The sequence below is a fragment of the Pagrus major genome, chromosome 5 (assembly GCF_040436345.1).
Source record: "Pagrus major chromosome 5, Pma_NU_1.0".
NCBI lineage: Eukaryota > Metazoa > Chordata > Actinopteri > Spariformes > Sparidae > Pagrus > Pagrus major.
This window is the reverse complement of record NC_133219.1, coordinates 39,953,770-40,093,479: the sequence shown is the minus strand read 5'-3', so window position 1 is coordinate 40,093,479 and position 139,710 is coordinate 39,953,770. Positions and strand designations below refer to the sequence as shown.

The 139,710-nt window shown below is 41.6% G+C and overlaps 13 protein-coding genes across 20 annotated transcripts in view; 3 read left to right on the top strand and 10 right to left on the bottom strand.

Annotated features, from left to right (window-relative positions):
- The window catches only part of LOC140995583 (transmembrane protein 150A-like), a 13,855-nt gene extending 7,938 nt beyond the window's left edge, over window positions 1-5,917 (top strand). For both annotated transcript variants that reach the window (XM_073465640.1, XM_073465639.1), the window contains 3 exons: window positions 1,693-1,820; window positions 1,914-2,091; window positions 2,623-5,917. In XM_073465640.1, coding sequence (XP_073321741.1) covers window positions 1,693-1,820; window positions 1,914-2,091; window positions 2,623-2,924 — 608 coding nt within the window. In that variant the 3' untranslated portion in view covers window positions 2,925-5,917. The remainder of the gene's footprint in view (window positions 1-1,692; window positions 1,821-1,913; window positions 2,092-2,622) is intronic.
- Window positions 5,918-6,296: 379 nt separating this feature from the next.
- On the bottom strand, window positions 6,297-11,504 carry rnf181 (ring finger protein 181). 2 transcript variants are annotated; one of them, XM_073465641.1, is made up of 6 exons: window positions 11,421-11,504; window positions 10,041-10,168; window positions 9,812-9,948; window positions 8,582-8,697; window positions 8,422-8,496; window positions 6,297-8,339 (listed from the first exon to the last, which is right to left on the bottom strand). In XM_073465641.1, the coding sequence occupies exons 2-6, from the start codon at window positions 10,124-10,126 to the stop codon at window positions 8,280-8,282; spliced, it is 474 nt and encodes a 157-aa protein (XP_073321742.1). In that variant the 5' UTR covers window positions 10,127-10,168; window positions 11,421-11,504; the 3' UTR covers window positions 6,297-8,279. The 2 variants fall into 2 exon arrangements, with proteins under 2 accessions (XP_073321742.1, XP_073321743.1); XM_073465642.1 differs by lacking the exon at window positions 11,421-11,504 and adding an exon at window positions 11,156-11,285.
- Window positions 11,505-26,591: 15,087 nt separating this feature from the next.
- On the bottom strand, window positions 26,592-49,895 carry pxnb (paxillin b). The gene is made up of 11 exons (XM_073467262.1): window positions 49,759-49,895; window positions 34,173-34,381; window positions 33,098-33,183; window positions 32,853-32,992; window positions 32,591-32,777; window positions 31,764-31,878; window positions 28,139-28,300; window positions 27,796-27,969; window positions 27,220-27,301; window positions 26,982-27,130; window positions 26,592-26,901 (listed from the first exon to the last, which is right to left on the bottom strand). The coding sequence occupies exons 1-11, from the start codon at window positions 49,769-49,771 to the stop codon at window positions 26,635-26,637; spliced, it is 1,584 nt and encodes a 527-aa protein (XP_073323363.1). The 5' UTR covers window positions 49,772-49,895; the 3' UTR covers window positions 26,592-26,634.
- A 1,398-nt stretch (window positions 49,896-51,293) lies between these two features.
- ctu1 (cytosolic thiouridylase subunit 1 homolog (S. pombe)) lies at window positions 51,294-54,630 on the bottom strand. Its single transcript, XM_073466372.1, has 3 exons — window positions 54,471-54,630; window positions 52,686-53,201; window positions 51,294-52,594 (listed from the first exon to the last, which is right to left on the bottom strand). The coding sequence occupies exons 2-3, from the start codon at window positions 53,179-53,181 to the stop codon at window positions 52,059-52,061; spliced, it is 1,032 nt and encodes a 343-aa protein (XP_073322473.1). The 5' UTR covers window positions 53,182-53,201; window positions 54,471-54,630; the 3' UTR covers window positions 51,294-52,058.
- Window positions 54,631-55,658: 1,028 nt separating this feature from the next.
- Window positions 55,659-56,722, bottom strand: crybb2 (crystallin, beta B2). Of its 2 annotated transcripts, none has more exons than XM_073466704.1 (5): window positions 56,660-56,722; window positions 56,451-56,569; window positions 56,161-56,293; window positions 55,930-56,072; window positions 55,659-55,827 (listed from the first exon to the last, which is right to left on the bottom strand). In XM_073466704.1, exons 1-5 carry the CDS (start codon window positions 56,720-56,722, stop codon window positions 55,659-55,661), a joined length of 627 nt encoding a protein of 208 aa, XP_073322805.1. The 2 variants fall into 2 exon arrangements, with proteins under 2 accessions (XP_073322805.1, XP_073322806.1); XM_073466705.1 differs by having other exon boundaries at window positions 56,669-56,722.
- A 4,959-nt stretch (window positions 56,723-61,681) lies between these two features.
- On the bottom strand, window positions 61,682-62,817 carry LOC140996537 (beta-crystallin B3-like). Its single transcript, XM_073466966.1, has 5 exons — window positions 62,743-62,817; window positions 62,537-62,655; window positions 62,253-62,385; window positions 62,020-62,162; window positions 61,682-61,931 (listed from the first exon to the last, which is right to left on the bottom strand). The coding sequence occupies exons 1-5, from the start codon at window positions 62,815-62,817 to the stop codon at window positions 61,682-61,684; spliced, it is 720 nt and encodes a 239-aa protein (XP_073323067.1).
- Window positions 62,818-65,514: 2,697 nt separating this feature from the next.
- Window positions 65,515-89,591, bottom strand: LOC140996536 (uncharacterized protein KIAA1671 homolog). Of its 3 annotated transcripts, XR_012178814.1 has the most exons (10): window positions 88,874-89,591; window positions 88,299-88,424; window positions 72,580-72,689; window positions 71,069-71,228; window positions 70,548-70,704; window positions 69,788-69,921; window positions 68,746-68,888; window positions 68,568-68,656; window positions 66,968-67,559; window positions 65,515-66,906 (listed from the first exon to the last, which is right to left on the bottom strand). XR_012178814.1 is itself a non-coding variant. In XM_073466964.1 (9 exons), exons 1-8 carry the CDS (start codon window positions 89,573-89,575, stop codon window positions 68,581-68,583), a joined length of 1,608 nt encoding a protein of 535 aa, XP_073323065.1. In that variant the 5' UTR covers window positions 89,576-89,591; the 3' UTR covers window positions 65,515-67,559; window positions 68,568-68,580. The 3 variants fall into 3 exon arrangements, 2 of the variants coding, with proteins under 2 accessions (XP_073323065.1, XP_073323066.1); XM_073466964.1 differs by having other exon boundaries at window positions 65,515-67,559; XM_073466965.1 differs by lacking the exons at window positions 88,299-88,424; window positions 88,874-89,591 and adding an exon at window positions 81,602-82,203 and having other exon boundaries at window positions 65,515-67,559.
- Window positions 89,592-89,767: 176 nt separating this feature from the next.
- On the bottom strand, window positions 89,768-101,263 carry LOC140995723 (uncharacterized; the record flags this gene model as incomplete). The annotated part of the gene is made up of 5 exons (XM_073465801.1): window positions 101,053-101,263; window positions 96,722-96,815; window positions 93,690-94,996; window positions 93,500-93,590; window positions 89,768-91,846 (listed from the first exon to the last, which is right to left on the bottom strand). Coding segments are annotated over exons 3-5 (3,462 nt in total), but the record flags the coding sequence as incomplete, so codon positions are not given.
- A 2,280-nt stretch (window positions 101,264-103,543) lies between these two features.
- On the bottom strand, window positions 103,544-114,799 carry rnf10 (ring finger protein 10). 3 transcript variants are annotated; one of them, XM_073465924.1, is made up of 17 exons: window positions 114,245-114,799; window positions 111,163-111,344; window positions 110,844-111,049; window positions 110,673-110,763; window positions 109,825-110,009; window positions 109,548-109,684; window positions 109,212-109,366; window positions 108,857-108,985; window positions 108,291-108,585; window positions 107,979-108,112; window positions 106,656-106,773; window positions 106,465-106,566; window positions 106,152-106,289; window positions 105,973-106,064; window positions 105,807-105,864; window positions 104,657-104,824; window positions 103,544-104,566 (listed from the first exon to the last, which is right to left on the bottom strand). In XM_073465924.1, exons 1-17 carry the CDS (start codon window positions 114,408-114,410, stop codon window positions 104,493-104,495), a joined length of 2,430 nt encoding a protein of 809 aa, XP_073322025.1. In that variant the 5' UTR covers window positions 114,411-114,799; the 3' UTR covers window positions 103,544-104,492. The 3 variants fall into 3 exon arrangements, with proteins under 3 accessions (XP_073322025.1, XP_073322026.1, XP_073322027.1); XM_073465925.1 differs by having other exon boundaries at window positions 104,657-104,821; XM_073465926.1 differs by lacking the exons at window positions 103,544-104,566; window positions 104,657-104,824 and adding an exon at window positions 105,153-105,203 and having other exon boundaries at window positions 114,245-114,493.
- A 667-nt stretch (window positions 114,800-115,466) lies between these two features.
- pop5 (POP5 homolog, ribonuclease P/MRP subunit) lies at window positions 115,467-117,987 on the bottom strand. The gene is made up of 5 exons (XM_073466517.1): window positions 117,929-117,987; window positions 117,715-117,857; window positions 116,385-116,534; window positions 116,217-116,300; window positions 115,467-115,898 (listed from the first exon to the last, which is right to left on the bottom strand). The coding sequence occupies exons 1-5, from the start codon at window positions 117,946-117,948 to the stop codon at window positions 115,792-115,794; spliced, it is 504 nt and encodes a 167-aa protein (XP_073322618.1). The 5' UTR covers window positions 117,949-117,987; the 3' UTR covers window positions 115,467-115,791.
- A 394-nt stretch (window positions 117,988-118,381) lies between these two features.
- On the top strand, window positions 118,382-125,054 carry unc119b (unc-119 lipid binding chaperone B). The gene is made up of 5 exons (XM_073467078.1): window positions 118,382-118,689; window positions 120,708-120,821; window positions 122,010-122,118; window positions 122,235-122,407; window positions 122,509-125,054. The coding sequence occupies exons 1-5, from the start codon at window positions 118,461-118,463 to the stop codon at window positions 122,619-122,621; spliced, it is 738 nt and encodes a 245-aa protein (XP_073323179.1). The 5' UTR covers window positions 118,382-118,460; the 3' UTR covers window positions 122,622-125,054.
- Window positions 125,055-125,872: 818 nt separating this feature from the next.
- c5h12orf43 (chromosome 5 C12orf43 homolog) lies at window positions 125,873-128,934 on the top strand. Its single transcript, XM_073465680.1, has 6 exons — window positions 125,873-125,995; window positions 126,343-126,373; window positions 127,730-127,828; window positions 127,926-128,005; window positions 128,092-128,179; window positions 128,312-128,934. Exons 1-6 carry the CDS (start codon window positions 125,878-125,880, stop codon window positions 128,679-128,681), a joined length of 786 nt encoding a protein of 261 aa, XP_073321781.1. The 5' UTR covers window positions 125,873-125,877; the 3' UTR covers window positions 128,682-128,934.
- On the bottom strand, window positions 128,731-134,388 carry hnf1a (HNF1 homeobox a). The gene is made up of 10 exons (XM_073465679.1): window positions 133,857-134,388; window positions 132,789-132,988; window positions 131,694-131,874; window positions 131,378-131,574; window positions 130,935-131,077; window positions 130,708-130,849; window positions 130,447-130,632; window positions 130,159-130,271; window positions 129,981-130,065; window positions 128,731-129,243 (listed from the first exon to the last, which is right to left on the bottom strand). The coding sequence occupies exons 1-10, from the start codon at window positions 134,156-134,158 to the stop codon at window positions 129,113-129,115; spliced, it is 1,680 nt and encodes a 559-aa protein (XP_073321780.1). The 5' UTR covers window positions 134,159-134,388; the 3' UTR covers window positions 128,731-129,112.
- Between the last annotated feature and the right edge of the window lie 5,322 nt (window positions 134,389-139,710).

Genomic DNA, 139,710 nt, shown 5'->3' with positions numbered 1-139,710 from the left:
CAGAGTTTAATTTCTAAATGTCTCTTCTGTCCTCCCTCGAGAAAGGCTGTCTGGATGCTTCACTTTCGACCTTTGATTCCTGTTGTTGACTTAATGTTCTGTGTTTCACTGGTTGTGCTGTATCAGACCGTAACCTGCAGGTGCATAGTTTCCTAACCATGATGGTCAGCCTGCCAAGGAAAGTGCCCTCTTATGTAACCATAGAAGTCAATAGTTCATAGAAGACATCCTCTCTGAGACAACAGTAAAAACAGATCAGATAGTCTGAGATCAGCAGAATGAGCTCAGTCACGTGACAGTCAGCCGGACGAGCAGGAGCATCGTGTTTCAACACCATCTCAAGAAAAATGTTTTATACCTCATTCAGTATGAAAACAGAACATGTACATTTTAATCTCTGAAACAACTGAACAAGCTCAACACGATCAGGGTGCAAAATCAACTTTTCATGTCATGTTGTGGATTTTCTTATAAAGAATCACGTAAAAACGTCCATTAAATTCATGGGACCTTTCAAAGTCCTACATGTACGGAAGCCCTGAGGGGCAATAGTTAGTACAAATAGTTTGTTTTTTGTTTTTTGAGTTTTTTTCTGGTGATCCATTTTCTAAGTCTGATCTAAATTATTTTCTCTCCTGTGTTTATGACTTGTGATCTAGTGGAAGAAAAGTGTTGGCAGGATCATCTTTCTAAATTCCTAATTCCTAATTTTTTTTCATGTGTTTTTACTCCTTTTTTTCATCCGAGTAAAAAGAAATGAAAAAAATTCCGTTGAAAAAATAATTGTGCTGAATCAAGTGAATTTTTTTTTTTTTTTTTTTAAAGATTTTCCATTTTTTATTTTCAGTGTGTCCAAGTTTTATAAATTAAAAAAAAAAAAAAAAAAATTTTAACCAATTTTTTTTTTTATTTTCCGTGTGGTACCGAACAATTTTTTTTTTTTTTCATTTGGTTCCACACACGATAATAAAAAAAAATTGCTCGGTACCACACACACACAAAAACATCTCAAAAAATGTTCCTGAAATTATTATTTTTCACTGATGGAAACGGAAAACCTCTTTTTCCCCGCAATTCACTGGTAAGATTAAAAAAAAAATTTGACTTGGTTCCACACAGAAAAAATAAAAAATGAAAATAAATAATGTAAAAAAAATGTAAAAAGATGAAAAGAAAATTAAGGACTTTAGAGAGATTATCGAGCCAACACTCCCCCACCAGATCATGAAGAAATAATTTAGATCAGACAGAAAATGTAATGTGTATTCTCAGCCTCACAATCTTATTTTTGGCTGGATTGGGTTGAAATTTGTTCTTAACAATACGCTATTTTTTCAGACTTTCCACTGGTTGTATTGTCACATTCAGTGGTTTTATTCAGTCGGTCCTTGTGATCCTGTTTTTCATTGGGTTCAGGACGTTTGCATCATTTGTTGTGAACATTCTGCAGCAGGGTTTATAAGGTCCCATGAATTCAATAGAAGTTTTTTCACACGAGTTTTTCAAGAAAATCCAGGACATGAGCTGGTTGGGCCTCGGTGAGCTGGTGTGGTGTGACCCACATTTGACCAGTTGTTGCCTGGTGGCTGGTGCCAAATGTTTGCTCTGACTTTACAGTTGTATTGTGCAGCATCAGTTCTGCGTTGTGTATCAGATGCAGTGTAAATGTGCACGTTCTCCATGTTCCTGCAGTGGTGATGGTGTGCCTTCTGCGCTACGCCCAGGTGATCGAACACAGCCACCGATGTTGGGTCAACACCAGCGCTCTGGTGTCCGGCTGCACCAACGCTGTGGGTCTGGTCATGGTGGGAAACTTCCAGGTAAACCTTCCTGACATGAATACACTCTTTTCTTCTTCTTTGGACCTCGGATGCGTGCAGACGACCGTCTAACTGCACCGCTCTGTTTGTCAGGTTGATCACGCCAAATCTCTTCACTATGTTGGAGCCGGAGTGGCGTTTCCAGCAGGGCTGCTGTTTGTGTGCCTGCAGTGTGTGCTCACCTACCGGGTGGCCGTGACCGCCCTCGACTACTGGATGGCCCACTTCAGAGTGGCTCTGGCACTGGGAGCTATGGTCTCCCTCGTCCTCAGTATCCTGAACTTACTGCTGGGAAATCCTCCTTGTTGTGCAAATACTGTATGTAGTTACATCTGAACACGATGTTTGATTTAGGAGGTTTTTTCATTTAATTATTTAGTTTTTTAACAAAATGGTTATGGTTACCTTCTTTTTTGTTTTGAAATGAACCTTTATTTAACCAAGAACGAGGTCTAACTGAGACTAAAACCTCTTTTTGAAGGCCAACACAGGCAGCAGCAAAGTCACACGGTGTCTAGAAGTGCAGCTGCAGGCTAACGCTAAGCTAACTGTGTCGTCGTTGAAGTGTTTTCGTTTTGTTTTTCTCCTCCCTTTGGACGCTCACGAGGAGGCGAGTGGAGAGAACAAACAAATCGTGTGAGAATCGTCTATCCTGCTCTTGATTATCAAAACTTAAAACTTCTCCCAATCGTGTTCGATCTAGAATCGTGACACCTTTTATAGTATTGATCTGATTCAGGCTCTTTTTGTTTTGCTTGTGTCCCGGAGATGTTTGTGCTCCTTAACTCTCTCCTCCTCCCAGGCGGCATCTTCTTCATCCATGAGAGCTTCGTCCTGCAGCACGCTGCGGCCATCTGCGAGTGGGTCTTCACGGTGGACATCCTGGTCTTCTACGGCACCTTCACCTACGAGTTCGGCACCGTCACCAGCGAGACCATGATGGCGGGCCTGCAGCAGAGTCACCACCACGGCTCAGGGGTGATCATAGGGCCCCGGGCCCGAGGCTCGACGATGGGTGGGGCGACGAAAGGCCTCAAGTCCCCCGGAGGAAGCAGCACATCGACACATCTCAACTGTACCCCGGAGAGCATAGCCATGTTGTAGCTCTGCGTCGCAGTCCAAAGCTCTCAAATGTTACTGCGGAGGTGCTTCATGGGCCCCACAGGAAGGCAGGACGTTCTGATAACCAACACCAGGTTGTCCCATCTGTACTGCTCTACTATCTTTTATTTCTTTTCCAGCATTGGTGCAAACCACTTCAGCCAAATGTCACGTTTTCTGTAGCGATGTTGAGAGGAGGGCTGAATGTGTGGAGCCGGTCTGAGCACTGGAACCGTGAATGTTTTCAAAGATGGCTGTTGATTTCTTCACTTGAGTCACTTGTTTCTGAACCAGTTTTTTTAATAACTGTGCATCACTGGTGTGCCCACAAAGTTTTTTTTAAATTTCTCTCCCCACCGACCCAACGCTTGGCACGCCCACCTGTTTTGGCCTTTTGCTTATCTCTGCACGGCACACTTTTTGAATGAGAGAATAACAATTAATGTTTGAGTTTGCGTAGTGAGTAGAAAATACTGAATGTTTGAGAAGTGAGTAGTTAACAGTTACGTATGTGTTCCAGGCTGTAAGCATTCAGCCTTTTTTAGTCAATCAAGCGTAAATGATCCGTCAAACGATCTGCAAAAATCAGTCATCTCACCCGACAGTTTCATTTGGTCTCACAGATGTTTTTAACGGTATTTTTTAAATGATTATATATACGTGTATCTGGAGCCACCATCATTCTTGAGGTCATAATCGATTACATCGACATGTGAGTGCAGGACTGCTGCACAGGAAGCTCCTGGTCAGTGTTTTCTAATGACCAGCAGCGAGTGTATCTCAATCACTTTGAACTGAGAATCTCTGAAGTTGCCGTTGGGTTATTGTTGCATGATCGGATGATTTCTTTCTAACATTTACATTTCATCGACTGTCCTGTCCGGTGCAATAATCGCCATCAATCATGTGCTCATTTACGCTCCACTGGAGTGAATAATGCCTTTTGTCAGTGTGTTGGATTTGAACACAGGGCTCTTTTTGTTTTTAAGGAAAAAGTGACACCCAGACATTTGAAGTGGCCTGAATCTGCTAGTAAAACAAGGTAAAACTCTTAATCTGACACTCACAGAGTCACAGTTCTCGTCCACACACTGATTTAATTCCAGGCTGGACCTTCGGAAGCCTTATTTGAGTTTTGAGAATGATTTTTCTGTTAAAATATGAAGCGATGTGATGTTCACAGGTTAAGTGCGAGGTGAATATGATGCTTGTAGACTTTGTGCCATAAGCCTCATGGCGTCACGACGGTGTCACTACAGTGTTACGACCGGACAGCAGCCGACAGGTTGTAGACTGACGGGCGTGGAAGCCCGTTTCTGTCCGTGTGATGAAAAAAGATCCTGTAAGTGAAGATTAACTTTCTCAAAGTAATGACTTAGTTTCACAAAACAATGAGAAACGTTCTCCAGATAATGAGTTGGTATCCCAAAATATATTTTTGTGATATTAACTCAGTTTCAAGAAAGTTTCAGTATTTTAAGATACTAACTCATTATTGAGGCTTCTCAGTGTTTTAAAGAAGAAACTTTGAGAAACTTCTCCAAAGGTTAGTATCTCAAAATTAGTTCATTATTTTGAGAAAGTTTCTAAAAATTGTGAGTTAGTATGTCAAAATATTGAAACGTTCAGGTTAGTATCTCCAAGAAATGAGACACTAATTTTTAGATACTAGTTTGTTATTGAGAGTTGCTCATTTTTTAGGTTTCTCATTTTAAGATATTAAGTCAACTTTGAGGAAGTTTCTCAAAACAATGAGACAATAACTTGTTTTAATAGTTTCTCATGTTTCGAGGTCACTCATTATTTTGAGAAACTAACTCATTTTGAAAAGTTTCTCAAAATAATGAGACTAATTTTGAGACGCTAACTCATCATTTTGAGAAAGTTTCACATTATTTTGAGATAACTTCTCAGTTTGATGACTTACAGGATTGTTTGACTCACACTGACAGAAAATGTCTTCCATAGACGTGAAAACGTGTCATATGTTGATGTTTTTGTTTGATTTCCTGTTGCCAATTTCTCTCAAAGTGATCACTGACTCAACACCAGACTGCCACAAACTACCACTGCTCAGACTGAAGCTGACTAATGCCGCCTGATCGAGGTTTCACTCAGATGAACTTTTTGTTTTGTTTCACACACACACACACAGTATTCTGCCCTGCATTGTACCTGTAACCACTGGATGCCAGCAATACACGTGTTTAAAAAGGTCACATCACCTACCTCTTTTATCTTTTGTGGGTTTGATGTTCGGAGGTAACAGCTAGAGTTCCACCATGTTCTTCTTTTTCATCTGTTTCTTTACTTTTTTGTGCAAATTATTTAGCTTTCTTTCTGGGACAGCAGCAATCCTGATCTTGCCAAAAACGACTGGAGTTTTGGTTGGTTTTCTGTGTGTCGGCAGCAGGTGTATGAGTGCACTGTTTTAGCCTTATCCCTCGTACTGTGCCAGGGGAACATGTTCGGATTGTTTCTTTTTCTTTTCTTTTTTTAATCTTGTGTTCAGCTGTAGCCGATTTCACCATACTGTAACTCAGTCACGAGGTGTGACTACAAATGGCAGCTTGTATGAGCCCTCACATCAGGGTTGGATTACTCCTGTAACAGCATCGACACAACAACACCATCTTCCACAGGCCAAAACTTTGAGGTGGATTTTCTTTCCTTTCTGTCCAAACGTACACCTCACTAAGCTGTCTTCTGGTATCTTTGTTCGTTGGGCTGCCTGACCTGTACATGTCTTGAACTCTAGCAACAACAACACAGAAACAGAAACAAGAGTCTATAAAAACGTATTAAGTCTTATTTCCTGCATTTGAAACATACGTAAGAGACCAGTTACAGAGGAGTCCCCAAAAACAAGTCGACACAGATGATTTTGTTTCCTTTTATAAATTCTGTAAATATGTATGATTTGTCTATCATTTAGGTATTTTCATTTGACAGAGATTTATATTCAAATATGAAATAAAAATGATAAATTATTAGCAGACGTTTTGCATCGGCTGTTCTTTAAACACAGACATTTGTCTTATAAACAGGAGCTGCTTAAAGGAACAGTTCACCAAAGATGTTATTTAAACCTTCGTTTAAGATGAAATCTTTAGCTGTAAATAGTAAATAATGTCTTTTCTAATTAATTCGGGATCTCGGGGCTTTCGGAGATTATGCTGGATGAGACATTTTATGTTTTTTTTGGTTGTTTTTCCATTTTAAAACAAGTCTCCAGCTACTTCAGTTGTTTGAGGAATGCTGCAACGCTGTTTTGTTTTGTGGACTTCACCCGAGATAACGAATGAATTTTCATTTTTGAGTGAACTGTTCCTTTAAAACACAGAGCGACAGTGTGAAGCCATGGTTGACAGAGTCTTTGGTCGTTTCCTTACATAAAAAGGTCTTTTTATTTGCAAGCAGAAACAACTTTTGAGCAGACGACATGAAGAATGACTAACATGCAGACAGTTTCTACACACTGCCGGTTGAAGAGCTCCAGTATTTTGTGTTTGTGACTAATATTTTCCACAGATTACTGCTGTCATGGACGTGGTTATAATTAGCAAAGCGTCACATGATATAGAAGCATCAAAACCAAATCAGATTGTTCCTCTGTCTCGGCCAGAAGAGAGGACAGACTCTCTCAAACATCAAAACAACATCATGGGACAAGTTAAAGGGGGACGCCACCAATTTAACACATGAAGGTCAGTTTACTCAGCTGGTGGAAACAGTTGTGTAACGTCTTCAGTCTAGTCTAGAAAAATAAATTCCCACTGCTTTGGCTTGCAGACTTCAAGTTAACAGAAAGCCTGTGTTGGTCTGGGCGTGTGGAGTTTAAAAGATGTGGGCATTTACCAGGCAGGGACACGTTATTATGAATCCTACTTCTTGCAAAACCCTTCCTACCTCGCCTCAGATCGGCTTGCAGCTATCGTTTTCGTACAGCAAACGCCTCGACGGCCTTATGGTCCTGATGCTCTGTGCTAAATACATCCAACAAGTTTTTCGAAGGGAGAAGGTGAGAAAACTGATGAATCTGAAAGATTTTTGTGGTCCTGGTCTTGTTGGCCCGAAATTACTGCCCGCAGGCGTTGCAAAGATGGCTGCCGAATGGCAAGACTTGCTATAAGGACTTCGACTACATGTTCAGTAGTTGTCTGGTGTTAATGAGTTTTGTTTTTCTTGCAGTTTGGAAAACAAAACAGCCAGTGGCGGAGCTAATACAGCGGATTGTGAGATGTAGTTTCCCCGGTAAACATGCCGACCTCTTCGGCTATCTCAGCTGCAGTGCCTCTGGACTATCTGGCCGACACCCGGCCTGTCCGCTCTGCCTAACGAGCCCAGACACACTCGCCGAACAGGTCGGTGTGTTTACCGGGGAACCTACAGCTCAAAACCGCTGTATCAGAACCGTTAAAAAAACAAGGCTTAACCAGAGCAGCTGCACGATGAGGTAACAGTTTGAGTCACGTAGAGAACGCAACCAATGAAGGTAACCAATCAGAGGCGGTGTAGGAAGGGTCTCGCAAGAAAACCAGTGGGATCCAAAATAATGCAGCAGGGACGGTTTGAGTTGAGTTTGAGCCAAAGTACGGACCAAAAGTCTGTTGCTTCAATTTTAATCTGTCTTTAATGAGCACCAACACTTTAGACAAGTGTTTACACTACTTATACTACACTGCTGTAATGCACTTAAAATACTCTGTTTTAAACATTACTTTGTGGAAAAACTCAGAAACAAAAACGGAGGTGCTGATTAAAATAAACGTCTGTTTTTAAATATTTCTGTGGATTAGACAAAGATCTTTTTGTGCGTTTAAAGCTCATATTTGTACAAAAAAGGAATAAAGAATCTGAAGTGAAACGTTCAGTGCTGCTGTCGACAGCATACTCTTCTTTAAATATATTCATCCTAACTAGCGAGAAAAGAGCATTTATCCAACTTAAAACAAGCATTTTAAACTTTCAGTGAGCCTGTTGCTTTATGCTGCATTCACACCATGTCATATGAGAGAACAGGAAAACAAGTGTGTTACGCAAACCAGAGCAGTCACATGTAACTCTGAGATGGTTATCCTAATAGTTACCCTGCTGGTCACATCAGATAAAAAGAAATTAAGCCTAAATTAGCTGTTTTTTATTGTGTTACATGTTTGTAATGTTGAATTATTTAGCTGGAGTTTCCAGTGACGGAGATTTCTTCATAATTCTTGGGAGATTTCTGACTCGTAACTACAAACATGAGGCTGATGGACGTCATTTCCCATCAACAAGCGTAAAATTACATTCTGTATGAAATAGCATGAACGCAGCATTTTGCATTTCCTGAGGCTTTTGTACCACAGTGCTGTCGGGTCATGTGTACATGGCTCCATGGAGGTCTTCCAGCCGGTGCTCCCGCTGTTTTCTTCTCTCCTGCAGGACAGAAAGAAAAACTATTCAGTGAAGAGCTGACGCCATACTGAGAGCACGGTTAGAGGACGAGGATCAGTCTCACCTTGTCTTTTTTAAACTCCTCATATTCTGGATTGTCAGTTGGTAATTCAAGTCGACAGAGCGGACAGGAGTTCGTCTACGGTTACAAACATGCAAGAGATTAAAAAAACATACTTCCTGGCAGCCAAAATGAAAATCTGAGCTTTAAATGTGAGCGTTACCTTGCCCAGCCAGGGCAGAATACAGCTTGAGTGGAAAAGGTGTTTGCAAGGCATCTCTCGAACCGTCTCCTGTTCCTCGAACTCCAGCAAACACACGGGACACTTGAGACCTTTGTCTGTGAGAACAGAACATCAGATTAAATCCCTCTAATGTCAATAATCCAGGACAGGTTTGTAAAAGTCTTTTCCTGCATCTGATTCACATTTCACACTAACAAACCCCCGCAGCTGTTGTTGTTGTCTTACGACAGGTTTCACTGAAGCAGCTGACAGAAAGAAATCTCTCCTCGGGCAAAAAGATGTTTCAACAAATGAAGTCTGGGGTTCAACAACTCTCCATCAGACTCAGTATCATAAAAATAATGAGAAACTTTATCAAAATGAGTTCATATCTCAGAATAATTTCTTAGTGTCTTAATGAGAAACTTTCTTGGAATAAAGAATCTCAAGTATCTGAAAATATTGAGTTTCTCAAAATCATTTAATAGTTTAAAATAAAAAGAAATTGCAAAATACATTAATAGTGTCAAAATAAGAGACTTTCTCTAAATTAGTTAATATCTTGAAATAGTGAGAATCTTTCTTAAAATAACCACTTAGTAACTCAAAGTAACTTCAGTGTCGCAGAATGAGAATTTTCCTCAAAACAATTCCTCAAAAGAACGACTTAGTTTGTCAAAACTAAATGATATCGTGTAACTACTTCAATAAAAATTACAAAAGTTTATCAGATGAATGACTTAATATATAAAAATGATAAACATTATCAAAATAATTCAAAAGTTTCTTTAAATAACGAGTAAGTATCTCAAAATGACATTTTGAAAAACATTTCCCCAAATAATGAGTTAATAAAATAACAACTTAGTATCTCAAAATAATTTCTAAGTAGCAAAAGAACAAGAAAAGTTCTCAAATATGTTGAAAAAAAAGAAAATTGTTATCAAAATAATGACAAACTTTCCCAAATTAATGAATCAGGAGCTCAAAATATGAAAATGTCCTAAAATAATGTGTTAGTATCTCAAAGTAACAACTTATCTATTATTTAGAGTTTCTCATTATTTAGAGTTTCTCATTATTTAGAGTTTCACATTATTATGAGATTGTCTGTAAGCTGATTTCTCTCCCTCTGCCATCATCAGTTTCTTCCTCGACATTTGTTGAACGTCAGTAAAAAATGCTCTGATTGTAAAACACATTGGATCGTTCTGGACTAAACGTTGTCACCTGCTTGTTCTGGAGAAATGACGACCACAGTGAGAGTCTGAACAGCAGTTTTGGCAGCCGGAGGAGGAAGACGCTGGTCCCAGTCCGAGAGGTCGAACGTGCCTGAGTCGAGCAGGTCCAGGCCCTGCATCAAAGACCTGAACACACACACCAACAGTCAGTCAGAGCTGCACACTGTGAGTCAACGTGAAGCTTCACGGTGAGGCTGAGGTGTGTTCAGCAGCTTCACCTGGCCAGTTCAAGTAGAGCATTCTGTCGATACTGCTCCTCAGCGTTCGTGGGCTCGCAGTCGTGTTCATCAAAGTAGGAAGCCATTTTGGTCCCGTTGACGTTTGTGTCCTCTTTGCATTAAGAGACCTGGAAGACAAGAAGAAGAAGAAGAACATCAGTTTAGTGTCAGTGAGGACGACGAAGAGAAGCTGCAGACGCACACTGAAAAATGTCCTTAAAGCAGTCGCGTCCTGGAGACACGACAGCGCTGTGACTGATATGACAATTTTTAGGTACTTGTACACGTGTATTTCCATTTTATGCCACGTAATACTGCGACAAAATATTTTACTTTGCACTCCTCTACATTAATTTGATAACTTAAGTTACTAGTTACGTTTCATGTTCAGATTTTACACAGAAACATGTGATCAGTGTTTAAAATTATAACCCGACTGATATTTCAGTCGGCTGATTTATCGGCCGATTAAAAATACAACAGTATCATCGTACATGCTGCCTGATACACGGCGATATGAAAACTCTTTCTTTTGAGATTATAACGCCAAAAATTATGATCGCAGTAATTTGGATCATTATATTTCCAGTGAAGTTCACTGATGTCATTCTGGATTAAATAAAGTTTATTGTTTAAGTGTAAAATCTGCTGCTTATATTACAGATGTTTGTCACAAGTGTTTCACAACATTTGATTACTTGAAAACTTGAGTTTCATTGGGGCCTTCTAATAAAACTCATCATGATATCGGTCATGTCATATACAGATAATGATACATATGATGATACAGCGTATTTTCTGCTAATTCAATGAATAAACAGGTTTATAAAAGGCCTATTTCCCATCACAGTTCATTTATGTACTAAGATATCACGATAGTAAGACTTTAACTTGTAATCTAGCATCTCTATAATGTGATATTAGTTTTAATTGACTAAAAGATCTGAGCACTTCTTCCACCTTTGATCAAACACTAAACAAACATTTAGCCTTCGTTAATTAATTAATTGAACTGTTTCGCGGTTTTCCATTAGACTGTAAAGTTTTACTCGCTGCTAACAACACAAGTTCAAGCAGCCGAAGCTAAACTGAAAAAGTTCCTCAAACAAACTCACGTTTGATTGTAAACTGAATTCATGAAAGCCGAACTGAACCCCTGAAGATACAGAAACTGTCTACAATAAGATTGAGTGTCTGATAAACAGGGACATATTAAAATATTGAGGTTATTTCCAGAGTTAGTTGACTTGTGACAGAGGCTCGGCTGAAGTTTGACGCTAACACCTCAGAGACTCTTCAGCACGGACTAAACCCGACGCGCCGCAGAATAAACACTTTATCTCAGGTTGTTGCTCGGTTTAACAAATTAGCTCCACTTACCTGAAATGTTAGCAACAATAAAAATGTCATTCTTCCGGGTATGACGCTGTCAACCGTGTGGTACGTTGTCCAATCAGAGCAGAGAAGCGCGGCCCGTTTCTTCTTCGTGTGAAAGTTAGTGACACAACGATGCGTCACTACCGCCACCGCCTGGTGCGGGACGGGAAGTGACGTATGAATCTATGGAGTCCAGAAACCAAACAACTTAAAACGTATTATATGTTTTTAACCTAAAACCAAACAACTTAAAACTTATTATATGTTTTTAACCTAAAACCAAACAACTTAAAACTTATTATATGTTTTTAACTTAAAACCAAACAACTTAAAACTTATTATATGTTTTTAACTTAAAACCAAACAACTTAAAACTTATTATATGTTTTTAACGTAAAACCAAAGAACATAAAAAAAGGAGGAAGGGTCATTACAGACTCTTTTTTTCCCCAAGAGATTTTTTTCCCAAGAGAATCTTTTCTTTTGTTTTTTGTTTTTTTCTGGAGATTTTTTTAGGAGATTATTTTTTTTAGGAGATTTGTTTTTTAGGAGATTTTTGTTTCCAGGAATTTTTGTCTTTTCTGGAGATTCTTTTTTTCCCAAGAGATTCTTTTCATTTTCCAGGAGAATCTTTATTTTATTTTATTTTTTCCTGGAGATTTCTTTTGTCTTTGCAGGAGATTTTTTTTCTCAGATTCTTTTTCTTTCAGGAGATTATCTTTTTTTCCAGGAAATTTTTTATTTTCCAGGAGATTCTTTATTTTCCAGGATTCTTTATTTTTCCTGGAGTTTTTTTTTTTCCTTGAGATTTTTTATTTTCCAGGAGATTTTTTATTTTCCAGGATCTTTATTTTTCCTGGAGATTTTTTTTTCCAGGAGATTTTTTTTCTCTATCTTTTCTCCAGGATAGTTTTTTTAAATTATTATTATTAGAATTTTTCCAGGAGGTTCGTTTTTTGTTCAGGAGAAACATTTTCAAGAAAATTCTTTTTCTTTCCTGGAGATTTTTTGTTGTGACTTTTTTCTCTTAACTTTTTTGAAAATTCTGACTTTTTTCTCATAACTTTTAAATAAATTTTGACTTTTTAAAAAAGAAAAATTATCAGAATTCTGACTTTTTTTTCATTTAACATTTTCAAAAAAATTTGACTTTTGTTCTAAAACTTTTTCTCCAAATTCTGACTTTTCCCCCCTTAACTTAATTAATTCTGACTGTTTTTTTCAGACATTCTTCTCAAAATTCTGACCTTTATCCCTTCAACTCTTCTTAAAATTCAGACTTTTTTCCCTCAATTTCTTTCTCAAAATTCAGACAGTTTTTTCCTGACATTTTTTTTTCGCTTAACTTTTTCTAAATTTTTTTACTTTTGTTTCAAACTTTTTCTCCAAATTCTCACTTTTTTCCCCCTTAACTTACTGTCAAAATTTTGACTGTTTTTTTCAGACTTTTTCCTCAAAATTCAGACTTTTTTCCCTCAATGTTTTTCTCAGAACCCTGACTCTTTTTTTCAGACTTTTCCCTCAAATTTTATTTTTTTTCCCCAGGAGATTCATTTTTTTGTTCAGGAGATACATTTTCAGGAGAATTCTGAAATTATGAGATTCTTTATTTTCCCTGGAGATTTTTTTGTCTTTTCAGATTTTTTTCCCCAGGGGGCTCCCCCCCCCAAGGAGATTCCTTTAATTTTCCAGAGATTCTTTTTCTTAAACTTTTTCAAAATTTTCTCTTAAAATTCTGACTTTTTTCTCAAAATTCTGGCTTTCCCCCAAAAAGTTTCTCCACAAAATTCTGACTCTTTTTCCCTTAACTTTTTCTCAAAATTCTGACTTTGTTTCCCAATTCTTTCTCAAAATTTTGACTTTTTTTCCTTAAACTTTTTCCTCAAAATTCTCTTTCCCCCACAAGTGTCTCCTCGAAATTCTGACTTTTTTCCTTTGAAATTCTGACTTTTTTTCAAAATGTTCTCAAAATTCTGACCTTTTTTCCTTTGAAATTCTGACTTTTTTTCAAAATGTTCTCAAAATTCTGACCTTTTTTCCCCTTAACTTTTTCTGAAAATTTTGACTTTTTAAAAAAAACTTTTTCTCAAAATTCTGACTTTTTTGCCTCAAATTTTTCTCAGAATTCTGACTTTTTTTCCAGACATTTCACTTAAAATTCTGACTTTTTTTTCAAACTTTTTCCTCAAAATTCTATCTTTCCCCCCCAAAAGTTTCTCCTCGAAATTCTGACTTTTTTCCTTTTAAATTCTGACTTTTTTTCCATTGAACTTTTTTCCAAAATTATCACTTTTTTCTCTTAACACTTTTATTGGGCATTCATTGAAATAAAAAACATGTATATATAAACAGGTGTATATATAAATAATATAAGAAAAACACATATAAACTTAAAGGAACATTTATTTCAAACATGTTTTATGGAACATGAATAACATATATGTAACAATACAACAATATAACATAAATAACAAATATAACATGTATCAAAGTCCAATCCAGTCCAGTCCAGTCATTTGTGGCGCATAGCAACGCCATTTTGGATGTTTGCGGAAGTTACCATTTATAGTTCCTTGCTGGATAAAGGGTTAACTTTAGGACTGAATCTCCTGTGGGAAAAAAAAGAATCTCCTGGGAAAAGAAAATTCTTGAGGGGAAATAAAATTTCCCTGAATAAAAATCTCCAGAAAAAAAAAATCTCCCCCCAAAAAAATCTCCCCTCTCTTTTTCAAAAAAAATTTGAAAAAAAAAAAAAAAACTCCTGAAAAGACAAAGATTCTCCTGGGAAACAAGACAATCTCCTGGAAAGAAAAAGAGAATCTCCTGGGGAAAAAAAGTGTAAAACAAGAATCTCGTGGAAAAAAAAGACAAAAATCTCTTTTTTCAAGTTTTTGTATTAAAATTAAAAAAAATTTCTCAAAATTCTGACTTTTTTTCCAGACATTTCTCTTAAAACTCTGACTTTTTTTTCAAACTTTTTCTCGAAATTCTCTTTTCCCCCAAAAGTTTTTCCTCGAAATTCTGACTTTTTCCTTTAACTTTTTCTCAAAATTCTGACTTTGTTTCCCAATTTTTTCTCAAAATTTTGACTTTTTTACCTGAAACTTTTCCTTAAAATTCTATCTTTCTAGTTTCTCCTTGAAATTCTGACTTTTTTCCCCTGAACTTTTTCTCACAATTCTGACTTTGTTCCCCTTAACTTTTACTGAAAATTTTGACTTTTTAATGAGTTTTTAATCAAAATCCTGACTTTTTCTCCTTAACTTTTCTCAAAATTCTGACTTTTTTCATTTTTTTCCTCAAAATTCTGACTTTGATTTTTCCCCCTTAACTTTTTTAAAATGTTCTCTTAAAATGTGGACTTTTTTTTCAGACATTTTCTTAAAATTCTCTTTCCCCCAAAAAAGTTTCTCCTCGAAATTCTGACTTTTTTTCCTTTTAAATTCTGACATGAATAACATATATGTAACAATACAACAATATAACATAAATAACAAATATAACATGTATCAAAGTCCAATCCAGTCCAGTCCAGTCATTTGTGGCGCATAGCAACGCCATTTTGGATGTTTGCGGAAGTTACCATTTATAGTTCCTTGCTGGATAAAGGGTTAACTTTAGGACTGAATCTCCTGTGGGAAAAAAAAGAATCTCCTGGGAAAAGAAAATTCTTGAGGGGAAATAAAATTTCCCTGAATAAAAATCTCCAGAAAAAAAAAATCTCCCAAAAAAAACCCTCTCCTGGGGGGGAAAAAAAATCTCCTGAAAAGACAAAGATTCTCCTGGGAAACAAGACAATCTCCTGGAAAGAAAAAGAGAATCTCCTGGGGAAAAAAAGTGTAAAACAAGAATCTCGTGGAAAAAAAAGACAAAAATCTCTTTTTTCAAGTTTTTGTATTAAAATTCTGACTTTTTTCCCATAACTTTTTCTGAAAATTTTGACTTTTTAAAAAAGAAAAAATATCAGAATTCTGACTTTTTTTTCACTCGTCTTTTCTAAAAAATTGTACATTTGTTTCAAGACTTTTTCTCCAAATTCTCACTCCCCCCCACCCTTAACTTACTCTCAAAATTCTGACTTTTTTTTTAGACTTTTCTGAAAATTCTGACTTTTTACCCTCAATTTTATTCTCCAAATTCAGACAGTTTTTTCCTGACATTTTTTTCGCTTAACTTTTTCTAAATTTTTTTTACTTTTGTTTCAAACTTTTTCCTCAAAATTCTGACTTTTCAGACTTAAACTTTTTTTTTCTTAAAACTGACTTTTTTCAAACTTTTTCTCAAAATTCTATCTTTCCCCCCAAAAGTTTCTCCTCGAAATTCTAACTTTTTTTCCTTCGAAATTCTGACTTTCCTCCTGAACTTTTTCTCAAAATTCTGACTTTTTTTTAAACATTTTCTCAAATTTCAGATTTTTTCCCCTTAACTTTTCTAAAATTTCCAACTTTTTTCCCTTAACTTTTTCTCACAATTCTGACTTTGTTTCCCAATTTTTTCTCAAAATTTTGACTTTTTTCCCTCAACTTTTTTCTCAAAATTCTCTTTCCCCCACAAAAGTTTCTCCTCGAAATTCTGACTATTTTCCCCTGAACTTTTTCTCAAAATTTTGACTTTTTTAAAAACTTTTTCTCAGAATTCTGACTTTTTCCCCTTAACTTTTCTCAAATTCTGACGTTTTTCCCCTCAACTTTTTCCTCAAAATTCTGACTTTTTTTCAATTCTTTTCCCCCAAAAATTCTGACTTTGATTTTCCCCCTTAACTTCTTCAAAATGTTCTCAAAATTCTGTCTTTTTTCCCCTTAACTTTTTCTGAAAAATTTGACTTTTTAAAAAACTTTTTCTCAAAATTCTGATTTTTACCCCTTAACTTTTTCAAATTTCTGACTTTTCCCCAAAAAATTTTTCTCAGAATTCTGACTTTTTTTCAGACATTTCTCTTAAAACTCTGACTTTTTTTTCAAACTTTTTCTCAAATTCTTTCCCCCCCAAAAGTTCCTCCTCGAAAATCTGACTTTTTTTTCCTTCGAAATTCTGACTTTTCTTCTGAAAATGTTGACTTATTTTTTTTTTTTTACTTTTTATCAAAATTCTGACTTTTTTCCTTAATTTTTTCTCAGAATTCTGACTTTTTTTCAGACATTTCTCTTAAAACTCTGACTTTTTTTTCAAACTTTTTCTCGAAATTCTCTTTTCCCCCAAAAGTTTTTCCTCGAAATTCTGACTTTTTCCTTTAACTTTTTCTCAAAATTCTGACTTTGTTTCCCAATTTTTTCTCAAAATTTTGACTTTTTTACCTGAAACTTTTCCTTAAAATTCTATCTTTCTAGTTTCTCCTTGAAATTCTGACTTTTTTCCCCTGAACTTTTTCTCACAATTCCGACTTTGTTCCCCTTAACTTTTACTGAAAATTTTGACTTTTTAATGAGTTTTTAATCAAAATCCTGACTTTTTCTCCTTAACTTTTCTCAAAATTCTGACTTTTTTCATTTTTTTCCTCAAAATTCTGACTTTGATTTTTCCCCCTTAACTTTTTTAAAATGTTCTCTTAAAATTTGGACTTTTTTTTCAGACATTTTCTTAAAATTCTCTTTCCCCCAAAAAAGTTTCTCCTCGAAATTCTGACTTTTTTTCCTTTTAAATTCTGACTTTTTTTCCCTTAACTTTTTTCAAATTTCTGACTTTTTCCCCAAAATTTTTTCTCAGAATTCTGACTTTTTTTTCAAACCTTTTCTCAAATTCTTTCCCCCCCAAAAGTTCCTCCTCGAAAATCTGACTTTTTTCCCTGAACTTTTTCTTAAAATTCGGACATTTTTCCCGTAATTTTTTCAGAAAATTTTGACTTTTTTTTTTTTTTTTTTTACTTTTTTATCAAAACTGACTTTTTTTTTCCAAACTTTTTCTCGAAATTCTCTTTTCCCCAAAAAGTTTCTCCTCCAAATTCTGACTCTTTTTCCTTTAACTTTTTCTCAAAATTCTGACTTTGTTTCCCAATTTTTTCTCAAAATTTTGACTTTTTTACCTGAAACTTTTTCCTCAAAATTCTCTTTCCCCCACAAAAGTTTCTCCTCGAAATTCTGACTCTTTTCCCCTTAACTTTTCTCAAAATTCTGACTTTGATTTTTCCCTTAACTTTTTCAAAATTTTCTCTTAAAATTCTGACTTTTTTTCAAAATGTTCTCGAAATTCTGACTTTTTCCCCCCTAAACTTTTTCTGAAAATTTTTACTTAAAAAAAACAAAAAACTTTTTCTCAGAATTCTGACTTTTTTTTCAGACATTTCTCTTAAAATTTTGACTTTTTCAAACTTTTTCTCAAAATTCTCTTTCTCCCAAAAAAGTTTCTCCTTGAAATACTCTTTTTTCCTTTTAAATTCTGACTTTTTTTCCCTGAACTTTTTGTTTTCAAAATTCTCACTTTTTTCCCTTGACACTTTTATTGGGCACTCATTGAAATAAAAACATGTATATATAAACAGGTGTATATATAAATAATATGAGAAAAACACAAACTTAAAGGAACATTTATTTCAAACATGTTTTATGGAACATGAATAACATATATGTAACAATTTAACATAAATAACAAATATAACATGTATCAAAGTCCAATCCAGTCCAGCCCAGTCATTTGTGGCGCATAGCAACGCCATTTTGGATGTTCGCGGAAGTTACCATTTATAGTTCCTTGCTGGATAAAGGGTTAACTTTAGGACTGAATCTCCTGTGGGAAATACAAGGATTCTCCTGGGAAAAGAAAATTCTTGAGGGGAAATAAAATTTCCCTGAATAAAAATCTCCAGAAAAAAAAAATCTCCCAAAAAAACCTCTCCTGGGGGAAAAAAAAACTCCTGAAAAGACAAAGATTCTCCTGAGAAACAAGAGACTCTCCTGGAAAGAAAAAGATAATCTCCTGGGGAAAAAAGTGTCCTGAGGAGAAAAAACAAGAATCTCGTGAAAAAAAAGACAAAAATCTTTTTTCAAATTTTTGTATTAAAATTCTGACTTTTTTCCTTTAACGTTTTCTCAAAATTCTGACTCTTCGCCCCAAATTTAGACTGTTTTTCCCTTAATTTTTTCTCCTGAAGAAACGAAAATCTCCTGAAAGAAAAAAAAAAATCTCCTGGAAAAAAAAAAAATTCTCCTGAAAAGACAAAAAATATCCTGGGGAAGAGTCTCCTGGGAAAAAAGAGAATCTCCTGGAAAAAAAATGTCCTGGGGAGTAAAACAAGAATCTCGTTTTAAAAAAGAGAAAAATCTCTTTTTTCGCTTAACTTCTTCTCAAAATTCTGACTATTTTTCCAGTCTCATTCTAAAAAACCTGATTTTTTTCCCCCTCAACTTTTTCTCAAAATTCTGACTTCTTTCCCTTAACTTTAGGACTGAATCTCCTGGGGGGACAAAAAATGTCCTGGGGAGTAAAACAAAAATCTCTTTGTTCCTTCATTTTCATCAAACTCTCCCGGCAAAAAAAGTCTCATGGAGAAAAGATAATCTCCTGAAAGAAAAAAAAATTGAAAAAAAAAAAAATCTCGTGAAGTTAAAAGAAAGAAAAATCTCCTGATAAGACAAAAACTCTGCAGGAGAAGAATCTCCTGGGGAAAAAAAAATCTTCCGGAAAAAAAAGAATCTTCTGAATAAACAAATCAGAAAAAGTATTTTGTAAAAAAAAGAATATCCTGGAAAGACAAAAACTCTCCTCACAAAAAAAGAAAAAAAAATCTTCTGGGGAAAAAAAAAAAAATCTCCTGAAAAGAAAAACAATCTTCTAATCTTTAGGATTTTCCCTGATTTGCTCCTAGCAAAAAAAAACTCTCCTGGAGAAAAGATCATCTCCAGAAAAAAAAATCTTGTGGAAAAAAGAGAAACTCCTGAAAAAAAAATTCTTCTGGGGAAAAAAGAAATCTGACAAATCTCCTGAAAAAAACAAAAAAGCTCTCCTGAAGAAAAAAAATCTGAAAAGACAAAAAATCTCCCGGAGAAGAATCTCCTGGGAAAAAAAGAATCTGCTGGGAAACGAAAAACTTTGCAATTTCTCACACAAACTACATGAAACCTAAAATTGCATTTGGTGAAACATGAACAGTAAGCTGTTCATTCTTTAATGCTTTTTGATTTAATCTTGGATTTCTACCATCAATTATGATCACTGGATCAGTTAGTTACCTAAGAGTACTTTTTACTCCACTACATCTATTACAACTGTAATTATTTGTTACTTTACCTGTTAAGGTTTGGCACAAAAGATATGATGACCTGACAAAATATGCTGCACTGCTATAGACAGTATTGGAATGTAACTAAGTACATTTACTCAAGTACTATACCTGAGTACACATTTTTATTTATTTTCTGCTACTTTATACTTTGATTCCATCACATTTCAGAGAGAAATACAGTACTTTGTACTCCACTACATTTATTTGACTGCTATAGTTACTAGTTACTTTACCAGTTTGACTTTTGGGTCCTTTTTAACTTTTACTTTCTAACACTGTTAGAAGTATAATGTCTGCTGTAAAGGTGGTGGAGTACAGTAAAAAGTACATTTCCTTCTGCATAACATGGAAGAAAAAAAAAATACCTCTAAATTTGTACTTCAGCACAGTTCTTGAGTAAATATACTTAGTTACTTTCCACCACTTGGATTACTCCACCTAGACTTTTTCCTCCAAATTCTCACTTTTTCCCCCCTTAACTTTTTCTCAAAATTCTGACTTTTTTTCAGACTTTTCTGAAAATTCTGACCTTTATCCCCCTAACTCTTCTCAAAATTCTGACTTTTTCCCTCAATTTTTTTCTCCAAATTCAGACAGTTTTTTCCTGACATTTTTTTCGCTTAACTTTTTCTAAATTTTTTTACTTTTGTTTCAAACTTTTTCTCCAAATTCTCACTTTTTTCCCCCTTAACTTACTCTCAAAAATCTGACTGTTTTTTTCACAGTTTTTCCTCAAAATTCTGAATTTTTTCCCCTTAACTTTTTTTTTGAAAATTTAGACTTTTTTTCACTAAACTTTTCTGAAAATTCTGACTGAATTCCCCTTAACTTATTCTCAAAATTCTGATTTTGTTTCCCAATTTTTTCTCAAAATTTTGACTTTTTTCCCCCCTCAACTTTTTTCTTCAAAAGTTTCTCCTCGAAATTCTGACTATTTTCCCCTGAACTTTTTCTCAAAATTTTGACTTTTTAAATTTTTTTTATCAGAATTCTGACTTTTTCCCCTTAACTTTTCTCAAATTCTGACTTTTTTTCAATTCTTTCCCCCCAAAATTCTGACTTTGATTTCCCCCTTAACTTCTTCAAAATTTTCTCTTAAAATTCTGACTTTTTTTTTTCAAAATTTCCTCTTAAAATTCTGACTTTTTTTTTCAAAATTTTCTCAAAATTCTGACCTTTTTCCCCTCAACTTTTTTCAAATTTCTGACTTTTTCCCCAAAGTTTTTTCTCAGAATTCTGACTTTTTTTCAGACATTTCTCTTAAAACTCTGACTTTTTTTTCAAACCTTTTCTCAAATTCTTTCCCCCACCAAAAGTTCCTCCTCGAAAATCTGACTTTTTTCCCTGAACTTTTTCTTAAAATTCGGACATTTTTCCCGTAACTTTTTTCTGAAAAATTTGGCTTTTTTTTTTTTTTTTTACTTTTTATCAAAATTCTGACTTTTTTCCCTAAATTTTTTCTCAGAATTCTGACTTTTTTTTCAAACTTTTTCTCGAAATTCTCTTTTCCCCCAAAAGTTTCTCCTCCAAATTCTGACTCTTTTTCCTTTAACTTTTTCTCAAAATTCTGACTTTGTTTCCCAATTTTTTCTCAAAATTTTGACTTTTTTCCCCTCAACTTTTTTCTCAAAATTCTCTTTCCCCCACAAAAGTTTCTCCTCGAAATTCTGACTTTTTTCCCTGAACTTTTTCTCAAAATTCTGATTTTTTCCCCTTAACTTTTCTCAAATTTCTGACTTTTTCCCCATTTTTTTTTATCAGAATTCTGACTTTTTTTCAAACCTTTTCTCAAATTCTTTCCCCCCCAAAAGTTCCTCCTTAAAATTCTGACTTTTTTCCCTAAGTTTTTTCTCAGAATTCTGACTTTTTTTCAGACATTTCTCTTAAAACTCTGACTTTTTTCAAACCTTTTCTCAAAATTCTATCTTTCCCCCCAAAAGTTCCTCCTCGAAATTCTGACTTTTTTCCCATAACTTTTTTCTGAAAATTTTGACTTCCTTTTTTTTTTTTTTTTACTTTTAATCAAAATTCTGACATTTTCCCCTAAATTTTTTCTCAGAATTCTGACTTTTTTTCAGACATTTTCTCGAAATTCTCTTTTCCCCCAAAAGTTTCTCCTCCAAATTCTGACTCTTTTTCCTTTAACTTTTTCTCAAAATTCTGACTTTGTTTCCCAATTTTTTCTAAAAATTTTAACTTTTTTACCTGAAACTTTTTCCTCAAAATTCTCTTTCCCCCACAAAAGTTTCTCCTCGAAATTCTGACTTTTTTTCCTTTGAAATTCTGACTCTTTTCCCCTTAACTTTTCTCGAAATTCTGACTTTTTCCCCCTAAACTTTTTCTGAAAATTTTGACTTAAAAAAAACAACTTTTTCTCAGAATTTTGACTTTTTTTTCAAACTTTTTCTCAAAATTCTTTCCCCCAAAAAAGTTTCTCCTTGAAATACTCTTTTTCCTTTTAAATTCTGACTTTTTTTCCCTGAACTTTTTGTTTTCAAAATTCTCACTTTTTTACCTTAACTTTTTTCCAAAAGAAATGTATGTATGAAAAACATGTATATATAAACAGGTGTATATATAAATAATATGAGAAAAACACAAACTTAAAGGAACATTTATTTCAAACATGTTTTATGGAACATGAATAACATATATGTAACAATATAACAATATATAACATAAATAACAAATATAACATGTATCAAAGTCCAATCCAGTCCAGTCCAGTCATTTGTGGTGCATAGCAACGCCATTTTTGATGTTCCCGGAAGTTACCATTTATAGTTCCTTGCTGGATAAAGGGTTAACTTTAGGACTGCATCTCCTGTGGGAAAAACAAGGATTCTCCCGGGAAAAGAAAATTCTTGAGGGGAAATAAAATTTCCCTGCATAAAAATCTCCAGGAAAAAAACTCTCCTGGGGGGGAAATAAAAACCTCTCCTGGCAAAAAAAGTCTCCTGGAGAAAAGATAATCTCCTGAAAGAAAAAAATCTCTTGGAAAAAAAATATATCATGGGAGAAAAAGAATCTTCTAAATAAACAAATCAGGGAAAAAAAATCTGGAAAAAGAAATCTGGAAAAAAAAAACACTCTCTGGGGGGAAAAACCTCTCCTAGCAAAAAAAAACTCTCCTGGAGAAAAGATAATCTCCAGAAAAAAAATCTTGTGGAAAAAAAGAAACTCCTGAAAAAAAATTCTTCTGGGGAAAAAAGAAATCTGACAAATCTCCTGAAAAAAACAAAAAAGCTCTCCTGAAGAAAGAAATCTGAAAAGACAAAATATCTCCCGGAGAAGAATCTCCTGGGAAAAGAAAAACTTTGCAATTTCTCACACAAACTATATGAAACCTAAAATTGCATTTGGTGAAACATGAACAGTAAGCTGTTCATTCTTTAATGCTTTTTGATTTAATCTTGGATTTCTACCATCAATTATGATCACTGGATCAGTTAGTTACCTAAGAGTACTTTTTACTCCACTACATCTATTACAACTGTAATTATTTGTTACTTTACCTGTTAAGGTTTGGCACAAAAGATATGACCTGACAAAATATGCTGCACTGCTATAGACAGTATTGGAATGTAACTAAGTACATTTACTCAAGTACTATACCTGAGTACACATTTTTATTTATTTTCTGCTACTTTATACTTTGATTCCATCACATTTCAGAGAGAAATGCAGTACTTTGTACTCCACTACATTTATTTGACAGCTATAGTTACTAGTTACTTTACCAGTTTGACTTTTGGGTCCTTTTTAACTTTTACTTTCTAACACTGTTAGAAGTATAATGTCTGCTGTAAAGATGGTGGAGTACAGTAAAAAGTACATTTCCTTCTGCATAACATGGAAGAAAAAAAAAGTACCTCTAAATTTGTACTTCAGTACAGTTCTTGAGTAAATATACTTAGTTACTTTCCACCACTTGGATTACTCCACCTATAAACACTGGATCAGATTTCTTACTAACATTTCTTTATTGTTGATCAGTTTGAAACAAACTCTTCTTTAATGTCTGAGCAGGAGCTGATGATGAGTTCAGTCTGATGAATGTTGACGAGTGTTTTAAATGTAAACTGGAAGAAAACATTTCACAAACACAAACATTTTGATACCAAAACAGAATTTATTTGCGTAATCAGACTGGAGGTGAGGACTCTTCAGAACTATTGACATTCCAGGTGAGAAGGAAAACAAAGTGAACAGACACAGAACGAGTCGGAGAAGGTATGGCTTTGGTTTAGTAACACTCGACTACACTGATTGGAACAGAAACATTAAATAGAACGAGAAAAGATTTAAGGCTCTAGATTCCCTGAACGAACGGCCCGATACCGTAAATCTGCTGCAGGTCGCGATGAAGCTGCTGGTGATACAGTAGATCCTAACAGAGCAGCAGGCTGTTCAGTGGACTTCAAACTGTGGACTGATGAGCTGTGATCAGTGTGTTCACCAGTGTTACGAGACATGGAGCTGATACAAAGGCACAAACTCTAAGTTACGATCCACAGTTGCATAGAGTTATTGGAATATCACATTCTTCCATTATGTTCTTCTTCTTTCATATTTTTTCAACATTCATTCGCTTCTCGATACAGTAACGACACCAAAGACACCGAAGCATCTTCGCTCTCTTTGAATGAGTGGTTATTAAACACGTGGACGTGCTGAACGCGTCAGCACTGCGTCGGATATTTACAAAAAAACAGAGTCAGGGTGCTCAGAAACAGTGAGTGTAAGAGATGCACAGTATTCTCCCAAATACCTGCGAGTGCTTCCACCTCACACAGTTTTCTCTTTTCTTCTGTGAAAAGACGAGGAATGATTTGGCAGCACGAGGACGTGACGCGACTGAACGACGAACATAGTCAGAGTATTCAGTCACTGTCAAAATATTCATCCATGCACGGTTTGACTTTGGATTAAAAAACAACAGGTGTGTTTGAGATTCTGATTCTGGAAACTGGAAAACTGATTAGTTCAAATCTTGATTCATTTACAGAAGAAACGTTTACAGGTCCAGTGTGAAGGTTTGAGGAGCGTCTAGCGATGAGGTCGCACCGTCTCTAGATCCTAAAAACACTTCATTTTACAGGTAAACAGTTCATGGTTACGTAAGTTTTAATGCCCAAGTAACATAATTGAAATTAACCCCAAATCACCAAAATTACCTTAAAATTTACATGACTTAATAATAATAATAATAATATTCTGCTATTTTCCAATAAGTAGTAAATAAATAAACTGGGCATTTCTTCAATACATTTCCAGGAAACTTCCGACTGTTTTCTGCTCAACTTCTGCCGATCAAGACATTTTCATTTCCATCTAGTTTCTGTCCAACTTCCTCTTTCCTCAATTTACCGACCCGCAGAAGTTAAAGTTGTGTTAAAACGTTAAAACACCAAAGTTAGAAAACAAATGAACAGATCGAGGCGGCGACAGAGCAGCTCGTGTTCTGCAGGTAAAATGTTTTTGTCAAAGGTGGATGTGAAGTCAGCTCAGCTGGATGAAACAACTTCAGGTTCCCGTCAGTGTCTCACGGGTCTTTATAATTTTGTGTCATTTGTCAAATAATTCAGGCTGAAGACAAACACAAACACTTTCTGCTCATTCTAAGGTAACAAAAACACAACGCTTCTTAGTTTCAGCTGATTATACACTGATGGAAACATCATTATGAATATTATGCTTCACCTCTGCAGACAGATCCTCCTGACGCCTTCACACTGGACCTCTAAAGTCTTTAATGTCAGGTATTTTCTGATGAGTGATCGAGTCTGTAAAAGTCTGAAGACACTAAAATCAATTTCACACATATAAAATAATAGTGAACGGCAGTTAAAGCTACAGAGACATCTGTCGAACTTCAAGGGAAAAGTACCTAAAAGCCTTTTTCACTCATCTGCTGTGAAAACAGTTTGTGCTGTCATGTTAAAGCCATCAGGTCGCTGCTCCCTGCTGCAGCTCACTGACTTTACATTTCTTCTTCTATGGTTTCTAAGAGGACACGCTCAGCCAGTGAGCAACGTGTCGAACACATCACAGAGTATTTCATGGATTCTACAGTGTTCAGCAACACTTCACCACTACTGAGAGAAAAACTACAGAGACGAGAGGATTACAGAGCAGAAGGAACCGCCGTCCGTTTTAAATATCCAACAGGATGATTCAGAAAATAAACCTCAGCTCTCTGCATGTTAGTGTTGATTTAAAAAAACTGTACGGCACCTTCAGAGGTTTTATTCTTTCTTAAAAGGAACAGTTCACCTAGAAAAGAAAATTGAGGATCTCAAGCTGATCTGACAAGACGTTATTTACACCCTTTTTTAAGCTGAACTCTTCACTGTAGCTGCTGAGATAAATATATATTATATTTATCAAAGCGTTCAGGTAAAACTGGCGTCTCTGTCCTTCACGTCCATATTGCTCATTATTATTTATTTTTACACCCTCGTTGACGGGATGTGAGCGAACGGTTTTATCTCAGCAGCTACGGTGAAGATTTCATCTTAAAGAGGGTGTTAACGTCTTTTCAGATCAGTTTGGGATTTCAAAGCTTCAGCAGACTCTGGGATTACAGCAGACGAGCTGTATGAAACCATTTTATATGTTTTTTGGTTGTTTTTCCGTTTTAAATCAAGTCTCCAGCTGCTTCAGTTGTTTAGGAGACGCTGCGACGCTGTTTTACTGTGAAGCTCCAGAGATGTTTTGTGAACTACCAAACTTGGGTGAACTGTTCCTTTAAACTGAAGCTTTTCACTGTCCTCCGAGTGTCGAGTATTTCCACGTCACGTTTACAAAGTTCAAAGTATTTTAGCTGGCAGACTGAACCACATGCACATACCTGATCCATACACACTTCCAACGTCATCATCAGAACACAGACGACCTTCTTTGATTCAGTTAGTCCCGCCCCCTCCCTCCCTCCCTCGCTCCCTCCCTCGCTCGCTCCACCTCGGCCCCGACCCTCACGTAGCGCCGTTTGTTAACTCCCTAACTGAAGAGCTTGACGAAGCAGCCGTGGCAGTACGGTTTGTCGTTCTGTTCTTTAAACGTGCCTTTGTTGAGCTGTTTCAGGCAGAAGGCGCACACAAAGTGCTCCGGGTGGAACTTCTTGGACATGGCTGTGATGCAGCGGCCCGTGATGGGCTTCTGACAGCCGGAGCAGAGCGAGCCGCGGCGCTCGTGGTAGTGCACTTCACAGTAGGGCTGGCCGTCGTGCTCGAAGAAACTGCCGTTCACAAACGGGGTGAAGCACTCCTGCGAACAAAGAGAGAGAGATGATGTTATACTACAGCTGTTATTAAATCATCTCATAGAGGCACAGTGAGGAAACTGACCCTGCAGACAAAACACTCGGGATGCCACAGGCTGCTCAGCGCCGAGATGTAGTTCTCCAGAATGGCTCGAGCGCAGCCGCCACACTTCGGTGCAAACATGTCAAAGTAATCCTTCCTGCAGTACGCCTTCCCGTCCTTTTCATGAAAGCCTTGATCACAGAAGAGAGCAGAGATTTTAATCAGTTTATACAGAATTCAACCACAAACTACAGTTTTAGTTCCAGTAATAATAAAATACCCTCTGGGCCGAAGAAGGATCCACACTGAGCGCAGAAGAAGTGTTCAGGGTGCCATGTTCGATCCAGCGCCGTCACGACTTTCTGAGAAGACACAACAACATTTATTAAAACTGGATACTTTGATCTGGATCATAAACGATCCCATCCTGCCTTTCTGTGTTTTCTCGGATCCTCAATGAGATCAGATCTCTGTCCTCCTCAGTAACTCCCATAAAAATCCTGAAGTTTTGTGAGTTGTTGAGTCAGAGGAGACTTTTTAAACTTTGTGAAACGCTGCAAACCGCTAACCGTTTTTTTTACACAAAGAAGAGCTTTATAATTAAACTGTGGGACATTTAATGATGGATTTTATGTCGTAGAACAAAACGTGTGAACATGTTCAGCTTGTGGTAACCACACACCTTATTTCACACATTTAACTGAAAACACGTTCAACACACTCACAGACTTTGAGACGAGGGGACAGGATGAGAAAGTCTAACCGATTTCTGGGTTTTAGGACGACAGACTACATCATGTTGACTGTAGTAACAACAGATGTGACGACACGTGGCAGCAGCAGTGACTGGACTCACATCCAGTATGGGCCCGTTGCAGTAGTAGCAGCGTGGGGAGAACAGGTTGTGGTAATCTTTCTCGCAGTACGGCTGTCCCTCACGCTCGAAGAAGTTCCTGGAGCCGATCTCCTCCTGACAGTGTGTGCACACAAAGTGTTCAGGGTGCCACGTCCGGCCCATCGCAGTCACAACCTACACAGACAGGAAAGTAGCAGGTCGTGTTTTTAGTATAAAAACAATGATCACTTATTAGTGTTACAGGTACACATGTAGGGACGCTGTGTTAACAGAAATAAAACAGACATTCAACGCTGTTTCGCTGTGAAGCTCCAGAAATGTTTGGTTGACTGAAGCGTCTCACCTGTCCCACTATCGGCTTGCAGCAGGCTCCACACACGCCTTTAGCGACCGTCTGCACGCCCAGTTTGTTGAGGTCAGACTGCAGGCTGCCGAGCATGTTGTCCAGCTTGTTGACCTGAGTCGGAGGGCCACCGGGGCCACCGCCCTTCCCCTGGGCCATAATCTGAAACGGTTAAAGGATGAAGACAGTTATGTGTTGAATTTGCGCCCGACAGACAGAAATATGACTGAATGAAGAACGATTAAAAGATTTAAAATAATCCTGGTTTGTGAGGAGAGTCGGGGCTCATGCCTGCATCGGGGGGAAGATTGGGTCGTACTCTGTTTGGCAGCCTACGGACACCAGGAGTTTAGGTGCAGATGGTGTCACTGGTTCTACAGGTGGAGGCCGGGTCGGGGTTTTAAGAACAGGAGGAGGGGGCTGTGGTGTTGGAGGTTCCTGAATCGGGGGAGGTGGAGGTGGAGGTGAGGCCTGTATAATGTGCCGAGGTGCAGCAGGAACTGGCTCCCTGATGTGTGGGGGGTGTGGAGGGGGAGAGCGAGGTGGAGGAGGAGGGGGAGGTGGTGGTGGTGGTGGTATGGGGACGGGGAGCTGCTGGACCGGGAAGGGTCGCTTTGGTTCTTCTAAGAAAGGAAGGCGGCGAGGGGCGGGGGGGGAGACAGGGGGGAGCACCTTCCTCACGGGGAGGGGCGACTCAGGAGGGATTATGATCTGAAGAAGAAGCAGAAGAGAAAACAGAAAGCAGGAAACGTCGAGAGAAGTGAAAGTGAATGCAGAATATTTGAGGAAAACTGTGGAGCACACTGAAGCAAACCTTGTCGACCTCGCTGGCGGCCCCGTCAGCGCGGGAACGCTGCGGCTTGGACATGACGATGACGCCCTCCGTCAGCCAGTCGTCACACTGTTTACGTCGCCGCTCCGAGCGTCCGATCCCGAACTTTCCCTGCAGCTCCTCGATGAGTCGGTCCTGAGAGGTGTTCTTGTTTACGATGATGGGTCCCATCTTCCTGCGCAGGTGACCGTCTCTGAACATGGGGTGAACGTTGGGAGTCTCCTTCGTGCGTCTGATCACTGATTTGATCTGAGGGGGGATGTGAGCGTCTCATCATACATCCACAGCTGAGGCAGGGACAGCAGGTGAGTCACAGGCAGGATGCAGTCAGTGGGCCAACAGTCACACTCGCATGCTTTCGTCCTTCAAAACTGAGTCACACCAACTTCACAGCAAACAGGTGAGGACCACTGTGGACTACATGCTGAGCAGCGGTGCAAAAAACAGTGAGCTAAAGCGAGAACTCGTTCTATACAGCTGACATTTCTGTCCCTTCAGGATTTCGTAATCTTTGGGGGGATTGTTGGAGTTTAAAGTACCAGATTTCACAGCAGCTTTTCTAAAAATAAAAAGCATATTGCAGTGTTTTATTGTGAAAATTACAAAACAAGTTGCCATTTTGCTTTAGTAAAGTGTTCATCGATGACATTTGTTTGTGTTCTATGGGTTAAGGGATCAAAACATATTCATAATATAATCGTGAATATCCTCACGTGTGACATGAAAAAGCTGTCTAGCTAGATAACTGACATTCCCATATTGTTTTCCTTATTTATTTTGAATTGCCACACGGAGGAGCTGCTGAGCCCGGTACCATCGTAACATTGTGATTTAAAAGGCGCCCAATAAAAGCTCAAAGTCAGAGTTGTTGGTGTTTGTGACATCTGGGAGAGAAATCACGTCTCCATGTCCTGTTTATTATTTCCTCATTAAACAAGCTCAACTCGTCAAACACAAGAAGCTTGACACTGATAGCAGCTGTGTTTTTCTGCTGACCGCTGTTAGTGTTTCTTTTTATCACGCCGTTGTAATTTGCATTTTCTTTCTTTGCTTCCTCTGTAAAGGTAGTCAGGTCATTTTGTTCCAGTCTTCTGAGGCTGAACACAGCGAAGTTAGTTTCTCAAATCTGTCCCGAGTAAACTGTGAGTTCTTAAACAAGTCAATAAAGGATTAAATATGTTTTATTTGATGTTTGATTGGACTTGGTGGAGGTATGCGCTCTACTGTGTGCCTGTCTGGTTGTTGTTTTTTTTGTACCTTTGAGGGATCCTGTCTTTGATTTTCATTCACAATAGAAAGATAGTTTAAAACGATTTTTGAATAAGAATTGAAATCGTGACACGCGAGTAAAAGCCGGCTCGTATAGAAGCATCAGTTTGAGTAAAAAGCCAAAAACAAAACAAAATGTGAGCAGAACACATCCATGTTGTGTCGGCGCGTACGTGTCCTGACGCAGACACTCGGTCTATGTTGGGAGTCTGCAGCAGGGGCAGGTCCAGGGCCACGTCAGGGGTCCCGGGGCAGGAGGACGGGGTCATGGACTCATCCATCCAGCTGGCCTCTGTCAGCGGGGTCATGCTGCCGTCTGTGTACGGCCTCTCGGTGTACGGCGTCATGGTGCCGTCAAATCCATCGTGGAAGGACATGGACAGCTCCTCGTCAGCCCAGTCCAGATCTCCGTTCCCGTCAGTGCCTCCGTCCACAGACTCGTCTGTGATGGTGTTGGTGGCGCTGGTGAACGTGTCCGGCTGCACGCTGTTCCTGTCGACGGGCAGGACGAGCTCCTCCTGCACCTCCTGCATCCCTCTGCCCAGACACTGAGCCTCCATGTTCAGCTCGGGCTCCTCCACATGTGCCGCCGTGTGATTCTGTGCAAAACTCATGGCTAGCAGCTTGTCCAGCGCCTCGTCCAGAGAGGGCTCTGCCTGCTCCGCCGGGGGGCTGCTTCTCTGAGCCGACTCCAACAGCTGTCTGCTGGAGCTGAGAGAGGGCACCATCAGAGAGGAGACTGGAGAGGGTGAGGATGTTTTGGAGGAGGCGTGTGCAGACGGGGGAGATACAGAGAGAGAGACAGGAAGGGGTGAGGGAGTCTTCGGAGCTGAGAGAGGAGGGGTGAGGTTTTTTGAAGAATATGGGGAGAAACTCAAATCGAGGTCGTGAAAGGAGGAAGACCCTTTGCTCATAGTGTCAGAGAATTTACTGACAGTATTTGAGGGTGAGATCCGCTCTACAGACGGACTCGGAGACTTGGATGACTTGTGGTCCAGCACGGTGTTAACTGAGGTAAGAGAGGGGGTGGTGGTGGTGTTAGAGGGACTTGGACTATTTCTCATCAGGTTGGACTGAGAGAGGACGAGCAGAGTCTTGTTTTGGGATGACAGCATGTTGGGAGAGACGTCGACAACAGAGTCCAGGTCGAGGTCGCTGGCTGCAGAGAGAGAGGATATGGGACTGTGTAGAGGGAGACGGTTCGGATGAGGCACCGACACGCCGTCTCCTCCGTCCTCATCTATGTGCAGCTCTAGACCGGCAGGCAGAGAGAAGAGAGGAGAGGCACAGGCAGACGGGTGGGACAGAAGGAAAGGAGAAGCCACGGGGGTGATGGAGGAAGAGACTGGAGGATGAGGAGAGCTGGAGGAGGCTGCTGCCGGCTCCAGCAGAGAGCCCAGAGAGCCGGGCTACAGGACAGAGAAGCAGAGGCAGGATAAGAGGAAGAGGACAGAGAATCAACAGGAGAAGTGAAAGTGTAAAGATAAAGTGAGGCCTCCAGATTTCCCTCAGGCGGCTCCGTACCTTGAAGTCAGACAAAGAGGCCATCAGCTCATCCAGCTCTCTCGTGGCGCAGGAAGCTGAAATTCTGGCTTGCTGCTGAGAGGGTGTGTCCAGATCGCTGTGGCGAGCCGGAGGGCTGGAAAACACAAATTAAAATATGAGATATTCAACAGGAGAATTCAAAATATGTATCGTCTAAGTTCCCACAAGATGACAAACCAAAATGTTTGTCTAGTCAACACAACGTCAACATCATGATGAGAAGTTTCTCTCACATCTTCTGTTAAAATCTGATAAAACGGAGGAAGAAGAAGCTGTTTCTTTATTTACAGATTAGATTGAAACTTGACACTTTGATATCGATAAAGTAAAGATTTGGTAGAAACAAAGACGTAAAAGACGTAAACAGACAGAGAGGGAGGCTGGAATGGGGAGAAAAGGCGTGTTAGTGTCTCGTATCTGCAGAGATTTTCTTGTTTTCTCACTTTGTTGCTGCTCGGGACGCTTTACCAACCCAACATGTGGCTATTTGACGTCCTGGGAATGAGACTCAACAATCAACTATCTTTGTGGTGCGTTCAGGAACAGCTGGGACAAATCCTACTGACTCTACCTTTAACTTTAATAGTCTTTGAATTATATTAATATGACGTGAGCTTCAGTTAGCTTTGACCACAAATGTCCTTCAGAGGGAGACTTTTTACTCTGATACTCTGAGTACATTTCAGAGCCTGTACTCTATTACTTTTACTGGAGTAAACAAGTTGAATCAGGACCTCCACTTTTACCAGAGTTTTTACGAGAGTATCTGAACTTCCACTGGAGGACAGACTGTGGACTTGGTGTACCTGGGAGACGGCACCGAGCCCTCCAGCTCGTCCAGCAGACTCTCCACGGAGGGTCGGGCCTCCTCCGGCCGACTCGTCCCGTTCCTCTTGGGTTTCTCCTGAGGCGGCGGGCTCACCATGATGTCCGGGCCGCTGCCGTTCTCGTAGTGGGTGATGCTGCAGGACGGTAAAGGTGGAGCTGCCTCCTCTGTAGACACATGACAGTATAACTACGTCTGCTCAGCACCAACAGAACCAGCGAGGCTGAGGGTGTTGTCAGTACCTGTGGTGGGGAATGACGGGGAGCTCTGCTGCACAGCGTTGAGCTCCAGCAGCAGCCGGTCGAGCTCTGACAGGTTGCTGCCCAGCGCTGACGTCATGGCTGCCGTTGACGAGTCTGACGACTTCTGTTTGTTTGGAAAACTGAAGAGGAGACGGACAGAGACATCTGCTGACAGCAGCTACAGCCAGAGGAAAGTGACAGATGATACTGTTTACTCTCAACATGTTCAGAGTGCAGCAGCGTACCTGTAGACGTGGTCCTCTTCAATGTGAGACAACGGGGAGCTGCTGCTGTCTCTGGACCAGGAGCTCTTCTGGGCTGAACCCAACGACTGCAGACGATTCATCAGACAGACAGAAAACTTTCATTTAACATTCATCTGGACCTGTTACCTCCCTCAGATCATGCACACAGACATGAAAAAATACCTCTGGCTTTGAATGTTTTATCTACATTTTGTTATCTAACCCTCTAAACTCAAGAGCACCCGTTGTATATTTCACTATACAGGAGCGGCTGACATGTTAAAATGATTCCCAGTGTATTAAAACACGGAAAATTTAATCCTGAGCTTGGAGTGGAAAATACTTTAAGTTGTCATCAATAACCGGAACCTGAAATACGCATCACAACGTTGATGTGTGATCTTTGTCAGCGTGGGTTTAACTTGCCTCAGCTGACTGTTTCTAATCTCATGTTATAAAGTGTTGTGATTGAGCTCCTGACCCAGCGTGGAAACCGACAAAGACACAGTTCAAGTTTAGTTCAAGGCTCTGACTGCTGGAGGGGGATCCTGTTTTCCAGGCCGAAGTTCACAAAGACTCGGTGGGCGGGGAGAGACGACCGGGTCGTCGTGTGTTTTCCTCATTAAATTTAGTGATTTGTTGTCAAAGACAGTAACTACAACAACCCAGTTAAAGGAGCTGAAGTGTGATGAAGAGCTGACACCGACAGGGCGGCTGCAACTTTTTTTTTAAAATTGATTTTCAGTTTTTTCTCATAATAATAACAATAACTTTATTTGTAGAGCACCTTTAAAAACAGAGTTTACAAAGTGCTTTGACAGAACAAAAGCAGGACACTCAGGAAGACAACAGAACAGGATGTATAACAGTCAAGCCAAACTAGTCAAAGTAAGAATAGAAAAAGAAATTAGTTGCCAAAGACACAAGATTCAACCTCGTTACTGTTGTTGTGGGTTGAAGTGTTGCACATTTCCTTTATTTTGAGCGTTATCCAGTGAGATCTGGATACTTCAGAACTCTGAATCTAAATAGCGTGATATAAAATGTTGGCTATCGTGACCCTGCAGAGACGTACCTGCTGAGAGGAGTGGGGGGAGTCCGGCTGGTCTATCAGGGAGCCGTTCAGAGCCTCGGCCGAGGGTGGAGGAGGGACTGGAGGTGGAACCGACACATCCTGGTAGGAGTGTCCTCCGGTGGGGATGGAGTACGGCGTCTCGTCAGACAGGAACACAGGTCGCTTTGAGATGTGGGACGTAGTCGACTCCAGGTCCGCCAGCAACGCGTCTGAAAGATCAGACAGTTCAACTTTTACTACACATCATCGTGGTGTTTTGTGAAGTGATGCATTTGATTTTAGGGTTATTCCAGAGCCGTCACCGGTACTGGAAATATCAGCAAATACACAGATACCACATCATTTATTTCTCAGAAATGGGATCTGTACACCTGTGTGCAACCCAGATTTTGTGTTTACACGGCATAACGCCGCTCCAGAGTGTCATTTCATACAGCATGCCAGCTTTGTGGGACCAAAAGACACGTGACGGTACACATCATCATGTGTTTCCACCTGTAAATCTAAAAACGTCTCAGCAGACTGTTTATAATCATATGGATGCTGATATAAAATGTTGTGATTGAGATCCTGACCCATCAGGCATCATGTAAAGTGACAAGGGGAAGTTTTTTGCTCTACATGACATCATCACATAATCACCATCAGTAAATAGAGGACCCTGTCCGACTCTCACTCCCAGAGAGTGACGCTGTTTTCAGGGGGGAAGTTCCCTGAAGACTCGGTCGGGAGAGCTGACCAGGTTGTGTTTTTTTATACAAGTTTTTTGCTCTAAATCTCGTCACATAATGACGTCCAGTCAACAGCAGGAGCTGCCTGGCTCTCACTGCCGGGGACAGACGCTGTTTTTCAGGTGTGTGATCTAGAGTCGGTAGGACAGACAGGATGACAGACAGGATGACAGACAGGATGACAGACAGGATGACAGACAGGATGACAGACACTTTTCTACGTATAAATTCTGTTTTTTTTTTCCTCATAAGATGCTGAAGACACGACCTGCAACCACATTACTGTTGTCTGGTGCTGTAACGTTGCTCTGTGGGTTTAGTTGTCAGCGTCTCACTCCTGTCCCACGCTGCCATCTTACCCTCACACACAGACGTCGCCTCGCCTCTGTTCTCTGTTACTACCTCAGCTGGAGGATCAGAGGAGGCACCAAACTGTCCCCCGAATCCACCTCTGTGACTTTCAGTCACAAAAGTCAGTGTGAAAGGGGCTTCAGAGAGTGACGAAGGGAGTCAGCGAGCTAAAAATAACGTTACTAACACAGTAACACAGACAGATTTTCATCATGGCTGTTTAACAATGAAGACAACAACTCCCATGATCCCACAAAACTTCTGTTTTGTTTTGCAGCAGAAATTACATACTGTGAGTTTGAATAACCAATCGACGCAGTCGTCCCCTCAGAGACAAAGTCCTCAAGTGTTTTTCACCAACATGTTTGGGCCGGAGACCAACGAATTCTTCACTGTGGCGACTACTGACTGTGGTGTCAGGCTGTAAACAGACAATAGCAGCGACTCGGTCTCTCATTCCCGTCTGTCGCTAAAATAAGCTTTCTCATCAACACAGCGTGGCCCCGTTCATCACTGAACTTCATACCTAAACCCATTAGACCTTCGTGAAATCCCCAACATACTTTTTCCATCAGTCCACACTATAAATACAACCCTGATGACAAAGACAGCTTCCTTTCTCTGAGCTTCTTCTGTCATTATTATACCTCTGTGAGTAATTCATGTCTTTGATGAGTCTCTGATTGTGACAGACTGCTGGGAACAAAGCAGCAGAGGGACAGAAACTGGTTCTGAATCCAGTCCAGGGTTGAGGGGGTGCAGTCAGCGTTACCCTGCTGAGTGTTCGCTGGAACGCAGGAACAAAATAGACTCTTACATCACACAATCCATCCATCCTCAGCCCGTCCAGAATAGACCGCAGTCACCGGCTGCATACTGTTACACTACAGGAGCGTCGAACTGAGCGGCTGCAGTCTGTTTCAAGGAATCGCTGCACTTTTAAACTCAGAACACCAGAGAAGCCGGTCCAAACTGTCCAGCTGGCTAAAAGGTCGGTCAGCGCCTTTCAGAAAAAAAGTGTCGAACTAATTTTAAAATCTGTGCCGACGAGAAGTATTTAAAGAAAAGTCTGCAAATAAAATAGATGATGATGGTGAAAAATGTCCATCAGTGTCTTCAAATGTCCTAATTAACCCAAATATATTCAGTTTACTTTCAAAAAGGAGGAAAGAAACCAGAAAATATTCACATTTAAAAAGCCAGAATCAGAATTTTAACTTATTTTTCCTTAAAAAAAAAAAAATTCTCAACCCGATGAATCAATTATCAAAGTAGATCGAGGTTAATTTAATAGTTTGAGGAGGAAACGATGCTTAAATTTCTGTTCTCACCTTCTTCAATTTGAAGATTTTCTGTCTAAACTGGATATTAAAGCTACAACTAACGCTTATTATCATTGTGGATCAATGTGTTGATCATTAAGTTGTTTGGTCTTTAAAATGTCAGAAAATAGTGAAAAATGACATTTCAGACGCTGGAATCAGAGGAATGTTTTGCCTTAAATAAATGTCTCAAACTGATCAAAATAGACAACTAATCAATTAATCATTCTGAGGAGGAAACCACATCCAAATTTCAGTTGTATTTTTCTAAACTGGATATTAAAGTTGCAATGGATGGATTATCAACATAGTAAACGATTAATTTAATGGTTGACAACTAATCGTTTGGTTGATTACTTTTGCAGCTCTCCTACAAATGATAACTTTTTTTTATCTAATTCTAATAAAATATATTTATTGTTATTTGTGGGACATTAATTAAGTGATGATAGATTATTTAGAGGTGAACTAAACATTTTTCTGTCTTTGCATCATCCGACCTAAAAAACTTCCTTCATACCGTCCACAATGAGTGAGTACGAACACGTTTACACAGAAAATCTATCAGGCCGAGAATAAACTTTCTCTTCGTCTGTGTCAACGTTCATCTTAAGCAGCTCTCCCAGGAATCATTTATCCTTTACAAACAGTTAAAAAGCCGGCGTGTGTACTTACATTACTTCCCCCTCGCTGTATCTGTAATATCCTCAGACAGGCTGACATGTGTGCAGCAGACAGCAGCACAGACAGAGATAGTGTGAGCGACCAGCAGTGATAACACGCTGCCAGTTCACTGAGAGGAGGAGTCTGACTGTGACGCTCTCCTTCATCTTAATAACAAACACTTAAACTCCACCTGATTAATGCATTTACACCTTTAAATGTGTGTGTCAGGTAAACACGGCCAGCAGGGTTTAACTGTACATGATCCAGACTGACAGCTTCTCTTTTATAGGAAGACAATCTATTTATAATCCTTGTGTTGTTTTATTTAGAGTTTATCTGCCGTTTCTTCTGTTTCTAACACTTAAATATCATCCAGTGTGATATATACAGTTTATATACAAAAACATACAACAATAGTTAGATGACACATTAAAAGGCTCATGTTATTTGTTTAAAAGGAGCCAATCTCTTTGTTTTCATGACTGAATAAACTGAATAAACAAACTGACCTTAAAAAGGACAACACAATTCATACTGTTTTACTTTGTTTATATGTGGCGGACCCAGCCACCTTTCTATCTTCAAACAGTGTTCTGGGACCTTATTTTCCTCTGAGAACAGCTCGTTTATTCACTTATGGAAAACAAAGTTTGTATTATTACCTCATTAATATTGTAAATATTTAAATTCTGACTTTGACTTTCTTCTCAAAACTACATAATGCTCCTTTAAAGGATCACGGCGAAGCTGCCACAATAATTAACCATTCTTTAAAAATCTTTTTACTTTGCCGTGAGTGTTTCACACATTTTCAGGAGGGATTTTATTTGAAATACGATTAAATATAGTGTGATCACATACTATTTTATACATTGTAATGACTACGCTTTACATAAATACACCTGTTAGACTGAATGACTGTGGGTCGTGACTCTGTCATTGTTCTCATTGATGCAGTGTTTTAAATTTTAGTCCAGATGATTAAATTAGTTTTAACAACACTCCTGAGTAATCGACAGCAGAAGATGATGTTGAAAACAGATGTTGTTTAACGGCATCTAGGAAAAAAAACAACATAAAATAAAATACAAAAATTATTTTAAAAAAAATAATATTTCTTAAGGTCAAAATATATTACTCCATATTAAATCTCCCCCTTTTATCTGGACCATAAGTGCGGACCGTTACCCTGACTGACGACTTTGCAGTTTGGGACATTATTTTGACATTTCTTCTCCTAAACGTTATCAGACACATTAAACTAGACACTGTAGCGTTGCATATACAGTCAGATTGTACATTTAATTTGATGTGGACACAGAAACAGATGTCTCCACCTAAACGTCCACTACCTTCCTCCACTACTCTTCATCAGAGTCTTCAGTCCAAAGGGAGATCCTTCCCGGCAGCTAAATGTTGAAGTCATGAAGTTTGACTTAAACCACATGGGAGCACAGGACTATTTAAAGCGTTCAGCTCAGTGAGTAGCTCATGTCTGTGCAAATGTGCTGAAATATCCCGACCAGCTCAAAATAATCTGCACCTGGTGCTGACATGCTAAACAAGGTCTGCCTGAAGTTGACTTTGTCACTCATAAAACAAAAGCCTCCACGTAGAAAAACACCACCGCCGGTTTTGGGACGAAGGTGAGTCACAGAAAACACAATGTGGGGTTTAGATCTCTGCTGTGGCACAACTTAGAGAATAAAATGCCTCCAGACTCACTAATTATGGGGATGTATTCCTAGAAAGTTGTCGGTGGCCTTAACAGAGAGGACAGCTGTACTGCCCGAGGTCCAACAGAACATTTAGACTGAGCCAAGTTTGTGACTTGGTCTCTGGACTCATTATAACCTCCACAATCTGCTGATACTACACGTGTGACTCAGTACATCTCCACAGGGGGCATTTATACACAGCTAGACGCTTTGTTTAAATCAAACTGTAACGTCTAACGCCTGCTTCAAACCACTAAATGTAGATTTAAGGGATATGGATTATTTTCAGCTGATGCAATAACCAATAATTCCCTTCTTCAAGATAAACGATAACATTTCAATTTTTGTATCTCAAAAGAAGATATTAACCTGTAGTTATGTACACCTGAGGGAAAGACAGGTGAGCAAAGACAGATGATTGAATATGTCATAGCTCTGTCACGGTTTGTGCTCTTATATATTATTATTATTGTTATTATTATTAATTAACTGACGTTTAGGGCGGAGGCGACTGGCTGAACAGGTGCGTTCGAGAGAGAAAGACTGTTTACGTTTGATTTCATCATCCGTCCTGAGTGATCCGATCTTAAGTGGACAGCTTCAAGCCCGTCTGTGCACACCTGACCTTAAACTGACAAACGTCTTGTGACCACCTGAGATCTGATCTCACGTTTATCACACAAAGTAACAAATACATTCATGTATAACGTTTCCTGAATGGACAAGAAGGCCCAGATAGTTAAGACTGTGTTTCACAAAGTTTAGAAAGTTTGTCCTGACGCTACAAGTCTCAAAATTGAGCTTTTTTTAAAGGGAGTCTGGTGACTTTCTCCACTTTCTGTTGTTTGAGGTTCACACTTGATTTATAGGGTTAGTGTTATATGACCGGCACTTCAGCCTGAGTTTGAGGGACAGTAAGCTCAATATAAGTGTATGATGTGCAGGTCGGAGCTTCTCTGTAGCAGCACAGCGCTTCATTTAAAATGCTATGTTGTGATTCATTTACAGCTTTTTGCTTCTGGATCTTGCACTTCGCCATGTTGTGTTTTTGTTAGTTTTGGATTAACTGTTCAGCCGTAGATGGAACTAAAATGTTGATTTTCTGCCAGGAGATACACCTGCTGGATTCTGCTGTTACACACGGCTTTAATGAAGACCTGTTTTAATTTAGCATCAGTAAAGTATGATTACTACTAAATCAAACATTTCCAGCTCACATCCTCTTTCAGTGAACCTCTTTGCACTCATTTACTGCAGGTCACAAAAGGATAAAGACTGAAGATGCTTCCTTCATTTCCCTGAGGAGGGCAGCATCGAGTCTGGCACGAGGATGGACACATGCCTCGTCAGTCTCAGCGAAGTTTTGGTCCATGAAAACTTCTAAGTATTGAGAATGCAAACATGCACGGTAAGCCAAGCAACAGGCTAATCTTTTCCATTCCAGACAGGGGGCAGGAGCCACAATGGACAAAGTCCAACTCCACTCTAACAGCATCCTGACTCAATAGTCCATTGTGCAACGTCTGGAGGAATAAAGCTGTCGTCAAACAGAATATGACTTCTAATTCAAGTCAGACAATACACAGATTTACTGCAACAGTGGCTCAGTCTGTCAGGGGGAACATCTGCGGGCACACTGTGGTAACTGATCTTCATTAAGCTCAACAAACAACCCTCATGTAATGTGGATACTGTACACATTCTTGTGGCCATGGGTACATGCTCAGTCCTGCCTGTGCACCCCCCCGACCCAGCCGAGGCCCTGCCACAGTCCCGCAGTCTTTATCAGATTGGAGCGAAGGTACACGAGGAATTCCTCACATTCCTCCAGCCTCAGAGAAAGAAAGCAATCAGCCGCGGACACGGGGAAGGTGGCTCTGGGGAGGCTACGTACAGTCGCTGTAATCCAGTGAAACCAGCCGACCTGTCTTAATGGGAGTCAAAATGATGCTTTGTAATAAAACCTACTCAAGCAGAGCACACATTCCTCCGATACCACCGGATTTGAGGTAGCGAGCTGGTGAGGAATGTGCTCGGATACAAAACACCATCTGTCAGTGCAGAAAATGAAAATAATGTGTTGACAATTACAGGAGCCGCTCCGCTAACTACAGCGTGCTTTGAATTCCTGGATAAGGGAGATGTCAATGTTTTTACTGCCCGTTTCCCACAGAGCAGAGAGTACAGTGCAGGCAGGAGGGAGGGAGGGAGGAAACCAGGGCCGGGTCGCTCCGTACCAACTCACCTTGGCCCTCCGAGTTCACGTCAGGGAGTTTCTCCAAAGAAAATCATGTAAAAGCTTCTATTAGATTCACGGGACCTTGGAAAACCCTTTTTAGTCAAGTGTGTATGTGTGCTCAGCCTCACCAACTGCTTGTTTTACACTGGAAACTATAAATCTTTCATTTTAAAAACTTAAAGGGGCTCTATATAACAATTTGTAGACATATATATCTTTTATTGGCCATATATGAGTAACATGACAAGAACAATGACACCTTCCCTGTTTATCTCAGTAGCCTATGTAAGCCTGTGGACGATTTCTTGACGTTGTTTAATGCTGCTGGTCTGTGGATTTCTCTGTGAAGGACTCGGGTCGGGTTTTATGCGACAGTCTAAAGGATGTGACTTCATGCACGTTCCCGAGGACCTCGTGTCGGTGCCTTTCTCTGCTCTGCTAACAGAGAGCAACAGCAGCTAACATTAATTCAGAAATGGAGTCCGCTCAAATAAAACTAGCGACCTGCTTCCAGCACAACACAGAAGTTTCACAGAGCCCCTGTAACATGTTGGGTGTGTGTAGTATTAATATTGTGTAGAAATGTTTCTATGTGAAAGTGTTAATATTCATTACATCCTCAAATCCACGATTCAATCTGACTTCCTGACTTGACTGCGTGATATTAGAAATAACTGATGTTGTGATATTTTGGTTCCCACCAAAGAATCAGGACCTTAACGTGGTGGTGGGGTTTGTGTGTCCCTGTGATCCTGGGAGCCACGTTGTCAGGAGCAATAGATCCTGGTAGGGTCTCCCAGGGGAGGGACCAGACAAAGAGCGATTCAAAGACCTCATGAATCAGCGACATAAGTGAAGGAGTACCGGTTAGCCCACCTGAGGAGAAACAAAATGGACCCACCACCTGCAGGGGAGAGAAATGGGGTCGGGTGCAATGTGTGAAGGGCAGCGGGCGAGGTTCGGGACCGCCGTTGCTGGGGAAGAGGAGGTCTGGAAACCCTTCTGCCTCTGCGACCTGACCCCAGACAAGTGGAAGATAATGGATGGATGTAATATGAAAAATTCAGGAATTTTTACTGGAGAACTTAAACAGCTGTATTTATATATAGTTCACCAATCTAGAATGATTGGGGTGATTTTCTAGGAGAGCACATTTTATTAAACAACCACAACAGGCCCGATGATCAAGAACCATTGATGAATGTTTGCCGTTCACGTCAGTCACAAGCAACAAACCTTCCATGTGGACAAAATGTACTGGTTCATTAACTCAGTGCACACATTATTTCATTATTTCAAACTTGGTCCCACTAATTTCAGTATCTTTAAGTTTTCACAATTTTTCAAGAAAATCCATGAGAAGAACGAGGGTTTCCTAAGCGAGCAGACTTAAAAGTTTCCCATCTTTGTGTGATACCTATTGAGCCTGTTTTTCATTGGATTCACAGCACTTGGCTTGGTTTGTTTCATGCTGAACAATGCTATTTTTTTCTCTGTGGACAAAATATTAATCTTAGTTCCTGAACTCAATGCTCATATTTAATTTCACACATTCAGACTTGTCTGAAACGAGTTCTGAATTCTAGGTTAGTTGGCAGGGAATGACCCGGCTGTCTAATCTGGTCTATTAACATGTGGGCCAACAGGGTCCACAGCTCACCTGTTTATAGCCGGGGAGCAAGAGAGCAGAACTGAGCACAGCCCCAGAAGAAACCCTACCCCATCAGGCCAACCCGACACGATATTTATATCAAACAAGACAGGCAGGGGCCGTGGAGAGGGGGAGGAGGGGGAGATACCAGGGTCAGAGAGACAGAATGTGAGTAAACCAGAGAAAATGGACCAACAGATGAAATGAAGAGAGAAACATCCAAATAAATGCCTCACAGCTTACAGATGTCCTCCAGTTGCTACAGTATAATACACGAGCCCACCCAGACAAAGGATGAATGAGTGTAACAGCATACTATCAGAACCACAGAAGCATCTTCGGGTGATTACTTCAAAATAAACACACCTAAAAATACCCTGCCGAGCAGCCCCATATCCGAAAGATGACACGCCCCCCGAGAGAGCGCTGCTGGACCAAAATAAAGGCCGAAGCTTCCCCACAGAGCAGTAAATCAGATGACAGGGGAAAGTCTGAGGACTGATGTAACACCCAGTCACTGAGGACACATTCATAGCCTGCATGTGTGAGGACCATATGTCAGTGAGGAGCCTTTTGTGCCATGAGAGAGTTTAACTGGGCGGACGAGGAAGACGCTCAAAGAAAGGCTGTGTTGTCTCTCTGGTGCTCAAACACCAAACCACACTCCGAACGTGCAGCCGGCCGACAACAGCGCCGAACGTTAAACAACAAACTCCTGATGGGTTTATTCAGTGGATGAAGTTCGACTTCACCTGCACAATTATTTTCATTATTGACCAATCTGCTGATTATTTTCTTGATTGTGTTTGATCCTTACAACGTCAGAATGTAGCTGAAAATATCAAACACAGCAGAGTTGACATATTACATCGCTTGTTTTTCCCAATAAAGAGTAAAAAAAAACCTCAAAGATGTTAAGTTAAATTTCACAGGAGAGGCCGGCACAAGAGAATGAATCAATCTGCACTTTAAAAAAATTACTTCTTTTTATTCTTCTGTCTCACTTGGATGTTCATTTTATCTTTGCTGCCTTTATTAAACTGGTTGTACAGTTTGTCCTCACAGTTATCCTTGCCTCTTTGTTTGATTTGCATTGTTATTTTTATGTTAATTATTCATGTGTGACGAGGTATTTTGCTTCATTTTGTTCATTGTTTATTGATTGTAAAGCCCACTGAGGCAATGTGATTTTTGATTTTGACTTTGATTTATTCTTGAAAATCTGTTTTAAAAAATGACTAGAACAGTTGCAAACTTATTAAAACACCTGCAGATTTCTTTGCTGATAATCAAGTAAATAATTGGTCGACTTATCATCTCAGTTCTCCTGGGTATCGCCAGAGTATGATATCAAAATGGACACACTATTTTGAGAAAACAAGCAAACTTCCGCCCCCTCAGCATTTCCAAGTGCAGTAGAGCTGCAGAGATGCTCTAATCTTGTTCTCCAGATGTTTGAAAACAACAATGAATTTCATGTCATCGTGACTTTAAGATTTTTTTTTTTGTGAAAATAAAAAATGTGACGCAGAAATGATCTCGCAAAAATAATCGCAAAATGATTTTTCAGCCCGGCTTGTTTTCAATTCTCGTTGCTATGGACACATTTCAGACATTCAGCTTTGATACGCAGCTCTAGAAACACAACAGGAGGAAGTTTATATCGATATTAAAAGTGAAAGAGTATTTAGTAAACAGAAGTGAGTTTTCCTGTGGAGCTCCCCCGTCTCTGAACATGCCCTGTTGTGTCCCACAGCCTGAGTAACGTGAGGACAATCCAGCAGATTCCTTCGGCATTACCCAGAACTGTCAGGAACATAATCAGCGCTGCTCTCTGGGCCAAGTTACAAGGCCGGGAACATGGAAACAGCCCAACAGGAGGAAGAGAGTGAAGCGAGCTGCAACTGAAGCAACAACTCTGTGTTATCAGCAGGATCACAGCCTGCAGGACCACAGCTGCCCCTCCGTCAGTGTTCGCTGGCCTCCAGCTCTGACTCTGCTCATTGTTTTCCTCCTGTGTTTCCTCAGGATGTGGGGCAGGGTCTGTTGCCTGAGCGATGAGGTCAGCCATGCAGCTCTCTCCTCCCCAGACCCAGAACAGGATGGGTGTGGAGCTCGGGAACGAGACTGATTTACAGTCCGGAGCTTCCCTCTAGCTGGTTAGGGCTGGTATGCACTAACCTCGCAGCGCTCATGGGGTGATGATAGCTAGTCTGGTAACACTAACTCTGTGCAGCCGACACACTGGGACACAGAAACCGCTGAAGACCTTCGAAGATCTTCTGGCATGCTGTGTAAACGCTGCAAACATTTAAGAGCACGCTGCTGCTGCAACAGCCAAGTCTTCCTCCCGCTGCTGGAGGAGAGGCCGTCCTCTGCGAGGTGATCGACTCAAACTATTGACAGTGGTAACATCTAACAGGACGGCTGTGTGTTTACTGAAGGCATGTGTAGCAGGTGCAGCTGTTACCTCCCGTAGATACACATGGGCCTCAGTGTGTCTGCAGAACACAGGCGAGAGGCTCGTACTGCTCTGAGACCTGTCTGCGATAATAAGCAACTTAAAAGTAGTTTCACCAGAATAAAACAGACGTTTCTTTTCCAGGAAATCAATTCTTCTTCGCTGCTCTAAAAGAACAAAACGTGTCATGTAGGCTACTGTTTTAGAGCAGAAGAAAAGAAAACGTTTGTTTTATCTTGGTGAAACTAATTTAACTGTTTCTATCAGTTGCTGTTTTGACCGTCCCCCTTTTGTGTGTTTTAAACTGTCTTATATGTGAATCAAGTGTATTGTTGAGCCTTGTCAAAGGAGAATTTCTGTCAATGTTGGGACGGACAATAAAGTCTATCTATCTAGACAAGGCAAATGTAAGTTTGCCGGCATGTACTTCAAGTTACACGAGTCGGTTGTGGTTAATATTGGCTACTTGTGCAGCAAGAAAACATCCACATTTTATTAGTGTTACTAAATGTTGTCATATCTGATCGGTGTATAGATTTTTTCACACTCGCTGACACCCAATCCAGCATTTTAGGCAGCATCAGAGTCTAGACCCGGCTAAAAAACAGGAGCTTAAATTACCAAGCATGTTAAAAAACACAGTCAACGTGGGGATTTTGAGGTCCCTTTGCAGCGTCAGTAATCCAGCTCAAGGTTTGATTCACTGTTAATCTGTGAACAGCTGATTTAATGTGAATTTACAGCCAAAAGGAGAGTGTTATTCTCACTTTATGTACGACCTTCCAGCTCAGTGCATGTCTGAACTAATCCAGCTTCTTCAGTGTTAACCTGCAGACAAGAAGCAGGGCCTCTACAGCCCAGTGAGGTCAGTCTGCCTGAATCTCACACAGTCCTGATGAATTCACAGAGAGGGGAGCTCCTTCTTTAACACCACAAACATGAAACACAAGAGCAGGACAACCAGAGGACACTGTGCCACATCTGGGTGAGGACTCGTCCCCTTGGCCACATCTGTCACTACAGTGAAGCGAGGCCTGCTCACCACCTGGTCTGGACTGTAAAACACTGACTGGATAAGCGCTCTCACTCCGCTGAGGGAAGTCCTGTTCCTCGAGTGTTGAGCACCGTGGGCAGATCAATAACCAGGATGAACTCTGATCAGGTTTCCAGACAGCTCCATGTAGACCTGTCAGTCATTACTGAGCCTCGAGGACCTGTGGGGGCTCGTTAGCCGGGGGTTTACTGGAAGAGCAGGCAGAAAGTATTTACAAATATTTAACATGGTTTGTTAAAGTATATTTAGGGAGGACGTGGGAGGCGTTCGCCACACGATGTGTACAAAATACTTTAAATAATTACAGTAGAGCAGTTGGAAGCTATTTAACTTTACAGTTCTGTGATTGTCAGACTCAAAGATGAAAGACATTTTCAACAATCTCCAAAAGACTGCAATCACCAGAGGAACATGTTTGAGTAAAGCTCAACCCTGTTTACAATTTTTATTTTAGAGCCTCCTTTCTGCTCAGAGCAGATTTCCAACAGGTAGTGGTTAAAATCTCCCCCTCTGAAACGGGAAAACCCTTCAAGACCCTCATGTGTCATCAGTAGTCGTCGAAGTTGTAGTCCACAAAACACTTCTGGAGCTTCACAACAAAACAACGTTGCAGCGTTCTCCTAAACAACTGAAGTAGCTGGGGAATGAGGGAAGATGGGGAAGATTTGCAGCCTTAGAAAGGGTGTAAATAAATCTTTTCAAACCAATTTGGGATCTCCGGGCTTCAGGAAACTTGGATTACGCCAGACGTGTGAAGCCATGTGATGTTTTTTTGTCCCCAGCTACTTCAGTTGTTGAAGCTCCAGAAATGTTTTGTGGACAACGAAACTTCACCTGACTTTCCATCAGCACGGGTGGGGGAGATTATTACTGGATTTTACTTTTGGGTGACCTTATGCTTTAAATTTAGGGTGTCGAATACCATCAAAGGGGGGGAATGCAACACTGAAATATGTCAAAATGCAGGACTGTCATGCACAAAGCAGCAATAACAATGTTACATTAAATAGCGAGCTAATTAGCTACCAAGACATAAGCAAGTTGTAGCTATTGTAGGACCACGATACGATGAAACAACCCTTACAACCCTTGTCGCCTCACGTACTACTCACTTCACTCTATCACAACAAGAAACACGATTCAGGACACCAACTTCCCCCGAAACAGCGAGGAAGACCCTCTGGAGGCAGCGTGCATGGGGCGTAGTGGTCGGTAGGAGGTGAGTCATGACCCAGAGAGTATTTGGCCTTGGACCCTGACAGAGTGATGTTCGACATTCCTCAGCAGCCTCGCCCCCTCCTTCAGCCTGCTGTTCACGCTGCTGCAGCCTCACTCTCAGGCAAACAATCAGCTCTTTCACTGGCCCACGGCAGCTCGAGCATCTAATGTACCCTGAAGGTTTTCTCTCTGCAGGCCAAAGCCAAAATGTGTCCCAACATCTCTCCACTTAAACAATTCACCAAACCCATTTCACTGCCTTTATACTTGAGGAGCGTTCCTACAGATACCTGTCAGAGGCTTTAGAGGGGCTTTATTCTGAATTAGCAAAGTAAATATAGCAAACTGACCAGCTGGTGGAACTATAACAACAAATTTAGAAGTTCAGAGGTTCAGTGCCAAAGGTCGCGAGCCGATGAACCGAAGAGGTGAACGGTTAGTGAGGCACAGAAAATAGATGGAGCTGATAGACTGCACGGAGCTCAGCGCATGTTATTGATTGTCATCAGCTGGTATTGGATGCAGGGCGGTTAAAAGGGCTCGTAGTAGAGCTGAAAGGGTTAGAGCATTAATCGACTGACAGAAAAATAACTCAGCAACTTCAATAATTGAGTAAATGTTCAAGAAAAATACTTAAAAATAAACTGGGTTCAAGCAGCGCTCGATGGATATATCAGCCTATACGCTGTCTGATATTCACTGATATGAGATTATAATGCAGAAAAAGACGCTCGGGGTAATTTATCAAACTTTTGAAATATTCTTTTACTGTTACATATCTTTGTCCAAAGTGTTTGAAAACAACATTTGAGGGATGATGCAAAAGAAAAATGTGCATATCGGCTGATATTTATCAATATTGTTTTTTAAAATAACTTTATTGACTTGAAAAGATGTTTTTTACACTGTTTTTAAGCCAAAAATCTTCACTGTAGCTGCTAAGCTAAAAGCGTTCGCACACACCCCGTCTAAAGTGGGTGCACGAGCTCGCCTGCACGTCGAGGGCGTAACTAACATATTTTCAAATCAGTTTGGGATCTCGGGGCTTCTGGAGACTTTGATTACGCCGGACGAGCTGTATGGAGCCATTTTATGTTTACTTTAGACGTGATGTGTGTGACAGTGCTTTTAGTTTAGTTTACTTTCAGTACATTTATTCTACTTCTACGACACAGTGCTCCTTTAAATGATCGTAAACAGGAATTAATGTATGTTTTTCTTCATTTAAATCTCAGCACACGTGACAAGACATTACAAAAACCTCAATTTCAGGTACACCAGTGACACTAATGACCATGTTTGATCTCACTTGACAGGTTTTTGGGCGCATGTGCACCCAAAGCAGTGAAACCCTGGAGCCCTGACGGACACAGTCTCATTTATAGAAAACCTGCCATGTAGCAGAAATCAACAGGAAAGCGCACGAGGTCAGGAAGTTCCCATTAACTACTTCTGTTTCACCTCCAGGAGAAAGTGTGTGAGCAGCTTTGACAGTCAGATGAAAATGTCACGTCTCTTTGGGCTGTTTTCTTCTTTTTAACTGAGCGTAAGTCTAATTACACACAGTTTGTTTTAAACACACTGCAACTCCCAGTTGTCCTATTGTTCTTAAACACATCTTTGACTCCTGTATCCAGGCTTTCTGTGAGAAGAAAAGGGACTGCAGGGTAGTTTTCATGGCCATAAATGAAATATCTCTGACAGTAAAGTGTGTTTCAGGTATGAAACTGGTGACTCCAGCACTTTAAAGCTGGTATGAGCAGCCTGGGGGCAGAAACTGAGGAGGTAAAGTTTAAAGCTGGGAGTCAAAATGTCAGCCAAGCATCAACACACACACACACACACACACACACACACTCATCATTAACAGTTAATTTAATGTAGTTTAATGTAGTTTAATGTAAGTAGCGGTTCAGGGAGGCAGAGCTGCTGAACAGGAGCTGAAGGCAGAGTAACTTTAAATCACTACGATGCTCGAACAAAGCGGGTCAAATGTTGAACATCAGCTGAGTGACGGTTACACACAAGAAAACAGCCATTTTCCCTCCCGGCCCGGTGACTTTCTCGGACCCACAGGCTGTTTTCTACCGTGAAATCCGGCCGTACCGTCGGACCGAGCCGCTCCGCCCCGCTGCCCGCGACACAAACAGTTTAAAGTCTTTAAAAATAACTCACCTAAGTCGTCCATGATGGCCGCCGGACTTCTCTGTGGGTCAGAACCGCGTCTGTTTCAGAACTCTCAGTTTTCCTCTCAGAACTTCTTCTTCTTCTTCTTCTTCTTCTTCTCCTTCTTCTCCTTCTCCTTCTTCTTCTTCTCTGCTCAGGTCCTGCTGGTCAGGACGGCTCGTGAACGCGCCGCGATGTGTGCATGTGTACTTTCACCAGAGCGCGCACTGACGCGGGTTCGGCGACGGGCGACACCTGGCGGCCAGGACAGGGAACGACATGTTTAAATACATAACAGTGAACATGCAGCAACATTAAGTTTTCTGTTTTACACGTTTTCTTTATCTTGTGTTCATGTAAATGTAAAAAATTTTCAAAATTAAATAAAATCAATTTTTGCTATTTTCTTTAAATTAGAGCTGCAACGATTTGTCGACAAATCAATTAGTGGACATGGACAATTAGTTGCCAACTATTTGGATAATCGATTAATTGTTTTAGTCATTTCCTGAAGCAATAATGTCAACAATTTCTCCTTTTACCTTCTTAAATGTGAGAATATTCTTTGTTATTCCTGTTATTTATGTTTTATCTGGACAATTTTTGAACATTTTATAGACTATATGATTAATCGATTGATCGATAAAATAAGCAGGTTCATATTAATTGATAATGAAAATAATAATGGATGAAAAAAGTGGTGAATTGTGTTATTGTGTACTTTACCGCTGTCGGAGGCTCAGCGATGAGCGACACCTAGCGGCCAGGACAGATAATTACATGTTTAAAATAAATAACTGGGTAGAGTAAACACTCAACTAAATATCAACATTAAACTTACCCAGAAAAAGATTTTGTATTTTAAGTGTTCTGAAATGTTATATTTTATGTTCATGTTTATTTAAAAATAAAAAAAATAAATCAAATACATTTTCCGACATGTTTTTTCATACATTTTTGATTAATCGGTTAGTTTACGGAAAGAAAATTAATTGCAAACTATTTTGATTACAGATTTATTGTTTGAGTCATTTTTCAAGCAATAATATCAAATATTTGCTGGTTTTAGCTTCTTAAATGTGAGAATTTTCTTTGTTTTTTGTGTCATTTATAGACAAAACAACCTATTTGAAAATGTCACATTGGGCCCTGAAAAAATTGTTATGCGCACATGATTAGTCGTATAAATAGGCAGATTAATATTAATGGCTAATGAAAATTATATTTTAGATTAAAATATATATTTAACCATGAAACGTCCCCATTTGATTACTGACATTTTTATAGTATTTTGTTTAAATATGCAAATGACACAATCTGATATGAATTTTCATAAATGTCCAGAACAGAAATCTGAACTAACATAAAAACCACAATATGTATTTATTCACATTAGTGTTGTTAAGGTATTACTTAGAGAGAAACGGCCCCTTCCTCATCCGTCCTTCTCATAAACAATATATATTTAGTACATCTTTTTTTCATTAGATTAATAAACGACTGCACCAACACCTGAACCAAGAAAAACAGGAGAAATACGAAGATATATGACAAAACATTTATTAAATTAAAGTTCATAAACACTTTGGAACGTGACCATCATTGTCATCATAACCTCCCCAGAATGAACCTGGTACCAAAGCTTTTACCAACATTAAAGCATTTCCACCTTCTGTTGTTGCAGGATCTCTGTACCAATTATCTTTCACTGAACCTCAGATTAACAGAAGATTAATGAAACCATTGAAAAGAATTTCTGCATAATATCTCAATGATCCTGGACTTTGTTTGCTGTGAAGATGCTTCACTGGTCTGAGAGGTTAACACTTTACAAAAGTGAACATTAATTAACATTAGTTAAAACGGTAATAAGCATTAAGTAACTTAACAAATGTCTCTAGTTAACATTTACATGTTAATCAAGGTATTAACTAATATAAATAGTATACAGTTGATGAAGATGTTAATTAAAATGTTGCCAATGAAATTCACAGCTACTCTTATAAAACATGAATTTAAGGTTAATGATCTTTATAAACTACTAAATAACCCAACATGTAAACATTAGTTAACTGTTAGTTATATATTAATTAATGCTTATTACTGGTTTCAACTCATTATAATTAATGTAGCCTGACTGTAAGGGTGTGACCACTTCATTAAAATATTCCACAGAAACTTTTAATAAATATTTAATTGATGATAAATGAAAACTAACAAGATAATTGATTTATTAGACCTGTTGTGTAGTTTATTCTAAAAATTCATGATATATGTCTATGTCTTAAATAAAAAAGGGATAATATTTGTCAAAAGTCGACCGCTTTCAGCTTCCTCTCCTCCTTCTCAGTGAGCGGCTGCTGGGAGAGGATCTTGTCGTGCAGCCGGTGGTGTTTACCGATGCCCAGCCTGGGCAGGCCTCGGTTCAGCCCCTCCAGCAGCACACAGGACTTACACAGAGCTTGACTGGAGATGTATCCACAGCGGTTACATGTTCCCTGCTGAGGCATCTTCACCCCCTCCCGCACAGACAGGTTCTCCCCTGAGTGGATGACGTCCATGATGGAGCTGGGCCTCACACTCTCCAGGTCCTTTAAAAAGGTCCTCGCGTAGCCTCGGTAGGCGTTTGGAGAGTAGATACATTCAGTGGAAAAGTAGTCCAGTTTCTTAAAGTAAGCGTAAAGAACGATCTCTTTCTCATATGCGTATTTGAGCGGCTTGCAGCGTGGCACGACCCCGTCGCCCTCGCTGGATGTGGAGATGGCGGTGCAGCGCCGAAGTCGAGCTATGTCCCCCCGCAAGACGTTCATCAGAACTGTCTCTGCTACGTCATCAGCATTGTGACCTGTGGACAAAAAAACCCAAAACCTTTGAAACAAATTCTAACCATTTATTCTTTGACATCACACCAAAGGTGTAACTGGATCTGGAGTTACCTGTACATATCTTGTCCACTTTGAGCATGATGGCTCCTCTGTCGAGCGCCTGCCTCCTGAACACTCCACAGAAGGTGCAGTTGTTTTTCAGTCCCACCTGCTTCACTATAGCATCCATCGTCCAGCCGTACAGCTCCTCATACGACACGATCTTCAGCGGCAGCTCGTACTGCTGCTGATTCCTCCTTACGGTCTCCAAGGAGTCGTCTCTGTAACCAGTGATCCCCTCGTCCACCGACAGGAGCATCAGCTCGAGGCCGTAGTTGTACCGCCCGTTCAGGAGCTTCATCACATGTGCGAGCACCGTGGAGTCTTTCCCACCGGAGGCAGCGATGCCGACCCTCTCCCCGTGTTTGAAGAGCTTCGCTGACACGATCGTCTGATGCACCTCCTCCTCGAAGGCCCAGAAGAAGCACTCCTTACACAGCGAGTGGCCTGTTTTTGGACGCTTCAGAACGGCACGCTTGTTCCCACAGCTGCTGCACAGGACAGGCATCGTGACTCCTGGAGGAAGTTCTTCAAAAGGAACAACATTAAAAATTAGTTACACAAATGTTCCTGAACATTTTCATGTGACAGTCTTTAAAATAAATCAACCTGCAGAGCTTCATTCTTTTTTGTTGCAGGTGCTTCAACAGAGCGGACCCACAGGTTTTAGTGTCTGGTGTGATTTCACACTGTTATTATATTAAACAGTCCCCTGGAATACAAATCAATCAATCAATTTAAAAATACGCTTCTTTGGCTCTGATGCAGTATCGCGATATTTGCAATCATATGCAATATTTTTCAGCTGTTGTTGCATCTTCGGGCTTCTATTATGAAAAGAAAGTGCACCCAGAGCTGTTGTGGAGGGAGAGGCCTCTGAGTTTGTTTTTCATAATATACATCAACAAAAAATACAAATAGAATAAAATAAATTACTTTGATTATGATAATATCGTCTATCACGATATTTGGTCGCGACAATATCTTGATATCAAATTTTTGGTATCGCCCAAGCCTGCTCTGTGGTCTCACTCCCGATGACAACACTGTCTGACAGGTAACACACCACAAGTTATAGCCTCTGAATCTGCAAGGTAACTAGTAACTAAAGTAATCAAATAAATGTAGTGGAGTGGAAGGATGAAGTGGCAGAAAATGGAAATACTCAAGTAAAGACCATCATAATGCACTTAAGCAACACCAAGATCTTAAATTTAACTGCAAATGTATGTACAGTATATCAGTGATGTCAACTTGAATACTGAATTAACTTTATTTGTAATGGACACCATTAACACACAATGCGCTGCACAGAAACGAAGGAGCCGTTTACAAAAAGGACATTTCAGCAATGTAACTACAACAGACAGTAAGTTAGTTAAGGAGGTAACTTGACCAAAACCACAGTAATACTAGTGTGCTGGTATGTTTTAAGGCACGCCGAATGAAAGAGTTAAACACAATGACTCGTAAAACGTCTTTAATCTTCGTCTAACGAGAACGTGCGAAGCTCATTTAATTAATTGCCAGTTTTGAAAATGAAATTCAGCGAGCGACACACGAAGTGAGGTAGTCGACTGGTCTTTATGGGAAGAAGTTGATACAGACAACTCTCCAAACTTAATATAGACAAGCACACGAACAATGGCAGGTAAAAACCTGACAGGTTTGACGACATTATCAGCTATTATCACCAAAAACAACATCAACAGAGGGTCAACATCTCTCTGTGTTCAGCTAGCTAGCCAAATTAAGCTAACTATGTAGCCACATTTATGTCAGGAAACGCTTTCATACCAAGTCTTCCGGTGAGAGTCTGATGTGAGAGCGCGAGGAGGAAGTTCACTGATTAAATCACCTCTAAAGTTTTACTTTTCTTACTTTAACAACTTAAATATGACTTGATCTCGTCGCTAGCATGTTGTTTCATCATGTGTCGTTAGCTCTTCTTCGCCGTGAGGCCGGAAGTGACGGCATGTTGCGCGCCTGCGGCTGCAGCGACCCCACTGGTCAGAGCGGGTCAGTGCACATGAAACTGCACTGCAGACTGCAAACACTCCATTGTTTTTGTCTCATTTTAAGACAAAAAATCTCATTACACTTCATTTAAAACGCAATTTACAAGAAAGTAACATTTAATTGAGGTATAGGGGCAATTTTTACTTTTTTCTAATTTATTTTAGGCAAGAAAAACCTTGTATTCGTTGTTTTTCTTGACTTATTTTTGGAGTAACATGCTTTTACAGTTTTTTAAAGGGTAACTACATCAATTTTACACATTAACATTTGTTTACAGGTCTTGGGGAGTACTGCTGCATGTGTGAAAATAGTAGTACAAAGTACTTTTTGGCTCCAGAGGAAGCTGAATGTAATCTGATAAATTGCCTCCAGTGATGTCACTCGATGACTAAGTTGCATTGTGGGTAATGTTAAGGTAAAGGTTTTGAAAAGCAGTCCACTGTTGAACTCATGATGGAGAGATATCACCTTTTTTATTACATTTTTTCTTATTCCTTTTCAAAACCTGCTGCCTACATTACCCACAATGCAACTTAGCCACTGAGCAACACCACTAAGATTAATCAGACTACATGCAGCTTCCTCTGGAGCCATGAAAGGCTTCATACTACATTTTCACATCTGCACTAGTACTCCTCAAGACCTATAAACTCACTTTAATGTGTAAAATTGGTGGAGTTTCCCTTTAATCTAAATCAAAGTTAATAACTCGACCTCCCTGAAACCACTTGAATCCATCTGTGATGCATTTTTAAGACGCTGGTGAGACGGAGGTAAATCACACAACCAAGTCAAACATAAGCAATAAGGATTTATTAGTTTGCTTCAAAGGATGTTTCTACTGCAGCAGCTGCAATAGATATCAAAATGCTGTTTGGTGTAAATGAAGGACAAAGGGGGGTTTTGCTGCTGGGGGGGGAGCAAGGCTGCTGAGGTCAGGGTTCAGGACAGGAAAGAGTCACAAGCTTAGTTGACGGGGTGAAAAGCACCCCTCTGATGCCACTGCATGTCTCTGATGCGCCGCACCGACTGGATCTGAGGAATCTGGGCTCCGAACTCTGCGCTGTCCTTATACTCCCCCTTTTCAAACAGGTACTGATAGCCTCTGTAGCCTGGATACTGGTAGCCCACCCAACTGGTGCGCCGGGAGCACAGAGAGGGAAAACAGATGAGAGACAGTCAGAGGTGATTGAGACATGTAGGAGTGATTTTACGTCTGCAGGGAGGATGGACTCACGTGCCGCTCTGAACCCGAACAGAGGAGACCTTCTCCTGGTAGCCGTGTGCGTGAAAGCTGGGGACGTCGTCGTCTATGATTTCTATCTTCTTACCTGCAAAGCTGGGGTTTTCGTAAAGGACAATCTTGTGCTCCTGGCTGTCCTGAGAGAGGAGCGGAGCGTTAAACCTCAGGGGATGAACTGTTGATGATGGGAGGACTGATGGGAAGATTACAAATCAGCTTTCTTACCACTTTAATTGGGCGGAATGCAGCGATGATGTCACTGCGCCTGCTGTTGGTCCAGGAATCCCAGCGAGGATACTCCCCCTTCTCAAACACATACTGCTCCCCCTTACAGCTGGGCTGCTCGTATCCCACCCATCTGAGGGGAGACATGGACGACTGTGATTAACGGAGGACAGAAAACACTTTGATTTCCCCCCCGTCCATCCCACGTCCCTCTGTCTCCGACTGTCCCACTGTGTGCTCTTTAAATCATGCTCTTGTTGTCTGTCTGTCTGTCTCTGACCCACACTCACGGTCCACACAGCACCAGTATGGAGCCCACTTTCTCCACGCCTGCTTCCTGGAGGTTGTTACAGGGGCCAGTCAGCTCATGGCAGCGTCCCTGGAAGTTTTCCTGCTCATAGATAACCAGCTGTGTGCAGAGAGAAGATGAGAAGGTCTGTTTGTTTGGCTTCAAGAGTCACAATTTGATGTCTGGAGGATGTGTTGCATTTCTTCTCACCTTAAACGCACTGGCGCCGGGCTGCTGCTGCTTGGATGCAGGGTTCTGGTGGTCTGTGGCCATAGTGAACGGATCGGCAAGATGAAACTGAGAAAACAACAAAGGCAGAAAATGATAAATTCACTGTTTCTGAGAAATATCTACAGATGTGTGCATGATTTAAAAGGTTTATGAGCAGGTCAGACTGCTGCTAATCTCAATGATTTATTATTATTTCCTCATACTGACTCATGTAGACAAAAGAGCCTCTCCCTCCAAAATAAAGTTCATATCCTCCCGAATACAGAATCACAGCAAATCTAAACTCTTAAATCTAAAATACGCAGAAAACAAACGCTGATAAAAATGTATAAACTTCATAAAAATACAGCAAAGCGAACATGACCCTCTTACCAGTACCTGTCTGTGCCAGTGTGTTTGTGATGGCACGATGAGCTCAATATATACGGGACGCCCAGGGGTGGAAACTCTGCCAACAGTACTCACAGTGTCCAAGCCGGCCTGCAGATCGGCCTGCCATAGGCCCAGCACGCTGAAATGTGGGGTCACCGTGCAGCCTCCCCCCACCCCGGCCTATCACACACCCACAAAGTTATTTCATTAGTTGTCAGTTTTGTGCAGCCAGTCATTGTTCAATATCCACATGATTCAGCACAAACAGTGCCAAGAGTCCCACACCTACAATGAGAGGCAGAGAGAGAGAGAAGGACTGTAAAAGACGGGTTTTACTGAGCCGGAGAGGTTCAATAACAGAACCAACACTGCTGAATATTTACACAAATAAACGTTTGTTTAATATTTCCCTTCTAGAAAAGAACAGTGAGGTTTCATGTGAAATGTTGTGCTCCTCCTGTTGGCACTAATAAAGTTCAGCAAAGAAATAAAAAACAATAAAACACGTTAACTAATTAGTTTAAATGGTCGTGCATGTTAATAATCCTGCAGGAGGAAAATAATATTGTCCTCTACTGAAGCAAAGTTACTGTGTGAAATAGACAAAAGTCTGTTTTTATGTCACCTGTGCTTCAGTTCTTAGATATTAATATTTTAAATATTGATTTGTGTGTTCTGTTGCTCTGCTCTGTGCCGGGAGGAAGAGCGATTTGTTGTTTTAAAATATACAAGTACACAAAGAAATGATGATAGATTGAATCTTGAAAAGTCTTTTTTTTAAAACTAGGTTTAAATTTAGGCAGAAATTAATGTTTATAATATTAAAGTGAGGATGCGTCACTACTGAGGACAGATTAAACTGATTGAGATGAGATTTAATGGTTTTATGGAGCAGATTTATCATCAGAATCACAGATTCTCTGCAAATGTCACAGCAAAGAGAAATTATAAGAATAAAAAAATATATATATACATATATATATATATATATATATATATACATATATATATTAGTGTTTACTTCTTCCTTCTCCTACTTTTCAGGCATGTCAATACAACGTTTTCATTTTATTCTGCTTATTTGTCGAAGTAATTTCACTTTTTGTTTTGTTTTGTTTTGACGTTAAATTAAAAAACAAATTAATTTGTATTCATTCATATAATGGAGAAAAGATAATAACAAATAAGAGTATATAAAAATACAACTATATAAATGCAAATGTAAAACAGTGTGCTTGATGAATGTAACAGTGCACCAGAGTTACTGCTCAGCTGATACAACAACAGCAGATCAACTGAATCGTTTTATACAAAAAACTGAACTAGTTGAACTAAAACTCGCACAAAATTACACTTATGAAGTTTTACACTGTTACATTACAGTCAATCTTACACATGTGGTCAGTTTTGCACTGATGAAATACGATTATGAATCAATTATAGAGTTCTGACTGTTGACAGAGTGAAATAAGTCCAGTCTGAGTTTAAAGACTTAACAAGAAATAAGATTATTCAAAAGTGAAACCAAATATAGAAAATCAAATATAAATAAAAACAGCAAACAACAAACAACAACAGAAGAACTGCACGTGATATTTCACACCACTGTATATGTATATATATATGTATATATATAAAAGTGAAAAAATATGTGTATTAAACTATGATATCACATCATGACTTTAAATATTTACAGATATCTGCTTCACACGACACTTTAACTACAGTGTGGATATAATAATATTGAGTTATAATAAAACTGTAATATTTAATAATAATTTACAACATAATTGCCGAAGTAAACCAGAGTCACAGAGGCACAGTTTAATAAGTTGTTAGGATATGATTGAACATGGTATTAAACTGAAAATGTAACTGAGTGAACTGAATTATTGCACTGTTGAAATATAATTGTAAATAATATAAATAATGGAGTTGTTGTTGTTGACAGGGTGAAATAATATCTATTGACCCGGACTGACAAAGAAATAAGAGCATGTTTACTGCAGTGTAGATAATATTGAGTCATCTTGAAATGTTTAAATAATAATAATTATGTATAATAATAATAATTTGTAATAATTGAAAATAATGTACAGTTCAATAGTGCCAAAGCACAGTAGCATAACAGCTCAAGGTTTTGCACAAAAAACTGACTTAGGTGAACTGAAATATAATATAGTTTATAGTGAGCTTATAGTTGGTATCGCACAGATTAAATATAATTATGAATAAATTATAGAGTCACAGCTGTTGACAGGGTGAAATAAGTCAGAGGGCCGTCAGAGTCAATAGACAAAGAAAGAGAAGATAGAAAATAAATATATAGATATAAATATATTAAGAAAATGTGTGTATTATGTGCATTAAACTATACTTACTATAACTATATACATATATATATATATATATATATATACTATACTATATATATATATAATATAGTATATATGCACTACACTATAACTACAGTGTAGATAAGATTGAGTCTGGTGGTACGCCACTAAAAACAAAGTATAAACTTTGTATCATCGTCATCTTTTGTCCACAGGAGGCGCCAGAATCAATAAATATGAAAGATCCATGTAGCAGCTTTAAACATGTAACATCCCAAACTGTTAATTATTTGACGTAATGTGATCACAGCGGGCAGAGACACACTCTGTGCAGTCTATTAAAGGAACCGAGCAGGTCGACCATTTTGCATCGTAACAGTCGATCACAGTCGATGTTTGAATGCGGCCATTTTCCTCTAACGTCCCTCTCAGGGTGGGAAGACTGAACGCTGGGATGTCGTTAAGCTGCTCCAGGTTTCATGTCGCGTGACAGTCGAGAATCTGACACAGTTTACCAATTTATCAGCAACTGAAAAGACGAAAAAGTGAAACTCTGGAGGCACATCGGGTCATATTTCAAGATAAAACTACATGTTTGTTGACGTTAGCTAACGTTAGCATTCAACCACGTCCTAGCTAACATTACAGTTTGAGTTCATTCAGCGTGTTTCTCTTCCAGGCTGAAATAAATCTGTCAGGAGTTGATTCACGCCTCTGCTGCTGTTTTGTGTAACGTTAGCTAGGAAGTGGTTGAATGCTAACGTTAGCCGCTGTCTACTGGAAGCTAACAGGTTATTAAATATGTTGTTTTAGCTTGAAGTTCGGCCTCACGTCTCTCTGGAGTTTCACTTCCTGTTGTTGTTTTTGTTGCTGATCGACCAGGAAGCAGCGAGCTGATAACAAAGTGTCAGATCTTCTACGTTTGTACGAGATGAATCCTGAAACAAGCAAGTGAGTTTCCCACCGTGACCGTGATGTCAGAGGAAAATGGCCACCGTGTGAATATTATCTGTTTCAGGAACAACGTTATATAAAATGTGTTAGTTTTAAAATGTGTTTGTTTGTTCATGAGGCGCCGTTGATAAACGGATGAGACTCTTTAGTTCAGGGTCAAACTCACCTGTCCAGTAAAATCAATCAAGTCAAAGGTTTTGTGTAATCAGCAGGTGATGAGAGCAAAATGACCAAAATTCATCCCCGTTGTTAAACTTCATCTCCTCCATCTCCTCTCTCCATCCTCTTGAATCAGATGTTGTTCAGTTGAACATGTTGCTCTCGTCCGTCTGACTTTACCTTCACCAGGGAGTTGTGTTTTCACCTGTGCCAGCTGTTCGTTTGGTGGCTGGTTTGTTTTTTTCAGTTATTTTGTGCGACACTTCCTGTCAGGCACTAACTCACTTCTCTAAGCTCCAGTGAGGCGACGCCAACTCGAAGTCGACCAACTTTTAGCCTCCAGCTGAACATCTGTGTGATACGGGGCTGTCGCTGCGTCCCGATATTGATTCATATTGATATCCTAACTTTGCCTCTTTAATCATTTCTGTTTATTTCCCTCCTCACGTTGTCACTACATTCACGGTGGCTGCCACAAAATGTAAAGATTTCATTAAGTGTATTTGCTCTTTTTGTGAACTTTTGCACAGTTGTGGTCACACTCTCCCTACACATGTTCTTTAAGTGTTAATAATTTGCCAAAAAAAGAGACAAAACACAAAATAAAGAGAGTTGACGGAGCTTTTTTGTGTCATATCCTGATAACATCGTGACGTCTTCAGGTTGATAATCGTGTTGTGAAAATTTGCTACGTGACGACCGACTGTGACACGAACAAACAGTGGAGGAGGTGAAAACACATGAAATGAAACCTTTTTATTTTAAATCTTGACTAGTCTAATGAAGGTCCGAGGAGGAGGAAGCTTCCCGGGGTGCAGTGCACTCTGTTTTTAATAGCAAGCGTACAAACAGTGTGACGTCATCAGCAGATGTGCGTCCACGTGTGCAGCTCAGTCAGTGACGTCTAACCCGACACACACCACCTCATCAGGAGGAGAAATGAAGCTTTTACTCATGTTTCCCACTTTGACTCACAAGGAGAACATCACCAACACACTCCGGGTCAAACATCTCTTTATTCGCCACTGAAACAAACATGGCACTCCTCTCTGGGCACAAGCAGCGTTTGCTGTGGTTAGGTTAAGGTGGAGGGTGGGCACAGCCTGGGGGAGGGTGGGTGAGGGTGGGTGAGGATGGGTGAGGATGGGGGGGGTGTTTGGTGGGCGTGTGAGGATCCTGCTCAGCTGGCTCCAGCTGTGGCGGGCGGGGCAGGAGGTGCTGGGGCGGGGTCGGGGTCGGGGCCCGGAGCCGGAGCTGGAGCCGGGTCAGGGACGATGAAACAGCCCCTCTTGTGCCACTGCATGTCCCGCACACGTCGGACCGACTGGATCTGAGGCGCCGGGGCCTCCCAGTCGTTCCAGTGCTTGAAGTCTCCTCTCTCGAAGATGAACTGGCGCCCCCTGTAGCCGGGGTACATGTAGCCGACCCATCTGGAGGGAGGAGACAGAAAAGTGGGTCAGACTGAGTCCAGACATGCAGTTAGAGACGAGTGACAGGAGGGTGTGTGGAGGATCTTACGTTCCGTTCAGGGCCTTGACGCTCGCCACGCGATCCTGGAAGCCATGGCCCCACAAACTGGGAACGTCATCGTCGACTATCTCCATCTTCCTCCCGGTAAATCCAGGGTTCTCGTAGAGGTGGAGCTTGTGATCAGCGCCGTCCTGCAGAGGGGGGACAGACACACGGACACCTCAGAGACTTTCTCTAAAACAACAGAAATGAGATATATTGTGTGATTGAGCGTCACCCACCACTTTGAGAGGCCTCAGAGACAGGAGGGAGTAGCTGCTCTGACTGTTGGTCCAGGTGTCCCAGCGTGGATACTCGCCCTTCTCCAGGATGAACTGCTCCCCTGTGAACCCGTGTCGGTCATAACCCGCCCAGCTGAGAGGAAGCACACAGAGATGAGACCTTACCACCTGGTTTCTGTCTGTTTCGTTGACCTTTACATGTCTTTTATTGGACAGGAAGTATGATGAAGACAGACCTCTACCATCTGAGCTACCAGCACAACAAACACACGGATCAAACTCACGGTCCTGACTCCACTATCACAGATCCGACCTTCTCCAGTCCCTTCTCCGTCACGTCTTTACACTCTGCAGAAAACTCCGCCTTGCAGCCCTGGAAGTTCTCGAACTCAAACAGCACCACCTGGATCACACATGAAGCACGGAGTCAGGAGGAGAAGATTCAAACCTGCGGCGTCGCCTGCAGTGACGCGGCGTCGCTTCCTGGTACCTTGTACGTGGCACCGGCTCCACCCTGGCTCTTCCCAGCAGCCAGCTGCTCCGGGGCGCTCTGCTGCTCCGACATCCTCCTGATCCACCGCTCCTCCACTTTGTGGCAGCAGCACACACACAGGCAGAGCACCATCCATCGGGCGTGGAGCACAGAGAGACACACAGGAGGAGGAAAAGCTCAGCGTCACAGTGAAGTTTGTAAACTCACCCTTCAATTAAAGTGTTAATGTTGCTTAAAATGTGACAGCAAAGATTAAAACACTCATCAGTCCTGGATCTGGATCCATGACACCCAAAAAAGTCCTCCAAACCTGCGTCTCCGCTCGCTGCAGCACCACCTAACTCCACCCCTGCGGTGGCCTTATCATTGCTCCCTGTGTGTCCAGAGTGGGGTTGTTACCTGGGTATGCCTGCTAGGAAGTGGTAGTGTCCCTCTTTGTCAGTGCCACTTGGTGTTTGGTGGGGTTGAGCCATTAGAGGGCAGGGACAGGGGGGGTATTTATGGTTTATTTCTGGCCACAACAGCAGAAAAGGGGGAGCTGTTGATACAGCAAGTCTGTCGCTCACATTGTGTCCGTCACGCTGCCTCTCAATAGGCAGCTGTGTTGGCACACGCTGCGCTGCCCGTCCGCCTGGCTGCCACCGAGCGCTGTGTGCGGGCACACGGAGAGAGAGCCAAGAGGATTCAGCAAACAGCCCCGCTCAGCACAAACACACACACACACACACACACACACACACACACACACACACACACACACACACACACACACACACAAACACACACACACACACACACGGGCTGGCAGGCTACACCCAGTCTCAACCGAACCAAACTTCCTGACAGACTTCTCATGAAGCTGAGTTTCAATCATCAGCAAGATCGAAAGTATTCACACTGTGAGCAGCTGAATGAATCTAACTAAAGGAACAGTTCACTCAAAAGTGAACATTTAGTGGATCTGATGTAAAGTCAGGTGAAGTCTCGTCGTCCACAGAACATTTCTGGAGCTTCACAGTAAAACAGAGTTGCAGCATTCTGCGAAACAACTGAAGCAGCTGGAGACTTGATTTAAAACAGAAAAACAACCAAAAAACATTAAAAAATACTCTAAACCACATTCAAACTTTGCTGAATCAGCTGTTAGCACTTCCTGTTTGCAGTGAACCTGTGGATGTACGGACGACCATCACTGGAGTACTGTGATACTGAAGAAAACTCTAAAATGTGATTTTCTAAGTCAGGTTCTGCACAGGTCGAGGATGTAAATAACATCTCTTCAGATCAGTTTGTGAGCTCTGAGCTACAGCAGACGAGCTGCATGGAGACATTTGATGTTTTGTGTTTTTTCGCCTGTTTGTTGGTTTGTTGGTTTGTCAGCAGGATTACACAAAAACTACTGAACAGATTTCCACCACACTTGGATGCACGATGAGTCTCGGCCCAGAATAGACCTCACTAACTTTTGGGATTGATCCAGGATTGCTTTCTCACTTTCTTCAACATTTTGAGATGGTGTTTATCAACACTTTCATTACTTTCTCAGGGAATAATGCATCGATCCTGATGAGGTATGCACTCTACTGCCATTCTAGTTTCAGTTGTTTTTTCTTCAGCTACTTCAGATTTTTACAAGTTTGACTGTAAATATGAACTTTTCACGCCTTCGTGCCGCCCACAGCCGAGGACAGAGACATTATGTCTGAGGCATCAGGGTACAAGTGTTCACTATGACTCAAGGTCAGAGGTCAGAGTTCACCGTGACCTCACAAGACATTTTGGGCCATTACTGAATTTGACGTATAAATGTCTGATAGGATGAAAAGATGAAGTTATGACAGTTTACATCCAAAAGGTCAAAGGTTAAACGCTCTGTGACATCACGGTTGCTCCGGTCTCAGCTGACTGCTGCAGGGAGGTCGACGACCACGATGAGGTCATTCTCGTTTTTTACCCTTTAATAATTTATTTGCTGATGTCTTGTTGTTGTGTTGTAAATATAAAGTGTGACGTTTAAAGGAGCAGTCTGTAGTTTTGTGTTAGAAATGTTAAACTACTAAATAACTAAATAAACAAACTCTCTTTGTTTTCATGATTGAATAAACTGAATAAACAAACTGACCTTAAAGGACAACACACTTTATACTGTTTTACTTTGTTTATATGTGGCGGACCCTGCCACCTTTCTAGCTTCAAACAGTGTTCTGGGACCTTATTTTCCTCTGAGAACAGCTTGTTTATTCACTTATGGATTATTACCTCATTAATATTGTAAATCTAGTGTTAAATCATCAACAGACTTTGAAGCAGTAACAGATTTTAATGTTATGATGTTGTGATATACTGACGTTAGCATGCTAACATCCACGCGCTCGCGGTATAAACACCAACACCCTCTTCGGTGAATTCTTACTTATCGCACCTTTAGACTTTAAAACAGTAGATCAGCCACTTTATTCTTGATTATGAAGTTTATTTGGTCATTAATGAGCAATTTATGGAAGGTTAATATGAAAAAATGACATTTAGGTAAATTGTTCCAGTTGGATTGAGCTGCTGACGTGATGGGAACTGATGAAAAGTTGATACATTTCTGATAATTGTTGGGAAATGACTAAGAAATTTGAAATACGTGACTTGGTATTTATCACCAACGTACCACGAAACTTGCTGACCTGTAACGTGACGTGTTAACTAACAGAAATCTGAAGAAAATGTCAGTTTTTAAATGTTTGTCTCAGCAGGAGAAACACCAGACAGACGTGAAACTCAAGTCAAGTAAATTTTATTAAGAATGTTTTCACTTTAGGACACTGGCCGTACAACACAGTGTAATATACATCTGTACTTTCAAATTAAAAAAGGACAAAGAAGGACATAAAAAATAAACCCTCAAATTTTCATGACAGAGTCAAAATGTCACGTACACAGAAACAGGGACGATCACTCCCGAGACTCGGTCGACACATTCACTTGCATTGCGTGAGCACTCCGAAGGTCGGTGCTGTAGTGCATCGTGGGACAAAGTGCTTTATAGAAGCGCAGAGTGGGTGGAGTGGAGTGGATGGTGGAGTGGAGTGGAGTGGAGTGGAGTGGAGTGGAGATCAGGTGCAAATGTTCAAAATGTTTTAGAGTAATAAAAAACAAACATCCGTCCACTTTTGAGCCGACACCCGACGCTCTGACAGCAAAGATTGTGCATGCACGTTACCGCGGACAAGACGGAGGGGGGGATTGCACATCCTATGGAAAACAACATGATGGAGGAGTGTGTGTGTGTGTGTGTGTGTGTGTGTGAGTATGGCTTATAATGGATGTTAACAATCATCAACCTGTTAAAGAGATTTGATAAAGACTGAAGTGTGAGTTTGTGCTGAGAGTTCATGATTGACACAAAAGTCCCCCGTCCCTCCCCGACAAAGACAAGAACATCGACAGTACGCAGCGACGTGACACTGTGGAGTGTTTTCAGAGGAGCCTCTGATGTAGTGACGCGTCTTAAAGGAGCAGGTCACCCCAAAACATGAACATTCAGGCACGAAGGTGAACATTTCTGGAGCTTCACAGCAAAACAGCGTTCTCCTAAACAACTGAAGTAGCTGGAGACAACAGAAAAAAATTAACATGTCTCCAAACAGCTCGTCTGCTGTGATCAGTCTTCAGAAGCCCTGAGATCACAAACTGATCTGAAGAGATGTTATTTACACCCTTTATAAGCTGAAATCTTCACTGTGAGATGTCTCACTCCTTTAGCAACTTTTGTGTCTAATTCAGAATATTATTAAAACAAGTTTTCTGGATGTATCTGACGAGGTTTATCATCTGCTGTTTCTACTGCTTCCTGTTTTTCCAGCGTGTTTGTGACCGAGAACGAGAAAAACAAAGACAAAAAGGCAAACTCGCTTTTCTCAGGTCAAAAAAACCTTCGTGTAAATGTTAATTTTGGTGATAAAGTGGGATGAGAGCTCTGCTGAAGCCTCTGTCGGATCCAACGTGACAGTTTCTCTCTTTTATCTATATATTATATTATCTAACTGTCGTAGCATCTTTCAATAGTGCTGATATCGTGTAAATAACATCTTTACAGATCAGTTTGTGATCTCGGGGCTTCTGCAGACTTGGATGACAGCAGACGAGCTGTGTGGAGACATTTTGTTTTTTCTTTTTTACGTTTTGAAAGTCCACAGCTGCTTCATGCTGTTTTGAAACTCTCCTTCAGCACGAGGGTGAGTAGATGATGACTGAATGTTCATTTTTGGGTGAACTGTCCCTTTAATGTTTCCAAAACTAGCTCATCATCGATTATACAAATATAACATCTTCTGATTTCTAACATGATTTACAGACGATCAGGTCAGCAGTGATTTGTTCTCTACGTTCATCAGAGTCTGAAATGTGATCCTGCGGCGATGCTCGTGCGACGTCCACCAACAGCGACTGAAAACACAGGAACCCGTCCGACGCAGGAAACTAAACACAAACATCTGGCGGACGATTGGCTGGATCGTCCTCCAGCGTGTGGTGAAGAGGCGTCGTGGTCCCACAAGTTCATGACAGGAAGTCAAAATTCTCCCTTTTCCTCGAGTTCAAGCGTGATGAAATGACTAAAGCAGAGCAGCCGGATGTTTTCTTCTCTCTCCGTAAAAAAAAAGGCACCATGCACATTTATCAACCCAGACGGGACGAGAGCGAAGAACGAACAAAACTAAACAAAAGTAGAAAAAATACATCAGCAGCTGTCGATTCCCCTTCTCCTTCTCTCTGGGTCGAACGTTAAGGCTTCTGTTTCATAAAGATTCATCTGTTAAGGCAACCTGGAGAAAGAGAAGAAGAAGAAGAAGAAGAAGAAGAAGAAGAAGAAGAAGAAGAAGAAGAAGAAGAGGAAGAAGAAGACAGGAAATGAGGAGTTTTTTTATTTATTCACAGCAACAAGGACTTTAAAACTAACTTAAATTAACTTAAACTTAAACATTAAGAAATATTAAAGTTTCTTTCTCTAAACTGGATTAAACTGAATTCTTTTGCACCAAAACTTTAAACTCGTCTAACATTATAAAATGGCCGCCCTTTTGAGATGAACAGAGCGAAATAATCAAGTTCCTGGAATAAATGAGAGAGATGATGAGAACTTCTTTTGACCTGAAGATGTTTAAAGCAGCGGGCTGATCCACGTCTGTCCAGTAAAGACTCAATATATATATATAATATATAATATAATATAATATAATATGATATGATATAATATCGAAACATCGACGCTCATTTGGGGGATAATTCGTTTTATTTCCTTTAAATCCTTCACAATAAAAGTCTCCTGTTATTTTATTATTCTCATGTTTTTTATTCTGAAGCAACAAAATCAGGAAATGTTGAGTTTTCACCAGCAGGAACAACACGACTCCCGAACAGTGTTGGGGATTAGAGTACTCAGATTACTTTTCTGTGGCAACTGCCTGCCAACAACAAATATTAAAGGGTAATTCTGTTTTGTTTATTTTAAACCTTTACATCAAACCCACCAGACTCCATTAATAAAGTCAATCATTTTATTTTCAGGCAATGTAACGCAGTCGTTTTGCGATTCAAGTAATCTATTATTTAGTTACGTTTTCAAATAAATAATCTGTTACTGTAAGAATTCATTTGTTGCCACTAAAAACAAAAAAGAAAACCCCTGATTCTTCTGCACCGTTTGAGTTTCTCTCCTACTTTTTACTTTGAATCTGGATTCACTCGTTTTAAACTCATCTCAGATTAAATGAATCTTTGTCGGTGCGACAGTCAACAGTCACAGTGAAAACAGCATTTAGAAATCATCTCACCTCATCGTTTACTTTAGCTATCGTTCTCATACTGACTCAAGCGCTTCTTGGACTTCAGCTCTTTCAGCCACTGAGGCGAGTCTTCCTCTCTGCACAGATCAGAGTGAGAATCACGTTAACACACAAACAAACAGCTGATCGATGTGGACATGACTTCTCTCTAACTTCTGCTGCTCACCCATTTTCTTTCCCACCAGGTGGGGGCAGCACACGCGCCGCTCTGGGGAGGAAGGGCGACTTGGGAGAGCGAGACAGCTGAGAGGGAGAAGAAGTAGGTCCGTCGGTTTGATTGTCAGAGTCGCCTCTCTTCTTCAGCTGGGCCTGAGGACAGAGAGGAGGCGTGATGAGGGATAAAAACATCACAGGACAACCAGAGAGGGCAAAATATTAAAGGGGAATTCTGGTGTTTTTAAACCTGAGGCCCTGTGTTTACATGTTTCAGTCTGTAAATAACTAACATGTTCTCTGAAAGACTTTGTTTTTGCAGCAACATTCTGTAAAAGATCAAGATCCTTTTTGTTTAACCAGAAACAGTCAGACAATGTCGCTCTCATCAAACACACCAGACTCCATTTACAGAAACAGTAATTCTTATTTTGTACGACACATTTCATTCGAACTCGACAGAAAAACAAAATTAAAGTTCACCAAACCTTCTTGGTTTGTCTTCCCACTGTTCCAACAATCACCAACTGTTGTTTGGTTAAAATAAATCCTAAATCAAAGTGTTTGATGTTTGACACGCTGCTTCTCTGACGTCTGACCTCCATTTGTTCCTCTACAGATATTTTCACATGTAACTCGGAGGATTAAGAGTTAATTTAAACCAAATCAGAGATGCAGATTGTTTGAAACAAGTTTTATTTTGTTTCTGTCGAGTTTGAATGACGTGTTTTTATACTGATAAAATTACCACTTTTGTAAATGGAGTCTGGTGGATTTGGCGAGAGTGAAAGGATCTTACTCTATTTAACAGGTTTCTCTCTGGAGAGATCGTTTCCATAATGTCTGTCAGACTCTTAGATTAAACATCTGAGTGTGTCTGTGGGAAAACAAACACTCAGTGGACGTATGGACAGCCGTCAGCTGAGGAGATCTACTGGACCGAATCCAAAACCTTTTCTACCTTTTAACACACCAAAATATATAAACGCCAGAAATCCCCTCTGTGCTTCAGTAAGCAGTCGCTGGTTCACAACATTAAACATGAACATAATCACCTTTAAAGCTGAAGGGTCCATCCCGGGGAACAGGGCGACCCTCTGTGGCTGAGAGGCGACAGCAGAGCCTCCGTCAGCTCCTCTGGTCGTCTCCTCAGAGTCGGAGTCGTCGTCTTTTCTCTCCGGCTTCGCCTCTGTCACAGGGACAAAACAAAACACTGTCATGTGGAAGCATCAACATGAGATCTGATGCAGAAAGAGAGTTCAGTCCTCAATGTCTCAATGATTAAACTCATCAGTGCATCATTTTTACATACAATCATCACGCATTCCTAAATTCAGATTCAGGCACGTTGTGAAGTCCAAATGGCAAAATTAATTGAAGAAAGACAGAAGCCAGAATTCACAAAATATTCTGAGAAAGAGACGAAGACTTACGAGAAAAAAATAGAAAGAAAAAAATGGTGTGATCCATAAATGTGCCTTTTTCAGTGTGTTTTAAAAGTTTCTAGCCTGATAAAATAAAGGACTTTTCACTAGTAGAGCTCCTGCTGCCTCTTTGTGTCACACAATACTTAATATTTGTTAAATATTCAGTGTTACAAAAACAACATGTTCACTGTGGTTACAAAACTGTTTGTTCTCCTGCTGTAGCGAATGAACAGCACCATGAATTATATTTATATAACCAGAGACAACATGTAGTACACACATCACAAGAACTACTACGGTCAATAATGTAAACTGTTAAGAAAATAAAATCATATTTAATCAGATGAGTCAGTTCAAATTAAGGACGTTGTTTGATAAATATTCTCACCGGTGGAGTCTCTGTAAAGCCAGTCCTCGGCGGCTCCCTCCTCCGTCAGCGTGGCGTTCTGACGGGCGGCTCTGGTCGGTCGCGTCCGCGGCGCTCGTTTCTTCCCCAGCTGAGCTCTGGAGCGAAGAGCGCTGGTGTCGAGCAGAACGACCGGAGCCTGGACATCCGGACGGGAGATTTAACACATCAGTAGAAAAATAATTCATCATTAAAGTCATTTTTATACAAAAATAGCAGAAAATGTTGATGTCAGCCTCTCAGATGTGGAGGTTTCCTGCTTTTCTTTGTTGTATATCAAATTAAACTGAATATTTTTGGATGTTTTTACTGAAAGAACGAGACATTTATGGAGATTATTCACTATTCTCTGACATTTTATAGACAGATTAATCGATTAATCTAGAAAATAATGGTCAGACTAATCCATACTGATAATAATCGTATAAATATAATCGAGGAAACAAGCATCAGTGCAGTCACAACACACATCTGTTGCTGCAGTCGGCTCGGATCAGACTTACATCGGGGAAAGACGGCAGCTGGCTCTCTGACGAAGACGACGGCAGGAGGCTGTCCACAGCGTCCACCTGTGAGGCAGCATCACCTGGTGTGTGTGGGGGGGTGGGCTTCCTCGGTGACGGGCTCAGATTGCTCTCTGAACTGGGAGTGGCCGGAGTGAGACTGAAATAACAAGAGACCGAAGTGAGGAAACATTTCTGAAAACAGCTGTGTGGATTTAATTTACCCGTCAAGGAGGAGGCTAAAATCAAGACTACAAGCTAAACTATCAAGCAGAAACGTTAAACATCGTCTGGTTCCAGCTTCTTAAATGTGAGGATTTGCTGCTTTTCTTTGTCACTTCTGACAGTAAATGAAGAGTCTTTGAGTTTTGGACTGCTGGTTGAACAAAAGACGACATTTAAAGACGTCACTTTGGGCATTTTTAACTGCTTTAATCGATAATGAAAATAATCATGCCACTGGAGAGATCATCACATGTGCTAATAGGCAAGTATATAAAAGTCTATAATTTGTCAGCTTTACAGGTCGTGATGGCAGCTATTTCTAGTATTATTAGTTTATTTGTTTGTTTTATTGTCATGTGTTTGTGTCTGTTCTTATTTTGTGGTTTTCATGACGTCTATCTATCAGTGTTGATTGATGTTGTGATGTTATTTTCTGACCACAGGAGGTCACTGACAGGCTGTAATAAAACTACTGACATCTGTAGTAGTTCTGGAGTCACTTTAACTTTTTATTACAATCAACAATCAGCTCGTTCTGCTCCAACACAGCTTTCTGTGGCACAGAGCGATCTCAGGATCAGTTCATGTTTGGATTTTAGTCCTTTTAATCATTAAAAGATTCACAGAGTAAATCCACAGCTGTGGATCGAGGTGCGCAGGAGAAGACAGAGGGCCGACAAAATCAGGAAATCAGAAACGTTATCATTATTATTATTAAAATTCATTCTTGATTTCAAGTGAGGTGAACAGTGTGCTGGAGTTTCTGTTCTATCATTTAAAGATTAAGTAACGAAGGTGGTATTTAAACAGTTGTCACAATAAAGCGAGATCAGAATCTCAAATCTGATCACTGATAATTTATTAGACAGAAGCACATCCTTCGTCCTGGTTTCCTTCAACACTTCCTCACCACAGCATCACATCCACTGTGTTGTTTCCATGACTATATTTCAGTAATATTTCCGTTTACATGCAGCCGTGCACACTCTGATTAAAACACACAGCCTCCCTCTTTCATTCATTCATTCATCCACCGTCCTGAAAAGGTCGGTGTTGTGATTTTTGTGCATATTCAAAAACATGTTAATGTCCAAGTCTTTCATGATGTTTAAAGTCGGTGTGTTTCAGGCTTTTCTTCCTGCATGTTTCTGTTCTCCAGCCTTGCAAACTGTTAACAAAGCTCAACTGTAAACAGGCGAGAAAGAGGCCGTAAAAAAACAAACTGAGAGTCCAAAGAATAATATCCTGACATCCCACATGAGCAGAGATGTTTATTGTGTATTAACCTGTCATCAGTGCGCAGTCCCGTCTCCCAGGTGCCGTACTGACTGTCGGTGTCACGGACCGGTGAGTCCTTCCCCTCCTCGTCTCCACTCGGACTTTGCTTCTGCTGCACCTGGAAGCACAAACGGAGAAAATAATTAATCAAACTGGATCAGAATTACAACAACAGAGCAGCTTCAGACACCGACAGCAGCTCTTCACTTCACATCTGAACCCAGCATGGGTTTATAAAATATCTGTGAAAAATCCACTCAAAATTCTGTTTAAACACAAAGTATTTAATTTCTGCTGATCAGGGTCTGTAAATCAAAACCAAACCAAGGACATCAGCGTGACTCAGGCAGAAATGTTCCCAGACAGACGGACGTTTTTAAGTTTTATTCATGTGACGTTTAGTGTCATACTCCAACATCCTTCCTCACTTTCTGACGTATCATCTGATGTTTCCCTGGAAGGTAAAGTGACAGCTGTATGGAGACATTTGATGTGTGGGCTATGAAACCTCACCTATTGATCGATTAGTCGTCACAGCTCTAAAATACAGCAGTCGGTGAACCAGCAGTGCTGCTAGCAGAGCTTCACCAGCAGCAGTGGTACATTAAGACGGATAATGGACGGTGAAGTGATGAGTTAATGGACACAGGACCGGAGCGGGGACAAAGACGGAGATGGGTTTGGTGGGTGTGTGATCGAGTGTGTGTTTGCTGTCTACTGAACCATGGCTCTTTTAATGAGGCTGGTACAGAGGACATACTGTCTCACAGCCACACAGAGGAACAACTACGCATGAACTGACAACCCTGGCCTACATAGAAAAAACAATAGAAAACCCTCCTGCTGCCTGAGGGCTGGACGCAGAAATGTGATACACCTGGCTCTGTGACGGCACAGGTTGATCCTAAACTAGCCATGTTTATGTGAGCGGTGGCGGTAGATCAGAGAGCTTCATCAATGATGCCCTTGTTTTCTTTGAGTATGTGAGAGCAGAGATATTGAGACGGACTGCACATCTGAGTGTGGCTGAGATAGATCTGGAGTGAGAGAAACGATCAGCGGTGCAGGATGTCGTTCATCAGCTGAGTCTTCCTGACAGGAAAACAGAGAACAGTGAGGAGGAAGGAGAGCACTTGTACTCGAGCTGATCCTCTCCTCAAGGATTTACAGAGCTCACACTTTTCAAGTTGACATCACAGGGTCACAACACTTACAGTTAATACACACACTTCAGAGTCCTGCTTCAACTGACAGCAATGAACAAAACCTTCAGTCCACGTCAGCCTGCAGGTTGATCGTGCAGAAACACTCACGACGTGCTCTAGATGAATAGTGCAGCTAATTTAGCCAGATGAGAGAAAAGGCTGCAGAAAGATTCATTCACTGCATCGTTGCTCACTATTACATTAAATGTATGTTGGTGTTGCCGTCTTCATCGACATATTTTTACATGCATTTTGAAGTATCGCTTCAGAAAAAGGTTGGTGGAGACTCCTGCTCACTTGAGATGGTTTTTTGCCTTTTTTAACAAAAGAGTTAAAGCACAACTTTTCCAACTAAGTTCTGACATAGCGAACATATAACTGATCAGTTGTTACAACTCAGGAGGAAGAAGAAGTAGCCGTTTCCACTGTCGCTGTCTTCCTGATATATATGGATATATTTTGGAAACATCTCTCACAGATGGCCACGACGACTTCTTTTGAAGTTTATTAAAGTCATGCGTAACTTAGCCTTCATCGCCAACTTCTGAGGAAACTACACTTTTGCGTTGCCTGTTTATTTGCTCCAAACCAGAAATGTGCCTCATTCTTATTTTCGTCTCATTTTTTTGCTGCTTTTCAAAAGTTGGCTTTAAATTCTCTTCATCATGATTATGATTATGATTATCTTATGATTCATAACGTCTCGCCCCTTCTTTATAACAGAAGACTTTTCAGCTTGCCTTCTAGTGTGGTCAACAAAACAGGAACTTCTAACTTCGATACAATACCTTGAAATATATCCTCACTGCTTTTCAGGAAACTACAGAAGCTCCACACGAGCCACCATCAATATCAACTTCCTGTCAGTGGCGCCTTACGTATACAGCCGTAGTTAGCAGATGGATAGTGACTTTAAGCAGTGACGTTAGAGAGGGAAGGCTAATGCATCCCCAAAACGTACCAACGGGCTGCCGTAGTACTAATTTGAATAAGATCCTGGTGATAGTGTCGACATGTTTACCTTCAGTAACCGAGTTAAGATTTTGATTTTTTAATATGAACATCAACCCGACAACAGAAACATTTGGGAAGCATCTACATCTCCAGATCGATCCACACACCACTACCAGAGAAACACATCCTACAAAACGTTTTGTTGGAGGCGCACCGAGACCTGAAGCGTCTTTACGGGTGATTTAAAGGTGCATCAGATAAACACATCGTCCTCAGTTCAGTTCCAGCTGGAGCCCCTCGTGTTGGTCGTCCTTCTCTCCTCGACCTGTTGCTGTACGCCGTTATCGCTGTTGTCAACATGCCAAAACATCTTAAATCCAGGTCTCGTAAAACTCTGCTGATAAAAATTCCTATCCTATGTGTGCGTGTGTGTTACTCAACCAGAACACACCCTGAACACACCTTCACCTGCTCGGCACAGAGGACGAACGCCGTCTCTGCTGGAACATGTTGGCGAGAGAGAGGCGCCTTTATACAGCAGCTACACAAAACAGGAGTTGTAAAAGCTTTTCACATTCAGTCTCACATCATTTATCATTAACTGAAATATTGTCTTTTATCAGCCTCATACTGAACTTCAATCAGACTCTTTGTACCTTCTTTTCCATCGCAGGCTGTATGAATCTACAATAACTGGTTTAACAGGTTTAATAGCCAAACAATACAATAAAAAAAAACCTTTGAGCACTGAGATTGTTCAACTGATCTGCTGAATGGAAACTCACAGGTGCTATCGGCCACAAACAGGGAAAATAAGTGTATGAAGGAGGCTGACTGAACCAACAGGTCCAGCAGCCATGATTTATAGCTGTCAGGACGAAGGCTTTTCCTTAATAACATTAGCAATAGCCAGCTTCCCCGAGACAGGAAGGGTGTGTCGAGGGAAACGACATAACAAAGAGCGGATGAATAGAAGGATGAAGGAGAGAAAGGGCTGATCACTAAATACGCCTGACTGACGGTCTGAGGAGGAAGGGGCCGAGCGAGGCCTTGGAAACTTCATTTTGATAACACACTGATCGCTGAGAGCCACACAGAACAATGACACAAACACACAGGACGCTCGATAGATCGCTCCAACGTCAACAGCTCAGTGGAAAGTGAAGTATTTCTTTAAAGAGAACGGTCAGAGAGTCAGAGAGTGAGCAGCTACCCTCCATATAATGAGTGTGTTTACATGAACGAGCTCATAACACAGTTAACAAGAGTGTGTGTGCTGCGGTCTTTACTGTCAGGATGGATAAGTGTGTTTTCTCTTCCAATTAGACGTCAGTACTGCAGCTAACATCGTTATCAGGGATGTTCCTGACGACTACTTTCCGATGATCACACGGAAATTAAACTACTAATCTAAAAGTAAGGAAACAAAAGATGAATCGATTGGTTGTAAACTATTAAAATACTCGCTAACTATTTCAAAAATCGATTTGAATCATTTTTTAAGGAAGAAAAAAGATTCCAGCTTTTTAAATGTGAATATTTTCTGGTTTCTCTCCTCCTCTGTGACATTAAACTGAACATCTTTGAGTTGTGGACAAAACAACACATTCGAGGACGTCATGTTAGGTTTTGGGAAACACTGATCGACATTTTACAGCCCAAACAACTAATCGATTAAACATCTATGAAAATATTTGTTAGTTGCAGCCTAGATTTGATCTGTAAGGTTAAACATTGTCGTACAGATGGTGTGTAGATTATGAGAGTCACTTGAAACTGTTAATCACATTCTTCAAAAGCCAAATGGTCATTTAGGTGACCGCTTTTTATTTAAAACTAGAATAACCACCTTGCAGTTGCATGTCTCCATGCATCAGTCAAGTTCCTGTTCCTGAGTCATGGTGTATAATAATAATGGGGAGAACAATTTTGATGTCACAGATCATTTAACCTCCGACCACTTATTTATTTTATTGTGTTGTAATTATCATATGAATTTTCGAGTTATGGCCACAAATGTGTTTTGTGAGGTCACAGTGACCTTGACCTTTCAGTTCATCCTCGAGTCATAATGAACATTTGCACCAAATTTGAAGAAATTCCCTCAATGTGTTCTTGAGGTGTCGCTTTCACGAGAACGGGACGGACGTACGACCAGAAAACATAATGCCTCCCGTTTGAAGTGGGCGCACAAGCTCGAGGGTGTAAATGGCGTCTTTTCAGATCAGTCTGGGATCTCTGGGCTTCTGGAGACTTGGATCACAGCAGACGAGCTGCACGGAGACATTTTAGGAAACGGCGTTTTGCTGTGAAGATCCAGAAATGTTTTGTGGACTATGAAACTTCACCTGACTTTCCATCAGCATGGAGGGAGGAGATGATGACTGGATTTACATTTTTTAACGATGCTCGTTTAACTCGGAAGAAATGACTTATAACAATAATAAAACAGTAACTTTAACTGACTGGTATGTCGAGGGAAGCAACGTTTAACTGACTGATCCTTCACATCCCTCCTCATGCGGTTGGTTCTTCAGGGATCTGATGTGACCACCTGAAATACTGTGAGACTATTAACAGCCATTAAAACACTTTCAATCACAGCATTACACTCCCATCACGTCACCACCACTCCCCATCCTCTGCTCATCTGCTCTAATCTATGCGGCCGGGGTGGAGTGGGAAAATATGCCGTCGTGTACGCAGCAGTAATCGATATCAATATCCTTCAGATATTCAGAACGACTGCTCCCAGAGGCGCTAATCTCATGTCAACAAATGGGCCTTCTCGCCACATGTCAGGGGGCTTACATTAAGACGAGCTCTGCCGGGCCGTGTTTTTCTTTCATTATATAAGTGGTTCGTACAGACAGGCTCAGTGCTGCGGTACAAAGCGTCTGGTAAGAACAGAGTGAAAGAATGCAGAAACCTGACTTGGCTTAAGAATTTAACTCAGAGAGCAGTGGACCTGACTGAAGGGATTATTTCTCTCAGGCTGCTGTTTGTTTTCCTGCTTTTTGCCAACATGAGTTTTTGATTTGTGAGTCTTAAATCATTTAATTGGAAGTTATGTTGTTCAGTGCACACGTACAGGGTTAATGCACTATACTCCAGATACATGCCTATACATAAATTATACATTATTGCAGCATTTACACATTTATCCTGATATTTTAGTTACGTTACTCAGCGATAAATCTCATTTTGTCCTGACATCACATCACACTGTTCCTCCAACAATAAAACGACTGGCTCTGATTGGCTGAGCCTGACGTCAGCGTGGACGAAGGCTCGGCTTACACATCGTTCCCTCCACAACAGTTAAATCTGAGGTGTGTAAATACTACAGATTCCAATATTCAAGAATTTTATTGATCCTTTATTTGTGCAGGAAGACCTGATGATTTATGATCAATTCACTAAATCACACACAAAAAGATATTTAAGAATATTTTGATTCAATCATTTGTTCCTTAATGTGAAACTCTGTGTGCTGCTCTCTTGGTCAGGACTCCCTGGTGAAATAAAGGTTAAATAAAAAAAAATCAGTGACTATTTATTTAGTTATTATCGGGATTAATATCGTGAAACGTAATCATGTTAGATCGGATAATCGTGCCATGAAATTTTTAAATCGTCGCCTGATAATATTTCATGAATAGCACGATATTTTCTGAGATCATATGTAGAAGATCACAAACGTTGCAGCCGCACTCATGAAGTCTGGTCGACGTGACATCTTATAAAATCCTTCAGATCTTCAGTGACTTGATTCTTTTTATACTTAATACTTCTTTCGTTCTCTCCGCTGACTCTTGACCTGCGGTAACAATTAAATTCACCGGTGTGGGATCAATAAAGTTTATATCTTATCGTATAGCCTTATGGGAAAATATCAGGGAGTGCCAACTCAGCAATTCACAGTAAGTCTGTAACAATAAACTCACACGATGAAAAAGCATCAAAATATGGAAATATAAGTAATAAATGCTCCAGACTCCTGCAACAAAATGCAGCACCTAATCAAAATTAATCCTCTTAATACAATTAATATCTTTTGGCCATTTTATAAACTTGATACATTTAATTATCTCACATAATCTGCAAGGTTTTAGGTCTTTTATGTAACTGAATGTTATTTTACATCTTAATTACTTAAATTTTTTATCAGATTATTCAACTTAAAACCACTTTAAATGGCTTTTTACTGACTGCTTTTATTTTCTTACCTTTAAATTTCTTTCTTTTAACTCGATGTCACTTTAAACCTAAAAATAAAGTATAAATGAAGATTGACTGATTGATTGATTGATAACTAAGAACTTCAAAGTGCTCTAATTGGCTGGTCTCATTAGTGGTGTCATGCAAAAAGCACACAAGTACGGCAGGAAAAAACTTGTATCACCTCCAACTGTCACACTCACCTCAAGACTCTCATTATCTGCTGAACGACGGCCAAACACAAGACTGTGGTCTCACACATCAGAGCCACAGGAGAGACACTTCTGATTGGATACAAACCAGAATCCGCAGGTATGTTGCACCTGATGCCTTAAAGGGGAATTCCTGTATTTTTAAACCTGGGCTCTATATTCATGTTTGACTGACATCATTTTGGAAACAATTCCTACAGAGAGAGGATGTTATGTTAAATAATAAGATCCTTTTTGCCACCAGAAACACAAGTCTCGTTCAAGGAGAAGTCTCACCCTGAAATATCAGGAGGTGAGTTGGTAACTTAGTTGTTGTCTCAGTCATCGCTTTAGAAATAAATTCTTGCTGAACTCCAAACTTCTCTCTCCAATTCTGACCGTCGTCTTCCTGCGACAACTCACCTCTGGAGACTTCAGAGTGAGACTTCTCCTGGAAGAAGGGTAATGATGTCAGACACTTAGAGTAACAACCTCAGCCTGTCAGAGGCAAAAACAAGTACTTTTAGTGGACGTAACTTTGACAGCCTGGTCGTGGCTGCCAGCTGAGGTGATTACTACTACTACTGGACCGATTACACATTTTTTGGTAAGTTTTAAATCATTTCTACACCAAAACATGTAAGTATTGGTCCCAGGTTTAAAAACACCAGAATTCCCCTTTATTGATCAAACACCACAAACATTTAGTCTCTGGATATACAAACCTGTTCGAACAACTTTGGACTCAGAGACAAATATGTTGTCCTACTGTTACCTTCACTGTCGTCGCCGTTCAACCATCACTGACCTCTTATTATCCTTCATCCACTGATCACCGGCCCTGACGAGAGGCACGCTGCTCCCAGAGAGCACAACCACAGCTTGTGAAGCCTAAAACTAAATCACGTCAACACATCTGACGTCATGAAAACACCTCTTATCTTTAGCAGTTGTGACTCATGAGGTGTTGCACGGCAGGTCAGCAAACAGGCGTAACCTAAAGATAGGAACGACTTCACTGTAACGTATACGTTTCCCTACATGGGTTTCTAAGTCTGTCCTTTACGTGGAGCTCAGAGCCGGCTGGGTGTCAGGATGTCAGACAAGTGATAAGAAGCCAGAGAAACAGATTCTGTCTTTCTCAAGAGTTTAGTTGTCAGGAAATACAACTGCTATATTACAATTTCACAGGAATCCAATGTTTTTTCCTCAATCTATTACTAAAACCACAAACGGTCTACGACATGATGACCTGAAGAACTTGTACAACAACAGCTTTGTTAAACAAAGCGGGACAGATAAAGTGAGGTTTGCATCGTGCCAAGGACAATTTAAGATGATGAAGTAATGAAAACGTATAAAAGATAGATGAGACGCAGCAGTGTGGCAGATGGATGAGTTCCTGACATGTTTGGCTTGACACCAAATAGTTGACGAAGGAGCAGCTGTTAACAGAGACGTTACAGAAGTGCACGGACATTTCTGCAAAATGACTTGAATTCCACTTGTGCTTTATATAACTTCAACAGATGTTTAGGAAATGCTGCTGAGCATGTCGTTATAGTCAGTGGGCGATCTGAGTTGGGACGAGGGGGGGACGCCACCATCCTGATTTTTGGGTGTGCTGCGTACCGCTGTGCCCCAGAGCGGTAACTTCTCTTGTTAATCTCCAGGTTTGACAGTGATACAAATCAAAAGGGAATGTCTCCGTTTCTACAGTTTGTTTTTTACATTTATTTTACTGTGAGATGTGAATTTAAGGTGATATTACTCTCGCCTAACGTTGGCAGGTAAGCACCATCCCTGATGTTAACCTGCTGCCTCTCTCCATCTCGTGTCCAGGTCCGGACACAGACACCATCCTGACCCGGTCATATATCTGATAACTTACTTAGAATTTTACATTTTGACAAAATAAACACTACTCAGCCGATCAAATCTATATATTGTGTCAACTCATTAAGACCTAGGACGCCCATTAAAACTGCATCCTAAAACCTAAAGCTTTGTTTGAAAAAATCTCCTAAAAACTGAGCTGATAGAAACTTGACATAAAAGCTGTTTAAGAGCTTAAAGCTTTGGCTTTTTGCTCTAATGTTGACTCATGAATCACAATGTGTTTCTTCAGTCGCGTCTTGAAAGTGACAACATCATCCAAAACACGCTCACGTCGCATCAGGCACGAAAGGGAGAAACACACAAACGTTGCAGAGTCAGACAAATACACAGATGCAAGGTATCACTGGGGTGAGGAATAAGGAGGATGAAATAATCTAGCAACGAGAGGGGAGACGTCCGCCTGTTAAAAATAAACAAATCGCCTGCTGGTCATGGTCATCACTGACTCTACTGGTCAGTTAAACTGATGAATCACACCGGCGCCTGCTCAATACTTCTGTTTATAGTTTGTGACAGTATCAGTGGTGAAAGGTGGTACCCTGGTGTGTGTGTTGTCTTACAGCAGTGGGGGTGTTGGGCGCTGTGCGTCGGCGTAAGGACAGGCGTTGCTGGCTGCGCAGCGAGAACCTGCGGATGGACTCCCTGCTGCGGGACGCCAGCGAGCGTAAGGAGTTGGTTCTCTTGAAGTCCCCGGTCCCGTCCTCTCCTCGGCCTCCCCTCTCCACCGAACTGGACAGAAGGTTGAACGCTCCGTTAAAGGAGCGACGGACATTTCCCACCCATCCTGTCATGTGAGAGTGAGCCACTGACAGCTTGTCCCCCAAATACTCCATGACTGGTGAGACGTGCTGCGTCAGAGTCTGTGATCGGAGCTGTGACTACCAGAGTCTAGTGACTCCTGGGAGAGTGTCCAAGGTATCCACTGATGTGTGCTGCTGGGTCGATACTGCAGCAGTGATGAAGGTGACAGAGAGAGAACAACGCTGTGATGATGTTGGTGTCTGCTGCTCGCAGCACTGCAGCGCAGATAACCTGACCGTTACAGGACGGAGCCTCTGCTCAGTTTCCCTTCTGCAGTGCAGTCCCAGCGGAGCCGTCAGGACTCTGTTTCAACTCATCACTCTCGAGGCTCCAGGCTGTCGGCCTCGAGTGAATCGTGAAGCTTTCTAATGTCTATTTCGATGCACACAAGATATGCTAGCTATGATATGCTTGGCACAAACCAAGTGGGTGCATAAAGGTTACGTAAGACCAACACTTACTATTAGTTATGCTGGACACTAAGACAGCCCGAAAAACTGCTGCGCTGTCCACCAACAGGTTTCTCAGCCATGTTTCAGAACAAACAACTTATCAGGAACAGAAGTGACGACCACATCCTCAACATACTATTTACGTTTGGCATAACATTCAGTTATCTATATCCATCACATATGTCGCCAATTGTTTATTTAACCCAGGTGTAGGCTTCTCTCTCCTGATCCCAGCCTCAGTAACACCCGACCTGACAGCTCTCCCACAGCTGATGATGATGAGTTTCCTCCAAAACAAGGCCGAGGTATAAAGTTGAGAAATCCATCCATCCAACGAGGCTACATTCCCACGGTGCCCGAGTCAAAAAGGACAAATGGTGCAGGGCGGCGGGTGCTGTAGTCATTCCATAAAGAAACCAACACCACCAACACAGTGCCCAACAGAGCAAACACTGTGGTGGGGAAGTCAAATCCAAAGAGAAAATGTTCCCCTCCTCGCCTTTTTCTGCAGGTACGGGCAGGTAGGAGAAAATGCGTCAGCAGTGCTGCTCTCTGAACGCAGCGCTACAGGACTCACCGTCAAGGAGAAACTGGGTGGAGAGAGAGGGAGTGTGGTACAGAGAGGGAGAGAGAGAGGGAGAATGGGAGGTCCCTGATCCAGAGCGGGAGGGAGAGGGGAGGGTGATATATGTCCTGCGGTGCTACAGCCTCATTCAGTCGCAGGGCAAGACGAGAAGTGTCAGAGCCGAGCAGCAGGGGAATAAAATGTAAATGTGCTGCTCGTCTCAATCCAAAACAGAAAGCTGGAGAGAAACCGGGGATGACACAGTGATATCATCAGAGAGGAATGAGCACAAGTGCATGATCATGTTAAAGAGGAGGCTATAAATAGATGGATTAGACATGCATGAGAGAGAAGAGTGAAAAAGACAGGTGTGGCTCATTAACCAGCTCGTCAGCAACAATCACCAGCGTCCAGTGAGTGTTTGTTTAAACCAGAGTCAGACTCCACGAACAGAACAAAACACGTCCAACTTCCTGACACTTGAACAGGTCTCTGAAGTCGCTCACTGGCTCCATACAACAGAGACTTAACCTCTGAGCAAACTGGGACAGAGACGCTCATAAAGGCTGAATCCCTGTGCACATATGCCCCCTACAGGTAATCTGATTACCTTGTCTTTGAAGTGCTGCAGGCAGGTCTGCTGTGAGCGTCTCAGTTTCCAACAGAACACAAACTAACTGACCTCTCTCACGTCCTCCTCAGCAGAAAATGGCCGCCTCTTTCATCCCTTAATTACTCATATTAAACATAATAAAGGTTGCAGCAGGATTATTATGTCCCTGTAGCAAATATACATTATTATTTTACTAATATTCTGTCTTCTTAACATGGTAATTAAGTTGAGATAATCCTCAAACTTACAGTGGAAGAATTTGCTAATTATTTAATGAGTCAGTCGAAAGAAAATGATGATAAATGATCAATAATTTGGATCATTTCTCAAGGAAACAAGTGAAACATTTGCTGGTTCTCAAATTTGAGGATTTGCTACATTTCTCTTTTTCAAAAAAAATTGTAAAATCACTGTAAATAAAAACAATTTCAGGTTTTGAGCAATGAGTAAACTGCAATATCTGTTATAGACAACATTTAATGAACTAATCCAAAAAATTATTAATAAAAAAAAAGGCAGAAAATAATTTCTTGCAGCCTTACTCAAAATAAATTCTTCAGTTATCCAGGCATTTTTATATTGGTCAAACATGTACATATTCATCATCAAACACACATTTCGGGCCGCAAATAACGTGTTAATTATCAATTTATCTGTCTAGATGAGAGAATGACGTCTTCAAAATGCTTCTTTTGTCCAACCAACAGTCCAAAAACCCCCAAAACTCTTCTTTAACTGTCGGAAGTTACAAAGAAAAGTAGAAATCCTCACATTTAAGAAGCGAGCTAACGAGCTAATCTTTGGCTTTTTTGCGTGAAAAAAGACTAAAACGATTAATCGCTTATCAAAAAAGTTGGCGATCCATTTTGTTTTGAGTGGCTGCGTAACCTAGCTGTTTTCACTATCAATTAATTTTCACAATTAATAGATTTACTGTTTAACCTAAAAATTGTCCAAAAATTTTTGTACGCTCATCACAAAAACTGATGGCTTCAACTCTTCATTTACTGTCAGAAATGACAAAGGAAAGCAGAAATCCTCACTTTTAAGAAGCTGGAAACAAACAATGTTTAACACTTCTGGAACAACTGAAATGATAAATCGATTATCAAAAAAGTTGCTGATTCATTTTCATTCTCGTTGCAGCTCCACTCACACTGTTAGTCTACATGAGAGAGTTAAGTTTCCTCGTTGGAAATATTCCCTAAACTGATTTTAAAACTGGAACAACATAAAGTATCCGAGACATTTTCTATCACATTATCTGTATTATTGCTGCTCCTAATTTCCTTAATATCTCCTGGGAGTGACTCAGGACTGCTCATCACTTCCCCTCTTCTGCTGACATCATCAATCTGTGCGCAGCCTCAGCCTGAAGCTCGTCCAGCAGCCACAGAGGAGACGATACAGGATGTAGCTACAGTCGATACAGTGTAAATATCTACATGCTGTATTTTATCATAAGAGGTCGACTTACAGAGAAATATCTATAATACAGAGAGTCTTGTGGTCACTCACCCAGAGGCAGTGTGGAGTCAGGCAGCAGGACCACACGTACAACACAGCCGTCAACCCGGTGGCCATCGCCGCTCTGCCCCAATCAGCAGGCAGCAGCCTCACAACTTAAACCAATGATGTCACCACACAACTATTATCTCATCCGAGTCCGAGGCAAAGCTGCCAGGAAATACAAGCCACGAGTCGCATCTGATGTCTGCTGACACGGCTAGATTTTCATTACAGTAAATTCTCGACCACATTTATTAATCACATGTTTGCTCAGAGGAGTTGAAGCACTCAAGATAAATTCAGAATTTAATCTATAAGATCGAATACTGTCTGAAAAAATATATAACATATATTATAAGACTAGGGAGGTAGATGATTAATCATGAAGCGACTAATCGGCGATTATCAAGTTAATATTATAATTTATCATATATATCAAATCAAATACAAAATACTATGATAATTCATTCAAGTTAAATATAAATAAATATAAAGTCAGTCTATACAAAATGATTTTATTGCATTTTAGCCATTAAATAGCCTCAATGTTTTTGATTTTGTTGGATAGCGACAGACACAAGCTCTGAAATTAAAATGAAGCCATTATTTTGTGTTATTAAGTTTAAATAACTTACTTTATCTGTTCTTTTAACTCCTGATGTAGCCTGATTTTGCATCAAACATAGATCATGTCAGTGGTTAAAACAGATCCCAATATTCAAGAATAACAGGGAGATAACCAGCTTTAATTGATCCTTTATTTGTGCAGGAAGACCTGATGATTTATGATAAATTCACTAAATCACACAAAAAAAAGATGCGTGTGATCCATTTTGTTTTTCCAATCAACTTAATTGAGTGGTTGCGTATGAAATAATGTATCGATGTCAGTAAGGGATGTTCGCTTTATAAAAAAGTGACTAGACACATTTTTACTCACTGTTGACTCATTTTTTTATGAGTAATATATAAGTCCTGCAGAGAACTAAAAACTGTCTCTTGTGCAGTATAACACAGCTGTTATGTCAGGAATCATAAGAAAATAATATCAAAAACTACATTTCTTGGATAATTTATTTTACAGAAGGAATCCAGGAACACAAACATACAAGTTTCAACAAACAGTTTCTTTTTGGCAAATTTTTAAATGAGAAATGCAGAATAAAGTGATTTTTGGTTACATTTACTAAGGGAAGAGTTCATAGTAAATGGTTAGTTCAAGGACCGTCTGAAAATTTAAAATGCAACGATAACGTGATGACAAACGTCAATTATTAAAGTAATAATTAAATTTAACCGACAATTATTTTTGGTGCCGACGAGCCAAGGAGGCAACACTTCGACTAGTACATCTCAGGTACATAGAAACATCTAAAATAGCTAAGTTACTTGTACATGTTGCTCTTCGTAAAAATCTGATTACTTCATGAGTCTTAGGATGTTTAAGTACAAATCCAAAGTACATTTTGATTTACTGCTACCACTGTATAAAGAAGTACGGCTGTAAGAGCAATTCTAAATGTCTTTAATAAAAATTTAAGTCCAGGAAGTGATCCCCCCTGTGATCACACAGAGGGTTAATAACGTAAAATTCAAACCCTTCTTCAGTGTTATTTCACAGAATTTAATGTAACATCACATTATTTTATTAGATCTTTAGCACCAGCAGCCTTCAGATGACTGTGACTCAGATACTTTCAAACTAAACAACACTGAGTACTGACCACATCATCGAGGAACCACTCTGACAGACTGAAGCACAGCCACTAGATGGCGGTAGTGATCTTGAATTCATAGAGCCTTAATCAGAGCTCTGTCTCACGGCAGAGTGTAATTATGACACATAAAGTACTGTACTTCTGGGTTCAAAGTGTAGACCTTCAACCTGGGCCGACAATTACAGCCTCAATGTCAAGGAGCCAAATGAATCTGATAAACGCTGTACCTGATTAGATCTGGAGGATATGTGTGTAAATGTAAAGTGTACCGTTGCATAAATGATGACACGTGTGAACCAAAAGCTTAAAAGTTAGAAATAACAGGAATAACTGATCAGCATCGAGGAGCAGTCACACAAATATATTGTGTGTGTGTTTCTGGCTGCGGGACATACGATCATTTCACTTCACAGCTTTCTCTGAGCGCCGCTGACAGCCTTCTGATAAAAGGAGCAGTGAGAGCATGTACTCATTAACCATTCGACTAATCCAATCCTGAATTACAGGCCTGAGAAGCTGTTTGGTCGTCACTTTCCTGGAGCGTGACGTTGGATGGGTGGAGGTGAGTCGAGGAGGCCAACAACATTAGTCACTGACACTTTACTACCTGAGCATTGAGCTGTCAGCGTTCAGCCTTCAGTCAACTAACTGCATTCCACCTCTACCCACTGTCTGTCTACATTACACACACACACACACACACACACACACACACACACACACACACACACACACACACACAGAGAGACAAAATCGATGTTTCAGTGTTTTTAATCACACATCTTGCTCCATATCTCACCTATCAGGCCCAACAAAGGCAAAAAGGTTGTTTTGCAGGTATTCTTCTTAATGGTGATTGAGAGTTTGTCGGGGCATAAACTGATTTTTTAACCAATAAAAACTTTCCAATGTTTATGATGCTGCCATGGATGTATAAAAAATAGTGTTTCTTGGGACCGGGCCTCACAGATTTCTGCACTAAAACACAAAGTTATAACTTTATGTACTGATTTGGGTGAAATTGGATCCTATTTTGGTCAGAATTATCTGGACAGATATCTAAATTAATAATCTTAATTTGGCCTCTGAGAACGTTGGAGGCCAGTTACAGCACTGAGGTGATTTGTGGAGTTTCCTGATGGACAGATAGCGCCAGCTTTGTAGCTCAAGTAACTGCTAACTGCTGCAAATGTAGCTAGTTAGCTCAGTTAGCTGTGTCAGGAGCCAAATCCAGCAAGAAAACCACTTCAGTACTGAATTAACTGTCGTCAGCCCCAGTCCGGCCATGCTCACTGGAAGCTACCGGTTTGAGGAGAGTCTGCAGAATGCTAGCTCCACGGCGAGGGGCGTCAGCAGATTCAGCTCTACTATAAACGCCAATCATGTTTTCACAGGAAAGATGTAACTATGCCGAAGCAAATAACACTCCAGTAGCCGTCTCATGGGAACTTTAAAGACACACAAACATTGCTGACACTCACATCACAAACTCCAGTACAGACAGATTTCCCTCCACAGCGCCGTGTGGGAACTGAAAACAGTGATTGTGATAAAGAGCTCACAGTCAGTCGGTTTTACTGTCTCTGCAGTCGGACTCACCCAGCTCTGGTGGTCCTGCTCTCTGTGGGCGCTGCGACTCCTCATCCTGGACAGGCTTACCTCCACGGCGCTGGCTGACGGGGCTGATCGCCGCGACACGCTGCGAGACCGCATCCTGTTCAGCTCCTAACAACACACAGGGACCAGAGTCAACTCCTCATCTTCATCACATGACACACATCTTCTCTGAAAGCTGCTGAATGCTGTAGTGTGTTTATTATCTGTGAGGGAAACTCATACTGTACATGATAATTTACACTGACCCCATTCAGAACTACATTTTAAATGTCTGTCTGTCTTCAGGTGCCAATCTGTTGCACAACAACAAATAGCGATGACCAGAACTGATTAAAAAATAAACCTCTAAATTTCAGGTTCACCAGTGCGAACAGTGAAAATGTTTAGTCGCACTTGAAAGATTTTTGGGTGAATGTGCGACATCCAACACTGAGTGCATAAAATTAAAACAGCATCTACATGAATTTACTTGTGGAGGAGGTGGAACAATGTGGACTCTGCAGCAGTACATGTGTCAACTCTGACACTGTCTGTATATCATGATGTCTCTGACTCACCTGAGACCCCTGTGACCTCCTGTGGCTCTGGACCTCAGCCCTGCTGTCTGGAGGATGAGGCAATCTGGGGACCCAGATCTGCTCTCCACCAGGAGAGACTCCACCTGCAGACCCTCCGACCTCTGGCCCGGGAAAAGGGACCAAGTGTAGTGTCTCATCGAACCCAGCGGACCGAGGCCTCTGTGGAGCCACAGTCCGCTCCTCCTGCCTGAGGAGGAACTGCTCTGGGCTCAGTTTGACGGACTGTTTTTTGGGTTCAGCCACAGGTTGGTCCACGGACATCTCGACAGGCCGCAGCTCCCACGGGTCCTGAGGAGACGTCGTCCATACTGGGCTTGTGAAACCTACTGAGGTCTGTGCTGGTACCTTCCAGCTGATATCTCTCTCAGGCTGTAATATCCCAGTGTCTACGCTCTGAACACCAGGAACAGGAAACAAGTCTTTACTGGGGGAGAGCTGAGCCTGCGATGTGAAGAAGTAGGGTTCTTCTGCTCTTGGAGACGGCTCTATCCATCGCGTTGAAAGGTCACTACGCTGAGGAGCAGCTTTGGGAAACGGGTCACTTCGGACCACAGAGTCCAGATCGACCACTTTTGGCCTGAGAGGAGTCGACTCCAGCCTCGCCCTCTCCTGCTCCTCTTTCTTCTGCTTCTCCTTCAGTCGCTCCCTCTCTGCTGCTTGCTGTTTGGAGACCTGTCTCATTCTCTCCACCTCCTCCCTCTCCCTCTCCATCCTCTCCCTCTCCATCTTCTCCCTCTCCATCTTCTCCCTCTCCATCCTCTCCCTCTCCATCCTCTCCCTCTCCATCCTCTCCCTCTCCCTCTCCATCCTCTCCCTCTCCATCCTCTCCTTCTCCATCTTCTCCCTCTCCATCCTCTCCCTCTCCATCTTCTCCCTCTCCATCCTCTCCCTCTCCATCCTCTCCCTCTCCATCCTCTCCATCCTCTCCCTCTCCATCTTCTCCCTCTCCATCCTCTCCCTCTCCATCCTCTCCCTCTCCATCCTCTCCCTCAGTCGCCGTTTCTCGATCTCCAGGACTTGTTGTCTTGCTTTCTCTGCCTGCTTTTGTTTCTCGAACTCCAGGAGCTGTCGTCTCTCCATCTCTTTAACCCTCTCTATCTCCTCCTTCCTCTGCTTTTCCTTCTCCAGCTCTCGTTGTCTCAGTTGCTGGTTTTCTAATTCCTGTCTCTCGAGATCTAGCCGTCTCTGTCTCTCCCTCTCTAAGTCTCTTTGTCTCTGTCTCTCCAGCTCTTTTTGTTTTTCCCTCTCGATCTCTTTCTGCCGCTCCTTCTCCATCTCCCGTTGTCTTTCCCTTTCTTTCTCCAGCTCTTTTATTCTCAACATCTCCTGTTCTAACGCCATCTGTCTGATCTTCTCTGCCTCCTCTCTCTCCTTCTTCTCTCTGAGTCTCTGCTTCTCCAGCTCCAGGATCTGCTGCCTCTCCTTCTCTTTCTGCTTCTGTTTTTGAAACTCTAGGAGCTGTTGTCTCTCCAGCTCTTTCATTCTCTCTAGTTCTGCCAGTCTCTGTTTCTCCTCCTGGATTTCCAGCAGCTGTCTCTCCTTGTCCAGCTCTCTCTGCCTCTCTTCCTCCCTTTGTCTTTGCCTCTCCTGTTCACGCTGTCTCTCCCTTTCCTGTTCTCGCTGTTTCTCTTTTTCAATCCTTCTCTGTCTCTCCAGTTCTCGTCGTTTCTCTTTCTCTTGTTGCCTTTGCCTTTCTCTTTCCAGGTTCTCTCTCTCTAATTCTTGCAGCTTCAGTTTTTCAAGCTCTATCTGTTTCTGCCGTTCCAGCGCTCGTTGTTTCTCCTCAAACTCCTGTTTCTCCTTCTCGAAGGCTTTCTGTCTCTGCCTTTCAAATTCCCGTTGTATCTCCCTCTCCTTCATTCGTTCAAACTCTAAATTTGCTTCTCTCTCTATTTCCAGCTGCCTCTGTTTTTCCCTCTCAAGCTCTTTCCGTTTTGCCTTCTGTCTCTCTGCCTCCTTCTTTAGTACCCTTTTCTTTTCCACTTCCATCATCTCCTCTTTTGTCGGTCCCTCTGGTCTGATCTCCCCGTGTGACATGTGGCCCTTCTTCATCAACTCCTCAACCAGATCTTGAGAAGATTTTCCAAAAGCTTCATCTGTATTCCTTCTTACTGGAAGAGCCTTCCCTTGAGAGCTGCCCAGTACAGAGTCCCCTATGCTTGCTCCTACATCGACAGGAGAAGACGGCTCCTGCATTTGTCCAGTCAAAGCAAAGTAGGTCGCCCTGGGTTTCGCCTGTTCTTCTCCCTGGAGCATCTTTAAACGTTTAGGTGCTGCAGCCATTTCCTCCTGTTCTGCCTCTCTCTGTCTGTCTTTGTCCAAAGCCACGTCCCTTCCTGCTTCCTTTAGCATGCCTTTATCCACACTGGCCTCTTGTTCGAGCCCCGCCGTGGTCCACTTCTGCAAGGCTCCCACTCTCAGATATCGTGGCTGATGTTCTGGCGTCACAGCCGAAGCTGGCTCAACCGTCCTCTCTGGTACCGGCCGGCTCCCCTCTGAGCGCCTGGTGCGTAGCGTCATGGCCTTATCCTCCCGCTGAGCTGATGGGATGTTCTCACTCACCGCCCTGTTTTCCTCCACTGCCTGCACAGTGTCGAAGGCATGCACCACCCGCAGAGGGCTTGACGGAGACATGGGCTCTCTGTAGGTGGCAGTGACCAGAGTTCCCTCATCCTCACTGCTTCCTCTCTTAAACGACGGGCTGCCGAGGGCATCCTTGACCTTTTTTACAGCTTTGCTCTCGTCCACCATCAGCACACTGTGCCTCTCCACGACATTTTCAAACAGGGATGCTCTCACTGTCTGTATGTCGCCTGTTTCCTTGGAAGAGGCACCAAACGTCTGTCCCGCCTCAGGCCCTTCAGGTGTGGACGCCTTTTTGAGCTGCTCTTGGGAATCTTTGAAATCCACAAATGTCCTCTGGTCACTGGGGCTGAAAGCGGACTCTTCAATCTGAGAAAAGTCAGAGATACACTGAAGTTGTTAAGTGCTAAAAGCAAGTTATCTTGTTAACTTTCATTCAGATCATCTGGGAGGAATAAAAAGCTTTTAAAACTCAGAGCGAATGTGACTTAACAGGAGAAAGTAGAGCACACAAAGGAGTTGAAGTGATTGAATGAGCGACTGTCAGCGTAGAAACGGTGTCCCCTTGTTCATGTTGGCCTCATAACAGTGGGTGTGGTGCAGAGGTGGTAATCAAAGCCTCTCTGTGTTGACCTTTTCCCAGTCATCTCCTCTTTGTGTGTTTCATAACCAGCAGCCACCGGGGATGATTCATGTGCCGGCTGTCTTAGGTTTCACAGCTTTGTACAACTATAGCAGTGACGATTGTTTTTGTTGCACTGCCCCATTTCCACCGGGGGAAATGTTCGTCTAAACGCAGACAAACACACTGATTGTAAAGTGTAAGCACTCTCAGGCTGCATGCGAAGGTACATGGGGATTTTTAAAACAGGGTTTTAACAGGGTAATCTCCACCCATACTAACACACCTGAAAACACGTATCATATGACACTTCACGCACACTGGGCCTGCTCAGGTGTAAACAGGAAGAAAGATAATATGCTGGTGGTTGGTTGCTTAGTTGTTAGATGATTTAATTTTACTTTCATTTCATCTTACAGGTAAAAAATGACTGTCTGCTTTCCATCAGTGTATTATCAATGTCCACTTGTGTCCATCTAAATACAGACAATATAACATCCATGTACAAACTCAAATACTTAATGATATCATGATATCAAGAGACGGCTGGAAATATTAACAAGCCAACAGCCTTAACTTCAACACACGTCACAGCATCGCGCCTGAAGGGAGAGTAAATCAGCGTGCTCACATCACAGCCGACCTGGAGGCGATAAATACCCGCGACTACAGCAGGATTAATTGACCCGGGAGTAAATCCTGATTATAGACATTCACAGTGCACACAAAGCCAGATGTTAGCAGGTGTGAGTGGGGTTTTTGAGGACAAACCAACCAACAAATGGACACAGGTGAAAACATAACCTCCTTGGTGGAGGTAACAATGGTTCAATTTCTCAGGGCGGACCCCCGAACCTCTCATCAATCCTAAAGTTTTCTCTTGGTGTCTTCTACCTCCACCGAGGAGGTTGTGTTTCCATCCGTGTCTGTTTGTTGGTTGGTTTGTCAGCATGATAACACAAAAACTACTCAACAGATTTTCATGAAACTTGGATGCAGGATGGGTCGCAGCCCAGAACAGACCCCATTAACTTTCGGCTCAGATCAGGAATTTCTTTCTCACTTTCTTTAACATTGTGAGAAAAGGACTTTTTTGGCATTTTCATTAATATCTCTTATCTTGATGAAAACAATCAGGCGTAATTAGGCAGCTGGTATTTGTGAGTGACTATAATCAGATGCAGATTTAAATAAAAATCCAGATCTATCTGATTTAAATATATTGATATTGGATTAGGCTTGATTGAATTAAAGGGGACTGTCGGGCCTTGCAGAGGTATGCGCTCTACTGAGTTTTGTAAGAGAGGACAAGAAAAAAGGATAGAAAGTCAAAGGTTTTCCCATCACTCAGCTGTAGTTCAACAGAAACCAGTGCCTCACACGCTCTCCCTCCCTCTTACCCTCCTCTGAGGATCTTTGCTGATGTCATGGCGGTCTGTTGCCTCACTGAGGGAAACACTGCCAAGGTCAGGTGACCTCTCGGATGAAAACCTGAAGAACATACATCACACGAGACAAAAGCCATGCATGACAATCAAACAAAGACATGAGACAAAAGCATGCGGCAGAGACATGAAGAGCAGCTCTTACCTTTTAGTCAGGTCGAGGGGCAGTGGGCGGGGCCTCAGAGGTGGTTTCACAACGGGGCTCTGAGTCGGCGTCGTGTCCTCCGTCAGCTGCTTGATGAGCTGTTTAACACCCACTGCTGGTTCGTTTTCAGGGACCGACTGCCCCGGAGAGGGAAGATCGGACGCAGGAGAGGAGGAGTCGAGGAGGAGACTGATCCTGGACTTGATGCTGCCTGTACGTCTGTCCTCTTCCGTCTCTTTCACCGTCACGTCTTCTGTCTTTTTGTTGCTTTGGTCTGAGACGGCAGGCTTAGCTACGCCTTCAGTACTTTGTGATGTGGTTTTCTCCGGCTCTTTCTTCTGCGGCAGGGCCTTCTCCTCGGGAGTGTTCTCCTTAGTATCTGCCTTTGCATTTGTACGGTGCAGGGAAAGACCGATAGACTCAAATTTAGAAGTGAGATCAGCTGAAAGTGGTCGTCTCCCGGTCCAGCGAGGGGAAGGAACTGGCGTCTCCGTCTTGGTTGGACTGTCGGGGAAAATGGCAGATACAGGTCTGGGCCTGGAGCCTCTGGGCTGAGGTCGCATCCGCACTGCTGCCTCAGGTTTAGCCTTTTCCTTTTCTTCTTCCTCCTGCCCGACCTGAGCCAGGAAACCCATGGACTTGGCTCTGGTGATGGAGGGCCCACTTTTGCCAGATGCCAATTGTCCCTTCTCGTCTTCCCTTTTAGTGGTTCCTGACCACTCAGCTGCTGGAAGCTGTCTGAGGCTCCTGGAGTAGGCCAAGCCTGATGCAGCAGGTTTCTGCCTCTCGGTTGGAGCCGGAGGACTGGGTTTACTGGGGTCTCCAAGGTCCAGAGAAGGTGCCGGTTTGAATGGTTGGGCTACTGGCTTGGTTGTTTGTCCGCTCGTCAACTTATTAGATGTTTTAAAGGAGGTAGAGGCAGGTCGGCTGGGGTTGGATGAAACCGTCCTGGGTTTGCCAGTAGCAGCTGGTTGTTGTGGTTTTGGGCTGCATGGAGGCTCTGGTTTGTATCCGGCAGGGCGAGTGGACTCTGGTCGAGGTTTGGGTTGGGGCTTCGGGGCAACTATGGGCTTAATAGTAGCGTTTCTCTCCACAGTGAAAGGTTTAGGAGTGAGCCGTGGTTTGGGGCCCGGGACCGGTTTGTTGGGCTCTGGAGTGATGATATGGGACTGGGTGATGGAAGGGATCTCAATGAGGCTGTTGCTGGCGTCCGTCAGGGGGCTCAGGTGAAGTCGTCCTCCCACCACCGTCCTCCCCACCTCCCCAGTCTGAACCTCCACCTCCGCAGCCATCCTCTTCAACAGCACCTGTAAAGACAAAGTTCTGCTCAGACTAACCAAACACAAACTGATCTTTGGTCATTTTTATTATTGATGTGCTCAACCACAGCGCAACATCATGCAAAATCAAAGCCATAATTAGGCTCCTGGCTCTCAGTCTATCTACCCATGACTGTGGACTTTGTGTTGGGAGTGCCTGCAGCACAATCATACACCTGACCGAGACAGATATTTACACAAGCTCATGGATCACTCGCGTACGTTAAAGCACATGTGTTGAGAGCTGAACAAGGGATGAAACGGTTAATCAATCTGTCGTCACACTGACAGACCTGTTTCATGAAACGTGTTTTGACATGTCACAGTACGAAAAGCTCAGGTGTGAATAATTCAGTGAACGATGGTTGTGGTGTTGTCAGACTGTCATGGCTAACAGACAAGAACAGAGGCCGTGTTGATGTTGTCAAAGTCAAAATGTCTGCTGAGAAAAAAACCTATTAAAAGTTGCAGTTTGTAAGAAACGGACAGAATTCCAGGGTAGATCCAAAATAACAGCATAGCCGCTACCTGCTGCTCACTATACTCTATACTAGCTGCTGTTAGCAAGTAGCTCAGTTAGCCTTGGATGTCTCTCTATCTACTATTTTTATTTATAAATTAATATCTAGAATTTCCTCAAAGCAAACAATTTGTTGTATAATAGCAGAAAAAGCAACATCGCTCCAGTGTCCCACATGCACAACAGCAGGAGCCTTAAACTGGTGAGACTAAAAATATGATGCAGTAATAATTTACATTATCAATTACCTCCCATTTCCTCTGTATTGACATATGAAAATGAAGTGATAAAGAACCATTGTTTCAGCAGCTGCTTCATGTTGTTCGGTTCAGTTGTGTCGGTGGTGAGCTCAGGTTACAATGCTTTGTCTGACGACTATTTAAATGTGTTTCCTTTATTTTTACATATTCTATAGCTGTGTTTGGCTTCATACTTTGTTTACTCTGCCACTGGATGTTTTTACGACACTGGCAAGTAAGAAAAGGTGTTACAATATGTTAGACTGTGTTGTTCTTCATCTTTATTGAGTTTATCAATCATGTAACTTGGTGTTTACTTGATCTTTTCTTCTCGTGTAGCCTCCTCTGATTTTGCACTGAACATAGACCCAGTCAGTTCTTAAAACAGTCTTCCAACATCCTACAAGTATTATTAATGATTAACCGATAAATGATTGTAAAGATAGCCAACTATCTATAAAAGTAACTGCTTAAAAGTCACATCCCTCCTCATAACCAGCTGTAATCCATCACACTGACGTATGTAAATCCTGATCCTGAGACAGGCGAAGGGCCGGACAGCTGAACAATGTCACTGTTTTCTTTTTCATGTTGTAACGCAGGCAAATCAGGCTCTGACACTAAATGAGGGATTCCTCTGCTGACAGTCGGCTCCTCCCATTCAGGAACTTGTTTATCTACAATGTGAAGGAGGTTCGTGATAAATGTGAGATAACTGGAGTTCATCTGACACACGATGACGATAATCAGTTGTTTCTGTAGCCGCAGAGATAAACAGAAAGAGAACATCTGAACTGAACCGCCCGTGTGTTTTAGCCCTTTAAGAGGCTCCTTCCTCACAGCTGATAATCATTTCCACATGTTGCTGTGTTGAGATTTGTTGCTCCTCAGAACGAGGAACACAACCGAGACATGCTGGATCAAAGTGCTGCGAACAAGCTCGGCATATCTTACCTGACCGGACGTCGACCGTCTGTCGTGGAGCTCTGGCTTCTGTTGTAACCGAGCAGCGATGTCATATCACACAGGAGGAAGGAGGTGAAGGAGTCTGAGAGGAACACACACACACACACACACACACACACACACACACACACACACACTGTGTCAACACGGCACACAAGCTTTACACTCGTCAAATCACAGCAGAGCTTCAGAGGAAATACGTCTTCACTGAGATGTTCTCACGCCTCCTAACAGACAGATGATGATGATATTTACAGACAGACTCGAGTACACAGTCACACCCTCTCACCTCCAGACAGAAGAAACAGAAAAAGGCACAAGGAAAATCGTTAAAGGAAAATCTTCTCCTGTTCTTATATTTGCATTGTTTCCACGATCACTCTCACCGGCCGTCACTCACTCACATGTAAATCCAATCTGCCAACGATTCGTCTGGCAGCTATTAATCAATCACTCAGTTAGAGAACTTTTTAAAGAAAATAAAGTCTAATTTCTCTGATTCCAGCTTCTTAAATGAGAACAATCTCTGGTTTCATTCCTCCTCACTGACCATAAACTGAACATATTTGGGTTGTTGCGGCTGCAGACTCACTTTTCACACTGGTGCACCTCAACCTCTGAGTGTTTTATGTTCTTGTGCACGTAAAAGATCTTGGAAATTAAAAAGGTCAAAGTCCACACCGACAGACGCTCCTCTCTCCCACAGAAAACAAAACTCCCAAAACTTAAAGCGTGTAAACGTATTCTAGTCGTTACCCAAAATACAATTATAGACCTGAACATTAACAGAAATACGTCTCCTTTAAATCGCAGCACAACAGGAAACTGTAATAACCTCAAATACAAAATCATATTAATTTCAGACGCACCTGTTTTGGGTGCGTGTGCAACCAAAGATATCATAATTTAACACACTATCTAAATATCGTTAACAGGAATAAAGGTGCAAATGCACTTGCAACAAGAAACTGCAATAAATCAAATTGTTTAAAAATAAACTAAATGATTAAATGAATGTTCGGCGCACCGGTGCAACCAATGATTAGTCGCGGTTGACAGATTTTTGGGCGCAAGTGCAACCAAACTATTCACACCCTGGAGCTGTGTGGTGGACAAAACAAGACATCTGAGGACGTCATCTTTGTGAGACGCTGATTGACATTTTTCAACATTTTATAGACCAAACAACTAATGGAGAAATTAATCGACAGCTTAATCATTATTAATTATAAGAATGATTGTTAGTTTAGAGCCCTACTTCTAATTTTACAAGATATAACGTCCTCAAACACATTTAACCTTGAAATAAACTTGAAATATGTTTTTAAAAACACAAACACAGTATCGTTAAATACTGTAGATAAGAACATGTGCGTGGTTTGATAACAGTCAGTTTTCAACCTCCTGAGACGTCTGATCTACAAAACTTCCTCATTTGAAGCGATATGATTCATCGATGAACAATAAAACCAGCGTTGGTGCCACAGCTGCAACGATTTGTCAAATAACAGTAGTTTTCAAGTATTATATTAATCACCAACTATTTTGAGCGTCGATTAATCAGTTTGAGGAACTTTTTAAGAAACAAAATGTCAAATTTGTGAGTGCAGCTTGCTAAATGTGGAAACTTTCTGGTGTCTTTCCTTCTCTAGGACAGTAAACTGAATATCTTTGGATTGTGGACAAAACAAGACATTTGAGGACGTCCTCGTCACCGTTTTCTGACATTTTACCGACCAGACAACTAATTGATCGAAACAATCAGCGATGAAAATGATTGTTAGCCGCAGCCCAACTATCAACACTGTAAACAGTTTAGTGACTCTGTGTGATCTTTGTCTTTCTCTGTGCATCAACTGATGAGTTTACTGATAAGTTTCTTTTCCTGACTGAGGATCTGATTAATTTCTATCCATGAATTCACTGTTTAAAAGAAAGGAACACGGAAAGAAAAGGAAACAGGACGATACCGAGGAAACACACTGACTTGTGCTCGGCTGACTGAGAATGAAAAGTTGAAAACTTGAACTTCAGATGTTGACAGGAAACGCCTTCGCTAAGAAGGAATGCTAAACATTCACTGATGGTGGGTTGAAGAGCGCAGCGGGGATTTAGGAAAGTGTCTGCCTTTTACAGCCTCAGACAGAAAACTCATTACAACACAAGTCAAGATGGCAACAGTCTGTCGTCCTTCTAACACCACGTATATGCTGGACACTTTGCATCTGTAGGAAGTCGCCGTATCTTTGATGTGTAGCAGGAAGCAGAGGCAGGAGGAGAGCAGGGCAGAGGGCAGCCGGCACAATGTTTGTTGTTCTTTATGTTACACACAAAGATGTGGAGTCAGTAACCTGGTCGAGCCAGTTACACACAGGACGTTTCCTTTCGTAGACAATAGACACAATCACGTCGACTCACCTATTAACGCCTAAAAGAAGAAGTACAGCCTCTGCTGAGTGAGTGAACTCTCACACAGTCGACTACAAAGCTTTGAATTACAGTCATTAAACATGCAAACTGACAGAGCAACGTCTGAAGCCGTCATCCAAGACATCGATGTCAGTGAGGACGCGGTTTTCAGGTTTTCTCGCCGTCAAAAAGAAGTTTGTAACAGGTCTGTTAACAGTTAACCCTTTCACGCATGATGTGAACTACAGCAGATATTTGGACACTACCAGCTGGTGGGTCCACAAAGCCTCGTCCACAATCCCAGTTGATTATTATCTTTTCATCTCTTTATCATTTTAAGATAAAGCATCATAAATCTGAAATTGCAGAGGAAATAAAAACATTAACTGATCTCAGAGCATTCAGGCATTTATTACCTTTTATTTACTTGTTGTCTGTTCTTGGCGATTAGTTTCAGTCATCATTGCGATCTCTGTCTGTGTTGTCTGCTTGTCGATGTCTGTTTAATTGAAAGGTTTTAGGTTTATTTTAGATTGTTGTGTGTTTTATTCCTCAAAAGCCTGACCAGGAACAAGGACTGCAAACCAGCCACATACTGAAGCCTCTACACATTCAATCTGTTGCATTTGTTAAACTAGATGTCACAGTGCCTACCTGCGTTTTACCTGTCAAATAATGTATATAAAAATACAGAGGAGAAGTACCTGTAAAAACTGTTGTATCCTCTTATTCTCAGAATAACAGACAGGTAAAATATATATATATATATATTTCTTTACTTACTATTTTTTTACTAACATTTCTACATCTGTCTACTCTGCAGACGTGATGCACTAAAGGGTTTATTCTGCTTTACTGATTCCACCTTTTATGTGTTTTATATTTCAAATTAAAATGTAATTTACACTTGAATCGCTTTATTAAAACAGCAACATTAGTAGTAACATTTATAGTCTTCAGATTTGATCTAAATATAGGTTCAATTGGCAGAATAAACCCTTATCAGGTATCAACTTAAATAATGTAACACACATAATAGGGAGTAGTTTTCTATCAAAAGTTATATTGTGTTTATTCCCATTAAATATATTTAATTGATGGGTAACAGTTTTATATTGAGAGTTAAGTCACTTTTAATTCACATGAAATTATGTTTTAATTAGAAAATAAAGTAAAGTTCATTTTAAGGACATCTCCTCTTCACACACCTGTCCACTGGAGCGGACAGGTTTATTTTCAGTCACAGAAAAATAACATTAACATCCGGATAAAACTGTTTCTAATATCTGTTATTAAAGCTGGAAATGTTTACTGAGAATCAGAAGTATTTAACATTTATCCCAGAATCACTGTGACTCCTCCAAAATAACTTATATTAAAGGAAGAGACAGTTATAACAATAATTAACCTACTTTGTGGTTTTATAAGTCATGAAAGGTGAAACATGACCAGAACACTTTACAGTGAGATTATAAATAAGAAATATTTATAAAGATCATTTATATTGAATTATTTAACAGCAGCAGACTCTTAATGATTAACTGAGCTACATGTGTTGATGTTTTACATTAGTGAACCCATTAAAACCAGTTCATCTGCAACAAGTGTCCCTCCTCCTCCACCTGTCCTGCTCACCTCCGCCGCCTCAGATCGTGGACGGTACCCGGGGTTCTGTTCGGCAGGAGACGGGTCCAGAGTGAAGACACTTCGCCTGCTCGGACATTTAAAGCCCCAGAAAAGCGTTGCGTGAGCGTGACGCAGCCAGAGACCCGCAGACTTCAGTGAGTCTGAGACTTTAACGGCGGCTCGCTGCTAACAGCCGCAAGCTAACAACTCAAGAACTCACAAAATGGAAACGGTGCGCGGAGCTGGACGGTTCGAGCCGAACAACCGGACCCAAGTGGACTCACCGGACGGGAAAGTCGCTCCGGCGTCTTCTTCTCTCGTCGGAACAACTTCGAACACGATAAATCGACCGGACCCGAGCGGACTGGTACCGAGCCGTGACAGCTAGTGACTGCCGCGGCTAGCAGAGCAGCTAACTAGCCTCGCGCTGCCCGTCCCGGCTCAGGTTGCTGTTGACAGGCGGGACGACACGAGCCGCCTGACTGGTCAGAGCCCGCACGAGCGTCAATGAGCGCGCGCTCGAGAGCGAGAACCGGATATTACCTTCAAAATAAAATGTAACATAAACATCAAAAGGCACCGATGTCAGATTACATTTGTGTTACTGAAGAAGAAGAAGACACATTAATGTATTCATGAATATACATGTGTCACATTTAATCAGTGAATTCATTACGTAATCAGATCAGTCACTCTGCTAAACCCAGATTACATTTAAAAACATTTTGATTTGATTATAGCAGTGTTATGAACACATACTTGAGTAAAAGTAAAGATATCATGTTACAATATTACTCTGGTAAAAGTGAAAGTCACCCATTAGAATAGAACTTGAGTAAAAGTCTTAAAGTATCTGATATAAAATGTATTAAGCATCAAAAGTAATTAAATTAAATAAAAAAGTAAATAAATCAATGTTTTTGTTTTTGTTTTTAATTTAATTGCATATTAAATAAATACATTTAAAAAATGTTCTACTTTGTAGCAGTAATGGAGTTTGTATTCCTTTCTTTTATTTACATTGAAAATGGAAGATGAACATTTTGAGTAAACCATCGATGTAGCGTTAAAAAACAGCTGCAAAAGAAACTTACACAAAAGAAACGCTGCAGAACGCAACACACAGGACACTTACTGTAGTTTGATGTCTGAGGATTTTAGACAAAACAGAATATTTGTGTAACTCAGGTGTTTGTGACTGTGCTCATCGTTAGAACTGAACTGGAAGATTTTCAGTGTTTGATTTTGAAGTAATCCAAAAGTATTCAGATTATATATATATATATATTTGTAATCCAATGGACTATGTTACTAATAAGGAAAAAAAAGTAATCTGAGAATAAACCCTAGGTACAACTCTTTTATTTTGAAGGCAAATCACCCTGACTTCCGGGCTGATGTTGCTCTTAATTTGGAGAACCTGACGCTTCCTGGTGGACATGGGATTATCCCAAAGATCCCATCCGGATCCACAGAGTTAATCAGACAGGTGGAAATAAACAGCGGGACTCACAGTTTATAAAAGTTCACTGGAAGAACACTTTATTTATATCTTTTGTATTTATTACTGTTTTTACACAAAACCCCCCACAAACCTTTGTAAAACACAGGAAGTATCAACAAGTAAACCTTGTTCTTTCAGCTTCCTGTTTTTTTTAACCATTCATTTTAATAATAATAATAATAAAAGTAATATAATAAATAAGTTCACATTTTAATATCTTTAAATAAGCTATTTAAAAGTAGCTTGAGCACAGCAAAGCGTCTGGTCGTTACCTAGCAATTTACAGCTACCATCAAGGGAGTTAGCTTATTAGCACGACTAGTTTAGCTGTTTTTATGACTGGATTATGCGAGATAAACTAATTTATTACTTCACCAAAATGTATATATTTATCAAATTAATTTGACAGCAGGTTTTATTCAGTTAAGGCGAGCTGCAGCTACATCTAATTAGCTTTAGCAGGATTTGGCTTTCTTGCTTTAGCTAGCATTAGCTGAGTTAGTAGTTTGGTTTATATGGTTTTTATGGTAGGATAAAATAATTTATTCAGATAAAATAATTTATTGAGATGTTGGTTCATCAAATTGATGTATTTAATTTATTATTTAACAGTTAGGAAACTTTTGTTAGGCTAGCGCAGGATTTAGCTTTCTTGCTTTAGCTAGCGTTAACTGGTTCGGTTTATATGGTGGGATAAACTAATTTATAGAGATAAACTTATTTACTGGGACGTTAATTCACCAAAACTATATATTTATCAATTCATGCAACAGCTACGAGGCTTCACTTAAGGTTAGCTGCAGCTCGCTTTAGCAGGATTTGGCTCTCTTGCTGTAGCTAGCTTTGTTGACTGGTTTGATTTTTAGCATTTTGTTTTAAACTGCACATTTAACATATTATACAAATAATACATACAAAGTAAATGTCAACAAGTCAGATTTTGGTCTTTGCTCAATGTGTAATTAGTATATTTTGGCTTTGCAGAGCAGTTTTGTTCCATGAACAAGGAAAAAACTGATATTAATCAGATGTTAACTCTGATATTAACCACTCAATTTATACAACATTGACTTTATGGCTGAAATAAATCAAAGGTTATATAAGAGATTGTACTAAATACATCAGGCTGGTCAGGACTGCCCCCGTGTGGAGAAATGTAAATACTGCATCATAAACATGGCACCACTGACCTTATTTAATAGTGACTTCTAATGTTTAACCTTATCAAACGTGATCCTTTAATAATTAATGAACTGAAGCATCAAACACTCTTTGATTGTGCATAATAGTTTATTCATTCCAACAGACTAGTTATGTTCACTAGCCTATAAACTTGCTTCAAAATTAAAAGGTGAAAGAATTAAAGAAACCCTCCAACAAAACATTTTCAATCCACCTTTTCTTCTCTCCAGGTCTCACAAGCAAGTCAGCAAATCCTCACACGTTTTCAACACTGAGGCTAAAGTGGAGGAGTAATGTTGGCAGGTTAGTTAAACTCTACAACAGAAGGAAACAGGATGAGAATAAAGTGCGTATTTATGGTTGGACCAGGCTGAACATACTGACGATCTGTTGACCTAATCTCTTTAATACAATACTGTGTTTTCATGTCCTCACAACGGCTGCAGAACGTTTTATATTCCTGTTGTTGTTGAGAAATACTAGAGAGTTGATCTCAAAGCGGCAAAATCTATCCTCGTGAAGTGCTACCTGTGATGAGCCCTGAACTAAAAATCTGTTTCCATCTGTTCTGAGGTGAAGTTCCAGATTAATGATGTCCGAGTATCCTGGAAAGATTTTAGAGGTGCAGCGTATCTGCAGCTGGCTGACTGCTACTCTGATATAAAGCACCCTCACATCATCTTATCCACATTACTCATAGATCCTGGGGGTCGGGAGAAGTTAGACATCATACAGCAGCAACCACCTGTGATGCAGAAGCCTGAACCAGAAGCTTGTTATAATCCTTGTTTTACTCTGAATTTGAAACAAAATGTCACCCAGAAGGCTTTCGGTGTGACGGGAGGTTGCTGCAAAGCTTAAACCAAACGGTGGATCAAACCAATAAAGCGATGACTAAAAGCAGCAGGAGCTTCGGCTACATCCTAAAACCTACTTCCATAGTTTATAGTTCAAACACAGATCTGCATGGAAGTAAGAAACACAAGCAGAGATAAGATGATCAACTCAAGAAACGATCTGATTAATGAACTTCAGTGTCTACTTTGTGTGAACCATGGATGTGCTGAAGAGAAGCTTCTGCTTCTTCTTCTTCTTCTTTCCTCCTTTTTCATCTGAAAGGAAAAGAACAGAACAGCTTCAGCTGAAGAGAAGATACCGGTTTGTGTTTTTAGCGTGGTACGCTGATGTCACAGATGTCAGACCTGGATCAACAACAGGTTGTGGAGGAGAAGCCGCTCCATTATCCAGCTGCAGCAGCGCCTTCTCTATGGCCTGGCTGAAGGAGTTCTGGAAGCTGGGAACGGGGACCCGGTCCGAGCCGTCGCTCTCTCCGTCGCTGTCTGCTGCTGGAGGAGCGAGCAGCTTATCTGCTGGAGCGAGAAACAAACGAGTGACTTCAGGAAGCCTTCAGGGAGTTTTTACAGAAATACAACACAACAAAAACAGGTTCTACAGGAAATACACAACAAAACACGGAGCTGCTGTTGTTTCACCCGCATGAAGCAGCAGGAACATCAACAGCAGCCCAACAGAGCGTTTAACACGCAGAGCACCGTTTCAGTTGTTGTTCGTTTACTGTTGCAAGGTGTCGTTCTGATCTTTGATAGAGAATTTATAAGAATGCACCGATTATACCGGCCTAACACTGGTACCACACTTTCCAAAACCGCCTTCCCGCAGACCGCTGCCACCACTGTCTGCATGACACCGGCAACATTGTGTGTGACATGAATCTCCAGCTGTGTCACCCTGCAGAGGAAATATCTCCCGTTACCACCGACAGATCCCTGTGCCAGGTTTAAAAGCGTCCTCGTCTCTGTAACTCAGCTTCGTTCAGCCTCATATGCATAAAACAACGTTAGCCGACTAGCCGGGGAAGCTAAACTAAGAAAACTGTGTATAAAAACATCACTGCTCCTTTTCAGAACCAACATGGTCATGAATGACATCGCAAGAGGTGGACACACAAGCGACTGTCGGTAGGCAGGAGGTTTAGATTAAAGGTAGATTGTCCACTAGTTATTGGATCACAGATGCTGTTGTTCTCTCAGATTAATAATAAAAATAAGAGCACGGGTTATCAAATATACCTGGGCTGCTGTTAATCTACCTGGGCGGCCTGCTGACACTGTTGACAATATATTTGTAGCTCCAGCTGGTTTTTTAACAGTCTGTAAATAAATGTTTCAGCAGGTATACATTTTGTCTTGACCTTTCTCTCAGGTTTAAGCGTACAGGACACATATGTTGTATGTGTTGCATGTCTCTGAATCAATACTAAATCAGATCTCTGTTGTCAGAAGTGTAACATCAACAGTTCACGTCACCACATCGTCTTCAGTCTCGCTCTACCTTTCTTTGGAGCGATCCTGGTCCCAGCATCAACTCTGGCTTTCCCGTCTCTGAGCATCTTTATGGGACACAGTCAGGATCACAGCATGTCAGGTATAGAAGTTATGTGCTTCAACAATCAGCACTTTAATATTGGGATTATGTTGGCAGTGTCTGCCGTACACACCTGTGCAAAGGACATGCAGTGTGAGTCGTCTTCCACGCTGCCCACAGTGGGCGAAGAGCTCTGCCCGTTCAGACTCGGGAATCTGATCCCGTCTAAAAAACAACAACAGGAATATTTAACTCATGATGTTCAAATAAACCGGAGATTAAACTTCCTGTAGAGGACGACGCTGCTCTCACCAGAGGTTGGGCTGCTGCTGAGGGGTGAAGGGGGAGCGAAGGTGAAGTCGGGCTGAGTCGGGAAGCTGCTGTTGTAAGGTGGAGACCCGAACGCTGGGAAATGCTGAAGGTTCTCCAATCCAATGTGCACCTCAGGATCTGTGAGGACAGTCAGAGACCACAGTGTGACATCACTCAGGTGTGTGACATCACTCAGGTGTGTGACATCACTCAGGTGTGTGACATCACTCAGGTGTGTGACATCACTCAGGTGTGTGACATCACTCAGGTGTGTGACATCACTCAGGTGTGTGACCTGATCGTCTGTACTTACATTTTCCCTGCTTCTTGTTCTCCTCGATTTCAATCCTCTTCTCTCGGCGCTTCTCGTCCCTCACTTTCTTCTGCCTCAGGCGCTTCCTCTTCTCCAGGTCGTCTGGTAGTTTAGAAGAAAATCAGCTGTTACAACCTATAAAATCTATAACTGTAGATTCACCTCCCGAAAACAAGTGAAGTGTTTCTGACCTGCGAATGTGTCCAGAGTTTCCTTGGACAGGATCGGCGGCTGCAGGACCAGCTCACAGATGCTGAACTCGCAGGTGAGCGGCAGGTGAGCCAGATAACGATGGCGACGACGGACCTCCTGCAAGAAGCCACACATGTAAAATCAGTTTAAAAAGGGAGGTCTGATCATTTTCAACCTGGACCCTATTTTCCTAAGTTATGGTGTCTTAGTATAGTGACCGAGATCGATGCAGCCAGCGAACAAGAAACAGGCTGTGATGCCGTCCCTGCTGACAACTGTGCATCATCCACTTTAAGTGACGGGCTTGTTATTGTTGTTCCAAGTGTGACAAGTTTAAAGAAATGATCCCCACAGCGACAGAGCTCTTAGTTTAAGAATAAGATGCTTTTTGTTGAACCAGGAGCAGCTGATCCATTTGCAGAAACAATCATTTTATTGTCATAAAACACACTTGTGGTCCACAGGATCCGTCTACGTAGGATTGCTGTGCAATGCGTTCTGGTAGCGGCGCATCATATTTCAACAGATGTGGCGTCGTGTCGCCCGCTCCTCATTTGCATCAAGTTTAATTCTAGCTACTTTATGCAAATGAGGGGCATCCATGCAACACCTGAAACACCACAAACACTAAACATTGTCTTATTTTCTCGCCTAAAATGTCTTCAGAAACACATTTCACTGAGATGGTTTTGTAATTTAAGAAAAAGTTTCCACACGAGACGCCATGTTGGCCCCGTTTAAAACCCCGGAGCAGCGGCCTACCAGTGACGTTTATCTAATCAGGTGCAGCCAGCATGTTTTTATGTGGTCGTGTGGCCTCACGTCTGACGCTTCCCCCCTGAAGACTTTATTCAAAGTCGACTTAAACTCCAAAACAGTTGGCTGATCCAACCGTCTATAACTCTGATCTGGTCGAAATAAAGCCTTAGGTCGATGTTAGATGTGAACATTTTCTGGCTTTGTGTCTGAGCTCTATCTCCAGATATTCAAGTTTGTCCTCAGGGATAAAATGACTGTTTCTACAAATGGAGTCTGGTGGATTTAGCAAGAGTGATAATGTCTGTTTCTTGCTGAACAAAAAGGATCTTGCTCAATAGCAAAACAGTACATCTCTGTACCAATCCTTTGCAATATATGCATTGCTGCCTGTTTTACGGCTGCAGATTGCAGTTTTCTCACTCAATACTAAACCAATTTAAAAAACTGTTGTCCCCATCAGTCACTGAGACACACAAACATAGAAAAATAGAGTCCAGGTTAAAAACATATCAGTGTTTTACAGTGTATGTACAGTGTGTGACTGTGTGTGCTTCATTGCTGACCTCAGTGACTGTGTGTCCCACGATCTCCACAACTGTTGCAGTGATGGTGTCAGGACTGGCCTCCAGGCTGCCGTATTCACGCAGCAGACAGCGAACATTCACAGGATGCAGGAACATCTGCTGGCAGTCGTCAGCTGGAGGACGAACACGAGGAAAAAGTTTCAGTCAACACTGAAACTATGAGGGAAGAAAACACAACAGCCGATACGACCAAACAAACAGACTCACAACACATCCTTCAATGATTCTGTAAGTTGAAAATCAACTTCAGCAGATTTGGTGAGCAGAGGAAACCCAGAAGAAATGACCCACCTTGGTAGAAGTAGTAGTAGGGTCCATGCACCACACTGGCTGAGGGGCGGCCTGACTCTGCCTGGCTGGCTGGGCTCTCCTCATCGGGCCGGGGCTCTGGGCCGACATCCACCATCGCCTCTGGAGCCTCCTCCAGCACCGACTCCAAAATACCTTCAGGGTAGTCTGGCAGCTCAGCAGCGGCGTCCTCCGGGACATCCGGGACCTCCAGGACCTCTGGGACCTCCAGGACCTCTGGGACCTCCAGCACCTCCGCCACCTCGTCATCGAATGCAGAGGCGTACTGCAGGACGGGCTACAAAGGACAGAGACAGACAATACACTTATAACAGCTTATAAAAGTAGAGGCTGTGGAAGAACATGGAAGTAAAATAGTACTTTCACAATGTTACAGAGTTTAATTCAGGGAAACTGAACGCATGTATTTATTTTTTAATCTTTCCCTGTGATGCTTCTTTGCTTTGCTCATATTCCCTTTCTCAAATGAAATAAATATGTATATATTTTTTAAAAACAGACACGACAACAACAAAGATGATGTTGAGAAGACGTGTTGTTGGACTCGCCTTGCTGCTGCTGGTGTTAGTAACCACTTCCTCCTCAGGAGAAGAAGGTTCTTCCAGAGTCAGAGCGGAGAAGTCGAGGACGTCTGCTGCGTTCGTCTTCTGCTGCTTCAGCAGCGTTTCTTCTTGCTCCTGAACCAGAAAGACACAGACAGAGTGTTAAGTGATCAGTCTACAGCTCTGTGTGGTTTATTCTCAGTGTGGTTTATTCTCAGTGTTTACTTTTAATGTTCAAAATGGCAAATAAAAGCACTGATTTTACATCAATGACAGAGTAAATGGTACTAAAACACCCGTCTGAACGGAGATCGTTTTTGTTTTACAACACCTGTGTATGTTTGTACCAGGCTTTAGTTACCTGCAGCAGACAGAGGGCGCTCTGGATGAAGCAGCCGTGTGTGTCCACTTCCTGGCTGAGCTGAACCTGCAGGACGGCCTTCTCCTCCGTCACCAGGCTCAGGGCCTGGGCCGGGGAGGCCAGCAGCAGCTTGGAGTACGGGCTGAGACACGCATCTGGACAACACAAACATTTACTCAGGTTATTCATGGAAATAAAACTGAAAACTACAAATCTGAAGTGGTTCTGTTGTACTGATGTCTTAAAGAGACAACAGTCCTCTAACCTCACTGTTTGAGGAGCTCTTCAGTAGAATTAAAGTCATTTTCATAAATAAATGTCTTGTTTGCGTCTCACCTCCGAAACGAACAGGCTCCTCCACCTTCACCCACTGAGAGCTTGGCATGGCCACCAGAGCCCCCTTCTCCCTCCGCATCAGGCGCATGGTGATGACATCACCAACCACATACTGCCTGGTCTCCATAGCAACCACACTGCATAAAGAAACCAACTGTCAGAGAAACCCCAACTACACCAAAATGAAGAAAACTGCCTGTGTGTGAAAGCTAACTTTCTGCAGAAATATCTACTGTCGTCTTCAGCGTCAGGCTACTAAACTGTTCTTCTTGTTTACCTCTTCAGGTCGTCGGTGTTGACGGCCTCGTAGCAGATGGGGCACTTGGACCAGCTCTTGTCGCTAAGAGACAGGTAGTGCAGCATACACGGCCAGCAGAAGATGTGTCCACACCGGGTGATGCGGGCTGCCACAGGAGGGTACAGGCAGATCGGGCAGGACGGCACCTCATGACTGTAGATGCGCTGCAGACCAAAAAAAACAGATCGTCATTAAATGCATCGGTGCAAACTGGTACCAGGGCTGAAACTAACAACTAACATTTTCTTAGTTGATTAATCGATTAGTTGTTTGGTCTATAAAACTATAAAACACTCTGGAAAAAAGTGCTCGAAAATCTCATTTTGTCCACAACAACAATAGTTCACAGGAAACTGGAAAATATTAAAAATTTAAGAAGCTGGACTCAATTACTCAAACTGATGAATCGATTGTCAAAATACTTGGTCACTAATTTCTTAGTTGAGAACTAATTAAGGGCGTCACGATTCTCCAAATCCACGAGTCGAATGTCAGCAGTGACGGCTGTTATCGTTAGACTCAAATCTTTACTTGTAAAGATCAACTGTCAGTTGCATTTTCAAATTCGTGGAGACGTTCAGTTTGATCCTGACGGATTTTGCAGGTTAAAGTTAAGTAAAGACATTTTAAATAATATCAACCAAAAATAAAGATTCCTGAATTCAAATAAAACACCAGCCTTGTTACAAAGTTCAATGTTCTTTTAAATCTGTCCAGAGTGAACCCTCTTCCCAGACAGATCAATAAAGGATCTCTGAAAAAGAAAAATTAAACTCAGCATTTTCGATCGATTTTCGGCTCACAGCTCACAGACGACGAGCACTCACCACTTGCTGCACACAGTCCCAGTTGACCAGAGTGTCTGGATCAGTGAAGTGAGCCTTGTAGTCCTGGTCGTCACTCACCACAAACTGGCAGCTGAAACACAAAGTTCAGTGAATCCCACACGTCTCGTCTCTCTGTTTCTTTATCATGGCTTGTTTGGAGTTGAAGCTTACTTGGCCTGCAGGAAAAGTTCCTTGTTGAAGGGCTTGTGCTTGTGGCCCCACTTGTTTCGGCGGCCCCAGTAGGAGTGGCCTCCTTCTCCGATGCCACTGGTACCACCACGGGGTTCAAAGGTGAAGTTCAGCAGGTGGTTCAGGCTTATTTTCTTCGGTCCAGCAAACTGAGCCGGGCTAAACTCGGCCCGGCGCGTCTCTGCTACCTGTAGAGACAGAGAAGAAGAAAAAAACTCAACTTCAAACTGATGCTGTACTTCTTCTTAAAGTTTAAAATCTTCAATAATGAGATCTTTTGATGATCATTAAGAATACGAACCTCCTCACGTCGTCCTCCGCCTGCAACTCCATACTGTCGTCCGCCTCTCTGAGAGGGTCTCTTGTCAAAATTCTTGCTTTTCTGTGAATTGGTGCGGCGAGGGCCTGGGAAAGTGTCGCTTTTAGGAAAGGAGGGCTCACGCTTGCGGCTGTAGCGCTTAGAGCCTCCATTATTTTTACCTTCTGGAACGAAAACAAAAAAAAAAAACGTATCAGCACGACTGTTGAAATATTACCACTCAATGCAACTTCTCCATTCTGCTGATGTGAACGCTGTTCACCAGCGCTGGAAGGAAAGTATTCGTATGGGCCCCTTTCACCACAGTACGACTTCACTGGGAATTTAATGTTAATGAATTACCCTGAAGCTTCTTTATCTGCACTAGCAGAGCTCCAGGGTGCGACTGTTTGGTCCCAGATGCACCAAAGTTTTACTCAATATTTGAAGTGGTCACACCCTGACCCTCAAATTTAGCATGTCTGATAAAAAACTGTAGCCTATAAAAAAAATAGCACCAGCTGTGTATTCTTACAACAAATATTAGCCTATTTTCTGTTCATTATTTTGTCAGTGTGTCGCAGGAGTTTCTGTACGATTTAAAGAACAAAGTGTAGAAAACAGTTCTTGGGGTGATTTTTAATTATTTGATTTCAAGTAAAGTTACTGTTTCAGTTTGTTGATGTCATTTTAGAAGATACGTTACTGTCAAACTGTAAAATATCCTCATCACATGTATCCTATAAACATATATAAGTTTGATAACTTTTTGAATATGTAAACAAAGTCATCATGTTGTGTCAATCCACTTTGCTTTTTATGTATTTTTTGTTGTCTGTTGTTTAACTATCATTCTTGTCTGTTGTTTGTTGTTGTTGTTTACATATTCAAAATAAACATTTCAATCAATCAATAACCACATTTGAGGGATCATTGAAAAAAAAATGTGTATGTAAGGGGCGATACATCCATATCAGATATATTTTTCTCCCCAATATCCGTATCGGCTCTTATAAACTGCACATCAGTCATCAGTCAGACTCTAATTGATTTATTTTATCAATTAAAAAATGTGTAAAGACATTCATATATCATTAATGATTAATTAATTGAGAAGGCAGCAAATTTTCAATTAGGAAAACTGCTTAAAATGTGCATCCCTAATACCAATACTGATATATACCATTGGGAGGCTGATATCAGCCAATAAAACTGGCCAACCACATGTCAGCCAACTCTAAAAAACAAAACAACAACTTGTGAACCTTGTGTGGCTTCACTACACAACACAACAACAATGACTGCTATGTAAACACAACTATGTGAGGATGTATGAGTATTTGTGCAGAATGTGACAGTTAAATGATAAATGTGGTATAAATACAGAGCTAACCCTGGTGCTACAGACAGACTCAGCCCGGTGCTACAGACAGGCGGACTCAGCCCGGTGCTACAGACAGGCGGACTCAGCCCGGTGCTACAGACAGGCGGACTCAGCCCGGTGCTACAGACAGACAGACTCAGCCCGGTGCTACAGACAGGCAGACTCAGCCCGGTGCTACAGACAGGCAGACTCAGCCCGGTGCTACAGACAGGCAGACTGAGCCCGGTGCTACAGACAGACAGACTCAGCCCGGTGCTACAGACAGACAGACTCAGCCCGGTGCTACAGACAGACAGACTCAGCCCGGTGCTACAGGCAGACCCAGCCCGGTGCTACAGACAGACTCAGTCTGGTGCTACAGACAGACAGACTCAGTCCGGTGCTACAGACAGACGGACTCAGCCCGGTGCTACAGACAGACGGACTCAGCCCGGTGCTACAGACAGACGGACTCAGCCCGGTGCTACAGACAGACGGACTCAGCCCGGTGCTACAGACAGACGGACTCAGCCCGGTGCTACAGACAGACGGACTCAGCCCGGTGCTACAGACAGACGGACTCAGCCCGGTGCTACAGACAGACGGACTCAGCCCGGTGCTACAGACAGACGGACTCAGCCCGGTGCTACAGACAGACTCAGCCCGGTGCTACAGACAGACTCAGCCCGGTGCTACAGACAGACTCAGCCCGGTGCTACAGACGGACTCAGCCTGGTGCTACAGACGGACTCAGCCCGGTGCTACAGACAGACAGACTCAGCCCGGTGCTACAGACAGACAGACTCAGCCCGGTGCTACAGACAGACAGACTCAGCCCGGTGCTACAGGCAGACTCAGCCCGGTGCTACAGGCAGACTCAGCCCGGTGCTACAGGCAGACTCAGCCCGGTGCTACAGACAGACTCAGCCCGGTGCTACAGGCAGACTCAGCCCGGTGCTACAGACAGACTCAGCCCGGTGCTACAGACGGACTCAGCCCGGTGCTACAGACGGACTCAGCCCGGTGCTACAGACAGACTCAGCCCGGTGCTACAGGCAGACTCAGCCCGGTGCTACAGACGGACTCAGCCCGGTGCTACAGACGGACTCAGCCCGGTGCTACAGACGGACTCAGCCCGGTGCTACAGACGGACTCAGCCCGGTGCTACAGACGGACAGACTCAGCCCGGTGCTACAGACAGACTCAGCCCGGTGCTACAGGCAGACTCAGCCCGGTGCTACAGACGGACTCAGCCCGGTGCTACAGGCAGACTCAGCCCGGTGCTACAGACAGACTCAGCCCGGTGCTACAGACAGGCAGACTCAGCCCGGTGCTACAGGCAGACTCAGCCCGGTGCTACAGACGGACTCAGCCCGGTGCTACAGACAGACTCAGCCCGGTGCTACAGGCAGACAGACTCAGCCCGGTGCTACAGACGGACTCAGCCCGGTGCTACAGACGGACAGACTCAGCCCGGTGCTACAGACGGACTCAGCCCGGTGCTACAGGCAGACTCAGCCCGGTGCTACAGGCAGACGGACTCAGCCCGGTGCTACAGGCAGACTCAGCCCGGATCAGCTCTGCGGGTCACAGGTCAGATGTTTTGACAGCGACGTCAGCCAGCAGATAAACAGCTCCGGGCCCGGAGGCCCAGCAGGCCGCCGGCTAACACTGTAGCTGACAGTCAACACATTCATGGCGGTCACACGAGCTGCTTGTCACCTGTTTTGGTCTTAGTCTCGCCCGGTGCTGGTCCTGTGGAGCTGGAACGGGGCGGAACCTTGGTGCTGGTGCTGCTGTTGGGGTTCTTCTCCATGACGGTGTCCGCGCAGTGAGTGCTGGTGTTGAGGCCGAGCTCCGGGCAGAGAGCCGCCGAGCTCTCTAGCATCAAACAGAGAAACGAAGGAGAGAGGCGCGGTGCAGTGAGTGCGGGGCAGGCGGCCGAGGCCCTGGTTCATTTCTATCCGACGCGGGGACCCCATCACGGCGACATCTTGACGATAACAACCCGAGAAAAAAGAAGAGACACGATTTCGGCGTCTCAAGTTATGGAGGCTGTTAGAAAGAGAGGACGAAAGCTCGCCACGCGGGGCCAAGACCCCCCGAAGTTAAGCTGTTTTACTTCGTTAAGGGAAACAAAGCGCCCTTCGAGATGCGGGAAATGTTTTCCAAACGCTGGAAAACACGATAATTTAAAGATTTTCACCAAAAAACACCTCCGATCCGACGAGCTTGCACTAATGGCGACGGGTCGCCAAGCAAGAAGCTGAGAGACCCGGATGTTCCTTGTACGGCCTGCAAATATGTTTAGGTACGGAGGCGCCGCGGGGCACTGTGGGTAATGTAGTTAGCTGCGGAGGTACAACACAGGTAAATGACTTAATGTGTTTATTAAAATAATATCCTGCTGAGTTTTTGACTGTTAAACACATACTATGAGACACCACTCACTACATCACATCTGCTGCTACTATTTATCTCAGGGTGTATATCTTATGGAGGCGCAGCAGGGCATTGTGGGAAATGTAGTCAGCAATGCAGTTACAAAACAGATAACTTATATAATGTGTTTGTTAAAATATTATCATGTTGAGTTTTTGACCGTTGTCTTATTGACATACTATACACTTTATTATATCAACTACTCAAAAAAAATACAATATTCAATGATATTGAAGAGTATAATTGAACATATTTATAGTAATAATCCAAGTCTCTGTTCAATTACTTTGATATACTTGTATACTGTATAATACTACACACCATGTGTATATAGTGTTTATTTTTATTTTCCTCTTACCTTTTTCTTCTTCATCTTGTTTCATCCTTATCTAGAATTAAAGATTATGCTATAGGAGCTGATATAATGTACATATATGGGTCTTCACTGTGTGACACCAGGATTGTTGAGAAGGTTTTACGCAAAAACTTCCATTCTGAAACACATCTTCAAAAATAGTGCTTTAATTTGTAACCAAAATACAAATGAGCACAAATATACAAGTATAAATACAAACTAAATTCATTCAAACGTAAACACTCTGTGTCTTCTACATGAGACCATGTTCTTATTCTGTGCAATGTGACTGATTGTTTTGTTGACACTTAAACAAAATAAGAGATAGTTATTCAGAGGCATTTCACACAGTTGGGTTTGTATTTCTTTAAATGCGTCATATCTTCTTTTCTCTCAGTCCCTCAAAAAAAAAATCAGAAACACACTACAAGGGAAATCCACATCGCTGCTGCCTTTTACTGCCGCTGTGAAGTCACTCTTCTTCATCTTCATCACTCTCGAATTCATCTTCAAATGCTTCCCTGCTTCCTCCTGTTAGTGAACAGTTCAGAATGGCTTTGCGAACCTGATTTTCTTCTTCTGCAAATCAGAAAAACAGAAAAAGATGTCAAATTTCATTTTGTCTGTCCATCTTGTATTCAGTTTTTTTTTTAATATAAAATAAAATGTTGCTGTCTCCAGTAAACTAAAAAGACTGAGATTAGGATCAGAGGTGAAATGCTTCAATACGTGGTGTAAGATTCATTTTCAACACTGGGAAACATTTAAAGTTATTATCAGGATCTTATTATTGAAGGCTTAAAAACACACACAAGCGTATAAATAACTTCATACATGGACAACTGTTGACTGTAACTACTGAGTTCAGTATGAATCATATCAGATTAGATCTCGTACCTTTTGTTTTACACGTGGGGAGCATTCGATGGAGCTGCTGTTTGTTGTAACGGATCAGAAACTTCTGACATGTTCGAATTGTTCCTGGAGAAAACAAATACCTTTCAATAGTGTTCAACTGATATTTAGGCTGATTCATTATTAAATGTGTGTCGATGTTTTTCTCACCTCCTACATGCAAACAGTTGAGAAAACAAGGGATTTTCTGCCCACGAGTCTCAACGCTGGTGATGAAAGGCAAAGCAGACCAGAGGAGTCTGTAACAACTTTTGGGGAAACGCAGGAACACTATTCCAGTATGAGCATTCAGATATTTCACTGAAAAGAAACAGAAAACAGAGATCACAGAGAGGCAGTCAACACTTCACCACGCAGAAACTACTGTGTGATTAGTGATTAATCACTGGAGTCAAGACCAGTGTCAGCATCTAAAGATTTAGGGCCCGAGGAATCTTTAATATCCTCATGTTGGAGGATAAAAAGGAAAGTTAGGTGACTTTAAAAAGGAAAGTCAGGTGAAGTTTCGTAGTCCACAAAACACTTCTGGAGCTTCGCAGCAAAACAGGAGCATCAGAGCAAAAGCAGCACAATTTGAAAGTAATTTATGTTTTTGCCATTAAAAAAAAAAAAAAATCAACAAAAAAAACTTCCAATAATCAGTGAACCCTTGGTATACACTACAGTATAAACATGCATTTAAATATATGTAGAATTTTACTTTTACTTGTACTTTTGATACTTAAAGTGACTACGAGGAACTTTCAGTTTTTGTTGATTTTAGCGTCTCCTTTGGACAAAAGGGGTACGACACCAACATGGTGCATGCATTTGTTTTGGAAGCGAGTGTCAGAGAGACCGCAGGATGGATCATGATGAGGTAATGTATTTATATGTGATATAATATGTGATATATGTGACCAGACCCGAGCACAGGCATTAATAATAACTATATAAAAACAGCCGTCTGTTCGTTGATGCCCTCGTTTCCTGTTACAGGTCGTTTATAATCATCAGAGGAATCAGAGGCTGTTTCATAAACACTTTAAAGTTCCTCATAGTCACTTTAAGTACATTCAATATCAAATACTTTTACTCGAGTACAATTCATATGAGTGACTTTCACTGTTACCAAAGTAATATTTTAACACCATATCTTTACTTTTACTCAAGTATGACTTATTGGTACTTTTTCAAAACACTGCCCAAAGATATCTAGTTTACTGTCATAGTAAAAAAAACAGAAAATATGAATAATAATTCAGAATGATTAATTGATTATCAAAATAGTTGACAACTAATCGATGAGTCTACAAATAAGTGCAGCTCTACACAACAATATATAAAGTTACAATAGCTCTCTCTTTACCACATTATATACCAGACTGGGGCCATTTTGCTGCACTGTACTTTTAGTTCTGACTGTTTTTTCTGATTACATGTATCTACTTTTTATCTGAATGCAGTACTTCTACAGTAAAGTATCTGATTACTTGCTCACCGTTGAACCTGATGCTGCACAGAGCTGCTCCATAGTCTCCGTGTATTCGGGCCACTGCTGCCTTCACTGTCGCTGCCACAGCTCGGTCATCCAGCAGCAGCAGGCTGCTCCTGTCCGACACGTTCAGCTCGCACAGTAAATACCTTCAGGAGGAACCGGAGCCGTCAGAAAACAACATGTGAGCAAGGTGTTACATGAAGAGCACATTTCTTACCTCGACTTCACCCGCACCATCGCTGCTCCTCTCTTCTTCCGTGGCAACTTCCGTCAACAAAACTGCCCGCTGACCTGAGGGAGCACTAGCGCCCCCGGTGGACGTTAACAGGAACAAAGGGTGCACTTGGTGCGAGACACGGGGCAGCGTGAATATGTAGCTGTCCTGTTCGTCAACACATCTAGACTGTTTGTTTTAGACAGAAACAAACACATATATGTTCATATATTTCAGTGACACGGACTCGACGGTATATGAGAGTTTTTAGACTACAAAATGGCGCCTGGGAAGAGTATTCTCGCAACACGTTAAATGTAACAGTAGACGAAGAAACGGGAGGACCCGCGCGTTAAACCAAACATACCCCTTCGGTAACTATGACAATCGGCACCGCTCTCAGCCAATCACAATCGCCCTTTTCCGTCTCCCATAAACGTTCGACGCCATCTTGAAATTACACCCGCAGTTTGTTGAGTCGCCCACTAATTAAGAAGCAGCTCAGCGCTTCTCAGAACCGCCGCCGAGGTCCGGTATGAACGGTTCCCGGAACAAAGCGGCAGTTAGTAAGGGTCAGAAAGACGCGGACGCCGGCTCAGAGACCAACCACAGGGACCGAAAGAGTGGCGGAGGAATGCTGAAGAAGCTGAAGTCGAGGCGCAGTCAGCCGGAGAAGTGGCCTGTGGTCACGGAGGATGAACTCCGGGCTCTGGGCAAAGATATCTCCCCGGACCACGTCCTGGGTCTGCGGGCTGTCACCGAGGGTACGTTACGGGAAGTTAACTGTGCGATCACACCGCTCAACGGACAACATGTACCCGATGCTAACTGTGGCTAAGTTTCCAGATCGGTTCACCAATAAGTTCACAACTAGCTTCATTAAAAATACTGATTAACAGTGTTGAAATGGTCAAACACGCAACGTTAAGTGTTTACGTTTTAATCTGTTATAAAATGGGTCATCTCAGTTCTATTGTTACCCAAAGAAGGATGTTCACAGGGCCGTAGCACAGGATTTAAGCTAACGTCACCCAGTTAGACTGTAGCTCAGGGCCCCCCGTCTTTAAAGCTGCATTAAAGATGTATTCACAGCTGGAAATATGGCCCCTGCATTAAACTGAGCTGTCAGTACAGTAGAAAGACATGGATATATTTGAAATTGGTGCCACATGACCAGAGAAAATAGAGATAAAAGACTTTTGTCATCTGTTTTGCTCAAAAGGTGTGATGGTTGTCTGACACATGTCCCGCCCCTTCCCCCCCACAAACCAATCGTCTGCTTTCAAGCAAGATATCAGCGAATCACATTCACTACGTTCAAATGATGTTAGACAAAGTCAGACTAATGCGTTGGTCCGACTTAAACCGGTCTTTTGAAGTCCATGTAAACACGTTAGTCCGACTGAAATTGTAGATAATGCGGTTGGAAGTCGATTTACTCTTTCATGTATGCGCCTTAGTCAGACCTGAACTGTAAATGTGTAGCAGGAAGCTGAGAAAAATGAAAGAAAAAGACGATGATGATGACGGTATCAACATGGTGAGTGCTAGAGCAAGAAATACACATTTTTGGACCAACGAGGAGACACATTTAATGTTGTCTCAGCTCAAGGAATTAAACATTTTGAAGTACATCGACGGAAGGAAAACGCGGAATGGCGACCTTTTCAAAATACCAACGTCCGTGGTGGAGTCGGACATACTTCAGTCAGTATATCGATTCCCCCCCGGTGCTTGTATACTGGGACAATGGCAGTAGTCCAATTAAATGGCCTAATCGAGCTGTGACCTCGACTTAAGTGTGCATGGAAACGTACTGAATGACGCACAGTTGAGATTCATGACAGTTTCAATCGATTTGATTAGTTTCAGACAGACTTTTAATAAGTGTGGAAGTCACACTAATAAACAGGATTACCAAGAAAGGTGAGGTTAATCAAAGAATTATTCAAAGCTGACAGCATCACATCACGTCACTTCTCCTTATTAAGCCTTAAAAGAAGTTGGTGAACTGAAACTGTGCGCGGTGCTTTGCCATGATGGCTGTCGAGTGACAACACTTGCTTTAAAGGACTTCGGTGACGTGCTGCGAGCTGGGCCGTGCTTTGTTTAGGGCTGGAGCCCATTTTGAACATGAATTTACGAACTTTGAATTTAATTTAAGACACATCTGTGAAGATGTGGTTTGACTCGACGCGGCCAAAAGTGCCGCTGGAAAAGCAGCATATAAGCGACCCCTTTCACGTGACACATAATCACTTGATTCATTGTTAATATAAAAGTTTTTGCAAAGTGCTGCTAACAGTAATCTGCTCTGACATTTCTTGGCCTCTTTCCCTTTGGTTCCCTTAAATGATCGTCGCCTTCCACCCCTGAACCCTGTTAGTCAGACCCCAGGCTCCGTCATCTGACACCCGGTCCACCACTGTAGCAGCTAATGCTTAATGCCTCCCATTGTTTTTGGCCGTTTCCCGGACCAGACAACAATGGCATGACTTCCCTCCTCTAACTCTGCTGAAAAGCTGCGAGCTACAGCATTACTCACCACTGCTGCAAGGTGCAGGAGCCAGAAAACAGATACTGAAACCCTGGTTGTTCATCAAGTGCTGTCTCAGGTCTTTAAGTGAGGGTGAGACAAAGTGTGTTGTAACTAGACACAACATTCATCATTAAAGTTCCTGGTAAATCTAACACAACATCAAAGACTACTATACGACGGAGCTCTGTTTCACTACATGTTTGTGTTAAAACATGAACTCTCTCTGTTTCTAACTCATTCCAGACTATCTTTGTAAACCTGAGGACAATATCTACAACATTGATTTTACACGCTTCAAAATCAGAGACCTGGAGACGGGAACTGTGCTGTTTGAGATCGCCAAACCTCCCAACGGCGGTAAGTGACGTACAAACTCCACCGAGCTTAATAATCCTAAAATGTTGGACAGATTCCAGTAAAATGCAGAAGTAAGTTTTTGCTTTTCTCCAGAGGAATCCATTTATTTCCACTTGTTAAGTTAGTGATTGTCAGTTTACACGTCCACGTCCTGTTGTTTTATCTGAGCGAACTGTCTAAGTTGAAGCATGTACACAGACACAGTGATGATGTTCACTTACAGCCCTCAGCTGTTCTACAGTCAATGAAGCTCTGTGTCACCAAATATGAGATTGTCAGTCTTTCCCAGCAGGAAGGAAGCAATGCTTAAAGAATAAGTTATTTCAAAAATGTAAATCCAGTCATCATCTCCTCCCTCCATGCTGATGGAAAGTTGGGAAGTTTTGTAGTCTACAAAACATTTCTGGAGCTTCACAGTCAAACGGCGTTGAAGCATTCTGCTAAACAACTGAAGTAGCTGGAGACTTGATTTAAAACATTCAACACAGCCAGTTATTTCTTAACATTTTAAATAGGGATATACGTTTCAGTTAATTAACTGATGACTCACTGGTTAATTATTAACAAAGTGCAAAATGGCAGACTTTTTTTCCACACTTGGTTTTGTCGCTGTCAGTGCTGGAGGAATTAAGGCGCACACTGGGCTGCATCTCCCTGTCAGCACTGATGAAGTTACAGGTAGTTGTGAAGTTAACCTACACTTGTCAGAGCTAACATTAGCCTGTCTGCCCTGGCTAGCTTGACTTTAAGCTCATCGTTCTTCTCAAAATGCTTTCCATATGTTTAGTCACAGTAGTTATCAATGTCATCAGGTACTCGGCTCAAGTTCACGTTACCGAACTAACTCTTTAAATCCCTCGCCCTTGACCACACTGATGGGCTGCTGGATCTCCTCTGACAGGCCAAACACTTTCTCCCACTGGCTACCAGCGATATGCGCTTTAGCTGTGATCTTTGGATCCTCGGACATGGCAGCAGGGTGTTTGCTCTTAATGTGGTGCAGCATAGTGCTAAAGTACCACTATAACTTCACCTGACTTTCCATCAGCATGGAGGGAGGAGATGATGACTGAAGCAAAACTGTGTGAGCAATGACATGTAACAGATAACAATAAAAAGATAACTATGCAGATGCATTATCATTAACATTTTTAAATGCCAGTAGACTAAACATGTTTCCTGCATCAGGTCCTGTGGAGGGTGTGGAGGACAGTGGAGATGTCGACACCAGTGCAGGACGGTTTGTGCGGTATCAGTTCACACCAGCCTTCTTAAAACTGTGTACAGTCGGTGCAACGTAAGTAAAAAGATCATACCTCTCTGATTATAAATGTATAGGAGCATAATAATCAGACTTTTATGTTCAGTCTCTTGTTAAATGTTATCGTTCTCTTCTCCGTCTCTGAACCTCAGTGTGGAGTTCACGGTAGGCGACCGGCCCATTAACAGCTTCCGTATGATCGAGAGGCATTACTTCCAGGGTCGCCTCCTCAAGAACTTTGACTTCGACTTCGGTTTTTGCATTCCCAACAGCCGCAACACCTGTGAACACATTTATGAGTTCCCACAGCTTCCAGACGACCTCAGTGAGTTATCATCTCATCCATAGTCTCTAATGTTGATGCATATTTCACACAGTAATCCACATGTTGATCCTCACTGCTTTCCTTCCCATCTCCTCTTCCAGTTCGCCAAATGGTGGCGCACCCTTACGAGACCAGATCAGACAGTTTCTACTTTGTGGACAACAAACTCATCATGCACAACAAGGCAGACTATGCCTACAATGGAGGTCTGTAAAGGCTGAAGGGAAGAATGTGTGCAATACTTCCCGGGGGATTGATTTCCTGGATTACAACCATCCAGAAGCTTCTTTTTGGGGGACAGAAATATTCTCTCCATTCCTACGAACGTTACAACATTCTTCAGCATCAACGGACCACGTCTGCCTTCTTATGAAATCATGGATCCATCCATCAGGACCTCGTACAGCTCAGAGGAATGTTCTCTTAAATATTTCTGTTAAATCTGACTGAAACCTTTCTGTTCTGTCTTTCGGTTTGTTGTACGAGCATCATGTTACCGCCTTAAGTTTCTTGCCGTCTCTGCTGGAAAGGGACACTTTGAGTCACAGAGCCTGTGTTAGACTGTGTTAGTTATAACTTCATTTACTAAAGTATGTATAGATGTTATCAGTGTGTTTTCTTTGAACTACCCTTTGCAACTGACAAGTGTGTTTTCTGTGCGGAGACACAGCGAGCATTAATTTAGATGTTTTACAGTATTGTTGTTAGTCGTAGATGATCATGTAGCATGAGGTGACTTTGAGTTTCGTTCTTCCTTTAATATCTACTATCAGTTGTGAATCATTGGGGATGTTCGTGTCAGATACTTAAGCTTCATGTCAACTTTAAAGGAGCAGTTCACCCAAAAAAGAAAATTCAGTCATTATCTCAAGTTTTTAGTCCACAAAACATTTCTGGAGCTTTTGGGTGAACTGTTCCTTAAATGTGGACCAATCTAGTCTTTTAATTCAAGAACAGGGTGAGCTCTTTTCATGAAGCCATGTCGTGTTACATTTTTATGACAAAAGGTTTTACAACATCTTTAGCTCTCGACAGGAAATCGACTGTTTTGTTCTATCAAACTCTGGGATACATGAAACAGACAAGACAGCAGCAGAATCGGACTTTCTTGTTGTGCCGTCTGTGTCCAAAACGGTTTGTCTAATCACAGTTATTTAATCCTTTGTGGCCTTTCTGGTTTATTTGATGCAGCACTGTGAATCCCACTCTGTAGGAGTGCCCTTTTTAGATGCCCTTTTTCCACCAACACCGAGCTGTTTCTGTTTGGGTTCAAGTACCTAATATTTGACTGTTCTGAGTATTTTGACCCGAAAAGATCTTTCCCAACTGAGACCAAAAAATAGCAGGTTTTCCTCGACCTGAAGTGGACGTTTAATATTCTACGGTTCGTTGTTACGCATCCTTGATTACAACCGTCCAGCTCAGAACTGGTGGACTGGTTCGCTAGATAGCTCCGAGGTTCAAGAACCAGAGCTTTTGGTGAAACTGGGCTTGATTGTGTCCCACTGATGAAACACAACGCGACAGGACTGAGTGATCCAGCTCGTTAGTTTACGCTCTCATAATGATGGAGGAGGGACAAACGTTGACCTGTTTTTCGGTGCTCGTGGACGATATTGATGATTTTGCATATTTTAGGCCATTTACTACAAATTCTGCAATTGTACTTTCGTTAAAGGAAAAGTTCACCCAAAAATCTAAACCTCCATTATCTCCTCCCCCTCATGCTGATGGAAAGTCAGCTGAAGTATCGTAGTCCACAAACATTGACTGGATGTTCATCTTTATAATCTTGCAATGCACCTTTTTTGTTTACGCTTGATCAGAGAGGTGTTGATTTGATCACAGTAGTGCTGTTGAGTTGAACACACAGGAGAGGTTGAGATGTCTGTAACGATGAAGTTACACTGATCCCTGTTGTGACGTCGTGTCCAGTCTGTGTCCGCTGTGATCTGTGAGTTCCTTTTTGTTTTTGATTTTCACATTTGAATGTAAATCGGCAGCGACCTGATGGGCAGGACACTTTTAAAACTTCACATGTGCATTTAAATCATGAAGAAGAAACCGGAACAGTCTGGAAGTTGTTTTTAAATACCCTGGTGATCTGGGCTTCCTTTTACTGGATCCAACGTGCCTTAAATCCAAGTTTTCGTTGTTTTGTCCTTTTCAGTGTGAGACAAACACTCCTGTAAACGTCCTCACATCAGGCTCGTTGTCACATTTATCGTCGTGCATTACTGCCTTGTGTCAAACGGCGTGTGCTGAGTCATTTCATAAACTGTTTACTCTTAAATAATTTGTTATTTTACAGTTTAAAGGATCAGTGACGGCTCGTTACGGAGCCCATTAATAACCTGAACAGGTGTGATATCAGGCTCACACCTGAACAGCCGTAGCCTTCACTCCATCACAGACTGTTCATTGTTTTGCTGCAAAATATGTCACCTTAAAATCTGATGATTTAAATGCCTTGTAAAGTGGGAACACTTTCATACATCTGCACAAAAAGACGACACGACGGACCCTGAAATGTTCTGATCCGTGCTGTAACCTGCTGTCTGACTCTTGTTTTCGTATCGGCTGATTTTACAAATGATGCCTTCATGTCGTATCAGATTTATTGTAAATAAAAGTGTCTGCAAACAGTCACGGTGCAAACTGAGTGTTTATTATAATTAGGTGAGGTTTAGGTTCTCGGTTCTGTCAAAACTGGAGCCGCAGCAATTAATTGATTAGTTTTCATCACCAGCTATTTTTAATTGATTAGTTTGAGTATTTTTTTAATGAAAAAAAGTCAAAATTGAAAAGATAAAGATTATTATTAATAAATTACTTTTAATCCCATATTCATGACCTTTTATCCCAAATTATGACTTTTTATTTCACATTTCATACTTTTACCTCATTATTTAATATTATCTCATATTTATGCTTTTTATCCCATAATTACGACCTTTATCTATAATTTCTTTCATGACATTTCATCCCAAACTAGGACTTTTTTTATATCATAGGTATGACTATTATGTCATTATGATTTATTATTTCATAATTCTGATTTAAAGTTCATAATTTTGACCTTTTGTGTCATATTTATGACTTTTGATCTCATAATTCTGATTTATGATCTCATATTTACAACCTTTATCTCATAATTATGACTTGTATCTTATCATTTCGATTTTATCCCAAACTAGGATTTTTTATATCATATTTATCATATTTAATTTTTAATCTCAAAATTTAATTTATGTCATAATTTTGTCTTTTCATGGGAATATTTTTCATCCGTATTTTTTTCTTTTAACTGGTTTAAATGTGCCTCCATACAAACCTGACTGGTGAATTAAAAGCACATATCTGAGTACAAAGCCTGTTTGTGTCCGCTCACTTCTGCTTGACGATCAGACTACATTACCCAGAATCCCCGGCTGACAACAGAACCCAGCAGCGGCACATGTTGATCCATCATGGCGGCCTCCGTCAGAAAGATGGTCGGTGTGTGTGAAGACTCGAGCAGCAGCGACGACGAAGCTCTGCGGAGGTGTCAGGAGGCGGTGTGGGAGGCACGAGGCGACAGGAACACAGGTGAAACATTAAACTATTAAATTAATGAAGAAGAAGAAGAAGAAGAAGACATTACTGTACCGACTGATACACTCCACAACATCCGCCCATTCAGAACTCCACCTGGAATATGTCTAATTTAAACACAGAGGCGGTTTACATGTTGGCTGAAGATGTGTGAATGTCAGAAACACACATTTCCACGGTTCTGCTGTCATTACTGGACCTCAGAGTTCATTATTCAGCTTTAACCTGCTGCAGCCTGCTGGTTTGAACTTTCGGCTCCATCAACTGAACTCGTTCACTCACACAGGGTTTTATTTCATGCGTTTTACCTGCTGATGACAGCTGCTGTCTTTGTGTTGTAGATGGGGACACCAGTGTGCAGCAGTCAAAACGGTAAGCCTGCACCGAGTGTAACACAACATGCTCTGAGTGTAACACAACATGCACTGAGTGTAACACAACATGCTCTGAGTGTAACACAACATGCTCTGAGTGTAACACAACATGCTCTGAGTGTAACACAACATGCTCTGAGTGTAACAACATGCACTGAGTGTAACAACATGCACTGAGTGTAACACAACATGCTCTGAGTGTAACAACATGCTCTGAGTGTAACACAACATGCTCTGAGTGTAACACCTGCACTGAGTGTAACACAACATGCACTGAGTGTAACACAACATGCACTGAGTGTAACACAACATGCTCTGAGTGTAACACCTTCACTGAGTGTAACACAACATGCTCTGAGTGTAACACAACATGCACCGAGTGTAACACAACATGCACCGAGTGTAACACAACATGCACTGAGTGTAACACAACATGCACAGAGTGTAACACAACATGCTCTGAGTGTAACACAACATGCACTGAGTGTAACACAACGTGCACTGAGTGTAACACAACATGCTCTGAGTGTAACACCTGCAGAAGTAACGGCTCAATGCAAATCTTTTATACGAAGGTAAAAGAGTGAATGTTTTCTGGATCTCACAGGTAGTTTCCTGTTTTTGCTGCAACAGTTAGTCGATTAATCAGCTGCAAACTGTTTGATAACTGATTAATTGTTTGAGTCAGTTTTCAAGCAAAAATGTCAAACTTTTTTTCTGGTTTCCAGCTTCTAACATGTGAGAGTTTTCTGCTTTTCTTTGTCAGTTATGATGATAAATAAAAGTCTTTGAGTTTTGGACTGTTGGTTGGACAAAAGACGACATATGAAGTAGAGCTCGACTGATATTAGCCGATCACAGACATCAGTATCTGCGTATACTGTTTGTTGTCCAGTGTAAATATTTGTTGATTATAATGCAGTAGAAGATGCTTTGAATATTTTTTGATTATTAAATTCCCAGTAAATCTGCTGGTTGAGTGCATTTTATAGATGATTATAATATTTTAAAGATAAGTTTACAACCTGCGCACCTGAGGATGAGAAGGACTCAGGTGTAGAGTAATGATTTGACATCCATTAGCTTTAATTCTTATTATCTTCTCTGGCTTCGTATTATCATACGTATTTATTGGTTTTAGGGATACAATAAAAACCAAAAATTTAAAAAATAAAGGTTTGCCCCGATATATATCGTGCATCTCTAATAAATAATTAAATTGCAGCCATATTGCCGAAATAAATGACAAATAAACCTGCAGCTTATTGGTGCTGCAGTGAAAATGGATGCTGTTAAAGCTTGAATTGTTTGTGAGAAGTGAATTAATGTTGATTTGTGTCTCGCTGTGTTTCAGTATTGTTGTCGCCAAACATGAACACGACGGCAACGAGCTCCAGGTCACTGAGGGGTTTCGAACACACGTCGCTAAAAAGTTAGGAACTCTCCTGGACGGGTCAGTCGATGCAGCATGAAGACGCGTTTCTGTATTTTAATGCAACAATCGATTTTACACGCGACTTCCAACACTGTGTGTGTGTCTGTTACTGCAGCTGCATTTCAGAGACGCGGACTGAAACTTCATCATGTGTGGAAGCAGCGAACCGCGTTAATAATGATGATGATGATGAAGGTGAAGTTTCTTCTTATTCCTGATTCTTAGACTCTGCTGTCTCCTCTGTAAATGTTCGCCAGTCTCATTTTTGTTTTCTTTTTCAGGATTTCGTCTGTTTTCTACGTCCGTCGCGGGACAGACGGCCGAGGAGCCTCCAGCTCCTGCGAGGCGTCGGCCCGTTCCCAGCTCAAGGTCCAGATTCTTTAGTGTATTTTATTCATTTTTAATAAATGTTTAAACAGTTGAAACCAGTTAGGAATTGAAAAATATGTATTTGTGATTTTTAATTTTGTGAGAAGTTAAACGTTTGTCTGTTGGTCACAGTGACAGCGACAGTGAGATGGAAACCAGGCTGAAGGAGGCAGCGGTGTCCGTCAAAGATCTCTTACCCTCGTTCTCCTCGACTCCCTCAGAAGAGCCTCCCTGCTCTGAAACACAGAAGAAGAAGAAGAAGAAGAAAAAGAAAGAGGTGGAGGCAGAGGAAGAGGCAGAGGAAGAGGAGAGCTGTGTTGTTAAGAAGAAGAAAAAGAGGAAACAGACTCGAGGAGAAAGTGACTCTGCAGCTTCTCCTCTTAATGCTCAAAGCACCGGCGAACAGAACGGCAGCTCGGAGCAGGAACGAGTCAATGGCAAAAAGAAGAAGAAGAAGAAGAAGAAGCGAGAAGGAAACGCAGAGGAAGAAGCTTTGGACTGAATCATCTTTTATAATGTTTGTCTGTTTCCAGTCTGTCACGAGTGAGAAATGAGAGAACGAGGATTTATTTTCCAAAACATTCAGAGTATATTTCAGGAAGCCACAGTTAAATCTTTTCATATTATTGTTCATTAAGAAACATTCAGAGGCTGTGACATAAAAAACAAATGCAGGTAACATGCGGTTTAAAAGTTCCAAGTTAATGTACAATTTCTGAATATTACATTTTAATAAAAATACGTTTCAGTGTTGATTTTCAGTTGATTGCTGTATAAAAGTGAATCTTCTCTAACGTGGATTCTTGTTCGCGTTACAGCCGTTCAGAGAGTCTTTGCAGCGTCACGGCTGAATCGTCCTCGTGTCCTCTGACAGCAGGTTTATCTGGAGGTTTACGCCGCAGGAGTCCAGCTGGTAGCGAGGACAGAGCTCTGTTACTGTGCGGTCGACACCATCTGTGTAGGGATGTAGGAGCTGATGTCTGCAGGTGAAGCTGAGAGGAGGTGAGACTGGTGGCTGTCTGTGGTCTGAGGAGCAGGGTACAGCTCCAGGCTCTCTGAAGAAGCTGCTCACACAAACACAGAGGAGGAACATTAGTTTATCTGTTCAGTCAGGATGAGTTTCTGTCCATGTGAGCGTGGAGGTGATGAAGATGTTTATTAGAGATGTTTGTTGTCACTCTGATTGTTCAGGTCGATCGTATGGAAATCTTTTGCTCAGAGACTCAACTACAGAAATGGTAAATAGTAATAATTAAAATGTATATAACAATAATAATAATAATGAAGAAGGATGGCAAGAAAAGTGTTGATACATGAACTACAGAGTGTTTATTAACCATTTACAGTATTATGAACAACAGCTGCAACTTTCAATAAACAATTGCTGATAGTTTATGAAGCATTTCATTGTTAACGGTGAAATAAATATTAACTAAAGTTTCTTTAACTATAAATCTGCCATTTTTTATATACATCATTTATTTTAATCATATGACAGATATTATAAAGTGCCAAACATAAATACATATATATATGAAGATACATATGACCTCAGTGTTAGTTACGTCCCTGGGTGGAGGTTGTGTGATCAAATTGAAATAATAAATGTAGGTTTCAACAAAAATATTAGTGTCTCAAATGAATGTAACTGGATTAAACCAGGTGATTTCACCTGTTCATCCCTGAGAAGCAGATGAGAGTATTAATGCGTTGCAGCTGAATATTAATGTGTCTCTGTGACTGTCAGAGTCGTGTTGTGTTGTAGACATGAAGATGTAAACGTGTATTCGCAGCTGTGTACCTGGTACAGGTGTGTGCGGCTGCAGCTGTAGAGAGTCTTCTTGTAAAGGTGAGTCCGTCTCTTCCTCAGGATCTGCTGTTAGAATCTACACAAAACAAAAATCAACAACAGTTTTTTACCTGAATAAATAATAATATCATTCATGTGTTAACAGACCGACACCACGTCAGACTGTTACCTGTCGCACGGCAGCGAGGCTCGTCAGCGTCCCCAGGCTGCTGCCGTCAGCGATGACCATGGCCTGAGACAGCAGACTGGACGAGTGGTACTGAGGCGAGTCCGACTTGTACACTGTGAAGAACAGGTGAGTGAATCTGTAGTCAACAGAACATGTTAAAGGGACAGTTCACCCCAAAATGAAAACAATCTAGATGGATCAATAACACTACAGGTCAGAGGAAAAATATGTATTTTTGATTTTTGGGTGAACTGCCCCTTTAAACTCGTGTCATTTCTGTAGACTTACTGTGACAGGGCAGCTGTGCCATGGTGGTCATGAAGGGACTGGCGCCCATGTGACTCAGCTGCTGCGCTAACGGCTGCTGTGACGAGGCGTGGAGCTGCTGCTGGAAGGAGATTGGCTGCAGCGTGGTGAACCCGCCCCCCACGCTGTTGATGACAGGCACAGTCTGAGGCTGCGTGGAGGCCAAACCTGGAAAACAAAGACATCTCTGATTTTTCTGTTTATTCTTATATAACGCAGGAAGGAAACTAGAGCCAGCGTTACCGATGAGGAGCGAGGACTCCCCCAGGCTCATGACGCCGGGCAGCGAGGCCATGATGAGGCTCTGTGAGGAGGCGGGGGAGGCAGACAGGCTGTGCAGCGAGGTCAGAGTGCTTACTGGGGGCAGCGGGCCGCCGCTGGACACCTGAGAGCAGACGACAACATGGTCAGGATGGCATGCAGGTAGTCTGCGATACACACTAGGGAGGGATGGTGACACGACCTCTCACCTGTTTGAGGTTTTGAGTCTCGAGGAGTGTGTGACTGGGCTCCAGCTGGATCGGACTGACCACAAGACGTCCCACTCTCTCTCCTCCACCTCCTCTGACTGAGCTCACTGTGTCGCACAGGATCTGCTGGCTGTATTTCACACCTGGAAACAACAACAAGAAGTCAGTTAAAGTGAACTCCTGAGAGACGTCACCTCCCCGCTCTATATGCAAATAAACATCACTGGAACAAACAGACACCATGTTTCTACACAAAGAAAGAAAGAAGTTCATGTAGAACATTTGCTGAATTTACAAGAAGGTCCAAATAATGAAGAATCTGTCAGAGACAGCGTTTCACAAAGTTTACAAAGTTTCTCCTAACTCAACAACTCATGACACTTTTTACAATATTAAGATGTAGAAGACTATTTTTTGCCAGATGAATGCGGTTGTAGTGTTACCGTGCTCAGGACTGGGTGGGAGGTTGGGGTGAGAGGAGGTCTGGGTGGTAAAAGGCGTGTCGAGAGCCAGTTTGTGTCTGAAGGCCTCCTCTTTGCGGCGGTTGGCGAACCAGTTGTACACCCGGACCTCAGTGACCAGGTTGGAGCCGAGGCCGGCGAGCTGAGAGGGAGACACCCCCCTCTGGATGCACTCCGCCCTGAGGGAGGAAGAGCGTGAGACATGAATGAATGGGGGGAGGAGATAATGGCTGGATTTTCATTTTTAGGTGAACTGTTCCTTTAATATAATCCAAGGCTGAACATCGCTCTGTCTCACCTGTTGCACTCCTCCACTAAGCCCTCCCTCTCCTCCTTGCTGGGGTTCTTCTGTCGGTCGTAGGCGTGGAAAAGGATCTGGAGAGACGCTGGACCCCATTTGAACCTGTTCCTCCGTCCCTTCCTGGTGTCCTCTCCCGGCTCCTCCCCTGACGACAGGCCGTGTTTGGCGTTGGTAAACTCTGGAAGAGAAAGGTAATAGTTTCCTTTTTTTAAACCTCTCTGTCAGTCTCCCTCTAAGAGCTGTTCAGACCTGGTATCAACATCCGTGCTGAGGTGTGAACGACCCCAACATGCATTCAGTCACGTAGACCACATTCAGAGCAGTGTGTCCTCCAACTGATGTCCTCTGTGAAACAAGAAGAGGAAGAAGCCACAACAACTACAACTAGTAACCACAACATCACCAGACTCCCTTAACAAATGTAGTGATTTTAAGAGTTGTTTCATGAGGAGCTGAACAAACTTTGTGAAACGGCTGCGACAGATTCTGAATCATTGTCTCCTTCTTGTAAATTCAGCATTAAATGAAAACAGTAAGTTGTTTGTTTCCTTGTAAAAAGTGTCAGTTTGTGGCAGCACGGCTGCACCAGCCTGTCTGCTTCTGTGTCTAAAGTGCTAAAGTCTGACCTGCCAACATTTAGCAGCTGTTTGAACACACTGTTTACACTGATTTCACCATTTACACTCAATTTATGACAGAAGAAACATTTTATTGATGCTAAACATGTCACATTTTACAAAGACACTAAACAGTAACCAGTATAGGCTACTTGTGGAGAAAGTCACCCGACTCCATTTAAAAATGTCTCAATTTAGTGAGTTGTTGAGTTGGAGAAACTTTATAAACATTGTGAAACAATGTCTCTGACTAATTCTTCATTATTTGGGCCATCTTGTAAATTCAGCAAATGTTCTATGTGAACTTCTTTCTTTGTGTTTGTGCCAGTGATGGATGCGTTTATTTGCATACAGAGCAGGAAGTGAGATCTGATCACCAGTGGTCACTCAGGACAGATGTTGACACCAGGTCTGAATCCCCTCTAAGAAACCTGACATGTGATGCATGTTTGAAAGCAGCTGCTGGTGTACTCACGCTGGCTGATCTCGCACTGCTTCTTGACGTACCAGGTGTACAGAGAGGCTCTCTTCTGGTTCTTCATGGGCGTGCCTTTGTTGAGGTGCTGGGAGAGGTGGGACTGGTTGAGTCCGGTGGACTCCACCACCTCTCTCTGAGGGAGGTTGTGCTGCTGCATGTAGCTTTTCACCATTTTTGCAACGTGCCAGGGGTCGCCCCTGTTAGACAGAGACATCATGTTTGTGTGTTTTGACCTCCCTTATATTCTTGTGTAATTTTATGTGTTTGACTTTCTCAGTTAAACGTCTTTTCATAAAAGTGTTAACAGGCTCAGTTTGTCATGACGTGAGACGTATAGTGTGGCCTGTCAGAGGGAAGTAGAGAGGCTTATTGACAGAGAGAGATAAGAGAAAGCACACCGGGGCAAAGTCCAGGCTTTCAGATCAGTGGAGGGGAAAACGTGTTAAAGGTTTATGTAGCCTATTTTAACACTTTCTGTCAGTTCAGGAGCAGAAAAAATACACAGAATAAAAAAAAAAAACCATCCAACAAATTAAAAGTTTTAGACAAGAAAATGTTGTAAAATATGTTTTTAAACAGCTGCTTAAAAAGCATTTTAATACCTCTTACAAATACTCAATAAAGTGTCTGATAACATGAGCACAGTGTTTTCCAAATGTCAGGAAAAAGGCTGAATAGTCGCCTGTAGAAATATCCCTCGTGCGTTATGTAAACAGAGCCTCACATGACCAGCCCTGCTCCATTAATCTTCACCTATGCATGCAGCTTATTTATTAAGAAATGGCCGGAGAGTATAATGATGGGGGTGGGTAATTAGTAACTAGCAAAGGAGGAACCCGCTTTAAATTCGCCTCAAAAGCCGGATTGCAGAGAGAGAGAGACAGACAGAGAGGCAGGAGGAGGAGGGAGGAATTTAACTGAGCTTAAAGAGAAATATGTCACCAGGTAAACTTATATCCGAACTCTCAGGTGTTCGGTTGTGATGTCCAGGAGGTAAAAGAGCGTCGATGAAGAGGTCATTTTGTAATTCAACCTGAGAAAGACAGACAGAGAGGAGCTACTCACTGCAGGAGCTGGTCCACTTCAGCCTTCAGTTTGGCCGCCTCCTGTGGGGGAAGCTTCTCCAGCTCTCGGTATATCGGCGGTGGGAAATCCATCTCCCCCTCCTCGGAGCTCTCTCCGTCCCCCCTCTCTCCCCTCTCGGCGCCGGCGCTCGCCCTGTCCCGCTCCAGCTCCCCGATGGCTTGGACCAGGACGTCCCGGGACAGTCCGGACCCCAGCAGGGCCCAGACGAGCTGCTCCTGGAGGGCGGTCAGGCGGCTCGGCCTCGTCATGACTCTGTCTCTCTCCACTATCCTCTCCTCCATTATTCTGACGCCTCACCTCGCTCCCGCCTCGCAAACAAACACTGCTCCTGTGTGCACTTCCACGCTCACAGACGGGCAGCGTCGGGCCTCATTGTGTCTGCTGTCCTTCTTATACTTTCATTTTTCCTGTGTTGAGTTTCCTCCCGATGTGTCCCGAGCCGCCTGGTTTTAGCTCTCCACCTGCTGTTTTCCTTTCAAAGGTCAATTTTCTTTTTTTTTTTAACCTTCCTCCTGTTCACCCCCTCCTCCTTCATGCTCCCTGTGAACTTTGTCCCCTCTCCCTCAATCCCCAACACTGACCAAAGTACAATTTAAAAACAATAAATAACAATGAGAGGATGTTACAGCTGAACGCAGAGCTGCAGAGGCTGCAGGCAAAGAAGACAAGTAAAGAAAACATGACAGAAAACTAGTGTGGTGGATTTACACATGTAGATATTTCTGATTTCACACCGAGACAGACCTCAGACCTCAGGAAGATCCTCTGAGGTCTGAGTCCAGAGACCCTCTTACTCATATGTTGGATTGAGCGTAGTAAAAACTTTAAAATTGATGCATGAAGGTGAAAAATGTCAAAATAAAGGCCATAAAGACAACATTAGATTAGCTGAGCAGAAACATGCTTCATGTTTCCAACACGCCACTAGAGAGCGCTGCTGTGTCACCGCTGAACGTCCCAGCTTCAGGACGGAGCCCTGAACCAAACTGACTTTAAGGCCCTTTCAGACCTGATACTAACATCTTCTGTTACAACTCCTCCATCACTGGGACAAACACACACCATGTTTTTCACACAAAGAAAGAAGAAGTTCATGCAGAACATTTGCTGAATTTACAAGAAGGAACAAATAATGAAGAATATGTCCGAGACAGAGTTTCACAAAGTTTATAAAGTGTCTCCAACTCAACAACTCACTAAATTGAGCGATTTTTGAAGGGAGTGACTTTCTCCACAAGTCGCCTATATTGGTTACTGTTTAGTGTCTTTGTAAAATGTGGCATGTTTAGCGTCAATAAAATGTTTCTTCTTCCATAAATTGAGTGTAAATGGTGAAGTCAGTGTAAACAGTGTGTTCAGACAGCTGCTAAATGTTGGCAGGTCAGACTTTAGCACTTTAGACACAGAAGCAGACAGGCTGGTGCAGCCATGCTGCCACAAACTGCCACTTTTTACAAGGAAACAAACAACTTACTGTTTTCATTTAATGCTGAATTTACAAGAAGGAGACAATGATTCAGAATCTGTCGGAGACAGAGTTTCACAAAGTTTGTTCAGTTTCTCCTCATGAAACAACTTAAAATCACTACATTTGTGAAGGGAGTCTGGTGATTCATTATTTTACAGTCCAGCTGCTCACCTGTTGATTATTTAACCATGTTTATCTCTTTTGTATCTTTCTTTCCGCTCGTCTCCCCAAAAACATCTTTTCTTTTTACATGAATGCAGATAAAGCGAACACTTTGTGCAGCTGATGTTGTTTAAAGACTTTATTCTTTTTAGTTAAACTCAACCTGTGAGCATGTTTGCATCTGATTTCTTTGTGTCTGATCCTCTCTCTTGTTTGAGATTCCTGGAATGATCGGTCGGGGAAGGAAAGAGGACAAACTGAATGGGAGAAACCCTCTCGGAGTTAATGCAGCCCTTTATCTTTTCTCCCTCTTTCAGTGTGAAACGCTCACTTTCTCCGCCTGGATCACCTTATACCATTCTCAGGTTCAGCCTATCAGCACCTTTTTGTGCGGGGCTCTTGTTACCTCACCCCACCCTTGGGAAGATGGCATTATACTGTATTTGGAAGGGTAACAGAGCTCCCTCTATCTCCCTGAGACATGCCACTGACCTGTAATTAAGTCCCATTGTACTATAGAGAAGAACTCCTCGGCAAAGCAGACAGAGGGCAGTGTGTGTGTGTGTGTGTGTGTGTGTGTGTGTGTGTGTGTGTGTGTGTGTGTGTGTGTGTGTGTGTGTGTGTGTGTTTCCAGCAGCTCAGATACCGCTGTGACTAATGCTGCACCGCACAGGCTGGTTTATCAAAACCCAGCACATGCAGCACACAGTGCAGCTCGCATTCTCCCTCCGCACAAGACTCAAAGCTATTTTGATTGGTAATGAGATACAAGCCACACGGTCCATCTCTCATTAGTGAGCCATTGCTGTCTGTGTGACCCCCCCACCCCCCACCCCCGTCCCTGCCATTCAACCCCATTGATCATGCATGCAGAAATTTAACACACCCCTTAATTCCTGTCCAAATAGCCCCTGTCCCACTTCCAGAGCTTCATCTGCTCCTCTGCAGAGTAGCTGTGTTACAGACGTCGTGTTTCCTTTTGGTCTTTTCAGAAACGTTGATTATAAAAACATGAACATTGTGGTTAAATACAGAAATTAAAATTAAAATACACAAGGAGAGACATTTAAAAAAAAAAGGTTTGATTTTCTTTTTTTGAATAACATAAAATAAAAATCACTAGAAAGCAGAAATTAAACTTGAATGGCTCACTCAGTAGAGTGCATACCTCTGCCAAGACCCAGCAGTCCCCTTTGATTCAAACAGGCTTAATCCAATATCAAATAAAACATTTTTAAATCTGCTTCATTTGGATCCAGTTCAAATTGTACTCACTCAAAATACCAGCCACCAAAATAACCTGATTTTTGTTCTGTTCCCTGAGAAGTCAACAAAAATGTTGAAAAACGCCTTTACTCAAGCAACCAACCAAGAAAGTATTCGACACCAACTGACCGACCGACCAACCAATCAATTAACCAACCAACAAACCAGTCAAACTGTCAACCAATCAACTAACCAACCGATCAACCAATAAACGACGTCGGTTAAAAACAACCCAAGCTCCAGAATAAATGTTAGCTGAGTACGTTTCTGCAGAACCACAGAAAAGTTCAAACTGAACGTCTTTATGTTGCAGCTTTACGTTTGTTGAGGTTGAAGTTTATATTTCTCTCTCGTCACAACACTGTGTTAATGTTCTGGCTGGGTTCAGGGTCAGAAACACTGGGTCAGGGTCAGAGAACATCTGGTTTGGATCAGAGTTGGTCCGACTTCATGTGGAAAGTAGATGGTTTTGGTGTCTTCTGGTTTTATTGCTTTAATCTTTTTATTTGTTTTGCTTCTCTGTGATTTTGAACACTTTTATTCATATTTATCCTTTAACCTCTCCATAGTTTCTGTTTGTTGTTCTGTCACATGGTCTCCTGGAGTTTCCTGTGTCTTTGTAAACTGTTTTAAAGCTGCTGTATTAATAAAGTTATGATTAGTACTCATCTGGATCTGTCCAGACACCGGCAGCTCTGATTGGTTGTTCTGTGTGTATTTGAAGTGTTTTGCACTTTAAAAAACTTCCTTAATCTCGCTCTCCTCACACTTTGCTCCAAACTCTGAGCCTCGATCAGGTCGGACAGCGTCCATTTTGTCCATTTACCCGGCAGTAAGTCAAAGCCGTCATTGTCTCTGAGTGGCTCAGGCTGCTGATTGGACTTCACATTGGTTAGCAGCCGGGTCACATGTTGAGTCAGTGTTGAGAAGATTAGCCGGAGCTGGCTTTGGTACTAATTAAATACTTAAACCCCAGAAATGAATGAGCACACAAACCTCCTGTTAGATCACAGTGAATAAGCTGGTTTGCAGTTTGGACGCTGCAGCGAGTTAGTGATCGAACACATTATTATTCTTTATAACTCGCTGGAGAAAAATGCTGCAAGACAACAATGAAATAAACCACAACATGTCATTTAAGCCCGTCTAACATTAAAGCCTGTCAGCGCATTAAAGGAGCAGTACGAGAAACACCGGCTGCATTTTATGTGAACAGTCATGATGATCTCGATCATTATTATCGACTCTTTACTGAGTTTTCTCTGAACACTGTGAGGAAAACTCAACATCTGAAGCCTGCAATACTTCCTATTATTGGTATATTTGTGTCTTCCGTTTCATATTTTTTCAACCAAATCTAATTAATAGCACATGATTTTATTGTTTCATGACCAGAAACACAGTTTTCGTGGAATCTTCCCCGGCTGCTGATGTTTGGACATTTTTAAGAGTCTTCAAAACTAAAAAGACAAAAAGACATTAAACGAATCGGATCTTGTGAGTTCTGCCTGTTGAGCTTTTAACCGAACAAGAACGGAAATTGCGTAAAGATGCTCAAAATCAGCCAGAATGGCACAGGAAGTCTGGAGATTCTGCCTTCAAAATAAAGGTTTAATGTTTGTCACCTCAGGCAGTTGGATTTAAATGACTTTTGTTTTGAATTAGATTTGTTTAACACTGAATATGTGCAGAAGATGATTAGGACCGCTGTGAAAAATGTAATTGTGTTCCGACCTTTTCTCAGAAATCTAAGTTTTCTCTAAAAATGTACAAAAAAGCGATCAAAAGTCAACATCTAACCAAGTTCAGTGACGTTCAGAAGTGTATTTCTTCTTCTTTTGAGCCGTTTCATCCATTTTCAGTTGAAAACCGAGCAGAGAGGAAGGCAGGAGTGAGTGACCGATGTCTCGCACACTCACCTCTGCTTCAGGTTGGGTTGCCAGGTCCCACGGCACACCTCCCAGAAGGAAACTGACTAAGGCTAATGCTCCCATTTGATTTGTATTTGGGAGATTAAAAAGTAGAGAAGCCGTCAGTGTTTGTCGACCCGGGAATGAGTCGAAGGCAACATGACCACCACCTGCTTTTAATGGTGCAATCACATCCCCAAAACTCAATTCCATTTTTTTTTTTAAATGGTTGACATTTGTGTCACAAAGACTTTTCTCCAGATACAGGAAGGCCTGAGAATAAGACTCAACAATCAGCTGTTCCCAAACCTTTCTCCTGAATCAGCTTCTTTACCTTTAACAAGAGAAATGACCAATCAGAGCACAGTGACCACAAAAAGAGGCAGTGTTCAGAGACGTTATAAGAGAGGACACAAACCACTCGAAGCATTTTGAATAAAATGCCGAGTGGCAAGACCAAGGACACTAAAATCTGGACACAGTGTTTGAGGTGGATCCTCGTTCATCCTATAAAAGCTGCTCTGTGGCGTTTTGAAGCCAAAAAAGCTCGACTTCCTGGATATGAAATTACCCGGATCTGACGTTTTGCGGCCCAAAGAATGAGCACATTAGAGATCTCGACCTGACTGAGCCGGCTAATTGAATAGAGGTAAAATCGTGCAGCTCTTCTAGACTTTCCACATTTTATTGGACCAAATGGCTCAAACCATGATAATGAAACAAGTCATTTTGCAGGGTTGTGACGCTAAAAAAACAAATATCCATCATTTTACAGACTCTTCTTTCACGATTTTTGGGCCGCAGTGCATCACGTGATGGTCCGGCCGCTGCGTAAACTGGCTTCAAAGCCTGCCGCTCTTCCTCGGGGATTTGGACAAGACTTAAAAGGACTTTGATTTTGTTGGTCGCGAGACGCCACTAAATCCTGCACACTGGACCTTTAAGAGAGTGCAATTCATTATGCCAATTACCGCCATTTTATTTAGAAATATTGAAGCAATAAAAATAATAAAAGCGCCTCTAGCTC

Bases quoted from the DNA above. Each gene is read 5' to 3' on its own strand.
- rnf181 (XM_073465641.1), bottom strand. From the start codon at position 10,126: ATGGCTTCCTACTTTGATGAACACGACTGCGAGCCCACGAACGCTGAG. The intron at 9,949-10,040 runs GTGAAGCTGCTG...GTGTGTGTTCAG, and splicing joins GCTCTACTTGAACTGGCCAG to GTCTTTGATGCAGGGCCTGG. The intron at 8,340-8,421 runs GTGAGACTGATC...TCTGTCCTGCAG, and splicing joins AGGAGTTTAAAAAAGACAAG to GAGAGAAGAAAACAGCGGGA.
- pxnb (XM_073467262.1), bottom strand. The intron at 31,879-32,590 runs GTACACCAAGTC...TGTGTTTTCCAG, and splicing joins GGCTCGGTGCCGTCTCCCAG to CCCTCCGGCTCGCCACAGCG. The intron at 27,970-28,138 runs GTGAGACGCTTC...CTGTCTGTGTAG, and splicing joins GCAAGCCGATAGTGGGACAG to GTTGTGACTGCGATGGGCCG.
- ctu1 (XM_073466372.1), bottom strand. From the start codon at position 53,181: ATGCCTGTCCTGTGCAGCAGCTGTGGGAACAAGCGTGCCGTTCTGAAG. The intron at 52,595-52,685 runs GTAACTCCAGAT...TTTTGTCCACAG, and splicing joins AGTGGACAAGATATGTACAG to GTCACAATGCTGATGACGTA.
- crybb2 (XM_073466704.1), bottom strand. From the start codon at position 56,722: ATGGCCACAGACCACCAGAACCCTGCATCCAAGCAGCAGCAGCCCGGC. The intron at 56,294-56,450 runs GTGAGTGTGGGT...GTCTCCCCTCAG, and splicing joins ATACTGGTGCTGTGTGGACC to ATGGGTGGGATACGAGCAGC. The intron at 55,828-55,929 runs GTGAGTCCATCC...CCGGCGCACCAG, and splicing joins GTTCGGGTTCAGAGCGGCAC to TTGGGTGGGCTACCAGTATC.
- LOC140996537 (XM_073466966.1), bottom strand. From the start codon at position 62,817: ATGTCGGAGCAGCAGAGCGCCCCGGAGCAGCTGGCTGCTGGGAAGAGC. The intron at 62,386-62,536 runs GTGAGTTTGATC...GCTTCCTCTCAG, and splicing joins GTGATAGTGGAGTCAGGACC to CTGGGCGGGTTATGACCGAC. The intron at 62,163-62,252 runs GTGGGTGACGCT...CCCCCTCTGCAG, and splicing joins CTCTGAGGCCTCTCAAAGTG to GACGGCGCTGATCACAAGCT.
- LOC140996536 (XM_073466964.1), bottom strand. From the start codon at position 89,575: ATGAGACAGGTCTCCAAACAGCAAGCAGCAGAGAGGGAGCGACTGAAG. The intron at 72,690-88,298 runs GTGAGTCCGACT...TTGTGCTTCCAG, and splicing joins AGCAGGACCACCAGAGCTGG to GTGCAGCAGAAGCAAAGTCC. The intron at 70,705-71,068 runs GTAAGTCTGATC...CCGGATGTCCAG, and splicing joins AGCTGCCGTCTTTCCCCGAT to GCTCCGGTCGTTCTGCTCGA.
- rnf10 (XM_073465924.1), bottom strand. From the start codon at position 114,410: ATGCTAGAGAGCTCGGCGGCTCTCTGCCCGGAGCTCGGCCTCAACACC. The intron at 108,113-108,290 runs GTGGGTCATTTC...TTCGTCCTCCAG, and splicing joins CTACTACTACTTCTACCAAG to CTGACGACTGCCAGCAGATG. The intron at 106,065-106,151 runs GTGAGAGCAGCG...GTTGTTTTTTAG, and splicing joins CAGCAGCAGCCCAACCTCTG to ACGGGATCAGATTCCCGAGT.
- pop5 (XM_073466517.1), bottom strand. From the start codon at position 117,948: ATGGTGCGGGTGAAGTCGAG. The intron at 117,858-117,928 runs GTAAGAAATGTG...TTCCTCCTGAAG, and splicing joins ATGGTGCGGGTGAAGTCGAG to GTATTTACTGTGCGAGCTGA. The intron at 115,899-116,216 runs GTACGAGATCTA...TCTGATTTGCAG, and splicing joins CCCCACGTGTAAAACAAAAG to AAGAAGAAAATCAGGTTCGC.
- unc119b (XM_073467078.1), top strand. From the start codon at position 118,461: ATGAACGGTTCCCGGAACAAAGCGGCAGTTAGTAAGGGTCAGAAAGAC. The intron at 120,822-122,009 runs GTAAGTGACGTA...TTCCTGCATCAG, and splicing joins CGCCAAACCTCCCAACGGCG to GTCCTGTGGAGGGTGTGGAG. The intron at 122,408-122,508 runs GTGAGTTATCAT...CTCCTCTTCCAG, and splicing joins ACAGCTTCCAGACGACCTCA to TTCGCCAAATGGTGGCGCAC.
- c5h12orf43 (XM_073465680.1), top strand. From the start codon at position 125,878: ATGGCGGCCTCCGTCAGAAAGATGGTCGGTGTGTGTGAAGACTCGAGC. The intron at 127,829-127,925 runs GTCAGTCGATGC...CTGTTACTGCAG, and splicing joins TTAGGAACTCTCCTGGACGG to CTGCATTTCAGAGACGCGGA. The intron at 128,006-128,091 runs GTGAAGTTTCTT...TTTCTTTTTCAG, and splicing joins TAATGATGATGATGATGAAG to GATTTCGTCTGTTTTCTACG.
- hnf1a (XM_073465679.1), bottom strand. From the start codon at position 134,158: ATGGAGGAGAGGATAGTGGAGAGAGACAGAGTCATGACGAGGCCGAGC. The intron at 130,272-130,446 runs GTAAGTCTACAG...TGTTCTTCACAG, and splicing joins GGCACAGCTGCCCTGTCACA to TGTACAAGTCGGACTCGCCT. The intron at 129,244-129,980 runs GTACACAGCTGC...TTGTGTGAGCAG, and splicing joins GCCGCACACACCTGTACCAG to CTTCTTCAGAGAGCCTGGAG.